Genomic DNA, 144,179 nt, shown 5'->3' with positions numbered 1-144,179 from the left:
CCTTTACCGACTGGCCGTACTTCCCCTGCCTGCACAACACCTAACAGCTCTTGTCGAACTCTTGTCCTCGCTTCTTTGGGACAGAGGAAGACACTGGGTGAGCAGACAGGTCTGTATTCAACGTCCGTGTGAGGGAGGCTAGGGAATGCCGGACTTGAAGTGTCATCGAGACGCTAAGAGGCTGGCCTTCCTCAGCCACTATATGCAAGATGACCAACCGTGGCACCCCGTGGTTACTGCCGCCTTGCCTTCCCCAACCTCGTTCTTGACCCTTCTATCGAGAGCCGTCGCAGGCCGCGGGGAGAATCTGCCTACATGAAAGAGTGCGGAGCCGCGCTAAAACGACTACCAAGGTCCAGCGACTTTGTGACTGCTACCCATAGGGAACTCCTCAGGGATCTAGTGAAGGGGGCATACAAATTACAGAAAGAGCATCGCTAATGACAGTTTGTATATCATTTCCCAATATGCTCAACCCAAGATAGGAAGCATTATAGTGTGTGCGTGTGTGTGTGTGTGTGTGTGTGTGTGTTAATGCCATAATGTAGTCAGACTTTGTGGACACCCTGTATATATATATATATATATATATATATATATATATATATATATATATATATATATATATATATATATATATATATATATATATATAAAGCAAAATTACAATTAAATTTACCAAAATGATCCAAGATGGTAAAATTAAAGTATATTATAAATATTAAAGAATTAATATTTATAAAATTATCTCAGCCAGATGTAAAAGCTCGATAAAACCAAATAGGAAATAGAGCTTATAATATGAGCAAATAGTTAATAAAATATGTTAAAAAAACACTTTGAAATGAGTTAAAAACATATTTAATCTGAAAAGGAAACACTAGATAAATGGATAGTCCTTAATCCGCAGAGTTTCGAAGAAATACTTTCCTTCTCATCAGAGGGTAGGAATTAGCCAAATGCGGGATCGGATTTTGCATGCAGAAGTATTTGATGAAACAACAAGTCAAAGATCTTACTTGAAAACAAAAAAAGTGAAGCAGAGGGAATATAGTGAAGAAAAAGGTGATTACACATGAATGGATAGTCTGGTGGAAAATAAAAAATCCAGTGATGGTAAAATCCAAATGTAAAACTTCAAGAAAGTTAAAAGAATTTCCATTTGTACAAGTAAAATCCCAGTAAATCCCATATTTGGAAGAAGATGGTCCATAATAATCCAAAGGCAGAAATCCATGGAATAATTCACAAAAATGTGTACAAAGAATAAAGAAAAGATTCCAATAATATTAATAAAAGAAAAATAAGATATGCTTTTCACTCTACTTCCGAGACATAAATATAAATAAGACAGATCAGGGAAGAGAGGGGGGGGGAATGATAAAATTAAATATAAAATATAAAATAAAGGGAAACAAAAGTCAAAATGACCCAGACAGGAAATGTTAAAGGCGCGAAAAAAATATATAGGGCAAAATAATATAGGTCAACTGAAATGTACAGGTCATCAATTAAAAATGTCAGCAAGAGTTGTTAGACGAAACTAAATGGATAATAAATAAATAAATTAATTAATTAATTAATTAAAAAAAAACTAAATAAAAATTATTTAAAAGGAGAGGATGGCCGGTATCTGCAAATTCAAGAAAAATAAAAAAAGTAAATGCATATAGTAAAATATAAGTAAATATATATACAAGATATGAAAGTGTGGCTAGATTGATATATTAGATAGATAGGAAAGTTTTAAAATAAAGCAGAAAATGCAGATAAATAACCGGCCATGCAAATAAGAGATAAAGAATTAAAATAAAGGATTATTAAATTATAAAGTATTAAGAAGTATGTAGAAAAACGATGAAGTTAAAGAAAAAATTTTTTATATCTATATAAAGGGTAAAGTAATAACTATGTAATTTCAAAATTGCCATAATTAAATTTGTACTTATGCTTACAGAAAGAGATCAGTTCATTTTGAGAATTTATTATATTGTTACATTGAGGGGAAGTAATTATAGTTATAGCTTCGGTTGTGCAGAGGCGACATGACATAGAGCCTGGAGTATAAGACTTAACTTTTTTTTATGATAGTCCATTTGATTGAAAAGGGGGTATTGTTAGAGTTAAGTTTTTTAATTAAAGTGGTTAGAGAAGTTCCTTGGTTATTATTAGAATTATGGTTGTTAAAAGAAGAAATGTGGTTTGATATTCTTTTCTTAATTAATGTTGAAGTAGCGCCGATATATGTATGTACTTTATTAAAAGCTCGAGGTCTGGTATTAATATTAATTTGCTGATTTGTATTCGTTAAATAGTTTGAATTTTGTTCATAGTATTCAACAAATGGTGGGACAATGTCTGTATGAGGACTATTTTGGAGGGGATAATGAGTGTTGTTAGTGTTAGGATGGCTGTTAGGAGAAATATTATTATTCTCATTAATATTATTATTATTATTATTATTATTATTATTATTATTATTATTATTATTATTATTATTATTATTATTATTACTAGTTGTATGATTGTAGATGGAAGGGCTGTTCGAGTGGTGTATTGGATTAGTAACTATATCAGATGGAGGATGGGAAGAATAACTTGAAGACGAAATATTAGTGTCTGTTATGGAGGATTGCGTGGGAGCTCAGTAATAGTGCAAGAATATATAACATCTTTATGGATGCAATCATTATTGAGTGGGCAAAGATGTTTGTTATTACAATTACAGTTAGTTTTGGGTTTAATTGGGAAAGGGATTTTTTGGGCTGATTTATTTTTTTTGTTATTAGATGTTAAAATTCTTTGTGCTAAATTAGGCATTGTTGAATAAGAAATCCTGATTGAATTTTTATTGAAAATAGAACTATATCTGTGTGGGTATTTGAAAGAGTTTTTTACAATGTTGAAAAATTCCTTAGGTATATTAGTTTTGACATTTAGGCTAAATGGAGGATTAAGCCAAATATTTTTCTTTCTCCTGATGCGACTATGTTGGTTAGAGGCATTGCGATTAGTATTTTGGTTTGGATTATAAATGTAGACTGGTTCATTGTTATTGATAGCGGCAGATCTTGTTATTTGAACTGGTTTCTTACGAGTCATATTGTGTGTGATTACAGATTTAAGGCGGCCTGCAGGACGAGCAGAATTGTTGTATTTAATCTTTTCCTTGTGTCCTGAGTTCTATAAAGCATTATTGAAGAAAATAGCATTTTGATTAAAAGTTTTTTTATCAGCAGAAAGAGCAGAAATTCTTCTAGAGACAGATGGTACTATAGATTTTATAATTGAGTTGGGGTGGTTAGAAGATTTATGGACGTATAAAAGCGTAAGATTAGGTTTATGATAGGGGCTATGAGTTTCGGTGTTAAAATTAAGTGTGACATCTAGAAAATTTGAAGTTTTTTTGTTTGGTTCGATAATTATAGAAAGGCCAAAGTTATTGAAGAAGTTATGTAATTTTTTTAATTATTTTGTTGTACTCTCTTGGCCTGGATGTTGTAGTAAAAAGGGCATCGTCTCTATAAAGACCTCCTTGGATATGTTTAAAGTGGTATTTAAGTTCTTTCAGTAAGAAGAGTCCCACTAAATCGGTAACTTCTGCAGAGTCAGAAGCACCCATCAAGGTGTCAAAATTATCAAGGGTATCCTTTCTAGTCCAAAGCTTATTGTTAAATTGTATAAGAGACTTTCTCGCTAGGAGAATTAATTTTATTTCTAAATTAGTTAAGTCAGAATTACTTTTAGCAAAGATACGAGCCTTACTTAAAAGGATCGGAGAAATTGATTGATAATAATTTTGGATGTCAAATGTTATGAAGTTAAGGAGGTGTTTATTTTTAAGGGAGACAAACCAATTAATTACGGAATCTGAATTCAGCCAAAGAGGGAAATTTATTTTTTCTTTAATAGAAGGAATGAATCTATCTAAGATATTTTTGCTTACAGCTCCAAAGTCAGAGTTAGATATTTTTATTCCATGGATTTCTGCCTTTGGATTATTATGGACCATCTTCTTCCAATTACGGGATTTTGGATTTTACTTGTGCAAATGAAAATTCAATTAACTTTCTTGAAGTTATATACTTGGATTTTACCATCACTGGATTATTTATCTTCCACCAGACTATCCATTCATGTGTAATCACCTTTTTCTTCACCATATTCCCTCTGCTTCACTTTTTTTGTTTTCAAGTAACTTACTCGTTGTTTCATCAAATACTTTTGCATGCAAAATCCGATCCCGCATTTGGCTAATTCCTACCCTCTGATGAGAAGGAAAGTATTTCTTCGAAACTCCGCGGATTAAGGACTATCCACTTATCTAGTGTTTCCTTTTCAGATTAAATATGTTTTTAACTCATTTCAAAGTGTTTTTTAACATGTCTTATTAACTGTTTGCTCGTATATATATATATATATATATATATATATATATATATATATATATATATATATATATATATAGTTATCCACATACAGTAGTGTTTCTCTGTATCACAACTCATCATTGCGCCTTACAAGCAATGAGAGAATTAGACGTGGAGTCTAAAGAGCAGAGTTTACTTTAATGTATTACTAAATGCATTAATATTTTTAAAACAAAACAGTGTTCGTTGTACTTCAGAGACAAAATATAACAGCTGTACAAAAGATAGACTAAACTTAAAACAAATTTTATAATGGACATAAAAATGGTATTTATTTTTCATATATAAAAAATTATTGTTTCTTTTAACCTTAATCCTAATTTTCTATTTTAGTTTATTTTATTTATCAACATAAAATTAATAAATTAATTTTTCATTTATTTTATTTTCAAATATTTACAGGAATATTTGCCTTACTCACAACTAAAATGCTATTTTTATTTTGGTGTCTTTAACTCCTCCACCTCCTATTTTTGCTGATAAGGAGACTTTGTTCTTAAAGGACAAACTTTAGTCAAATTATTGTCAATATTTATTGTTAATTTATATAAAATGAACATCGTTTCTGAAACGATCGTACAATCGGGTTGATTTTGTTTGTTTTTCCTTTGAAATTAGTTTTATATTGAAACTGATTTTTACAATGAATACAAAAAATAATTTCATCAATAAAAGTTTTTTTTTTTTCATTTCTATTTAATTTTTAACAAATTTGCAGTCGTCTCCCTTGTTAATTTAATATAATTTTAATTTTTAATCTTAGTGTCCTAGCGATAAATACTGTTTAATCATACATTCGAACAGCGTTTTAAAGTAATACAAACTCTAAATAATTATTTCAATTCGGAGACAAAATATAACAGCATGCCAAAAGATAGACTGGCTTAACTTAAAACAATTTTATAATGGACATAAATGATATATATATATATATATATATATATATATATATATATATATATATATATATATATATATATATATATATATATATATATTATATAAAAAATAATTGTTTCTTTTAATCTTATTCCTAATTTTCTATTTTATTTTATTTATCAACATAAAATTAGTAACTTAATTTTTCACTTATTTTCTTTTTAAATATTTCCAGGAATATTTGCCTTACTCACAACTAAAATGCTAGTTTTATTTTCGTATCTTTAACTACTCCCACCCCCCTATTTTTTGGTGACGAGGAGACTATATTTTAAAGGACAAAATTTCTGTCAAATTATTGTCAATATTTTGTGTCAATTTCAATAAAATGGACATCGTTTCTGAAACGATCGTACAATCGAGTTGATTTTGTTGGTTTTTCCTTTTGAAACTGATTTTTAATTCACAATTATGAATCGTTTTACTCAATACCCGATTGGAATCAATGGATTGATTACAGTCGGAGATTTTCCTCGTATAAAACAATGGAGTAAAAACAAAAAGAAGGGTAGACCTGAAATTCAACGTTTTGTCCGACTATTTCGTGGGCTTTTTCAAGAGTGATACCTAAAAACGCAACCGCTGAGCTTTAGTATTCCTTTTTCACATTTTAGTTTATAGCTTCGCATTTTAGTTTTTCCTTTGTTTGTCGGTAAAATGAGTGTTAAGTCATGTACATGCCGTTATCATTTATTATTTATGTAGCTCTATCCTGTAAGATATTGAGCACTTTTAGGTGTGTCAGAAACTTTGTGAAAAATATTGAATAATTCGACCCCCTGTCTTTCCAAGCGTATAACTACTAGAAAAATGTAATTCAAACTCTATTTTTTTTTCAATTAAAGGAGCAAGGATAAAAAAAAAAACTGATTTAAAAAAAAAGGTTTTGAACTTCGGACTTTATAAGTAAATTTCTAAAAAACACTACTTTTTTTAAATTTTGAATATATTATTTATTGATCTTTTATCTTCAATTTGGGATACATAAAACTTTGGTGAGTAAATTAATTATTTACTTTTTAATAGACATTTCAAAATGGGAGGCGTGAATTAATTCGACCTCGTTTTTCCAAGCTTATAACTCCTCGAAAAATGTAATTCAAGCCCTAATTTTTTTTTTCAATTAAAGGAGCAAGGACCAAGGTTTCATTTAAAAAACAAACAAACAAACAACGTGGTTTAAAAAAAAAAAGGGTTTTAAACTTCGGACTTTACAGGTAAATTTCTAAAAAAAAAACACCACTTTTTTTGTTTTAAATTTGAATATATTATTTATTGATCTTTTATCTTCAATTTGCGATATATAAAACTTTGGTGAGTAAATTAATTATTTACTTTTTAATAGACATTTCAAAATGGGGGGGGGGGGGGCGTGAATTTAAAAAAAAAAACGTTTGTCTAAAATATTATGTTCGGTTTATTGGAAAGAGCATAAAATTTCACATTGACCCTGAAAATATCGTAAAAATAGAATCAATAGAAAAATTTGGAGAGATTTTTAAAGTTTAAAAATTGAAAAATACTGAACTCTTAAAATTCAATTAATTTCATTACTGTTTTTTAAAAATTAAAAAAAAATATTTCTATTACTTTTTATACAACTTTAATAGTTTATTTTGGAAGTATAATCCATAAAGAAAATAAACAACCCACTTTTAAATACGAGTTATTTTATATTTTATTCGCAGCACTTTATTTGTTCAAGTCCTGCTGTTTTAATTCGATCCTGTTCTCTCACACACCGATATCTCTCTATATAGATACATAAATGGCCGGTAGATAGATATTTGGTTAAAAAGAGAGGAGGGAAGAGAGAGAGAGGGAGGGGGAAGGAGGATGGAGACAGAGAAAGAGAGAATAGGTCAGGGGTGCAGAGTATGGAAGGAAAGAGAGGGGATGGGAACAAGAGAGGTGAGGGAAGATGGCGTAGAAGATAGATAGATAGATAGATAGATAGATAGACAGGGAAAGAGAGAGAGAGAGAGAGAGAGAGAGAGAGAGAGAGAGAGAGAGAAAGAGAGAGGTGAAAACAGATAGAGCAAATGAGTGGTGTTTCTGGATAAGGTGATCTGCTTGGAGCAGACTCCTCCCTAGACGAAATCACCCGATCCGGGTCTACCCTTTGTCTGACCTCCCGCCAGTTAAACATCTTAACCTCACGGTTATTTTAGTTTTCGCGTCACGTTCACACGGATGACGGCGTTGAGTGCTGGCAAGAATCGTACGAGCTTTGCCACCAACAAACACTTGCATGACACACACGCACGCACACACACGCCCGTGCGCGCACAGAAATAATTCATAGACTCATGTAAACATACGTATAGACCAGTGTTTCTCAATCTTTGATGACCCGTGGCCTCCTTGCCGATTATCTCAACACTCGCGCTGTCTTACAACAACAAAAAAATGCAGTTGTTGTTGTTGTTGTTGTTGTTGTTGTTGCTGTTGCTGTTGTTGCTGTTTATTTAGTTCCTATTTACAATGCCTCCCCACGGGACAGAGTTAGACACCAGGGTCGTTTTTTTAAGGAACAAAAATAAAAATTGTCTCAGTCGTGAAGGATTTCTCCTTCACTGACAGAGAACAAGAAATTGAAGTGCAGCATCTGAAGAACAGATACTACACTTTGGTCTTGATTTAGTTATTCTAAAATCATAAATCAAAGTGAAAAGTTTGCTGAAACTGACACATTTGCTGCTGAGCTCGTATAACGAGGTTTCATCTTAGAACAGATTAGGCGATTTACGTGTAAAACGCCTTTCCGGATACGAAATTTTCGAGATACGAAAACCAAGCCGGAACAAATTAATTTCGTATCTAGAGGTCCCAGTGTATATAAAAAAAACAAGTGACATGTTTTTTCATGGCTGCAATCTTGTCATCTTATTCATAGATTGTAAGTTTCTGCATTTTTAATTATATTTTTTCCGGCGTCCTGTTTGTGCCCCTCTCTCATCGAGAGCTCGTAGTCCATTTAGGAGTCCATGGGTCCCCGGTTGAGAAACGCTTTTATAGACACACAATTATTAATATGGTAAAATGATACTTATACAGAATAAGGGCTGTGTTATCGTCGGAATTTTCCGGAAATTTTACATAAAACGCCGAAAGGTGCCGAAATGCTTAGCTAATGAAATCGGGCTGCGATCAGAGTGTGGTATCTGTTTTGATGCTAGACTAAGTTAATTTTGTCCCTTGTCAGTGAAGGGGAAGCCCTTCCAGACTCAGGCAATTTTAAATTTTTATCTCCTCATCCAAAGTGTCTCTATCTGAGGAGCTGGATATTACCCCACATTAAAAACGATGTCAAATTTTGCTCTCGCGGGGAAGCAAATAAATAGTAGCCAATGAAATCGTAGAAGACAACGTCGTTTAAGAAACCTTTTATTATCTATCATTGGTTTATTATTTTAAAAAATAATTATATTTTTATTCAAAAAAATCATAATTTTTTAAAAAAATTGTTTGCTATTATTGTTGTTTATTATTAAAAAAAAATATATTTATTCATAAAACTTACCTTAAATTGGTGATTTTTTCTTGATTTAAATTTTAATTTTCTTAAAGTTTCGTAAAAATTGTTCAATAATTATTGTATTGTTTTCCTAACAAAAGAAAAAGCATATTGTTTTATCGTAGCCCCGACGCCGCCGCGTCGAGACTACTCAAACAGAATAATGGCTAGTTGCCCCAACTGTAAAACCCACTTGCGCGCAAATGTGTAAACATCGTTTCAGCCGCGCGCACGTTCGCCTTTCTCCACCCACGCAGATTCTGTAAATGAAACTCTACTTTTTCACGTGGACGTAGTTCAAGGCATCTTACGTCACACTGGTGTTATTCTGTTCATCCAATCGGATTACGAGGAAAACAAATTTTTTAAAAATGTTGGGTTTTTTTTTTACGTGGAGCCGGTTTGCGCGAGCCTTTTCTAGTCTCACACAAAAACACGCGTTCACATTTCAAGCCATATTTCTTGTCATATACAAACGTGCACACAAACATACGCGCGCACGTCCACACACGTACATATATTCACGTTCGCGTATATACACTCACATTCACGTGTATACACACATACGCTAACGTACTCACATGTACTCATATGTACGCACACGAACGCACACATGGTGAACGTCACTTCCCCTTTCAAAGGAAATCCACACATGCGCAAAAGACCACCGGAAACAATTATAAAAGCAAGAGCAATAAGCAGCATCTTTCTTTTCGGACCAGCTTCCGAGATGGGCGGTCTACGGACCGACAGCGGGCCTTTTCGGCAGGCATGCGCATGCGCGTGCCTCACGCCACTTGCTACTATGTGGGACAAAAAGCTAACAGACCGTACGTACACCTTATACGCTTTCTCTCGCCATGAACTGGATTGACATTCTCACTCTTTCTCTCTCTATATATATACAACTTGTTCCTGAGAATACCTTCGCATAGCTGACTGCTAACATGGTGTGCAGTTTAACTGATGTCAACCCTCTATCCTTTTCTTTGTCTACACACTGGACTATCATTCCCATTTCCACTACATTACTCACTCTTCTTCCCACGCGCGAACAAACGATAGTGACCCGAACGTGAGATGAACACACATTTCCTTTTCTTTCTACACCACCAGTCCCGCAACAAACGATGGTTACACCCATGCGGATATGAACACGTGTTATACCTAAAACATTCATTCTTTCAACAGTAAATAAACGACACGTTTATCTTATCCAGCAATTGAGTCTTTGTTTCCTTATTTCCATTCGTTTCATTATTTTCTTTTGTAACGGGATTAGGATATATATGTCCTAGTCCGTTACAGTTGTGAGTAAGGCAAATATTCCTGTAAATATTTGAAAATAAAATAAATGAAAAATTAAGTTATTAATTTTATGTTGATAAATAAAATAAACTAAAATAGAAAATTAGGAATAAGATTAAAAGAAACAATTATTTTTTATATATGAAAAATAAATACCATTTTTATGTCCATTATAAAATTTGTTTTAAGTTTAGTCTATCTTTTGTCATTCTGTTATATTTTGTCTCTGAAGTACAACGAACACTGTTTTGTTTTAAAAATATTAATGCATTTAGTAATACATTAAAATAAACTGCTCTTAGACTCCACGTCTAATTCTCTCATTGCTTGTAAGGCGCAATGATGATTTATATATCCTAGTCCTCTACAGGTTTAAATCTATAAAAAGGGCATTTTTGCGCTCAAATGAGTCAGTCGAGCTTTGAGCAGCATGCTGTAGACATCAACGTCGATCTCCGTCCACATGGATGTTAAACGCGTGCTCGATAATTAATCCTTCACATGGAGATGGACTTGTTACCATTTTCTATCTGTCCGCTAACGTAAGCGAGGGATTTTATATTGTTTAATTCTTCTTAAGAAAAAAAGAAAAAAAAAAGACTGGTTATTTCTAACCGATAACTTTTACTTTTCTCCTTCAAAACATTTAATTACTTCAGTCGCAGGAATAGAATTAATTCAATTAAGAAGAAACTTTCTTATCTTATCTTTTCATTCATTTACAATTAAAAAAAAAAAATTGTATTTAATTTTTCTTCAGCCATTTTTGTTTGATTGTCACCGCCATTTTTCACTTGATTTTTATTTTTATCATTTTGTGTTTGCGGGACTAGCACCGACACACGTTAGGCCCCACAACAGTTTCATTCTTCAAGTGATTTTTCATTGAATTATTGGGGTGTTCGTTCGCGCCTGACCTCCATAGAATGTAAATATGTCACGAAGTTTAACAAGGTTTTTTTTTAAAGGGGTGAGGGTCCACAATAACACCTTAACTTTAATCTTAATTCACGTAAGCTTTTATTTATTTTTTTTAGTTGAATCATATTGTGTCGAATAAATTTACTTCATAAATTCACGTTCTTATTAAAGTGAAAGCCAAAAAAAAAAAAAAGTCGGAAAGTAAGACAATTCTCGACACAAATTTTGCATAACTCTGTTATTTTCCTTCTTCACTTGCACGTGACACTCTTTCGAAAATAGATAAATACATAAATAATAAAAAAATAAGAACGTTACATGTTATCGTGTCAAAAGAAGGAAAATATTCTGCTCACGTGATTACGTGTCTTTTTAAAACATTTACATAACCTTTTTATTTTTATTTATATATCTGTTTAAGCTTTTTTGTCAGTGTACTAGAAGAAATTCAGTTGATTACAACCCTTTCTGCGTGTTTTCTACATTACAATAGTAAAACCCTGAATCCGACGGCGCAATACTACACCGTTCAATACTGTAAAACTGAAATGAAGCTGTTCTGCTTGAAAAGGGCGCCATTTTCTTCTTATTAATATTTATATCGATTCTTTGCTTTAAAAAACTAAAGTAATTACGTGTTTACTTTTTTAATATCCCATTTTGCTGTTTCGGATTATTTTACTAAAGTAAGTAAAGCTTCATTATTTTTCAAAGCTGTTTTTGTTTCTTTGTTTTTCGATATTTCGTCGATATTATTTAGTAAGAGTGTTCAGCAGAAAAGCCAACAAACGACTACCCAAAAAATAAATACAAGAAATAAATGTTACCATAGTCAATAAAAGTTCAGTTCATGTTTTTTTTTTGTTTTGAAATAGTTTTTAATGCTCTTTACTTGAAATAATTTCAGCGAACCGAAAGTAAAACGAAATTTGAGGCGATAACTACTTAAATTAATTTTTATATAAACTACACATGCCACAATCGAATATTCCTCAAGCACAAAATGACGGAAAACATTAAAATATGTTTATAAATATTCCTTGCGTTGACGGAACTCTCTTAAATTGTTAACACAGAATGCTCAGCTACCCCTCCTTCAAATTGAAAACGGGGCTCTCCATTTCAAAGTCGCTACCATTTTGATCTTTTTTAAACCGGTTCATGAATTAAAAAATGTATTTTTTACAAACTACTTAAAAATACAAACCAATAAACTTTTCTACCATAAAAGTAACTTTTATTGACTATGGTAAGATTTATTTATTGTATATTTATATTATTATATATATAACATTTTCTCTTTGTTGGTCACTCTTGGCTACGAATGGAAACAAAGTTGATATAAAAAAATATATTTTCACGAAAATTATCTTTACTTTCATCATATTTTGCTTAGGGTAAAATTTTTGAGTATCAAAACCTATCTCTTTACAACCCCTTCCTTTTCATAACCTATCATATTTTCATCAATCACAGTCCATTTTCTGTAGGCTGTTTTTGAACCCAGTCAACGACGGGTACTTCTGCTAGTAATATATATATATATATATATATATATATATATATATATATATATATATATATATATATAATATTTTATAAAATATAAATGTCGATTAAGCTACATTGATTATTCCGCGTTTTATCCACTCTAAGATTCTTCAGCCTGAAGAATCCTCTAGGGAATGAAACGCGGAATATTCAGTGTAGCTTAATCGCCATATATATTTTATAAATTACTAATTAGCTCTACCTACGTATTGAGCACTTTTAAAGTAAATACTTAAAGTTTACGCATAAATTTATACTTTCGTATATTAATTTTATGTGAGTAAATGAAGTAGTTATATATATATATATATATATATATATATATATATATATATATATATATATATATATATATATATATATATATATATTAGCAAAAGTACCCGTCGTTGACTGGGTTCAAAAACAGCCTACACAAAATGGACTCTGATTTATTAAAGTATGATAGGTTATGAAAAGGAAGGGTTGTAAAGAGATAGCTCCGAATTTGGGGGTATCAAAACCAAAGCAAAATATGATGAAAGTAAAAATTAAATAGATAAACCCCATAATTTATTATACATACCTGTTAACACTGAAACACTTATCACAATATTCTGTGGATCTATATTAAAAAACCTTGTTAAACTTTGTGGCATATTTCCATTCTATTGAGGTCAGGCACCCCATAATTTTATTATACCATATTTCTTCAAACTGAAACATAACTATCAAAATATACTTACGCAGACAGATATGAAAAGTCTTTATTAAAGTTTGTGCCTATTTCCATTCTATGGAGGCCAGGTGCGAATGCAGACCCTACAATTTTATTATACCATCCCTATTTAAGTTAAAACATACTTATCAAAGTATTATTATGTACATCTATATCAAAAACACTTGTAAACGTTTTCTTTAATTTTTTTATTTTTTATTTCCATACTTTGTGGACTAGGCGCGTACGCAGACCCCACAATTTTAATGAATCATCATTATGCCAGATCAAACATACCATTCCTGTGTCTCGATACATCTTCTATCATTATATGTAATCAGTTTTTTAAAATAGTCAACCATATAGGAGCCTATTCGTGACCAGACACGCACACGCACACGCACACACACACACAAGCATTCAGATTTATATATAGATTTGTTAGTAAAATATATTACTTATTCTGTGAATTTTCACGAGTCCTGCTTGTATTTATTAATTTATATCTTACCCTATTGCTAAAATTTATTGTTTCTATTTTCTCATAGCTAGGGAAAATTAATGCTTCATGCGTGTCGTATCAGTGCGTAAATAAACGCCAGTGGAACGGCTTGAACTCGCATAGCCGATTCAGTTCTCCTAATTAGATACGATCATTGAATCGCACGCAGCATAATTTATAAACCGCTCACAATTTCAGAAGTAGTTGCCATTTTATCATACTTTGCCTCACACGAGAGAGAGGGAGAGGGCGGAGAGAGAAAAGGAAAAGGGAGAGATAACCACGACTTGAGTCAAGCAGGCCTGTCCAAGAAGTCTCGTTTATCTGTTGACGTCATAGCTGTTCGTACTAATACCCGCCTAAACACGACGTTTCGAAAGAACGGTCACACACTACATGTAAACATATGAGGGTGGTAATTTCTCTATTAAATTATTCAACCTTTGATCTAGTAATTGTTTAGCATTTTAAAAAAATGATACTGCTGGTTTTGTTGATATATCGGTATTGCTTTTATGTAAAAAAAATTTGTTTCACAATTGAAACAATGTTTATTTACTTTTAACGCAACTTTTCTTTTTAAAGTCTTTTCTTTTTTTTTTTAGTATTGAATAAAGTTAGTTCTAGTATAAATTGTATTCCTAATTCTGTTTTTAAGTGCATTTTTAGGTGTCCTAATGCTTTTTGAGCTCGTTCATTACCGATATTCTGATAAACAGATCTTGCTTGTTACCAGGTGAATGACGTCATTTTTTAATGAACCGGCCTGCATTACGGAGATCGTGATATAGCCGGTTCCACAACTCAAGTCGAGTCGTGTAGCCGTCGGGTTATAAAGCGCTCACAATTTCAAGCGATACATTAGTAGGTGTATCAGAAATGGCCATTAAAAATGATGATCAGAACTTTAATAATTTAACTTACTATTTTTCGAAGCTTATAACTACTTGAAAAATGTAATTCAGACCATAATTTTTTTTTTCAATTAAAGGAACAACGACCAAAATTTAAAAAACTAACAGGTTTAATAGCAAATTATGCAATATTTGTTTTGTTAAAACGGTTTCTTTTTAAAAAATATATAAAGAAAATCAACATATTTTGACTTGCTTATAAATATATGTATATATATAAATGCCAAAATATCACTTACTTAAAAAAATATACTATTAAATGGGTACTTCCATTCTTCATTGCAAAGAATTTATCCATATTTATATTTTAAATTCCATGTATTTTTTAAATAAAAGGATTTTTTTAAAGCGAGGGTCGTAGAAAATCGTATTTTCGCAACGTGTTTTGCGCGAAGCTGTAAAGAGCTGCTGCTGAGTGCTGCGAAAATGAAATTTATGAAATACGGATTAGTCCAAGGGACATAAATAATGTCTCTTTTTTATTGCGTGTGTTAACCAAAATTAGTATTTTTCATCCTCCGTAGTTAAAAAGGAAACGCACATTCACTTATAAGTTTTTCCCCTAGAACAAAAAATCCGCTTCATCGATTTTTAAAAAATTCTTTTAATGAAATACACGAGTTTTTGATTGATATATTTTAATACTTCTTTATCGACTAATTATTTTTTTTAAATATCTGAAAACATTCAATGAAATAGAAAAATTTGCCTTCAGCATCTGGTATTTACTTGACGATGTAAGCATAACATGAGCTTTCAAAAAAAAAATCAACGTGTTTTAAAAAAAAAAAAAAGGTTTTACACTATGGACTTTGAACGTAAATTTCCAAAAACTATTCTTTTTTTTTAATTAGATTATTTTCTTTATTGATCTTTTATCTCCAATTTATGATATATAAAACTTTGGCACATAAATTAATTATTAACATTTTAATAGACATTTCAAAGTGTGTGTGGGGGGGGGGAATTTGAAAAAAAAAACGTTTCTCTAAAATATTATATTTGGTCTATTGGAAAGAGCATAAAATTTCACATTGATCCTGAAAATATCGTAAAAATTGAACCAATAGAAAACTTTTGATAGATTTTTAAAGTTTAAAAATTGGAAAACATTTAACTCGTAAAATTCTATTGATTTTATTACGTAAAAAAATGGCTGCATGAAGGCACGCCGATATTTTGTAAACACTGTTTTTTAAAAAATAAAAAAAATAATATTTCTATTATTTTTTCAAACAACTTTAATAGTTTATTTTGGAAGTATATTCCATACAGAAAATAGTCAAACCACTTTAAAAAGAGAAATTACGAGTTTTTATATTTTATTCGCAGTTTTCTGTTAGGGGTGTCAAAAATTCCTCCAAATTTCTGATACACCTAATGCATTAGTACGTGCGAAAAGGCATCTACAATGTTCCGCTGGGTTCTTATCTTGAACAAACATTCGAAAAACTTTTGAAAATGTCACAAGAATCGTGTCTTTTGAGTGGCAATAACAAGGCATGGCCGCCGTATCAAGAATGACAATCTCAAATAACAGGAAGGAACATTTAATTTACGTCTTTTTTTTATATCGATGACGTAGCAAATTTAACACTCGTTGAACTTTGATATTCGTGTATAAAACGTAATGTGTGTCCAAATATATAGTCACGGCTATATCACGTCAAAACACTGGTTCACGCCTGATCATCAAAAGTTAAGCAACGTCGATTCTATACAGTACTTGGTTGGGTAACCGTTTAGGAATATCAAGTGCTATACGTGAGAAAGTAGTAGCGTTAATTTCTTCTAATAGAATTAGAAAAAAGATATGAATCTTTTCCTCGGAGTTATGGAGATAAATAGTAGGGCAGACGGAGCTCTTAACGTAACATTTCAATAAGAAATGAAGAGAATTTATACATGAAGAGACGTAGCGAACCTGGCTCTTTTCTATCGTTATTTTAATGCCAAATGTTCGTCTGAGCTTTAATCTATGCCTGCTGCAAAACATTCACAATGACTCGTCTAGCTACAACCACTATCAAAAATTTCCTATACTCTCTATCTGTGCCTAAATATAAATGCATATTTCATGAACAAAGTTTGTTCCTAGAACACCTGTGGAACTTTGTTCTGCTAGCCTGCTTTCCAGTTGACTACAACATGGTCGTCTTCAAGTTCAATGTAAACAAGTTCTTGTTGAGCCGGCTCCTTAAGTAGTTGATTTCTACCCAATTTCCTCCAGTAACTTTCATAACACTGTTGTCTCGTCGGCCACCGTACATTCATTAGCTCTTATAATCGAGTGGCTTTCCGGCCTTGATAACTGGCGATTTTCCTGTAAAACATTTTTTTTAATGTACGGGTGTGTTTTTACGGTTTCTTTTTATAGTTGGTTTGTCTGGCGCCGCTGTTCCTTTTCGTCGCGTTTCATGGGTGAACGTTGAACGACTCGTCTGTTTTACGAAGACAAATAAAACTTTCCGTTTATGAAAGACACACGGAAACGTTCGCTGAGTTTTGAGAGAATTTTTTTAGGAAAGAGAGAGAGACTAATGTTATCGTAGACAGTTATTCAATTCTTAAACTTAACTTTCTGACTTAACGAAATGAATAAGGCGAACGGATAAAGACTCAGTAATATTCCAATAAGGTTATTTTTACACAAGTTATATCCGGTCACGCGTTGCAGTGGTTCAGTTTATTTAAATGGAAAAAAAAAGATAAAATGTATGCTTTTTATTAGAAGGAAATAGTATTGTAAACTGTTTGGGTTTTTTTTGGAGGGGGGGTCATTATAAAAATATCCTTATTTTCGCACCTGTTTTTTGACAGAAAATAGTTCATTAAAATTTAAATAATGATAATGTTCCTAAAAACATTTTTGGTTCCTCATCGGTATTGTATCGAAATTTGGAAATCGAAAAAATGATGTCCAAGTGTTAGCAACGGTATCTTTTGAATAGTGAAGTCGCATTCACGCAAAAACTATTAGGTATATGTTAATAAAGATAGAAAATACTTTATTTATTTATATATTTATTTGTTTGTGGATTGTTGTCCCCATATTTTTTGTTGCTGTTTCACGACATTGACGAGGATAACAATCAGCAATTAAATCAACAAACAAACAAACAAACAAACAAACAAATATACAACATATCGAGTAAATGAAGAAGCTAAGAAAATAGGATATTTGTACAGTTTAATGAAGACACAAAAAAAAAGAACATTTTGTTTTTGTTTTTGTTTTTACAAAGGGGGTCACCACTTATCCAGGCCCGGAGGCCACTCGAGGATAAGGGTTATTGAGTGTGCAGTAGTCAATGGGATAATTTCTTAGTAATCGTTAGTAGTAGAAATTTGGTAAATTGGATTATTTAATAGAACTGTTCATCAGGAATTTGTTTACGTTGGACTTGAAAAAAAATTATATTGTACGTACTCGTTATGGAATAAAGTTTTCAATGAAAAAAAATCACTTGATTTGATCAAGCAGTTTTTTGTTTTGTTTTTTACCGAGGAAAATCAAATTTCAATGAGATCGATTTGGGTAGCGGCCATTTTTTTTTGCTTTTTTTCACTTAGGAGAAGAGAGTGCCAGGGGGAGATAATTCCAATCACCGCTTAAAGTTTATCAAAATTTGACGAGATTATTTTGAAACATGAGCAGAAAAAATATTTAGATAAATATTTTAGTTTTCACTTATTTTACAGAGTTTCTGTGTCCTTTTTTATCCTTTTTTTAATCCTTTTTTTATCCTTTTTTTTTAATCCTATTTTTAATCCTTTTTTATCCTTTTTTTAATCCTTTTTTCATTTTGTCCTTTGTTAATCAATTTTTCGTTTAAAGGCACCCTACTCGTGTCTGTAAACAGCCAAATGGCGACGATAGATCGATCTCAGTAAAATTTGATTTTCCTCTGTAAAAAAAAAAATACTTTATCAAATTAAGTGAATTTTTTTTAGGAAAGCTTCATTCCATAACGGATACCTACAATATTACTTTTTTCAATATTTTCATTTTTTTAATGTCTTGATTAAACTGTACACGTACCAAATTATTAAACAAAACAATTTTAATCGCGTTAGCAGGTGAAAAATCACCGCCATCTCGTTTAAATCAATACGTAAAATTGCTTCCATTTTGAACTCTCCTGTGTCTTACGATCGTTTCCATTTTTTATTTCCTTTAATAAGTAATTTTCTACCTTATCGATTTTCGTAATTTTGGGATATAATCATCTTAAAAAGGTACTTCTATACTTTATTACCGAAACTGGAGACGCCATTTTATTTCGCGCACCTGTCGATAAAATCCAAGGGAGAAATCAGTATTTTAAACTATGGCCGAAGCATGAAATAAATAACAAAAAAAAAAAATTTAACTGGAGAACAATTGATTTTTAATAATGTCTTTTTCATTTTCTGTTTAAAAAAATGTTTCATGAAAAACTTTACCGTTTTCATTAATTAAATCGAAACATTTTCAATTAAACAATTATGGATACATGTTCTCTTTCATTAATTTATTTTTATTTCGGACTATTATTCTCATCTTCATTAGTTGTTGTTTTCATCTTTATTGGTTGTTGTTTTTCACGACGTTTCGGTCAACTATTCCTCTGGACTTCATCAGGTGGTAACCGCGACGGATAGGAACTTCGAATCTCCTAACTGCATACTCAACAATCACTGTCATCCGTAGTTGTTGTCGTCTCACCAATAAATATATATATACCAATTGGTATGGAGCCGACTATGGAAGATCAGATAATAAAAAACGTGGATTTATAAGATCAAAGAATCCAACCTTGATCGCCCTTCGGGGTCCGTGTCGCAGTTGATAGAGACGTTGAATCTCTACGGTTCCAGATGGACATTGTTTGAAGATAGCGGTTTCAATCCTACCCAAAGAGGTTTACTTGGTCAAAACGCGGTGTGACGACAACAACTACGGATGGCAGTGATTGCTGAGAATGCAGTTAGGAGATTCGAAGTTCCTATCCGTCGCGGTTACCACCTGACGAAGTCCAGAGGAATAGTTGGCCGAAACGTCGTGAAAAACAACAACCAATAAAGATGAAAACAACAACTAATAAAGATGAGAATAATAGTCCGAAATAAAAATAAATTAATATATATAATGCTCATCTCAAAAATGAATTCCAATGTCCTCTTTCACTTTCTTTATTTACTTTTTTTCATAGTTCTTTCCGGAAGTTTATCTAGTTTAATTTTTGTTATTTATTTCATGCTTCGGGCATAGTTTAAAATACTTATTTCTCTCTTGGATTTTATCGACAGGTGCGCGAAATAAAATGGCGTCTCCAGTTTCGGCGATAAAGGGTAGAAGTACACTTAAAATTACGAGGAATACGAAGATACCATTGTTTTTATGTGAAATCCAGTTTTACGATTTCCAAAATTTTGTCCCAAGAGTGTAAAAGCGCAAAAGAATCATAATAAAAGTTGAATCGTTTCACCATATTAATTTCCTGAAGGGTGTTGCACTGTTGCAAATAACTATGAAATAAATAATTAACTTTAATTAACTTTAATTAACTTAAAAAACACATTTCTAGTTTAAGTTTTAAAAAAAAAACTCTAGTCGAAATTCTTTTAAAAAAATGAATGTAAAATAATTTGCATTTTTTTGCATTTATTTTTTTTATTAATTCATATTTTTTTCATGTTTAAAAAAGAATAAAAAACGTTTAAAGATTAGAAAAGTTTAAAATTGTCACATTTCCTTGGAATTTTTTAAATATTTTGTTCAAGAAAAAAAAACACTATTTTAAAAAAAAAATATCAATAATAAATTAATTCGAATATTTTTCGAAAATATATTCAACGAGTTTCTTTTTTTACTTAAACATAAAATATGCGCCTATAACAATGGCCACCACTCATAACATGTAGAATTACATTAATTAATATCCGGAAAACTAGTTATTTGCGAAAAAAGTAAATGCGATATTTTATGTTATACTAGCAAAGATACCCGCGCATCGCATGGAACTTTTCTGCACACTTAGGTACGCGGTTTGTGGGCATCTTTCCAGTAAGTGGATGTTGTAAGAGGGATTTAAATTTCAACTCGATACTTAAATCTTATCTAACACATTGAATACTGAAAACATACCACAACCAGATCAGATCAGTTTTTCATCATATCCTTTTGTAGAACTTTTCATTGAAGAGCCTCGTGGTAAACTACATTTCTGCTTCTTTGATTTGGAGCCGGAATGTAGAGTTTTTCTGAACTTCCTGTCTGACTGATGGAGACGTAGAACATACCGTGACTGAAGCAGTCTGATGTCAGGTCTACGTCAATGGTTTTAAACGTCGGATCTTGTCTTTTATTTATGCTCATTACAAAATACACCTTCACAGGAAACATTTCTAGATAGTACAATTACAACAACGCCCCAACATCCCCCCGGCCGCCGCCGACATACACCCCCCCCCCCCAATATAAACAAAATGTTTTTTTTTGGGGGGGGGGGTCAACGTGTGGGTGCTCATGTTAGGTTAAAGGCATAATTCCTTGGTTTCTCCTTTGATTAGATGATAAATCCGTTAAATATTTCATTATATAAGTCCAGTGAAGATGTGTTTTAATAAACGTATAAATTTTTATATTTAATATTTTTTTAATATATGAGTTTCATAATCCACTCCATGTACGGCACAATCACGTTGACACACCGGTTCTTGCCAGATCATCAAAGTTGAGCCTGGCCAGTACCAGATGGGTGACCATTTGGAAAGGTTAGGCGCTGTATGTACCTTCTGGGAAGATTGGGCCTGGGGCCAGCACCCTCACTCTGTAAAAAGAACTCCTCGCTATAAAAAAACATCTACAAAACTTGTAGATGGCCTATGCCTCTCCAGAAACTCAAGGGCTACGGATAATCCACTCCAAATGTAATTTTAATTTGTGAATAAAAAAACACAATTTCTGGAGACAGATAAAGCAAAATGAAAAGAAATAAATATTTTTACATTAAATAGCCCCAAAACGGTTGATATGCCATAAAAAAAAGGAATCAAACCAAACCAGTTAAAATACAATTCGTGTCTTCATTTTATTGAATAGAAAAAGAGAGCTCACCGTGAATAAAGCTTACCAGCTATAAATTACTCTTCGAATGTGCAGGAGTGTTGTGTGTCAATAACGCTTTTTTTGTTGTTGTTTTGTTTTTTTGTTTTTTGTTTTTTACAAAGGAGTCACCACTTATCAACGCCTAGAGGCCACTCGAGGATAAGGGTTAATAATATTCTTCAGTCTGTATTCAGTCTTATGAAATTCATAGTCGTGTTTTTTGAGATTGTCAGTGAAATTTGTTGTCTTCCTCTGCCCTTTTTTTACGACAATTTTTCCTAACATTAAGTTTTTTTTTCCAAGCCGTCTGCCTGTGATAAATGCCCGAAGAACTTTAACTGTCTGACGTGGACGGTATTGAGTAGCGATCTGCTGTACTCTGCCTTACTCATGACTTCTCCATTTGTCTTGCATTCTGTCCATGAAATTTGTGAAATAATCTTTAAAAATCAAACGACTTTCAGTTTTCCTTACTGTCCAACATTTGCATCTGTAAAGAAGATTTCACTATATGTACGTTTCTTTTTTTTTTTTTTACATAGGCATAACCACTTATCAAAGCCCAGAGACCGCTCGAGGATAAGAGTTAAGAGTGTACCGTAGTCAATTGGACAATATAGTAATCGTTGGTAATGGAAATTCAGTAAATTTGTTAACTTAAGTGGAACGGCTCATCAAGAACTTGTTTACGTTGGACTTGAAGATAACCATATTTTAGTCATCTGGAAAGCAGGAAAACGGAAGACAATTCCACAGGCGTGCAGTTCTAAGAAAGAAGGTTTGTTCATGGAATCTACGTTTAGGTTTAGGCACAGATAAAGAGTGGGGCGATTATTGATAGTGTTTTCAGCTAGACGAGTGCTTCTTGTGAAAGTTAACGTGATACATGCTTGAACCAACTTGCTTGTGTTCAAGTTAAGCGCAGAGAGGTCAAAGGGTTACTGGTAAAATATAACAAACTCGTTGACTTGGGTCGGGGAATGTGTTACACCGAGGGATTGACAAGAGATCACGGTGCAGGTCAATGCATGTTGAGTGCAAGTTGTGTTGGCAGGATTTGCCTCTGATTTCGAGAAGATGGAAGACTTCTCATGGGGGCGACGAGATGATGGTGGATGAGAGCTAAACCGATAGCAAAATTTCCACCCTTCTTCTAAGGATGACGTAGAGAAACGGGGGCGTGACTTCGATCATGGAAACAGAATAAAGATCCAATTGTCCGTTTAAATGAGACGTGTGTCTGTTGCTATGCATATGAGAACTCTTATTCCATGCGCTGAACGTCGGGACACAAACCACTCGAGGACATGGCAAAACCGTATGAAAGAGGATATAAAAGGTACGTCCTGCTTCGTTTTTATAAACTTCTCAAAAGGCTGATATGCCGTAAAAGTGAACATTGACACGCAATATAAACAAACTCTCCCTCCCCATATTACAGGAGTTTATAATTTGTATAATTGGTAGATTGCATGTGCGATGAGAAGTTTGCCATGAAACAAGAGTTACACAATAACTAACTGCACTTACTATCAATAATAGGGAAATCCAATCAGATCAGAAGCAATAACAGAATAAGTAAAAAACATTGGTTGAATGTTACATAAAGGATATATATCAGTAGCAATTAAGTTAGGTAGTGTAAATTTTGACAAGGGCCACATTTAGTGCATATCAGGATAACCTTCATCTGCAAACAGAATCGTTCCCAGAGATGGTGACGTAAAGTTAAGGTAAGGAGCAGAGATCAAACGCCGTAGACAAAGCAGGAATCAAACAATATCGAATGACGTCATGTTTTTCATGCGAAAGAAAAATAATGGCTTTAAAAATTAGTCTCTACGTGGAAGCCATGCAAACAAGTAACCACCAATAATCTCCTATATGAATAAATGATTGCAGAAATTCCCCTCAAAGTATCGAAGGTCTGCCACATCAGATGCCACATACAAATTGATTACATCTAGTCTATTAGCCACTATTATGTAGCTTTCGAACACCATTGCAGACACATTCAGTTGTGATGATAAATTGCTACATTACATCCAACGAACTACACCATCACAATTGCAACATCTTCAGAATAAGGAGTTCCCATTTTTCTCTCTCAATATAAAGTGCTCCTACCACTACCAGTTGACACCGGGACTAATTCTAAATTATCCTACTACACAGGGATTTCACCACCATTAACTGATTATTAGATACATACACATACCATATTCTTTGCATTTACCTATTCATAAATAATAATATCTCTCTCTGCCCATTCTGATTATCTGAGCTCTGAAAATTCTCCGATTCCGTTATTCGATTCTTCACTACATAAACAAACGGTTACTGAATTTTAAACATAGCATCATTGACATACATATTATTTCTTCTATATTATTTAATTTACAACTTTCTGTTTTTATTTGATGCAATACCAAAAAATTCATAGCATTCTAGGTTAACAACCCTACATAAAAAATGCATTTCTTCATTCACCCTCTATATTCAGCCTTTCCATCTCTTTCACGCTTGCTCGCTCTATCACTGCGAGTTTTTCTTGTCCATGCATTCATTTCTCCATCTGGCTCGCTAAAAAAGATTGCTAAAAATAAAACAAAATATTCAGCTCCCTTTCTTACATTCTGCATTTATTTACGTATTCACAGTTTAAACGAAAAAATGATATCGACTACATGTTTTGATCACATGACATGTGCTGTTAAATTTCTCTCTCTCTCTCTCTCTCTCTCTCTCTCTTTATCTATTACTCTTGCTTTATCTACTCGAATTCTTGAACTGAGTAATTTATTTACTTATTTATTTTTATTTATTTACTTATTTGTTCAATTATTTATCTATTTATCTATTTATTTATTTACTTATTTATTCATTTATTTACTTATTTGTGTATTCATTTATTTACTTATTTGTGTATTCATTTATTTATTTAATTCATTTATTTATTTATACATTTATTTATTCATTTATTTATTTATTCATTTATTTATTATTTACTTATTTATTTATTTATTTATTAGTTTATTTATTTATTTATTTGTTTATTTATTCATTCATTTATTTATTTATTTATTAATTTACTTATTTATTTTTATTTATTCATATATGTATTCATTTATTTATTTATTCATTTATGTATTTATTTATTTATTTATACATTTATTTATTCATTTATTACTTTACTTCTTTATTCATTTATTCACTTACTTATTTATTTATTAATTTACTTATTTATTTATTTATTAATTTTTCATTTACTTATTTATTAATTTATTTGTTAATTTATTTATTTACTTATTCATTTATTTATTTATTTATTTACTTATTTGCTTATTTATTTATTTATTCACTTACTTATTTATTTATTAAATTATTCATTTATTCATTTACTTATTTATTTATTCATTTATTTATTCATTTACTTATTTATTAATTTATTCATTTATTTATTCATTTATTTATTCATTTACTTATTTATTAATTTATTCATTTATTTATTCATTTATTTATTTATTCATTCATTTATGTATTCCTTTATTAATGTATTTATTAATTTACTTATTTATTTTATTTATTCATTTATGTATTCATTTATTTATTTATTCATTCATTTATTTATTTATTCATTTATTTTTTGGTTTATTCATTTAGTTATTTATTTATTCATTTGTTTATTTATTTATTCATTTATTTTTTGGTTTATTCATTTAGTTATTTATTTATTCATTTGTTTATTTATTTATTCATTTATTTTTTGGTTTATTCATTTAGTTATTTATTTATTCATTTGTTTATTTATTTATTCATTTATTTTTTGGTTTATTCATTTAGTTATTTATTTATTCATTTACTTATTTATTTATTTATTTAATCATTTATGTATTTATTCATTTACTTATTTATTTACTCATTTGTTTACTTATTTTTTTTACTTGTTTATTCATTTATTTATTTATTTACTTATTTACATAAGAGATACATAAATCAGAATTCGGAGTTAGTCTGTAATGGGAAGTCGAATACACGAGTTGTGTAGTCGGCTAGCCACCGGGTTAGTTAGCGGATAGGAGCTGTCTCTGTGGTCACGTGGTCATGTAGTCATGTGATCATGTAGTCATGTGGTCATGTAGTCATGTGGTGATGCGGTCATGTAGTCATGTGGTCATGTAGTCATGTGGTCATGTGGCCATGTAGTCATGTGGTCATGTAGTCATGTGGTGATGCGGTCATGTAGTCATGTGGTCATGTAGTCATGTGGTGATGCGGTCATGTAGTCATGTGGTCATGTAGTCATGTGGTCATGTGGCCATGTAGTCATGTGGTCATGTAGTCATGTGGTGATGCGGTCATGTAGTCATGTGGTCATGTAGTCATGTAGTCATGTAGACATGTAGACATGTGGTCATGTAGTCATGTGGTCATGTGGTCATGTGAAGCATCTATGGACCAACTAAGGAAGATGTAAGAAAGGAGATAAAGAGCTGCAAACTCCGAGACATGGAACATTTAGAAATAAAGATTTGGAAATGATCACTCAGTATTTTTGGTGTTCTATTCGGAAGAAGATGCCTGCCGCCACAGGAGAGGGAGATAATGAATTGCTGTTTCCTAGTGTCTTGTTGATCTTTACTCTGATGTGGTTGATTCTAATCGCGTTATCTTGGGCGGCTTTTATTAGGGATTCAATTTCTCTGTCTAGGTTTCGTTTTTGTAGTCATGTCCAAGTGTTTTCATTTGTCATCTTTATGAATCGTCCGTGTAGTTATTTCTCTTCCCATTTTTATTTTCTTATCATCCTTCGTCTGCTCTTTTCCTGTCTTGTTTGTTCTTCAGTGTCTCTTGTTGCGGTAATTATTCTATCGATGTTTTGCATTTCGTATTTTTCTAATTCATTTTTTTGTTATTTACACAATCTTCTGTACAAACCAGTCCTCTTCCCCCGTCTTTCCTTTTTACACAGAGTCGGTCAATATCATCCTTTAGGTGTAGTGCATCATGCAGTCATAAGTTTCCTGGTCTTCTGGTCGAGATGCCGCATGTTGCAATATTTTGGAAGTATAATGGGGTAGCTATTTATTTGGTGTCCACCACACCAAAATGTGGCACAAGGCCGGAAGGTGGAAACAGGCAAGCTCTCCTAAAGGAGGGGCACTCTTGCCTCATCAAAAATTGCCTGAGCACCCCCGTCGGCATTCCCCAGTAGGGGCGCCTCATTAACTTGCCCCACCAGAAAGCCTGAGAGGGTAGACCTCCTAGATAGTACCCAGGCGGCGTACCTCAGTCCAACAGGTGCTGGGCTGGTTCCCGGCCCCTCACCTGCTGAGCTGAGTGTCAAGAATGGATTCTTGACGAGTACTACTACCCTGTCTCCCTGCAGCCGAAGCCGCTAGGAGACACATCCCATCACACTGGAAGTATAATGGGGTATGATCCCACACAGTTGGACGATTCTATTTATAAACGATGCTGCTAGGAACTGACGAATCGAATTAATTCATGTTCTGCTACCAACCAATCAGAAACCAGAATTGCTCCATAAATATTAAACCTTTTCTGTACCAATTTCACATGTTTTTTCCGTCTCGACACGGTAAGAATATTTTGCTTTGTATAACTGTCTACGGCAAACCAGTCACCTCTCAAGACTTGTTTAGAACAATGAACCATCGGAAACTGTTCTGAAACTAAACATGGCTTACACTTCTAGACCTCAGTTCTTCTTTAGTCCAACCAATAAACAGTCCAGAGTATCTTACTAGTGACACTGCCTGTGTTTATAATTTTTATTAGGTTTCTACTACATAGTTTAGTTTTTAAGAATGTTTTTTTGTTTTGTTCTTCTGAGGTATTTTTTTCTAATTTTCTGTTCTATTTCTGTGGCTTTGATGGTGTCTGTTTCCAGAACACTCAAATATTTGTAGGTATAATGTTTACTCAGTACACTTATCTCTGCTTAGTTAGGTAGTTCTATACCTTCGCTGCCTCCAGTTTCCCCTTTCAATGTGCAGTTTCCCATGTCAAATTCCATTTGGATATCCTAGCTGAAGATTATGGTTATGCTTATTAATGTTTCTACTTCCTTTTTTGTTCTTGCAAAAAGTCTCAGGTCATCCATGTACATTAGGTGGTCCATTCTTTTATCTGTATTAGTTAACTTGTATCCGACTTGGTACTTTCTTAATATATTGTTAAGAGGCATCATATCTATGATGAAGAGTAGTGCTGATAGACAATCACCTTGTTAGATACCTCTTTGTATTTTATTCTGTTATGTGTTGTCTATCGGCTATCAGTTCAAGTCTCCATGTTCCCATTGCAGTTTCAATCAAATAATCTTGTCTGGTATTTTATACATTCTCAGGAATTCTATTGTTCATGCTTGCAGGATCCTGTCATACGCTTTCATCTAGTTGATCAATGCTTGTTCTTTTTCTATATTTTACCTCTTTCATGATCTTTTTATCTGCATATAGTAAACCATATTCCTCTTTTCCCTTTTTAGCATCCTTTCTGTGCTTCGGGAATTTTTTTTTTTTTTAATTTCCATTTTCACCCCAAACAAGGCAGAGTGTCACTTTGATGTAGGCGGCTACTATCGGAGCCATAACTTGCAGGGATGCAAAGTAGTGAGTTGAGCAGCAAGATGTCTGTTCACATTACACTTGAACTTCTGCATGTCAGTACACTTCTTACATCTAAGGATCTCTACTGTGTACAGGTGGGATTTAGCTGCTTGTTGGGTTTGTTGGGGGGTATTCATATATAGAGAAGGTACAAGAGCTTGTAGTCTGTCAGAGCATCCACCATTAAAATACTTGTAGAACAGGCAGAGGGATGCAACATTTCGTCAATGGGACAGAGGCTGAAGCCTAGATGAGGTAATGTATCTTTAGCCATAGGTTTTAGTGGTTGAGAAGGTTTCTTGTAATTATTGAAGTGAATTAGCTTAGTTTTGGCAGCATTGAATATGATTATCCATTTTTACCCCATTCAACAACAGAGGTCATCCTAGTGTTTCTGCCATTTCCTTAGACATGCGTTCATTTGTTTTCATTCGTACCTATTATAGAGCATGGCGTCATCAGCAAATATACCCACCTCAGACAATTTTATCAAGTAGGTCATTTATGAATAATAGGAATAATAAAGGTCCAAAGATAGACTCCTGAGGTACATCTGCATATTGTCATATTGTTTAGATGTACAACTGTTGAGGACAACCTGGATTCTTCTCAATTCTTAAGGAAGCTGTAAATTTGCTCTCTTAGTTGTGCTGTTAATATTTTCCACATAAGCATGTTATAGGTCTGTAGTTCCCTTTTCTGAGTCTTTTTTTGCACCACGGTGTTCTACCTTTAATCATTCATTCTGGCACGTCTGCTTCTCAGGTTATGAATTAGCATTTCATATAGTGTTGCAAATTTTTTTTAACCAGTATGCATGTATTTCATCATGACTTGGTGTTCTCTAGTTTGCCATTTTTCGTAGGGTTGTCTCAACAGATTCCTTGTCCCTTCTCCAATTTGCTGTAACTCTTCTTTCATGCTTTTCAGCCATTCGGTATTTCTACTTTTCACATAATAGCATTTTGTTTCTGTTGGGTTATTTTATTTTCCTTCCATTTACAATTTAATAGAATTGGCTTTCATTATTTTCAAAGGTTTCGCTTGCACTGTTCTGATTTGTATGTGTTTTACTTCAGTTCTTCATGTTTCTTGTTTAGTCTCTCCCTGTGAGTCACATTTCCATTTTTCCATCTTATTTATCGCTTCATGGACACATCTTTTCAGGTTCTGAATTAACCTTTCATGTAGTGCTGTGAATTTCTAAAATCAGTACGCATGCATTCCGTCATGACCTGGTGCTCTCCAATTTGCCATTTTTCTTGAGGGTTTCCTTGCTGATTTCATTCTTTGATTTGCTGTTTTTTCTTTTGTCTTTCAGCCATTCAGCATTTCTATTATGGTCCTGTCGTTCTTCCCCTATCCGAATGGTCCTGGATATGACCTTAAACTATATCCAGTATTGAGGCCCCACCTTGCGGGCTTTGGGGAGTGTGGAGCCACCCTTTAATTGCCATTGCTCCCAGGTTCACTCTGACCCGGAGTGGTAGTACCTATAAGGGTCCCAACTCTGGGTTAAATAGAAACCGACTTGAAAACAACAAATATATCCTATTAAAAATTTTTTCTTCAAAAGAACTGGATTCGGCATTAAATAATCTGAAAAGGGTTGATATGCCGTAAAACAAAAACAACCAACCAACCAATCCCCTATCTGATCTGGCTCCACTAGTGTTTTGTTTCTGTCGGGTCCGGTTGTTCTATTGATGTTTTTCCTCCGTTCACATTCTGATAGAATTGACTTTTATTGTTTTCAAAGTTTCTGTTTTGTTTGCACTGTTCACATTTGTATTTCTATTGTCTTAATTTCCTTCCTTTTGCTATTTTTTTGCTTCAATTCTTCGTTGCTTTTTTTAAGCCTCTCACTGCTGGTTGCATATCTACTTTTCAATCCCCTTCCTATTGCTTTCATTTTGTTTATCATCTTGACTTCTTTTTTAAATTTTCTGATCTGGGTTTCCAGCCATCCAGGTTTTGTCGATCCATTTTCTTTCCCAACTTAAACTTCATTCTTAGTGTCTTGGCACCTGCATAAATTAAATTGTTTAAGCCTGTGATAGTATCTGCTGGTATGTATGGGAGGAGCTTGTTCATCTTCTTTCAGCTTTTAGTTTCTTCTACTCTTGGAAGATGGAAGTTTTGTCCTCGTTCATAAGTTTTTTTTTTTTTTTTTTTTTTTTTTTACAAAGGCATCACCACATTATCAAGGCCCAGAGGCCACTCAAGGATAAGGGTTAAAGAGTGTACAGTAGAAATTGGTCAATATAGTAATCATTAGTAATGAAAATTTGGTAAATTTAATAACTTATATGGAACGGCTCATCAAGAACTTATTTACTTTAGACTTGAACACAACCATATTGTAGTCAGCCGGAAAGCAGGAAAACGGAAGACAATTCCATAGGCGTGCAGTTCTAAGAAAGAAGCTTTGTTCATGGAATCTACGTTTAGGTTTAGGCACAGATAAAGAGTGGGGGAAATTATTGATAGTGATTACAGCTAGACGAGTGTTTCTTGTGAAAGTTTGGCGAGGGGGGACCATAGATTGAAGCTCAGTTGAACACTTTCCATGAAAATAATGATACATCAGAGACAAACTCACAACATCTCTTCTGTGAGATAGAGGTTGCAAGGAGGAGAAAAGGACATCTCCTACGAGGCTACGAAGTCTATTTTGAACTCTATCAAGGCAGGACAAGTCCTTTCTAGCAGCTCCTGCCCAGATGTGGCAACAGTATTCCATCCTTGGACGTACCTGGCTCTTATATAGGTAGAGAATAGCATCAGCAGTGAGATATCTACTGGATCGATAGAAAGATCCCACCATTTTTCCAGCGGCCTTGGCAACAGATTTGATATACATGTTCCATTTAAGATCAGGAGTAATGGTCAAGCCCAGAAGCTTGTCAAAACTTGAGGCCTCCTGAAGACGAGAGCCATTCATTTCAATTGATGACAAATGTGAATTAGAATGTTGATGATGTAAAGAGAGAAGCTTGGTTTTAGATGCATTAAAAGTAACCAGCCACTCCTTTCCTCATTGTACTACGTGCTCAAGATCAGAGGAGAGAGAATTGGAGAGAACTTGGTCGTTTACTGTCTTAGATGTGCTACCATAAATGGTAGTGTCGTCAGCATAAATGTCTACAAATGATGTAAGGATATGATTTGGAAGATCATTAATGTAGATCAGGAAAAGAGTTGGGCCCAGGATGGATCCCTGAGGGACACCGGCATTAATACTGTGAGCTTCTGATTTTTGCCCCTCAACTACTACTCTTATGAACCTATCAGAAAGAAATGATTTAATAATTGAGAAGACTTTTCCAGCTATACCATAGCTAGCGATCTTATGAAGTAAACCTTTATGCCATACCCTATCAAAGGCTTTAGATATGTCAAGAGCAATTGCCCTAGAAAGATTGCCACCGTCGAGAGATTTGCTAATCCTATGCGATATAACTGTAAGGACATCTGCTGTAGATCTAGCAGAACGGAAACCATATTGAGTGTCACTAAGAAGGTTATTTTTGTTGAGATGTTTGATTACTTCTGTATTTAACACAGATTCTAGCAACTTACTCATGACGCACAGGAGACTTATTGGCCTGTACTGAGAGGGGGATGAGCGATCACCTGAATTCTTAAATACAGGGCATACTGATGAGATTTTCCAGGGAGATGGGAAACTATTCTCCTTAAGACAACGTTTAAACAGTTTTGTAAATATGGGCGCTAATTCAGGTTGAAGTTTTTTGAGTACTATAATTGGAATACCATCAGGGCCAGTTGCTTTACTCGAATCAAGGTTTTTGATTAGCTTCGCAACATCACGTACAGATATACGTATATCACATAGCGTGATTTCTGATACAGGAGGAAATATTGGGGGTTGGCGGTCTTGGTCGCAAAGGGTAGAATTAGCTGCAAAGTTCTTGACAAAGAGTTTGGCTTTGTCTGATGCTGACGAGATTACCTCAGGTCCATTGATAATAGTTGGGATGGAGCACACGCTTCTGTTCAGGATTCTGTTTGCTATTTGCCAAAACTGGTGGGAACCAAGCCGCTGCTCAGCTACTTTGGACTTAACAGATTGAGCATACAACTCTCTTGCGTTCCTTATTACTTTCTTACAATGGTTGCTGGCAGTCCTGAAAACGGCTTTAGTTTCCATACATCTATTACGTTTGAAGCAGTGGAAAAAGTGATTTCTGTGCGCAATGGCAGCAGCACATTCTGGAGAGAACCATGGCTGGCTGTTAGGTTTTTGCTGAAACTTTTTAGAGGGTATGAAATGGTCAATACCTACAATTAACCATTCAGTTAGGTCTAATACTATAGAGGACACATCCTTTTTAAACATGGAATGCAGAGGTAGATCAGATATAAATGTACGGAAGCTATCCCAGTCAGCCTTAGTGTATCGATATACTGTACGATGAAGAGGTACGTCTTGGGACTTATTACATTTCATTTTTATCTTAATTGCTACAACAGAGTGGTCGGAAGATCCAAGAGGCGACAGAACAGAAACTGAACATAGTTCAGGGCAAGTTGTGAGAAAAAGGTCTAGTAGGCTCGCATACTGGCCGTCATTATCGGGCACACGGGTAGGTTCCTGAACAATCTGAGTGAGGTCATAGGCAATGGAGAAATCATGACAGAACCTACCCTCATCATCAGTCTTGTTTGAGTGGGTCAACCATTCGACGTTGTGAACATTGAAGTCTCCACATACGTGAATGTTAGCTGAAGGATAAGTAGAAAGGACTTGGTCAATTTTCTCAGATATGCTTTGAAAGATAGTAACTCCGCTGTTGTGGGGGCGATAGAGAGTAAATATAAATGCAGTAGTGTGAGCTAAAGCAACCCGGAAGCACATATAGGGTAAGTTAGGATCTTCCCTGGAGATGTCCCTCCCACATGGAAAGCTATCTTTAATATAGGCACATATTCCATGCCCATGGCGATCTTGGGGGTCAGATTTAGAAGTTAAGTTAGAGTATCCTGAAATTGCAAACTCATCTAGGGAAATAGCCTGTCCAATGCCAGTTTCACTTAAAAATAAAAGGTCTGGTTTAGTCTCCTGTAATTGGGTTTCAACCTCTGGAAGGTTAGAACGAAGACCCCTGATGTTGGAGAAGGAGACATGGTAGTAGGGGTCTACGTTGGAAGTTGGAGAACCGGGTTTAATCGTGTATTTTTTCTTGAAACTTGTCATGATGAAATTTTGGAATTTGTGGACTAGGTCGACAGATTTACTTAGAGCAGGACAAATATCAGAAACCTTGTATGATGTTTTCTACTTCAGCTGCTTCATTCTAGTTTAGTTCTGTTCTTTCATAGATATTAGTCTCTATGTTTGCAGTGTTTAAGTTTTATAGGTCTTCTACATGTGGAGTTTCTGTGTGTTTTCAGTGAGGGGTGTTTCTTGATCTGTTTCATCATTTACTTTTCGCTGTATTTCCATTAGTCCTAGATTTGAAAACCAACCTCTCTTGAGAATAAGTTTCGCTTGGTCCAAAATTCTGTGTTGCTTTGTATGGTAGTCAATAGACAAGTACCCTAACTCTTCCATCCCTTTGCGATAACATTGTTCTTTGGTGTGGCTTTTATTATAGCATGCTATTCTCTTATGTTGTTTATTTCTTCTTCCAGGTTTTGGCTTTATGTTGGTTATTTTTTGTATTATTTTGGTACCTGAAATTAGAGGGGATACTTACTTGTTCAGTGTCTGCAATATTCTGTTTCTGAAATTAAAGAGCCAACATTCACAGGATAAAGGCTGGGTCCCCAAGGGAGCACCTGCCGATCATGACATCCAAATCTTCTTTCTGGGTCCAAGGTTTCTGATATTTGTGCATTGTGATGTTTGTGGCAACACCAAGCCAAGAACTGTTTTACCTGTAGTTTTGTCACAGGGAGTGTTTACCTCCCATCAAGATGTGAAACAAGGTGCACATAAACAGACATTAACCGACAGTACAAAAAATATTAATAAAATAAATGTATACATAAGTATCTACTTAGTATAAGTTCCTCCCAGGATAATCTTGTAGATAGGCTGTCCTCCATTATTTACATGAGAATGTGGAGCATGGGATCAGTAGGAACACTTTATAAAATATTTAATATATTCATTAATCCTAGAGATAATGTATGAATTTGCATTTTTTAAGAGACCCTTCTAGAATGAAAAGTGAATGAAATTTGAGCTTGTTACATAAGCATTTAACTCCTATTTACCAAGAGGAATTCAGAGGAGCACTTGCTATGACATACCTGAGAAAAATAATGTGCACAGATTGTCTGCAGATAGACCTTTTTAAGTGAACACTGGCTGGCTGTTATCTCTAGTAACTTTTTGCTGGTATATTCGAATGGGGATGACAGAATGACCGGAATCTAAAATTTCTGGTCAAAGGTACTTATATTCCAACCTATGGCCAGAGGAGCAGAAGTAGGGGTCGTTAGTGGCCAGCCTGTAGGGTATGAGTTGGATGTCTGAGAGTCCCCATACCTGAGTGCAATCCATTTTAGAAACACAATGTTCATAAATTGTCTGCAGACAGGCACTGGCTAACCAATATTTCGGATAGCTATTTGCTGTGTGGTCGAATGTAGACAGCTTGGAAAGATCAGAATCTAAGATTTCTGATTAAAAACACATATTTCAGCCTGTGGACACAGAAGAAAAGTTAGAGCTGGTCCTCTGAGTGTGAAAGTTAGAGTTAAATGTCTGAGTGTCAGTTGGATTTCCCAAATAAGACGAACCCTTCCCCAAACAAGACAGACCCTTGGAGGCCTTACCTAAAGGATTGTGTTATTGGACTTGGGCAAAAATATAATTTTGCAAATCTAAGCTAATAAAATTTCAAAAAAATTTTATAGATATATCTTTGTTAATTATTTTTCAAACTGGAATTGTGTTTTCTATTTGGAAAAGGAATTCCTTTGTTGTAGCACTGACTGAAACAAACAAATTAGGACAGGCAGAACATGTATGCTCATCTGAACTTCAATCTATGGTCTCCTTGTAAAACTTTCTTAAAAAAAAAAAAAAAAGCACTCGTCTAACTACAGCCACTATCAACAATTTTCCCACTATCTGTGCCTAAATCTAAGTGAACAAAATTTCTTTCCTAGAACTACCCGCCCGTGGAACTCTCTTTCACTGCTCTGCTTTCCAGCTGATTACATCAGTTATTTTAAAGTCCAATGCAAACAAGTTCTTGTTGCACCGTCCCTTAACTAATCAAATTCTACACAATTTCCACCATTAACAATCACTACAATGTTTTTTCAGTGACCACCATACATTAATCTTTATCCTCGAGTCGCCTTCAGTCCTTGATAAGTGGTGGGTGCCCTTGTAAGTAAAAAAAAGATACAAGGAATTTCCATGGGATCGTACTAGCGAATGTATAATTGAATTAAAATAGCAATAAAAACAAACAAAAGACATTAAAGAAGAAAGTCATAGTTTATTCCATTGAATACAGACTAAAATAAAAAAAAAATAAAAAAAAACTTTTTAAATAATTTTTGTTGAATGCTGACATTCAAATATGTCAACAGGCCGGTATATGGAATGTGGATGAGGAAAGTCTTTCAAAGAATTTCGGTCCATTTTATTTTACGTACTGCTTTTTTCCAAGAAGGTAGAAACAGACAAATTAAAACACTGATGCTCAGAGAAAATAAAAATTCAAAAATTTATTTGAAGCAGGGACAAACAAAACAATTTAGAGCAGCAGAAAGTGAATATTAGTCAGCGAGGATTTGCAAAATGATACTCGAGAAAAGAAGGAAGAAACAGAAAATTGGCTGAAAAAAGAATCCACTTTTTGTTCTGATGTGCAGTACCAAAAAAAAAAAATAAATAAAATAAAATTAAAAAAAAAAATAAAAATAACAATGAAACCAATTGAGAAAAGCCACTGCAAATAGAATTAGATTTTTGGCAATCCCACATTTACTGAACTTGTTTTCTGTGAATGTTACCTCAGCATATACCGCCAGCTGACAGCTTATGTAGATCGCTGGAGTATGGGGAAAACGCTCAACTAATGAAAAATTAACTGAAAATATTCATTAGGAAATACTCCCCCCCCCCACCTTAACAGAGAAATAAAAAGTAGAAAACAAAAATAAAAAGAACCACTCCTCAAAAAAATATAATAAAATCTTTCTTACAAAAATTACCAACAAAAACAGATAAAAGACGTTTTCAAAAACTTCTTACAAATTTAAAAAAAAAATATATTAATGCATAAAACAGTAGGTTGATGTTACATTTTTATTTATTGTACAGTAGAACCAAGGAATACAGCATTAAAAATTAGTAACAAAATACAGTACAGTATATAATACACATGTATATAATCAAATAACATTATAAATAACATCGTAAGGCCGGAAAAATACCATATTGCACATTGTAATCTGACAAAAAAAAAAAAAAAAAATGTATCCCAAGGTTCTCCTGTATTTCTATTTTTCTTCACAGTAATTACTATTGGATGATTTTCTTTTTTTCCATTTTCACCCCGAATAAGGCACAGTGCCACTTTGATGTAGGGGGCTACTATCAGGGACAGAAGTTGCAGGGATACTATGTAGGGAGTTAAGCAGCGAGATGTCTGTTCACATTACACTTGAACTTCTGCATGTCAGTACAGTTGGGGAAGCAGAATCCCGGAAGGGGATTTAAAAGTTTAGCAGTCCTAAGGAACAAACTATTAGCGTAGAAGGCTTTCTTGCATTTAGGGATCTGTACTGTGCAGAGGTGGGATTTTGCTGCTTATCGTGTTTGTCGGGGGTATTTACGTCGATGGGGGTACAAGTGCTTATAGTTCGTCAGAGCATTCACCATTAAAATACTTGTGGAACAGGCAGAGGGACGCAGCATTTCGTCAATGGGACAGAGGCTGAAGCTTAGATGACAGTTTAGAACCGATCTTTTAAACCCTGTCCAGGAGCAAGAGAGTAGTAGCAGATGCACCAGCACAAATGTGACAACAGTACCCCATACACGAGCGAATGATGGCCTTGTAGAGATACAGGATACTTTCAGGTGTAAGCAGCTTTTTAGCACGGTAGAGAGAGTCCACCTTCTTCGCAGCAGCCTTGGCAATGCTCTCAATGTATCTGTTAATTGTTCTTTTTTATTTAGTCTTTTAAAATTTGGTCAGCACTCAACATATTTCAGTAGTTTATGTAAGTTATCGGATATGATGAGGAGGCAACATCGCAGAAATATGGGTCAATAAATGGAGAAGTAATAGATTTTTAGTAGAAAAGCAGGCATTTTTTTTTTTAAATTCATTTCCATACAAATACGCAAGAGGTCAGAAATACAAATAAGGTCACAACCTTTATTTTAAATGCAAAGGTCACTGTTTCTAAAACAAAAATAAAATCAAGCTAGTTTCTGAAATCGAATTCCTTTTAAAATTTTAAAAACAAAAGGGATTAACCCTAACCCCCTTATGCAAAGCAGAAAGAAATTAAGCCACTCAACACCTTCAAACATCTATGGAGTATAAACACAAAAATTATCAGTCAGCGGATCAACCAAGTCAGTCAACGAGGGCAGAAAAGTCCAACTTTATTAAACCGTAACAGTGGAGTTTGACCAATGAGTCACCAGAGCTCCCAATTAATCTTAACATACAACAAATGGTCACTCATTAAAACTTGAACAGACTCAATATCACTTAACTTCAGTCATCTTATGAGAATCAGTGTGTTAATGTGATTATGGTAACTGAGTGGTTAAGAATGCTGGATTAGAATTATTTGGGTTCCGAGTTCAAATTGTTTGGTGGTAGAGTTATATAAGCCACACTGATGATTGTTAAGGAACATGAAACATCAGTGGATAATACATATTTATTTATAAAAAATAATTATATTGTATATGAGAATAAAATAAACAGTATATCGAAGTCTCATATTAATTTTCCCATGCTCCTCTTCTGAGAACGATGTTTTTCCATAATAGAAGCCAAAGTCCAAAATTGTGATGAGCAGAAAGAATTTAAAAAAAAGAAAAGAAAATTTTTTGTACATTTTGCAAAGAATGAATGATAGATTCACATGAAAATTTAAATATTGAGCTTGGAAAGCATAGAAAAAAAAAAAAAAGGTTATGGCAACAATTGTTCCCATGTAGTTTTGATCGCTGTAGTAATTGTAGCAAAAAATATGGGAATATCGTCAGTTACTTCCATGTGCAGTGTTAATAATATGTCAGGCTTGTTTTGCAATAAACGAGCTGGAATAAATATTCACACAACAATCTCTTCTCTAACAGTAACTTTTGATCAAAAGGTGTAAATTATGGCACCCTTTCTTAATTCAAATCTGCTTAAGGGTTATATCTCGATTTTTTCTTTTAAAAACATGCTGAAATCAATCCGGTATTGTAGAAGTTAATTCAATTTTTGAACATTTTTACTGTAAAGTAGTATTTTATTTCTAGAGAAAAAAAACATTTGTACGATATCTGGAGTTTTATCTCAAGGTGAAAAGAATAGTCATGCACTTTGGTTAAAAAAAAAAAAGCCTTGTTGCCAATAAAAGATCTAAGAATTCTCATACAAAAATGCGGTCGGGAGAAGGGGAGATTTTTTTTCCTGGCTGACCATTCTAAAGGAATGACATGCCTCCCAATAGTTGAATAATGTTTAATTTCTAAAATTATACTTCCATTTTCAACAATTTAGAAAAATTTGAGTCTCCTCTTCAAGTATTGCTCCATTTGTTCCAGCCTTTTGATCTCATGGTCCTTTTCAATTTCCTGTTCAGGTACCTGACTGTAATACCATTTCCTATTCCAGTAGTTTCTGTCCAGGAACTGCAAGTTTGTGGAACTTTCTTCATGTGAATTGCTTTGCTTTCTACCTATAACTTTTAGTCTTTTGACAACAAAAGGTCACTGATCATCTGTTTTGTATGAATAATCTTTTATTCTTGTTAGCTCTTTATGTAAATTGGCTTCATGCCTTGTCTGGAGTGACTTCCATATAATTTTTAAAAAAGTTGGCTCAAAATCCTAGACAAATAACATGCAGTGTGAGATCAGGAGAAAATTAGGATTAATTACTTTACTAAAAAGAATGAGAGGTGACTTCAGTGCAATTTTTATAATTAAAGGAATTTCAAACTGGGGATGACTTCTTAATCTGGAAATTTAAAAAACAAAATCTAACAAATTGAAATTTTTTTCACTAATAGAGTAATATATTTTTAAACTGCCAAAACAGTAACTACAGAAAAGATTTTACAATTGAAATGGATAAATTTAAAAATAAGTTAAAATAAAAATATGAACACATTTTTGGGGAACTATCATGTAAAATATTTTAAAAGAACTTAATTTGAATATTAATATTGTGTATAGTCTATGCAATGGTTTTTATGTGAAGGTTTGAGTGCAGATGGTTTAAAAAACGAAGAACATAAGAGGGGGAAAAAAGAAATATTTTGAGAACTTGCATATGAAATTATTGTCATATTTGCAAAGTCTAACCCAAATAGCAATCCAATAAATTGATACTCAATTCAGACTAGCCTAATTAAAAAAAAAAAAATTCTTTCCACTATCTAGCACAATTTTATTTTGGGAAAAATACTTATTCCAGCTAAGAAAACTGTTAGAGTGGAGACATTTTGTCATACTGACGGAAATAAGATTAAAGTGAAGATGTGTACAATTGTATTGCGTTCTCTCCCATTTGTATTTAAAAAAAAAAATAAAATAAAAAAATAATAATTATTAAATTATGTAATTTCGAGAGTGTCTATGTGTTTCTCGCCACCACATTACTTTTTCTTTTCTATTAATCAATTAGCATCAATTATGACAAACTCTTAAAAATTTCTTTTCACAAAATAATTTTATCAAATCAAAGCCAGCAAAATTAATTTGCATTTCTTTACAAACAAATCAGTCTTTTTTTTTATCTGGTAGAGCTGGTTTAATAAAAACTAAATCCATGGATTTGATTGTGGAAAAATAAATCTAACGGTAATATGTTGTCATAATGACAGAGTTACTTGCCCTTTATCAGATAAAATGATACCAACATGAAAACTGGCTAAGAATTAAGTGTAATATCTGTGTCCACTTCTGTGCCTTTTCAGGCATCTAGCAAAATGAATGGAAAGTTGAGTAGGAATGATGAAGAGAGGGGGGAGGAGAATTTATGTAAATAACCCTGATTGAATATCTTATATTGTATAACATCCTATCAGCAATTACCATTATAGAGGATAGAGTCATTTGTTTGAAACTTAATTTTCCATTCCTGGTATTAATGATAAAATTAAACACCATAAACTTTAAATCTCTAGATAACCCCCCTCAAGTGTATTTTTACATTTGCAAAAATATATACACATAACATAACACACAAGTAAAAAAAAAAACTCTATAGCTATATATATATATATATATATATATATATACATACTTAGGGATTTAAAAAGAACTGGAATCAGCTATTGTTTCGCAATTGGGGAAAATATTGAAATCGTCCCATCACTATTAATAATGCAGTATTGTTGCATAATTTGGATAAGCACTTTTATTCTAGGTAGCCAGTTGCATTATCATGGTAGGATGTGCACCGGAATTAAACATCTATATAACAAAGATAACTATAGATAATTGGATGAGAGTTAGCAATGTTAAAAAAAAATAAATAGACATGAATTGCTCAAGTTGAGGCCCACAGGCCCTCTGTGTGTGGAGAGAGGGGCAGCACACATGTGCGTGGGGAAAAAAAAACAAAAAAAAAAACAACTTTTTTTCCTGAACAACTCCAATCAGTTTAAGAAAATAAAAATTCAAAGACACTGAGTGTGAAAAGGAAGAGACAGGAAGCAATTCATTAATGAAACAAAAGTCATCTAGATCCACACCCCCTTCATGAACTAAGAGACTAGACATCATTTAAATTTTCTAAAGCCATTCTTACTTAGGAAGGTAGACACAATAAGATTAGGCAAGTAAAATATATAGCTTAAATTATTTGCAAAATTAAAATTCAAGTGTAGTATCTGTTTTGTCTTCAGTCAGAGAAGTAGAAATCCTAGGCTGAGGCTATTTTATCTTTTGTCCTAATTCAAAGTGCTCATTTTTGAAGAGCTGGATATTGCCCACAATAAAAAAAATTGACTGTATCTCACCTTGCCTCCCTGGAGAGGCATGTAAATAGAGAATAAAATATCAATAAGCTTGAAGACTTTATTTCTTTTTTAATATTTTGTTACAGTTTTCATTAGATTATCAAAGTTAAGCAGCCTGGGGCCTGGCTAGTACCAGATGGGTGACCATTTAGGAATGCTAGGCATCACTTATGATGCTCTCTGTAGAGCCAACATAATCTTACGAGGACTAATAGCACAACACCAAGTATTAGCGGATTCGCTAAGTCGTTTTACAACAACTGCAAACGACTATTTTCTTCCTGTGATTAACATCAAACGGAATTTCCATGAACAGAATTTCTTTTCAAGTACTTTGCATTGGTGAAAGACGTTGCCACAAGATTGCTTCCCTGAGAATGACAACATGGTCATCTACAAATCTAAGGTCAATAAACCATCCTCATAGGTCATCAAATTTTATCCATTTCATTATTTTAAATCCATTCATAATATTAATCATTCAATTGACAATTCACTCTTTTTAGTAACCCTTATTCTCGAGTGGCTTTTGGTCTTGATAGGTGATGACATGTTAGTAAAAAAAAAAAAAAAAAAAAAAAAAAAAAATTGTATGATTATTCAGGGCTACACTTTCAGTACTTTTGAATACTACTGCATAGAAACTTCAACCTATTTTGTATCATTTAATTCTAGTGTTTGTTTATTTCAGACAAGATGTTGTTTTGGAATTTTTTTAAATCAAAAGCCGAAAATAATCTGAGCAACATTCACATATTTGTTCAAAATGTTGCCACACTCATCTAAAACCTTGATGCCAGCAAAGCAACTGGTTCTGACAATATCCCAATTATAGTACTCAAAAAGCTGCAACCGAGACTAGCACCCATCCTTGCAAAGCTGTTCAATTGATGCCTAAAGAAGAAATATTTCCCAACATCTTGAGAAAAAAAACAAAAAAACTTGTTAGTCTGCCCATTATTCAAAATCACTGCAGATCGGTCTTCTGCATCGCAGTACAGACCAATTAGTCTTCTGTGTGTCATGAGCAAGTTGTTTGAATCTGTGTTAAATAGAGAAATGGTCAACCACCTCAGGAAAAAATAACCTTAGTGACAAGCAATATGGGTTCCTTTCTGAGAGATCTACAGCTGATGTACTGACTGTAATTTCATTTGGGATTGAAAAAAAATAATAATACAGCCGAGAAGATAGCTATGACAAATACTTCAGTATAACCCTGTTAATTTACAAAACAAAATACTTTCTCAATGTTAGCAGCTATATGAGCACATATGAATTATCCTATTCTAGATTTTTATGCAGAAAAATCTCACATGGATATTGAGTATGACAATTGTTCATTTTTACAAGCAGAGGGTGCTCAGCATTACCCAGTCGTAAAATATGCTTAAATATATTTTAATTTATGTAGATTTCATATATATTATTATAGAATCAATTATCTATCGATTATTACACTGTATTAGAAGTGATTTCAAAAATCACAAAAATCGAAATATAAACCGAAACCAAAACTTACAGCTCTCCAGGCTGAGTCCCTACTGTTTGAGCCATTGTCAGTTGTGTAAGAAATAGCTAAAAACAAACATATTAATGTATATATATTTGCGTATGCATGCAAGAGAAGTAAGTGGAATTACGCCTGCCAAGTTCAACTTTTTCAAATTTGATCCTTTAGCAGCAGGTTTTTTTTATCAGCTGCTACTAAAGATCCATAAGAAACAATCTACGGAAAATGTAATCGCTTGACCTGCTTTGTGCTGGTCTGCACCCTTTCGTCTGAGTAGATAGTTTGAAAATATGCAAATGTAGTGAGTTTTAGGGGATCATACTAAAAGCTGAGTTAATAAAGGTTTTCCTAAGATTTTGTTACCTATATATTTTAATAACACTAAACATTAAAATATTCTGTGGTTTTGAGATCAAATCATCTTAACAAAAACCTTGTATTTTGTTTTAATTAACCATTACAAATCACTAACCAAGCCATCAATCTCTAAAATCTAAATTTCTATTACTCTCATCTTATACAGATGTTTCCGTTCACAACTAGCAGAGTGCCCACTTGGAGAAGTGGATTTCGCTTAGATTAAATTGATGTTATCTCACATCTGGCTGCTATGGATGGCATATAAATACTCTTCCCCTTCCCTCTCTTTTCATACCAACCATGGCATTCAAAAAAAGTTTCAAAGGATCCGATCCTTTTTTGTTGAATTAGGGATTACATTATCACTTAGTTGGCTTTTTGAAGTTTCTTTTGAGAGTGTAGTTAAGTCTTGCTTGTAATGCGAAATATTCTAATTTTGAGAAAGAAAATCAAATAATCTTGGCTAAAACAGGAATGTGAGGGAGAAAACAAAACAAAAAAAAAAGCTGAAATCAAGATTAATTTTCAAATCTGGCTGGTTCACAACCGCATATATGTAAGGAGACAGGAAGTCATTCTTTGATGAACCAAAAGTTATTTCTCCTTACTACCTTCAGGAATTCCTTGGTGTCTTAGCCTTCACAGCAAAATCAATATTTTTAGATTTCATAGAGAACCGTCTTAAAAAGATAAGGTAGGACAAAACAGGAAGAAATAGAGAAAGAAAAAAGGAAGCGGGGGGGGGGGGGAAGAAAAAAATCCAGTATTGTTGCAATTTGACAGAAATATGATGCTTTTTTTTTATATACAAAAAGCAGAAAACTAACATTGATAGAAGGCTTTAGTGATTTAGATGAAAATCTACTTTCTCCAGAATAACGTGTATAACAGTAATAATTAAAAAAGATCTTATAACACTTTAATGCAGTTTCACAGTAGTTCCAATTGTTACTGCCCATGAGAGCATATCTTATTCCTATTTCATGTTATTCAATTTTGGAGGTGGTGTCCATTCTTAATTTTTAAATTACGAATCAAATAAAGTAGTTGTGCTAAAAAATTGTTACATAAAACATCAAGTATATTTTTTTGTGGATGTTAAGTGGGAATACAAACTCCACGACAATGTTGCACCCCCTTTGATCAAACAGAAATATACTTATCCGAATAGCTTGAATCATAGTTTCAGAAAAGATATGGTTATGCACATCTATCCTAGGAGGAGGCCAAACAGGCAGGACTGCAACTAATATACACATTACTTAATTGAATGTATATCTAATTTCGATGTATTTAATAAGGGAATATGAACGGACACGATGTTTGATTTTTGCAAATGTATTTTCCAAGTGTTCAGCATATATGTTAACCAGTTTCCGAAAAGATGATACTGAACAGCCTGAAAAATAGGACTATGCAGAAGGGAGTGGTGATTATTTACCTGAGAAATATGTAAAAGGTAACAGATAATATAATCAAGTGATTATACTAAACACCAACTGCCTTTTTGTAGAAGTGGAATCAACAAAGTACATTTCTCAGTGAATGATGGGTGAGCATTGGTAAATTTTTTTTAACTGAGTGAAATATATTCCTACCTCCTTCAAATATGAATTGTTTGGAAGAGTTACTTTAGTCAGAATCAATGTAGCAAAAGGAAGAATGAAACCAACTGTTAATTGCTGGAAACATGCATCAGTTATTGACAGAAAGTGTGATTATATTAGAATTTTGTGTAGGAGCTGTGTTTATGAAATAATCAACATCTAGCCATTTTTTTTTTTTTAGTTTTTAGATTATGTTGCCAAAGTGAAGATAATTTACCTTGAATTTTGGTGTTAATCCATAACTCCACTATCATGCAAAAATAAAAATCTTTATGGCATATGTATGGATGGATGGAAAGAAAATGTACCCAGAAAATTAACGTAAATTAATAAAATAATTTTATTTTTATAAAGGAAATCATTTTTAAGCAATTAATGAGAATTTATAGAACCTCCCTCATTCCTATGTTAAGAATGGCTTTCTAAACTCCCATAAAAGTTTGAATTATTTCACTTGTCCTGTAAAATAGCGCAGAGAGATTGTTGCTAGCAATAACATTTTTTTTCTTTTTTTAAATAACCTAATTGATTAATTTACATGATTTTTTTATACAGTATTTTCTTTCCATCATGAATACATAGATTATAAAGATTTTTTTTTTAACAATTGATTTTAACAAAGATTTTGTTTTTTTTTTTTGTTAAAGAAAACGTTTTATTGGCTAGTTAACAGAAAATAACTTTAATATTGGAAGAAATAAAGATTTTGAGAGGTTTTAAAAATTGGAATTTAATATTAAGATATCCTTGTAAAACACACACACATCTATCTATCTATATATATATATATATGTTGTTTTTGCGATATGATTTTGAATGAATTCAATTATTTATGAAAGTGCATTTTTATCTAAATGCGAGTTGGGAATAATTTTCCCTTTAACCAATTTGGTACACCCACATGGGGAGTGGTATATATATTGTTTTTAAAATATAATTATCCACTGACACATGTTTTGTCATCTACGATTCATCAGAGTGGCTGAATCTAGCAATATTTGAAATCTAGTGATCTCTCATATATATATATATATATATATATGAGCAAACAGTTAATAAAATATGTTAAAAAAACACTTTGAAATGAGTTAAAAACATATTTAATCTGAAAAGGAAACACTAGATAAATGGATAGTCCTTAATCCGCGGAGTTTCGAAGAAATACTCCCCTTCTCATCAGAGGGTAATTCCAGGTTAATATTTTCCAAAAGTAAAATAACCAATGAAGTTTTAATGAGTTTAATACAAGAGTGCTCAATACCAAAATAGAGCAAGATATACTTTTTATTTGTTTTACATAAGCATTAATATGCCAGCATTAATGACTAAGCTTTTGTACAAGCAGCACTGCCTGAAGAAGTCTCTAGTTCCTAGTAACTGGCCGAGCCGACTGAAACATGCTCATCAATGTGTAGCGGCATATTAATAAATAAAAAATAAAAAGTATATCTCCCTACAATTATATAAATGCAACTTTGTATATATGTGAGTTCGTTCTTTATAGACAGCTGAACAGATTTTCTTTAAAATTTAGAGAAAATTAGTGTACAAGTCTGGGAGTGATCTTAGCTAAATTTTGTCTCAGAATACCCTCCGATGATAATTGAAACCGTTATTTTAATTAATCTATCATCGGTAAAGCCATTGTTTTCCATGTCGTCACTTAGCAACAATGCTAAAACAACTAGCCATGACAATTATACTGTGGGTAAGTTGATAGCGTGTTTTTTATGTTTTTTTTTTTTTTTGCATGACGTGGTCTGTAGGTTCAAATTCCACATGTAAATTTCTTTTTTTTTATTAACTACAAAGAACTTTATAAGACTTGAAAATTTACATTTTTTTTTTTTATGACGTGGTCTGTAGGTTCAAACCATGCACGTAAATTTCTTAACTTTTTTTTTTTTTTTTTTTTTTTCATTAACTGGAAATAAGTTTATATAAAAATTGAAATTAACAGTAGGTTCTCTACAGTACAATGTAAACTACAATGTATTATGAACTAAGTCACTGTGAAGAGGCATGAGAAGTTTCCTCCCAGTGCAGTGCAATTAATTGATTATATATATATATATATATATATTGATATGATGATGATTGCAACGTCTTGTCAGACGAGTGCCACTCCCTCAGACATTTAAAATCCATGAGCCCAAATACCTGAGGGAGTATCTATACAAAGATGATGTTACAGAGTCTTTGTACGACAGCTAAGTCTCTCTCTCGGTTCAAAATGTTGAGAACAAGCAAGAGCAAGATAGCCAGCAACAAATTAAACTCCAGACCAGCTTAATGCGGGTACTGGTCTTCCGCTTTATGGTTTTTTAAATCAGAGATTTGCTTCTCCTAGAAAGGTTGCCTTCACCACGGCTTACAGGAGCCCTCTCCACCCCAATACACAAATACACACACACACAAATATACACGGTGCTAGTTGGCTGTTGACCCAGAAAAAGAGTTCATTCGCCCTATATATATATATTACCTACATACATACATACACTAGTCCAAATTTTGATTGTACTTTGTGTACCAAAGCTAATAAAAATTAAATCCATTCCCTAGCTACTTCTACATTGTTAAAAGAGTCCTAGTTAAAATAAATTATGACCAATATCTAAATATAAGGAGAGATTTAAAAAAAAAAAAACGATAGTCTTTGCTAAAGAAATTGAAGTTATCTCCCTTTAAAACTTTTTTAGCATAAGTAGAAATGCTCAGAAACAAGATTTTTTTTTTTGTTTGATAAAAATAAAAATCAGTTTTTAATTCAAGAAAAACATGTTTGTTTTAACTTAACGGTCCTTTAACGGTACAATTAAAAGCTTCTTGGGCAGGCAGTTTATGAAAAATATAATTTTTTTTAATTTAAAATATGAATTGTTTTTTACCTTTTGGAAAGAAGTTTGTATGACAGCTATTTTAAGGGTTATTCGACAAAAGATCATGATCGAATGCATCTTGAGTAATGATTACTTAGAGTCCAGCCGTCATTTGGCATCAAAGCCGACAGAATATAGGCCACCATCATATGGTCATGGTTCTGTGTAGTTCTAAGAGGTACACCCTCCCAGGAATGCCGAAAAACCATCTAGGCAATTCTTTTTTGTAGGTCAAAGTGCTCTCCCTATAGGGCACTGGTTCTTCAATCTCTCTTTCTGACCCTTGTGTCACATTATCCCAGCATGGGAAGGAGATAAATATCAAGTGATGATTACTCTGGAATTTATTTGAGGAGAAGGAGGACAACCATGTTTTGCATTAACCCCAACACTAAGTTCATAGTGTCGCAATGAAGATACTTAATTCAGCTGTGTCCCCACATGTAAATCACACCATAATCAAAACGGTCACTATATTAAGTCTTTTTTTCCAAAATAGGACCATTTGAAAATTATTGGAAGCGAGATTTTAATTATGCAGAATTATAAAAATCAATTAGAGTGTTAAGATAATATATATAAGTATATATTTTCGTTTTGTTGGCTTGAAAAGCTGTTCCTTGAAAAAGTATGACAGGAATCAGTTGCATAAAAATTATCTATTTCTCTTGTTTATTTCACATACAAGACAACTAAACAGTAACAGTTCTTTGTTATAAACACAGAGTCATCTCCCTTTTATACATATAGTTTATATTAACTTGTTCAGATCTTCTTTTATTCCACTTTTCTTTTTGATTGTAATTGTCCCATTTTTAGTTTTATTGACATTAGGTCAAGAGAATGTTATCATTTCCAATCTTTCTCCATTGTCGTCAAAATAATTCTTTTAAAGTTTTTTTATTTTATTAATCCGACAAAAGGAGGGTGGACCTGTAAATTCAACCTTGTCCGTTCGTACTTTTCTCAATAACTACATTTTGTACAAACATTAAACATTATATGAATAAAAAACTAACAGAACGGATTTTTTGGGGGAAAACTCCCCCCCCCAACCCCACCCCACATCTGGATCTAAATGGAGGAAGGGCAAATGATGGACTTAGTCATTTCTGTTTTTGCATGGTGCAGAACTTAAATTTACATATATTAAGACCTAAAACTGCACCGGTTGTTCATTTTCACCAGGATTTGACACCCCCTGGGGACTGTTGGGAGTTAAATGGGGGGGGGGGGGGCTGAACTTAGTCATTTTTTTTATGCCTCGTTCACTGTGCACTCACGAGGGACCATGCATGCTTCACATGTTTTTGTTTTTTTTTCATGTGGCTTCAAAGTTAAGACCACTTCACTGACTTTTGTCGTCATATTATTGGAAAAATATTAAAAAAAAATGTAATTGTTTGTTTTTATTGAATGCTAAACTATAAACAGTTAATAAAAATCTGTAAAAGATTAATGTTAAATTTTTTTAACAGCAATTTCCAGTGTAAGAAGCATATTTTCATCCAAAAAGATTATTTTGACGATAAAAAAAAAAAAAAAAAAAAAGGTGTTAATGGTGTTCGCGTAGATGGTCAAGCTAAAAGAAAAAAGCACAAGGAATAGCAAAACGAAGATTAAGGTTTCACCAAAGCAAAAAAAAAATATTTTGAGATTCTATTTTCTCACATGGTAAACATTTTAATATTTTCCCATGCAATTGGGTCAGCAGCTTTGTTGAGCATGTCAACTAAATGCAAGCAATTTGGGGCTTTGGAAAGAAATAGCTTTGAAAGCCTAAAATATTTTTTTGTAAATCAAAGGGATAGACGAAATTTCTTTTTTTCTAATTTTGTTATTGTCAACAAAATTGAAAATATGTCTATTAGTCACCTCACAAAAAAAAAGAAAAAAAAAAAGTCATTTTCTTTGATAAGTTGGTTTGGGTTAAAAGAAGTCAATCATACATTTGTTTATTTATTTTTTTTTTTTTTTACAAAAATCAATCATACACTTTTGTTGCTTTTTTTCTTTTGTTTATTTCTTGATTATAATTTTCACAGGAACTCAGAAATTAAGACAAAACAAATAGTGACTTTATTCTGGTCTTTGTTAATGTCATTTACAATTGTTAAGTTGCTGTCTTTCAACCTGTAAGTTGTAATCAGTCATTCTGTTTTTGCAAAAAAAAAAAAAACCCAGCAAACTCTACAAAATAATTCCAAGACAAATATCTCAAAATTATCCTGTACAGTCGTCTGCTGCAAATCGCGTGCAAAATAACGTTGCGAAAAAACGAGTTGTTTCATCACAAAAGTGCAAACTAAACGTTTTTCAAAAATTGCTAATCCTCTAAGACACCAGACAATTTCTCCTGGGGTAAATAGAAAGAACCAAAACCAACTTATTAAGAAAATGGCCAAAATTCAGCTGTGGCAAAAAAAAAGGTTCCTTCAAAAAGAATTTTCTTGATGATGATACAAGTATTTAACAATACATCAAATGGGAATAAATTCATATTCCCCCCCTCCCCCCCCCAAAAAAAAAACAGGAAGAGGAGCAGCATCCCAGGTGTTTGGAAAAATGATGATATAACTTTGGTATTATGTTCTATATGAGTAAATTACAAAAATAGTTTCCATCAACATGAAATTGGAAATGACTGATTTCCAAGTTATACACAATTGATCAACATTCATCATAAACACCGAACATATACACCGGGGAGGGGGGGGGATACTGTACCATTTTTTCTACATAAGTGAAACAGGGTGCCTAAAATAAGTTTCCAGACTTTTTTGTATAGGCATTTAAAATTGTTGTAGACTCTTGAAAATTCAGTGTGTTATTGCTATACATCTTATCTTACGAGATGACTAATTTTTATGATTTTACATTCAAATAAATAGCTGCAGCAGGAATTGAAATACACCCTACTAAAGCCTGATTGTCACAGTTGGTGAATCTAAAAAATGCAATCTGGACGTGAGGACACTTTAGAAAAACGATATGCAATAAAATTCTGTTTTAAACTTGAAAAAAAAAAATGCTACAGAAATGTATGGAATGCTTCAGACTGCTTTTGGACCATCTTGCATGAATCGAGCATCAGTTTTTGAGTGGCATAAGAGATTCAAGGAGTCTGGGATAGATGATGAGAGGTGTGGGGGAAGTAAGGAAGTCAGAACAGCAGAGTTGATTGGCCAAATAAAGAATTTCATTGATAAGGATTGTCATGTGTCTATAGAGACAATAAGTGCACAGTTTGATGTCAGTGTGGGAACTGTGCGCACAATTATTCAAAGAACTGAAAATGCGCAAAGTTTGTCCCAAAGGTGCTCAGAGACAATCAGACTATTTGACAAAGATTGACATCAAGACAGTTTCTCACCGTTTCTGTAGTCCAGACCTTGCTCCCTCTGACTTTTGGTTATTCCCTAAGCACAAGTAAAACCTCAGAGGCTGCCATTATGAGACAATTAAGAGATGAAAGAGGCTGTGATGAGAGTCATTGACACGTTCACACAAGAGGACTTTCATGGGGCCTTCCAAAGTTGTTAGAAATGTACAAGTGCATTGCAGCCAGAGGAGATTACTTCAAAGGGACTAGAGTTTCATGTACGTACTATCAATAAAAGTAACCATGTGAAAAAAGACTGGAAACTTATTGAAAGCACCTCATAGATACCAATATTCATAGAAGATCACAGGTAGAATGAATGTGGGCCTGGTGTTACCACACACATTAAAAAAATAAAAAAACAACCGACACTAAACATATATAAAAGCCGTAGGGCACAGAAGAAATATCTGGCAGTGATGATCGGCAGGGACTCCTTTGATAGTCAACATGAGAAACTAGGTCGGCAACTGTCGACTCTTCTTATTTCAGATAACAGAATGAACCAGAAACGTAATAAATATGATTAGCACAAACTAAACACTACATACAGATAAAAATGGACCAAAAAGGAAATAAGACAAATAATCAAGCGCTATTGTAAAAACCACCTCCACAAAAAGATACCTATTTACATATAATCCAAAGTTATATTATCGATTTTCCAAACGCCACGTATACAAAAAAATATTGGTCAGGAAGGGGAGACAAGTAAAAAAAAAAAAAAAAAAAAAAAAAAAAAAAAAAAAACATGTGCAAGACAAGAAAAAGAAAGTAGAGAGAGTCACCAACGGCCGCACACAGTGTGGACAGTTGGGGGCAGGCTCAAACCAGCCCAACAACAACACAAATTGGTTGTTGTGACCTTAGCTTACTTGCCTGCAGATGACAGACAGACCATCACTGAAGCACCGGGCCCCCTCTCTCTCTCTCTCTCTCTCTCTGTAAAAAAAAAAAATACAAACAAAAAAACCTAAGGAAGAACAGGAGGTAGAAAGTTGCTGGAACAATTCATTTCAAAGAAAACAAAGCTTTCATTCTTTTTCAATTTTGTCGTCTACACACATTCACAACATCATGAATTGAAAATTTGTTTAAAGTCTAGTAACAGGAGAAAATGTTAAAAAAAAAAAAAAAAAGAAAAAGATCCTGAGTGTAGACGTTACTTTTTACAGGTTTCGAACTATCATCCTCATGATGAGCATTTAAAATGGTCTCAGTCTGATAATTGGAAAACTATGGGAAAATGACAAGGGATAATAAGAAAATACTCAGATTAAAACAACAAAATATGGATCAGAGAGAGATTAAAAAAGAAAAAAAAATTAACTTTCTAAGTTATGCACGGCTCACTAAAAGCTGAATAGCATCAATACAGTACAGCAAAAAAAAAAAAATTGTTAGATCTTCAGTTTGTTTTTTGTTCTCTTTAGCACTATATCGACATTAAAAATAAAAACTAATTCGTCAAGATAAAGAGATATAATCAAAAACGCATTGAAATAAATTATTAATAAATAGCTTTGCCCGGGTGTAAAATATGTTTAATAGGATATCTTAATTTGTTCAGATTTTGTATATATTATTATACAGACATACTACTTGTATTTTCTCTACCGCTCTCCCTCAATCCAGGACTGTACCCTAATAAACAAAGTCTGACAGCATAGATATAGCACTCTCCCTCGATACTAGCGTACAAGTACATGTATTTGGTGACTTCAATGTCCACCACAGTAACTGGCTTGGATTCTCTAATTACACAGATGTAGCTGGTAGCACAACACATAGCTTCTCTATATCCCATTCCCTAACTCAGACAGGGACATTTCCGACACGTTTCCCAGACCAGCAAGATCAACATGCCTTACTTCTAAATCTATTTCTGACAACAATTCCTTATGATTGTACAATAAATGCCCACAGCCCACTCGGGAATGCTAATCATGCTGTGATAATGGTAGAAATCACCCTAAATTCTCGCCCTAAAACTGAAGGCCCACTACTCAAAACGAGGTATTACAAAAAGGCTGACTGGGAAGCCATCAGGGAACTCACCAGAGATGCCCCATGACGAAATATCACTGAATGGTTCAAAACTGCAATTAAAACACATGTTCCCATACGGAAATTCTATAGCAAGCCCCCACTCTCTCCAATGGTTTACTTCTAATTGTGCACCTGCCATTGCTCAAAGGCAGCATGCGTTCCGCAGATTCAACCGACATAAGTCCAGTTCAAAGACAGAAGTATATAGAAGCTAGAAATAATTGTAAGAGAGTGATAGGGACAGCTAAACAGAATACACCGAAACCACCAGAAAACGCATTGAAGCATAGAAATTAGGAACCTATGATTTGTGGAAAATCTTCAACAGTGTTGTAAATAATGGGCAGTCAATGATTCCCTCATTATCAAACAATCATGAGGTTGCTTGCACGGCAACTGACAAGGCTAATATGCTTGTCAGTCAGTTTGCCTCAAACTCCACACTGAACCCGGCACACCACTCCCTCCCTGACTTTCCTTTGCGGACAGACGCCACACTAGACGATTTGAAAATCATTCCTTCTCAGGTGCATGGTATCATAAAAAAACCTAGACACCTTAAAAGCATGTGGACCAGATCTCCTCCCGGCTGTGCTATTAAAAAAATGCTCTGCTGAGGTTACTCCAGTTTCTCCAAACTTTACAATAAATGCCTTAACGAATCTTGCTTTTCTGACTGCTGGAAAACCGCTTCTGTGGTACCAGTCTTCAAGAATGAGGATCATAGTCCGAAAAATGCAAATCATTCACAACCATAAAAAAAAAAAAAAAATTAATATTTCAAACAAATCGATCCTTTTTGTCGTCTGCAATCTTTTTATTTTTTTTTTTTATTACATTTTCACCCCAAACAAGGCACATTGCCACTTTGGTATAGGGGGCTACTATCAGGGTCAGCAACTACTGAGGCACTATGTAGGGATTTGGGCAGCAAGATGTCGGTTCACATTGCACTTGAACTTCTGCATGTCAGTACAGTTAGGGAAGCAGGATCCTGGAATGGAATTCCAGAGTCTAGCGGTTCTGGGGAAGAAACTACTGGAGTAGAAAGATCTTTTACATCTAGGGATCTCTACTGTGTGGGGGGTGGGATTTAGCTGCCTGTCGGGTTTGTCGAGGATGTCTGCGTCGTGGGGGCACAAGTGTCTGCAGTTCGTCAGAGCATTCACCATTAAAATACTTGTAGAACAAGCAGAGGGATGCAACGTTTCGTCGAAAATTAGTTAAAAATTTTGTTCAAAATAGCAAGTATAGCATCATCTTAAATTTTATTGTCCGCAATAAAATGTTCAAAAAATCACATTCATATCGAGTAAAACGGAATTATTTTCTTAAACTTTATATTTATAAAACCTATTTTTCTCCTGAAACTTGTGACAGTATAGGAAAACGAGACAATTCTTATGCAAATTTTTAACACGCATCATTTCCAGCAAATACTGCAGTGTATTTCCATGAAAGAATATGCACATTTCATTACCATTTAAAAATATTATAATTTATCCTCTTTGCCTCCCTCTCTTAAATACGTAATCCCACAGAGGTAGTAACAAAGAGTTTCACTCTCATGAAATTAAATCTCCCCATAGAACCAAAAACAGTATTTTTATATAATTATATGTATATACCTACATGTCACCGAAAAATAAATCTCCTTAAATAGTACTATTCACTTCATATTACATTAGGCAAGAAATTTCAATGACCCCCCCCTCCTTCATGCTGAGTTCATTGGGATAGACCCCCATCAATAATTCGACATACATGTTAACATTAGAAACGAGTGGCTCCTCAGAATAGGAGTTTGTATTTTCGAACACAGAAAAACATTTGCACTGGCGATTTCGAATACACTTAACCAAAAAAGTTTCTTATTAAATATTAATGTCATCACTTTTCTAACTTTTTATTTGTTTTTTTAACAATCATAAACCCATAATTTAACTAAATCATTTACTTTACTCATTGAAATCAAAGACCGTTATTAACGTTATAAATTTACACATTACACAATTTCTTTTCTAGCCTTTCAGACACTTATAGTTAGCTGACTTTGTCTTATTTCTTTAACCTACTGTTGTTGCTAATTTTTTTTGGTACTTATGCAGAATTCAGACAGCGATTTTATAAACTTTCCCGTAAACACTGAATTCTGCATATTCTTTAAAATAAAAACAACTCCTAATGATTTCTTCATATGAATACAAAGTCAGTTTATGGAGTTGTGATGGTTTTGTATTTAATATTAATTTCAGTCGGTTTCCGTTTCTTACATAAAACTATTCTAAACTCCATATTATTTCTGTAAAAGTGTCAAGAATACCATATCAATCTGTTAGATGGCAGTACAGAATAGTTTTCTCCTCCATGTTAAAAACGACTTTCTAAATTTTATTTCATCATGGACAGTTAACAGAAGATTATTAAATCATTCTTAACCAGTTTCTCCCAACAAAACACAAAAAGATAAACGACGGAAGTATTTTATATCTGGAACTTTGGTCTAACATGGTTTTCTGTTTACTCACAGTCAGGAGTTATTCTGTTTGTAGTTATTAATGATCTTAGTACTGCTATTAATGATCTTAGTACTGCTATTAATGATCTTAGTATTGTTATTAATGATCTTAGTACTGTTATTAATGATCTTAGTACTGTTATTAATGATCTTAGTACTGTTATTAATGATCTTAGTACTGTTATTAATGATCTTAGTACTGTTATTAATGATCTTAGTACTGTTATTAATGATCTTAGTACTGTTATTAATGATCTTAGTACTGTTATTAATGATCTTAGTACTGTTATTAATGATCTTAGTACTGTTATTAATGATCTTAGTACTGTTATTAATGATCTTAGTACTGTTATTAATGATCTTAGTACTGTTATTAATGATCTTAGTACTGTTATTAATGATCTTAGTACTGTTATTAATGATCTTAGTACTGTTATTAATGATCTTAGTACTGTTATTAATGATCTTAGTACTGTTATTAATGATCTTAGTACTGTTATTAATGATCTTAGTACTGTTATTAATGATCTTAGTACTGTTATTAACGCTAATATTTTTAATATAGTTTAAGATTTTGATTTACTACATTCTTCGGTATTTGTACAGTTTAATTAAGACATAAAATGAAAATATCGGAAAAAAAAAAAGGTTATATTGCACGTATCCGTTATGGAACGAAGTTCTCCAAAACAAATTTTCACTTAATTTCATCAAGTAGTTTTTTTGTTTTTTTTTACAGTGAAAAAACAATTTCTTATGATCTCAAGCAAAAGATTCAATTTTTAGGAAGAAAAGCTAGTAATAAAGACGAGGAGGGAGTGTCGGCGCTTTACATGGAGTGTTCAACAAATTCCATAATGGCTGACTTCAACACGCTCTCATAAAAACGTGTTTTTCCGCTGTGAAAAAAAAAAAAAAAAAAAACTACTCGATCAAATCAAATGAATTTTTTTCTTCGGAGATCTTCAGTCCGAAACGGATATGTACAATATAACCTTTTTTTTTTTTTTTTCCTCAGTATTTTCATTTTTTAATGTCTTGATTAAACTGTACAAGTACCTATTTTTCATATTTTTGGTTTTTATTATTTCGATTTATTATCAGTATACTACTTCTTTGTATTATTTTTTGTTCTATTATTATTATTCTTATATTACTATTGTCAATATTATTGTTACAATTATTCTAAAGTTTTACTGTTATTAATATTAGTATCGTTTTTGTTTATTAACATTATCTTTAGTATTTTATTTTTTTAGTTAACTTTCATCACTATGGTTAGTTCTATTAGTATAATTATGAGTATTGCTATTAGTATTATTATTTGTATTATATTTTTCTCAGTATTACTAGCATTAAACTCTTTATTCTTACCATTATCAATAATGTTATGACGGTTGTAATAGTAGCACGTTGTTTTATTATTGATCGTTGTCTTAAAATTGCTAACATCAATATCATTTAGTCTTATTCATCGTTGGACATTGTAATTTCAACACATAATTGGATTTCTCTGGTAACGCCAGGATACGCATAGAACAGTAATAAATAAAATATATTCCTTAAGTATTTTCACCAACAAATTTTAAAAAAAAAAAAAAAAAATGCATTAGAATAATCCCCCACCAACTTCAACCTTGGAAATATTCAAATGGGTGCAATATAAAAATTGGGTTTCAGGCAATATGATGCACACACATCAGCAAGATAAGATCGGGATGAAGGGAGTGTAAGTATGTTAAAATAGAACAAAAGAAAAAGGTGAAATCTTCATCAATAATCAAATGAAAGCGTCCAGATAGGAGTCAGCATTATGTTGCAACTGGCGGCAGTAGTATGGACATGTTGAACAAATAGACGTACACACGTGTCTTGAGGCTAACCAAGAAAAAGGCAGACCAAAGACCTGGAGTGATGTTGTCAAAGATGGCCTCAAGTAATGGTGCATTGGAACTGATAGAAATGATAGAATTTCATGGAGAAAATCACTTTGCATTACCATGGCCAACATGCAACCAACATCTAATGTAAAGAAGAGGCTCCAATTGGTGAAAAAAAAAAAATGCGAATCAAGATTGGATTGTTTTTATTTAAGAATCAGCCAAAAATAAAGTGTGAACAGCAAAACGGTGACTTCCCAAATAACTCGAGACATTAAATTATTGCGATACAAGTAGCCATACTCAAGAAAAAAAAAAAAGCTGAAATCAAAAGGAATTTCCCAACCTGGCGCCAACATGTGTGTAAAGAACCATTTTTATTTCCTAAACAAATCCAATCTGTTTCAACTAAGTTGAAGAGTGCGTATGTGGTAGTGGTGGTGGTGGGTTTGGGGGGGGGGGGATAGGAAGTCATTTCTTATAAAAACAATCATCTAACGCCCCTACCCCATCCATGAATTGTTTGAAATCCTAACCTTTGACCAAATTAAAATTTACAAACGGAACTTTTATGAGAGTGAAAAAAAAAAAAAAAAAAAAAAAAAAAAATTTTTTCGTTGTAAAAAGCAGAGTTCACATCTCTGAAAATTATGTAGAGAAAAGCACAGACCAAAAGTAAACACCAATGCAGATTTGAAAATCCTTTCCTTTGTGGCATTTTGTATATCATACAAATAAGATATTGTAACGATCCTTTATAAACATGGAGAGAACATTTTGAATAGATTAAAACGTGTCATGGCCGCCTACAGATGACAATCAAATTAGGCAATACATTATGATGTGGAGACCTGAATTCATGGATTTTGTTTACCCAAGAAAAAAAAAAAAAAAAAAAAAAAATACAAGATTTAACTAGGAAATATAATTAGGCAAAGACCATGCTGGGGAGGGGTTAGGGTTCTGCTGATCTGTTGGTTGATATGTTTGAGAACATATCTTATTTGCTATTTTCATTGAATAATTTTAGTTTTGTAATCTGTATTTTAAGATTTGTTTTCATTTTAGTTGATTCTTATGCAAGTCTGTCAGCCCTTTACTTTCTTCCAATAGCCACACAACTGGCAAGTCAGGTCAGACCCATTAGACAGTAGCACCTTTCAAATAATTCATATGGGTAAGGAGGATTTAGGTTTCCTTTTTAAAATCGCTATCAAGCTAGACAAAACCACTGAAAAAAATTATACAGGGTGTGGCAGAAAGACCTCCCACATTTTAAACTTTCAACTATGTTGCTATTGAACCTATGCAAATGACATGTTTTCATAAGAACTTGCAATTTTTTTTTTTTTTTTCAAATAATTTCATCGAGCCACATGGTTTAGATTGGTGCACATCATGCTCGTAAAAATGTTTTTGAAGAATGGTGAATCTGAAACTGCAACACAGCTTTCGAGTTCATTACAAGTTAGGATGACATGGACTGAACATTTTAGAGTTCACTGTGAAATTGACTATGTATAAAAACCAAATAAGTGAGATATAACATATGAGAAACTATATGTTGCTAATGAACTTAAGTGCCAATACTGTTTTTATTTATCTAATAAGTTGCCATTTTTTACTCAAGTATCCTCATCAAGCAATATGGTTTAGACTGGTGCACATCGTGCTTTTACTATATAAATGTTTTTTAAAGAATGGTGAATTTGAAACTGCAACATAGAGAGCTTTCAGAGTTCATTGCAAGTTAGGACGGCATGATGCTGTTCCAGATTGAAAATTAATACAGTTATCGGTTGGAAATTTCAGAGCTTAAAAGAATCAGCACTTAAAAGAAAGCCACCTGGAAGGCTTCAGAGTGCTTGAACGTCAGACAGTATTCGAGTTGTGGGACTTTCTGTTAGTCTTCTACAGATTTAGCTTGCAAACATGCTTTGGCCTTGGGATTGTCTGATCGAACAGTCAGAAAAATTCTACAGATATGCAGTTTCATCCATACAAATTATTTAATTGATCAGAAACTGCACGAGCGTGTCTGGGAAGATTGCATGTCAAAATGCGGGAGATATTTCTGCTGCACCCTAAATAAGACTTATTGTTTTTTGATTATTCTCTAAGTGGAAATTTTAAATATGTGCTAAAAATAAAAGCTTGTATTTTTCTCTGAAATATTTTAAAATGCCAAAGTAAAACAGTAAAGAGTTTTGGAGGACATTGAACAATGGTGACTTTGAACAATGGTGACATTGAACAATGGTGACTTGTTCACTCAAACAGTTAAGAACTTTTTTTTTCTAACTTAATCCGTCCGGGGTCTCCAAGAAAGCCAACCTATCTGCCTTCCTTATGACCAAGCACAATCATATTGACACAGCAGTTGTCATTAGATCACCAAAGTTAAGCCTGGTCAGGGACTATTTGGGAATACTGGTCGTCGTATATGGGAGAACGGCGACACCTCCCTGCAAAAACTTACATTGTAAAAATTATCTCATCTGAGCAGAATACATGTAACTGGGAACGACTTGTTAATTTAATATTTCCTAGAAAATTCCTCCTTTGAAAGTTGACTGAACCCACCCAAGATGAGTGCTGCGTAAAGATAGAAGTATCAGGCTTGATGCTTCTATCCACCATTTGCCAAATTCTAGAGAAGGCAACTCCCCCCTCCCCTCAATCTATTTGTATTATATTCAATGTTAAAACTGCAGAATCAATTTTAAATTTAGTTTTACTTCATCAAAATGAATGCCCAAAGAGAAAGATAAAGTTGTAACATATTAAAAGAAAAGAAAAAAGATGAATTGGGGGTCATGCAAGTTTGTGAATTTCAAGACAGAAAAGATTTTTTTTCTCCACGTGCACCCCCTTCCCCCCAAATAAAATAAAACAGTAACAGAACACAGGTTATTAAAATAATAACAGACTTCATCCTACAGAGTGGGTCTCAACAACTCACCTTGTATGCTCTTCAGGAAAATCTCCAAAACTTATGGCACCATTTATTTTTTCTCTATAATAATAATCTTCTCTGCCTTGAACAAAATGAAAGAAAAATGGATGGCCTGAATGCTTCAGAGAGAAATTAAAATAAATAAAATAAAAATAAATTTAAACTCCTCCAGTTAAAAAAAATATATATTCTATTGAGGCCTCACTACACAATTTTTTTTTTTTTTTTTATAATAAGAATAATTCTCTACGAGGAAAAGTGAAGATATTTTTTTTTAATTTGAGAATCCAGTTGTTAACACTTTTGAATATATTTTTTTTACATTGTACTGTCTGACTTTCTTTAATGTTTGTCATACTCTGCGATCTGCTGGAAATTTTCAATCTGAACTCTTTATTTAATTTACTGGCAATAGGCTTATTATGTGTTAAACATTTAAAATGCAATTATAATATGAAGCTACCGACAATAACAAAAGACACTTAAAAAGGTCAAATGGTACAACGATTAGAATGTTTTTAGAAACAACCAAAAACACTCCAAAATATATTTTATATTATTTTCTAACAAGCGAGCAGCTTATCTTTTTCTTGTATTTATATAAAAAGTATTGATTTTTTTTTTTTACTAGGAAGTTACCATTTATCAAGGCCCGGAGACCACTTGAGGATAAGGGTTAATTACTTTCAAATAATGAAAAGCAACATATTAGATTCATTTTTAACCAATCTATTCTTGAGCCTTCAAGTAAAACAATTGTAGCACCATCATAAATACAGTTGACAACATGGCAGAAAGTGTAATGGTGGGGAGATTATTGAACATAAAAACCTTGTTTAGTTTTTTTTATAAGTTTTTTGTATATTGTTATATCCAGTTTTGAACAACAAAGAAATTGGAATAACAATAACCCCTTAAGATTTTCCAAAGCCATCAAAACAAAAATAAATAAAAATAAATATATATATATATATATACAGGGTGACCCCCTCCCCCCCCAAAAAAAAAACGTGATATCTCCATTATTTATTCACCGATTGCCCTTATTTTACAGGACATGGCAGAATCAACAACCGTGAGTACACCAAGGCCCCAGTGGGAGCTGGGACAAAGAATACACTGTGTTAAATTTTGTTCAAATAAAACACTAAGAAATGGGGCCTAATTAGAGTTGGGGGTCCGTTTTTTTTTGGGGGGGGGTCATCCTATATATATATATATATATATATATATATATATATATACACACACACACACACACACATATATATATATATATATATATGGAAACTCCTTAGAATGAGAATATAAGTTTCAAGGAAATGAGAACGTCTCAAATCCTGTCTTGCCTGAAACTACGAAAAGAGAATTTCATCAGTTAGGAAAAAAAAAAAAGAATTTGCTTTGAGAAATTTGCTCTCAATATTTTTATCAGAAATTTTTTTTTTAGGCTTTCTTTTAATCTTGGACAATAAAAATGGTATTTACAATTTTCTTCAATGTTCAATAGTCTTTGGAAAATACAGGATAATTGATTCAACAAACAAATTCACACCTAGACAGCAGGCCATCTCTTCAGGCAAACAAAATAGATTCTATTAAGTCTTAAGATATAAAATAAAGAACACGCATCAGTATTATTAGGATATTTAACCCAATGGATATTCAAAAATATCTATTGGACCTCATCGGTTTTCAAATTCAACGGCCCGTTTGTCCCAATAAAAATGTATCACAGATGACAAAAATTACCATACAGAACGTTTGGCGGCCATTTTGTTCATGACATAAAATAAAAAATAACCAGGATTTCCAGCAATAATTACATTTTTTTCTTTTGTAATTATTTGTCCATTTTTATATAATCATCATAAAAAGAAAAAGCAAGATTTGATTCATTCAATAACATAATAGATGGTTCCACTATAAGCTAACAATGCGATATGTTGGACGAAAACTTTAAACATAACATATCCATTCCCTAGAGTTTTTTTTTTTTTTAATTTTTAAAAAGAACATTTTCTTGATTAAACTATTTCTGAATGTAAAAATCTTAATTTAAAAGATAGATGTACTGACCAAATATATAAATGAAGAATTAGTTGAATTAAATAATGAAATTCCAATAACACCAACATTTTGAATAAAGATCTAAATATCTCCACCATGTTTATAGAGAGACAAGTTAATTACATTAGAATCTATGGATTTAATGGGAAACATAAATGGTGGAATATATCAGAAACAATCACAATAAGAAACATGTACAAAATGAAATGATAAACGGAACTATTACATAAGGAGAGAAATCAGAAACTAACACATTTGAACCACATATTTGAAAATTTGAATAAAAAAACAATACAAAAGAAAAAAAAAAATGGTGTCACCAACTGACTTTCATAAGAAAATCAAGTTAGGGGCAGTTAATGCCCAACAGCAAGAGTACTTGCTGTGACCTACTTGCCTGAATGTACCCCTTAAGGGCAGGCCTTCCCTTTTTCAACAAACCACTTGGGCTCCAACAGAGAAAAATTTTGAAAGAGAATGACACCCACAGAGACACATCTGTTGAGAAGAGGAAGAGGCCTGCCATTCCTAAACAAATTTTTTTTTTTAAACCACATGCAGAAAAACACAGGCTAAAGAAAAAATAAAATTAAAAAGAACTGAAGGAAAGAAAATAAAAACACCATGAGGGCGAAAAAGTTTTTTAAAAAAATTAAAAAAAAAAAAAAAAAAAAAAACTATGAAAGGGGAAAATAAATTAAAAACTACAAGGTAAGAAAAATTAAAAAAAATTTAAAAAAGAGAATTTTTTTTTTTTTCTTAAAATAAAAAGGGCAAAAAAAATTAAAATAAAAAAAAAAAAACGCCTGAGGAGGGGAAAAAATAAAACGGAAAAAAAAAAAAAAAAAAAAAAAAAAACACGACACATCGCCAACAAGAAATTGTTGGGGGCCGCAGTCAGCTGTGGCCCAACAGTAAGATGCAGTGGTACTGGGAGTAAGCAGTCTTACTGTGACGTGCTGACTGACTTGCCTGTGTGTTATCCTGCGAGAGTTTCAAACCATCGGGTTTTCTTAGTGGCTAGTTCACAAGTGGATCGCGAGTGGCCAACAACACTCACGAATCAAAGCTCTATTACCATGAACAGGCAAAAATTAAATCTAAGTTTAGAACTATCAAGATTTGGAAAAAAAAAAAAAATCTTTTTCCTAAAATATCTTTGCCGATAAAGTTTAAACAAAGTCAAAGAGAAAAGAATATGATAAATGTAGCAGAAGAATATTTGCCCGTCAATCATCAGTTTAGCAAAAGAATGAATACAGCTCTTTCTTGTAAAAGGTCAGTGGCAATGTCAAAGTACTTCGATTCGTCAACTCTGTGTAAAGTCAACCACAAATATTTTTAAGACAAACCAACAAAGAAAAGCAAAAATGAAAACTTTCATTTTAAATGCAGAAATATCTTCATTTCTATTAATCTCACGAGGTCAAGAACAGCTGGTTGCCCTAGCAAACTGAAAAATCAGAAACTGCACCAAAGAAAATGCGATTTTTTTTTTTAATGTGCATTTTTTTTTTCCCCCCTCTCAAAGAGGCTACAGAAACTTTCCTCAAAGCAGATATGAACCTCAAGAATTACAGAAAAGTTAAATTTTAATCAAAAACTAAAAGCAAATAATTTATAGCAGATTAAATTCTACGACCTGCTCACTTTTAACATATGGAAACTAACAATTTTTTTTTTTTTTTTAGAAAAATTAAATTATGACAGCCAAAATTATCACTTAATTTTGTTAAACTTAGGTGACTATGTGTTTTTACAAGTTTTTTTTTTTTTTTTAGTGGGTGGGCACTGATTTTTGTAGAGTACGTATTTTTTTTTTTTTTTTACTATTATTTCAGCATGAAGTTAAGCTATCAACCTCGGGTACCATTTTGGTTTCATATGTCAATAAAACAGCTGTTATCGAAATAATTTTTTTACTTTACAGTTTCCACATGATAAAAGCATACTGGTTGGTAACAAAACTAATTTGATTGCATTTGCTAAAAATTATCTGCCGTTTTTTCTTTTTTAAGTTCTTGACTATTAAGCATTCTGGACTTTTATTGACTGTCAAAAAGAGCCATTCGATTTCTATACTTTGGTCAGAGATGACCTAGAACAAGCCAAACAGATGTGGGAGAAAGAAAACAAAAATTTTACTCATAAAGAAAGTTTTGAATTTACTTTTAAATTGCAACACAAACATCCTACAGATAGAGAAGTAAATAATTTAATTATTCTAATTTATTTAATACTATTCAAAAATATATTTGCCAAGTTATAAAAAGGGGGAGGGTATGATGTTTGGAGATGAGATCGCAGAAGTCTGTTTGCAAAGAAACTGATCTTAAAAATTACAGAGGCCAGCTAAACGCATTTACATAGTTTTCAACGAGATACAAGCGACGCCATTCGAATAAGAGTTACTAGCAAGACCCATGCAAATTCAACAACTGATTTACGCATTTCACTGTGGAATTTCATGGCCATTCCTAAAAATCTACAAAAACTAAAATCGAGACTTTCTGCTTCTGTAATACTTTTTCAAATCTCCGAGAGGTAAGGTTTTCATAGCTATCACTAACAATGAATTGGGTGCTGTAAATAGATATTTAATGAAATATGGAGAGAAGGGAAAGATAAAATTGGTGAGAAATTATGGTTCGTAAAATGTTTGTGTAGACTTGATATTCAGTAGTCACTGAAATTTCATATTTATTTCTCTCCCAGTCACAAAAAATGTGAGACTAGAGTTGAAAAGTGGGATTGATTGAGAAGTCACCCATCCCCCCATCCCCCAGGAAGGACACTGACCTGCAAAAAGTGCCTTGGCAGCCACATCGGCTTTCCTCAGTAGGGGCACTTCAGGTGATTAAGAATAAGCTAATCTCTTCTCAAAGAGAAGAGACAAAGCCTGGGAGGGTGGACCTCCTAAAACTGCACAGGGTTCAATCAACAGAGAACAGGTGATTATGGGAATGGTCTAATCTGTTGATTTTGCTACTAAGGTAAAAACTACAGCATGGTTTCCACATTGAAAACTGAGTAATTAAATTATATTTAGTGCAATATACAGAGGGGTTTTTTTTTAGCCATGGAGTAAATCCTCAATTAACGGTGACAACATAATGATAACAGTAGATATATCCAATTTCAGCAGAACAAGGCTTTGATTTATTTTATGAACTTTTATATTTCAAGCTTTGGAAATGTTTCAGATGAAGATTGATAATTGATATTTTAATAATTTGGATTATTGTCCTCATCTTGGATGAGGCTGCCAATAAATTTCCTGTACAAGGAGAGATATTGAAAATTGTGTTGCATATTTAGAAATACCAATTAATAATTATTTTGAAGCTCTAATTTAAGTCACTGATCATTTTTCTTTTTATAGTAAAGTAGTTAAAAGGTAAAAGATTCGAACCTATTTTACACATTTGAATTTTTTTTTTTTTTTTTTTTTTTTTTTTTTACATGCATGGAAAGAACACAATGCCAATAAAACTCATCATCCATCATGGCTCTGTGAACATTGAAGTTGGCAATTGGAGAGATTTAAGACGGGCAATATTAGAAAAGAAATCCTTTATAAAATTTTCCAAGAAGTAAAAGACTTTTCCCTACACCCATTGCCATCAACTGTATTTGGAATTATAGATTCACCCAGGTGTAAAGAGAAATTAATAATTATTAGTGAAACATTTCTTTTTTTAGTTTCATTTTAAAACTTGATAGATCTGGAAATTTTTTAAAAAATCTTTTACATGAAATCATTATTAATATTAAAAGAAAAGTGTCGTTATTTTCATTTGCGTAAACTGTAGCCACATCCACAGCAGGCAAAGCTATTAACAAGTTGATAGAAAAAAAAACAAAAAAACTCAGACACAGATGAAAGGGAATAATTGTGTAATTTACATAGGTCCAGCTAGTATTAAGAAATACATTTTTTGTGATTGGTTAGATATGGAGGTACTTGTTTAGTTTTCATTAATAAATGAAAATATTGAAAAAAAATAAATTACATTGTATGAACTGTTATGGAATCAAGTCCTCATAAAAAAATTTCACTTAATTTGATCAAGTACTTTTTTTTTACAAAGGAAAATCAAATTTTAGTGAGATCAATCGTATCCCTCCCATCTTGCCTATTTTGTGGATGAGGAGGGAGAAGGCGTCAAGGGAGATAACTCCATCAGTGCTTAAAGTTTGTCGAAATTTGATGAGATTATTTTGGAACATGGGCAGAAAAAATACTTAAATATTATAGGGTTTTTTTTTCACATATTTTACAGAGATTTTTTTTTAATCCCTTTTTCATTTTGTCCTTTGTTTATTCCCTTTTTCATTAAAAGCACTCCTCTCCTCGTCTACAATATAGGCAAGATGGCTGGAATGTGATCAACCTCATTAAAATTCGATTTTCCTGTTAAAAACCTACTTGATTAAATTAAATGAATTTTTTTTAATGAGAACTTAATTCCATAACAGCTGCGTACAATATAATTTTTTTTCAATATTTTCATTTTTTTAATGTCTTGATTATACTAAACAAGTACCAATATGGAAGACAAGACAAAAATCTGGGCTAAAAACAGACGTTGAGATAAAAACGGCACTTAATTATAGAATTGGAAAATCATATTTAGCGAACAGAACTAACGACAACCATAGTAAAAAGTTTGATTCCAAGAAAAAATAAAATTCTATATCAAATACAATTAGAGGAATTATAGAGGAGCTGTCTGATTGACAGGTGAAAAAAAGAGTTAAGATTTTATAATCTGTTAAAATGATATCAACATGGCCATCAACAAAGGATATCAATTTGAACACACCCAGCAGAAGTAGTATGCCCCCCCCCCCAAAAAAAAAAACGCATTAAACTTGTCAAAAGTATACTGGTCAACAAAAAAGATGACTAGTAGAGTTAGAAATTATATTAAGAAAAAATACAGACGTTAATAAAAAATAAAAATAAAATAAGAGGACTTGAAACAATTTGTTCAGACAGTAAAGTTTACGATGATGTGGTTAAGAAAGTTACGGAATATGCAATGATATTGGTATTCAAAAACCAATATTATGCAAGATGTTTTGAAAGAAAACAACGTTGTGCTTCCCAAAAATATTTTTGAGATAAAAAAAAAAGATCTCATGTCTGCCTTGTACAAATACAAAATTTATTCCAACAAAGCTTCATAGAGCTACCCCTTTCCCATCCCGTTGATCAGACTTAAGTTTAAAATATCATTTTCATCTCTAAATACATACGTTGCATGGGCACATCTAGAGAATTGATCAACAACACCCATTCAATCTGTACGTTTAGTTATTAAAATGTGTTTTTAAACTTAAGCATGACAGGCCTAGTGATGAACAGAGCCCTAAAAAGATCCTAGTCCTTAAAAGGAGAGAAATTTCTTCTAAAAATGAAAGGAGCGATGAAGGCACAATCTGTAGAATAGAATTGGGAACGAGAAAACAATTACAGATGAAAAAAAAACAAAAAAAAAAAAAAAACGTTTTTCTTTAGAAAAACAAAAAAACTCAAACTATTTTTGCATGTTCATGGAAACGAAGAGTCGTCCTGTTGTCTGTTGCATAGTTTTCAGAGATTTTGTTTAATGGTTTAATGGCTTGTCAAAATGTTTATTTTTTTTCCAACATTTCTGAAGAAGAAAGAAAAGAGAAAAAAAAAAAGATCTAAGAAAAAAACACATAGAATGAAAGAAAAAAGAAGAAAAAAAAAATGAAACACCACACACATTGAAAACTTATTCCTTAAAATGATTTATTTCAAAACTGAAATGTCCCAATTACACAGCTCACCACACATTGCTTAATGACAAGAGTTCTTACCGGGGTTCAAGGTTTTGAAGAGGGAGGGAGAAAAAACAAAGATGACGCCGAGCCCTCCACACACATGATGTTAGACTAGATCAGATGATTTCATTAGAGTTCAAAAATGTACATCATTTAATACAAAATGGCTAAAGTTTTTTTGTTTTTTGTTTTAATAAAATGAGAACAAATTGAAATGGTTTCAGTTACTTCATATAAAAAAAAAAGGTAACGATTGTTTTTATTGGGTCATTTTATACTGAAACTGTTCATGTGTATATGATTAGTTTTTATAGATTAATTTGTTGTTCCAGCATCCAATCTTCCCAAATGGTCACCCATTTAGTACTAGCCAGGTTCAATGTTGCTTAACTTCAGTAATCTAACAGAAACAGACATACGAATGTGATTATAGTTGTATTAGAAAATTATGAAAAAGGATTAACCTGATGTTGTCCAATTTATGGCATATCAACCCTTTGGGTTATTTTCAAAATAATACTGTGAACATTTCACATCGACTACTATTTCAGCTAAACAGACGTAGACAAGGGAAGTTATACCTTTTCTGTTTACATAAAACCTGGCTGGATTTGAATCGCTTGTTTATTTTCTTCCATATCTAAGGTAATCAATAACCTGTACTCCCCCCCCCCCCCAAAAAAAAAGTGTCTGAATAGGCTGAGGCTGGTTCATGCTTGTTTGATGGAAGAAGAAACACGACAAATTTCTCGAGAGATCAGTCCAAAGAGTTCCAGAACATTTCTTTTTTATGGATTGATGCAGAAAACACATTTTGGTCAGATTTAGGATCTCAAGTTTCAAAAAGGCATTAGATAAAGAAAATAACAAAGTGATTTATTATAAATGTGTGGAGAGCACAGCAGTAGAAAAGTCATGCCAAAATATTTTTACTGATATAGCAACAGCAGCAGCTGCTGTCCTGAAGATATTGTAAACAGATGGTAATATCAATAATAAAGAGACTGAAGATGCTTACCTTGAACTTAAGACATGGAAGAAAAAGAAAAAAACAAGGGCAGTGAAGTAACACTAGTTTCTTGCCCATCCTTTCAGTCCACAAAATTAGAAATTTCGCCACTTTTGCATAATTTGACTCAAATTCACATGAATTCCTGTCAAGCATGGATCGGCCGAGACCGGCAATCGTCGGTGTCAGGCGAGCGTTGTTCAAATGTTGAAACGCTAACTCAACTTTTTACTTGATTTATTTAATTTTTTTTCTGTTATGTTTTTAGTAATTTTTAAGGTGATATTGGGGGGGGGGGACTTTTTATTTTCTGATTAGTTACTTATTTACTATTTTTTTTTAAATTGAATTTTTGGGAGTTTGATTAACCAAAGAAAAAGCGCTATCTAAATGGAAGCAGACAACATTTGAATGGGAAGAAAGCGACTAAACCAAAAAATAAATAAATAAAAAATAAATTTTAAAAATAAATAAAAAAGCAAAAGCAAAAAAAAAAAAAAAAAAAAAAAAAAAAAAAGGTGACAAACAAATATATTTTCAAACTTGCCAAACAGAAAAATGACAGGCAAGAAAATAAATCTATACATGTTAGAAAAAGAAATGAAAACATCGATGCAGACAATCTCATATTGTCAGGAGAAGAAATTGCTGTCTCCCAAAAATGAGGTGCAACATTCACAAATGTTTACTTAAAAAAGATTGTGTGTAAGGATGGTTTCTCCTGGAGATGTACAAATGGACAGTGCCACAAAAATAACTTTAAAAAAAAAAAAAAAAAAAAAAAAAAAAATACGGTAACAAAAAAGAAAACAAAATAAAAAAAACTTGTACTTACACCTAACAACAATAATACGGTTAAAAAATCTTTTCTTGGAGAAAAAAAAACAAAACTTTCTGTTGATAAATATTTAGCAAAAAAATTAAATACTAAAATGAAATAAACATTTTCATTTTTCAAGGTAGTTTTTTTTTTTTTTGTTATGTTTGATTATTTGCATTTACATTTTTTCTGGTTTGTTTTGTTTTTTTCATTAGTCTGTGTCTGTTATGACGCTCAGCTGACGTCGATGATTGCTGGTCTCACCCGATCCATGCTTGACAGGAATTCACAAGAATTCGGGTCAAATTATGCAAGAGTACCAAAATTTTATTATTAATAATTAAAAAAAAAAAGAAAATAAATAACCAAAAAGTATAAATATCTGATGAGCGGTCCATATTATTTATATAGATGGCACAAAATATGAGAGTAGGGGTGGGAGGATGAAGAACTACAGATCCCTTTTCATCCATAAAGGACAGAAAGGGATTTCTTTCTAAAGATGTTTTGGAATTTTTGAGATGAGGATAATTAGGATTGGACCATTCTCATCTTGGTTGTTATTTTTCACAATGTTTCAGACGATATAACCTCTATCCTTTTGCATGTGCATTTGAAAATGTTCTAAGTAAAACTCAGTAATTTTTATACTGAACTCCAGAACGTATACAGAATTTTCAACAAAACCTTTTAAATTCATCGCAGTAGATGGATCTCATATTCTTAATTTATCATCATTAGTAGTAAACACTGAAACAGCTATCTTCAAATGCTTTTCATTTGATTTTAGAGATCGAAATTTCAATCCTTACTAAAAATAACACTTCAACCCAGCTATGGCTGAGGGAACGAGAACAATTTACTATCATGGATTAAATAAAATGTTCAGTGGTTGTCCAGAATTCCCCCAATATAAAAAACAAAAAGAAACATCTGTATGATGTATGTACCTGTGACGGAAAGAAAACCTCTATAAGGTCACCATTCGCCCATGTATGCAGTATTGTTGTCACATTTGGGCTGGTGCATCTGCTACTAGTCCCTCACTCCTGGACAGGGTTCAAAAAAAGAGTTGCCAACCTGATAGGTCCTGAACTGACATCTAAGCTTTAGTCTCTGTCCCATCAACAAAATGTTGCATCTGCCTGCCTGTTCTACAAGTATTTTTATGGTGAATGCTTGTACCTCACCGTGACAAGCAGCTAAATCCCACCCCTACAGAGATTCCTAGGTGTAAGAAAGCCTTCTACTCTGGTAGGTTCTTCCCCAGAACTGCTAGACTTTGGAACTCCCTTCTGGCATTCTGCTTTCCCAACTGTACAGACATGCAGAAGTTCAAGTGCAATTTGAACAGACATCTTGCTGCTAATCTCCCTTCATAATATCCTTGCAACTTATGTCCCCGAGAGTAGACTCATACTTCAAAGTAGCACTGTGCCTTGTTTAGGGTGAAAATTGAATTTAAAAAAAAAAACAAAAAAAAAACATTGTATTCCAAAAGTCACAAATTCATCAAGTTTTATTCTTATAAAAAAAAAAAAATATTTTAAAGAGAATTTGAGTTTTTCTAATGCTTTCCCAATGTTAAGAATGGCTTTCTACAATTTTGTACATTTGAATTATTTGGAATTATCTCCATTGTTTTCAAGAGGTCATTGTTCATTTAGCACAAAATGTGATTTTTTCTTTCATTTAAATAAAACTACTTGATCAATTTACAGGCTTTTAGATTTTCTTTCTCTTGCAAGTATGTACAGTTTTTTAACATTGGAGCAATTCTGTACCAGCACCAAAGATTCAATTCAAAATTCTATACAGATGCAGAATTTGACAAAAGTTGAAAACTGCAAATTTAAAGACTCTTCTGAAAACAAAAGTCTTTACACTAATCAAAAACATATCCAAAAACTAACCAAAAAAATTCTAAAGAAATGATTTAATTCGAGAAAAAAAGAAAAAAAAAAATCAAATAAAAGGAAGATTAAAATTGAAATAAAATCAAAGTAGAATTCTATGAATAATAAATAGGACTTTGAAAACGATGGTTAAGAAGTGAAACTCTGTACAACTGTCCGTGCGATGAAGTAGTTACTACCAAAAGTCTAATCAAAAGACGCAAATCTCAGAAACGGTAATAACTCAAAATCTCACCAACCAAATATTCTTTAGTCAGAACATTTTTTTGAATAGTGTGAGATAAACCTAGTTATGATAAAACAAACTATAGAAATGGATGGAGGAGGAAGAGAAGTAATAGTAGAGGTGGTGGCAGTGGTGGTTGTGTAAAGTGTTGTTTAAAACCTTCCTGCTTGTGGTGACTGTGCTCTGGTCGTTGTTGATGGCTGATTAATCATCACTCCTCCTCGGGGATAGTGATGAGGGTGGTGGCTGTAAGGTGCAGGCCGAATGCTCATTCCTGCCGGTACGCTGCCAGGCATCCTCGCTAGCATGGCACCTAATAGGAAAAAAATAAGTTAAAAGAAAAAGAAAAAAAAATGGGAGAGAAAAAGAGATAAGATATTAATATGAAGAATAGTATCAGATTTCACATCAAGAATGACCCAAAAGCTTTTGTATCATAAAGAATTGATTTTAAAACTAAGGTTCAACATTTTTTGTTTAAAAATTCAAGGTTCAACATTTTTTGTTTAAAAATTCAAGGTTCAACATTTTTTGTTTAAAAATTCAAGGTTCAACATTTTTTGTTTAAAAATTCAAGGTTCAACATTTTTTGTTTAAAAATTCAAGGTTCAACATTTTTTGTTTAAAAATTCAAGGTTCAACATTTTTTGTTAGGGGTAGGGTTCAATGACTCATCAATCCATTGTAGGTCATATAATGTATACCTTAAATTCTTATGTATATAATTTGTATTTGTCTACTTTTAGAAAAGTATGTAGCAATATTTAACATATGCAGCTTATCGGATTTTTTGAAGTCCAACCCAATTAGCATTTAACCAACAAATCAAATTTTGCTTCTGACTAAATATTTGTTGTACCATATTTTTAACATGCATAAGCATATACACTTTGGCCTTTTGATTTACTCTTGTTGTCAGCATAGAAAACTATGTAACCATACCATTAGTTGAAAAATTCATAGCGAGAGAGAAATCAATAGACAATCATTACAAAACAATATAAAAGGTTCTAGGTTTTTATTTTGTTACACTAATTCATCACCTCCTTTTTAAATGTATTGGTGAAGTTTACAAGATATTTACATGCGAAACTGAACCCTGCTAAGTATGGAAAACAATTGTGTACAATCTGTAAAAATCACTAATTTAAAAAAAATTTGAAGGCATAGATTTTAGAAATAAGAGGATAAATATAATGAAGAGAGCAAAAGTGATAGAAGCTGAGTGGCTTCCGGGCCTTGATAAGTGGTGATCACTGTAAAAAAAAAAAAAAAAAAAAAAAGAAAAAAGATTGTTTAGGTAATTTTTCTCTGGTTTTACAAGGGACACAATCTCATATGTATTCCTCACCCATCCACTTTTTCTACTTGTAATTTATGCAACAAAAAAATAAAAATTGAAATACAAAATTTTGGGTCATCTTTGGATGTAAAAAGACAAACTAAAACATCAAAATTGCATTAACACAAAAGCTGAGACATTTTAAAGAATGATGGAAAAAAGTAATTGTTGACAATATAAACCCTAAAAGTAATCCAGATGTTAAAAAAAAAAAAAAAAAAAATTCATTAAGCATTGAAAAAAATTCACAGAAAAAAATTATATAGGTCATTTAATTTGGGGATTAAAAGAATTATTTTCTTCTATGGAAACTAATTTGTGAAAGCTGCACACGAAGAAAAATATCACATTTGACATTTTCAGATGAAAATTAAATCTATCAAATTTCTAAACTATTTTGATGAAAAAAAAAAAAAAAAAACCTGATGTAAATATTCCACCTAGAATGATAGACTGGCCAATGATGAAAAATTATCAAATCAACTATGTGGTTCATATTCTGATTAGCCCCTCTCCCTCATTTACAAAATGCTAACAATTTAAAGCAAGCATAGAATATCATTCAGCCAGAAGTCATTTCCTGTTTTTCAAATTTGTTAAAAATTCTTAGAATTCTACAAATGATTCAAAAAAAGCAAGTTCTCCTTCAAATAAAAGATTTGAATATTTACTGACACTCAGAAATATATTTCAATAATACAGAAAAAGATTTTTTATATAAGCATTTTTTATGGATTTTTAAAAAATTAATATTGGAATATATGAACACTAATTTGCTTCAATAAGATTATTTTACTTCAAATCTAATTATATTAATTCTAAAGTATCAAAACTCAGACATTGGTTCCAATATAAAAATTACTTAAATAAAACTAGTTAAATGTTCAAACTAAACAACCCAAATAATGTCACTATAGAAAAGATTATTTTTGAGATTTCAAGTTAAAATCTGTTAATCAAAATCTGAAAACAACAAACACATTTAGACAAGAGAAACTTAAGTTTTGGTTTGTATTCTTAGCCAAAGTCTATTTAAAAATATAAACTTGATTATTATTTAAAAAAAATAAAATAAAATATTCGGGAGCGCCAAATGAAAACAGAATTGAAATTAGCATTTTATTTAGCTAATTGAGAAAACGAAAAATAAAAATACTGACCTGGTATCATCCCAGACCCCATCATACCCTGCATTTGCCGTGCATTCTGGGCAGCGAGTTTCTTGTATTTGGGCAGAGTTGCTCGTCGTTCTTCCTAAAAATAAAATATATCAGGACGATCCAGGTATTAATTAATTCACAAACTGAAAAAGGGCTAAGAAACAAATGTAAAAAACAAACAAACAAAAAAACACTTACCTATATGAAAAGTGAAATCATTTTTGAATGCAAGATAGATTGACAAGATATGCAACAATAAGAACAACTTTTCAAAAAATGTTCACTCACTCATTTAATGGACTTATTCCTCCGGTACCATCAAACTCGGCAAGCGTTGTCACTCACTTTGGGAACAAAAAGCAGAAATTCCACTAAAACCTGAAATCTGTATCAACAAGTTTTCATCTCGGATGACAACAAAAGAAATGGTATACCTACAAATGGGGGATTCTATTCTACCTAAAAATTACTTTCGGACAAGGGAACTTCACCATTTAACAAAAGAAATGCCAAATTAAGAAAAAAAAAAGTTTTATTTGAAAAGAAATTTGTTTTAGCATAAGGGGAAAAAAAAAATTTTTTTTAAACAATTATCTCTCACCCTTATCAAAAAAGAAGCAGAAAAGATCCTGATCCTGTCTTTATGTATATCAATTGTTAATTTTATAAAAGGAACATTTTGAACGCTCACTTAAAAATCTAACTCAGAATAGTTGGAAAGAAAATGGAAACTATATTAAAATTGAAAAGTTGTCATTGTTCATATTCGATTAGACAAGAATTATTTTTCAATTTCCAATTACACAGAATATACTTGATTAGATCATTATTTTCTTAAATCAAATACAAGCCTGCCATTCCACCCCATCAAATGGAAATGATCCCCCCCCCCGAAAAAAAACAAAAAACAAAACACCTAAGTTGGTGATTATTTACAATCACATCTCTAAAAGAAAGGCCAATTTTTTGTTCAAGTAGACCAAACGGAAGATTTTATTTTAGTTTATTACACAACATTATAAGTGCGGCCATGTTGTTTAAACCACAACAGCACAGAAAAGTAAGTAAAATTTAAGATTTCTTGGTGGCTCATCAATCCGTTGGGGGTTATATAATGCAAACCTTTCCTAAACCAATCATTGGAAAATAATTTGTAAGCTTCAACAAGGTATGCATTTCTGCTGTTACAAAAAAGACCACTTGAAGATTACCATCCAAGATTGAAAGTGGTGTTATAGAATTGACTGGATCATCAGTCCATGTCATCTACTTCATCACTGCGGATTTACCATAGTAATTGTTCTACTGAAAAATTTATATGTGTGTGCACAGGGCTCTACATTGCGAGTGACAAAGTCGCATTTTTAAGTGATTTTCCAAAGTGGCAACTAGAAATAATGAAAAACTTATCTTTTGATGATTGTATTTCTTTCACTGACAGTCTTCCAAAGCTCACTACTGAGTGAAAAATATCTTTTTAAACGTTTTTTTTTTTTAAATAAAACTAACAAAGTTAAATTATTTAAACAATAAAAGTTTAATAGAACAATATACTTTTTTTTTTTAACAAAGGCTGTTTAAAAAAATATCTGAAGAAATTAGAATGTTTATACTTTCAAGTATCAACATAAAATTTGTATATTAAGAATTACACTTATTAAAAAAAAAAAAAAAAACACAGAAAAATCTTTATGATGTACATAATCGCCATACTGTAGTATCCGTTCTGATGTTGTACTGCACCGTTTCTGTCCTCGGTCCTTTATGACTGAAACTTTATATTTTTGTTCCTAACCAGAGTGCCTCTTTATGGGGAGATGAATTTTCCCCATATTAAAAGCCAATCTTGTGTCTAACTCTGCCCTCGTAGGGTGGCAAGTAAATAGAAACAACCATGAGTTGATAGTAGCTCTATCCATTAAAGCCACAAGAACAGGCGCCATTGGCAATAATATGTAACGTTTTATACAAACATTGACCGCCACTCTCACAGTGCTCCATTTGTTTATTTATAAAAAGCTTTGCATTATGCTAAAGCAGTAGCAGGCAATATCAATTACCAAGAATACTCAGCCAAAGAAAGGGGGCAGGGGTCTTACACAGCTTTCAATATATAGAGGGTGTGCATATATTTGTAGACAATTTTGTAAATTCCATTTTAATGCATCAATGTCTTCAAATAGATCTTTCGAAATTTCTTTGTAAAAGCGTTAACCGATGAAATCCAAATAAGTATAACTGATCAGATTGTATTTTACACGGAAAAGTACAATACAGTTGCATCACCTGTTTAGGTAACACTCGATTGGCAGGTTCTTTTCAAGATTTTTAGAATTTGTTCTCAGACTCAAAAGTGAGTTTTTATTAAACAATGTTTTGTTTATTATTCGTCCAAATCAGCTGACAAGTTTGGGGGTAAATTATTCAAGATTTTATGTCGATATTCTAATACTAGAAGGCCCTGTGAAAATTCCACAGAAAGAGAAATATATTTACTCAAGAAACGTTTTGATGAAGCTGATATTTTTCTGGATAGCGCAAAAAACTAGTTTTTTGGACAGAAAAACGGAACATGCAGCAAGTTTAACATTTCTATGAAAATACTGTTGATTGTATTTTTTGAAATATAGAACTAACACAAATGAGATAAATTAATAATTACTCAGAAAGTAATATCATGCTACATAGTTCAATACAAATAAAATCACACTGTATAAAATTTTTTTTTAATTTACTCCTTCAGTCCAGCACATCTTGGCAAACAATGCTTTCTTTTTGCCCTGTTTCTTTCAAATGTTCCCTTTTTTGCATAAGGTTTTGCTGACTTTCTTCAATGAAGAACCACTGCACATTGAAATTACGAGTTCCTATCTCACACCAATACAACAATGATCACATATTACGATATTCGAAAATGAAGCTACGTCAAAAGGAAATCACTAATATTCTTGTCCAGGGTAGCCAGATTAGCCTTCTAAAGCTGTTTAATCTTCAAAACCTACATTTAGCCTTTTTTCAAAGGATAACAAACGGACTAAGGAAGGAATAAGCAGAATATATTATATAGATTATGAGGAGCACTTTGTGAACTTATTTCCAATTCGTCGTACAATTAAATTTCAAATGTAGTTGTGCTGTCGTAATTAGACAAACAGAATAGCAATATCCGCAATGTCATGTAATAAGAGATTTAAATCAAAATAAAATCTAATTAAAAGGCGCCATTATTCTAAGAATTTATGGTTTCAAGAATCCTAACACCATAATAATAAAGACGAGTTTTAGTTAATCCCTTTCTAAGGTGTTTTTATAAACAATCAATTCAATAATTTTCATATATTAAATGTAATGCCTAAAATATTGCATAGAATGGAATTTTCTCTCCAATTTTTGACAGGATTGATAATCTTGAAATTTTAAAGAATTCAGACATTTTTTTTTATGAATCACAAATATTGTAAGAATTTGCGTTTTAACTAACTTTGTACACGGCATGACAAGTGTTCCTGTTGATTGTCTATACGTGCAATATTTGGTCACGTTATTCGATCAACCCGAGATTCTTATGTGACACCATAAAGCAATCGATTTTCATTTAGATTCTTTGGCATACCGTTTTCGTTTTTCTGCTAAAAATCTTCATGAAATAAAAATAAACAATTTTTATTTTGCAGACTGAGAGGCAGAGATTCGGGGAAATAGCTTCACTGTCAATCTTTTTTTTTTTTTTTTTTTGGTAAAATGAACGAAAAATACGATGAAAAAACATTTACAATGTGAAAAAAAAAAAAAAAAAAAATTCATCCCATATATATATATTTATATATATATATATTTTTTTTTAAATATTTACAAAGATTATTAGCACATACAAAAAAACAGCAAAAGCTATTTGTCGCACATAAATAGAATTCAGATAGAGAATCAGTGGAAACAATTGCAATGCCTTATCATTAGGGTTATGAAAAGAGCATATTCTTTTCATTATTTTGACTCTCGAGCATATATCAGTTAATATTTTTAGATAAAGTGATGTGGTTCTCAATTGATTAACTGTGGTGGATATATACTCGAGAGTCAAAGTCAAACCAATAAAAATATTCTCTCGTCATAGCCCTACTTAGAAAAAAAAAATAAAACGTAATATCATCAGATACTTTTGTTGCACTTAAAAGATAACATTACTCTTCTGCTGAATATTAAATTTAACACAAAATCTTATGAGAATATATTAAAATCAACCCCGATTTTTTTTTATTTTAAATTGTGTTTCCACCATCACGATATTTATGAAAACTATACTTTTGTCCCCCAAAACACAATCTGCAAACAGCATATTTCTAATTAGAACGACAAACTTTAATTCATGTGCAAATTATTTTATTCAGAATCCTCTTAAAGCACCATCAAACGGACAGTACCTGCAGAGAACAGCAACGGCACCTTATACGGAATGACCAATGTTCAAAGAAGCATCGTGGCACGGAGGAGGAGTAGGAGGAAGCTATAAAGGAAAAGGAAAACAGACAACACGAAACAAAACAGTTGTCATGGTAACAAGAAGAAAAAAAAAAAAAAAAAAAAAAACAAGGACGAAATCATAGTTGTACTTACTAAAGATATATCTTCGTCGGGATGCATCAATTTCGAAGCTAAGCCTGAAGCTGACTCAGGTTTGCGTATAATAGGTGCACCGGAGATGGTAGCACTCGGTGATATCGACGTGGAAACAGCAGCTGCAGACGGAAATGTCGGCTTCACTGGCACCATGCCCTGTGCGGAAGCAACCGTTGGTTTGAAATCTGGGCCAACTGGTCGAGAACTACTGGCTTGGCTCTATAAAAAAAATAATCAGTAAAATATGAACACATCAAGTAAAATACCAGTAATCTAAATATTAAAAATATACAAATTTATTTTGTTTATTCCAAATACATTTTTAATCACGATGCAATGTATGCAATTTTATTATGAATTTTGAGAGCTTTAAATAAAATCTAAATATCTAGTATTATTATAGACTTATTATTTATTATTGTATTATTATAGATATGATATCTAGTATTATTATAGATATGATATCTAGTATTATTATAGATATGATATCTAGTATTATTATAGATATGATATCTAGTATTATTATAGACTTATTATTGTATTATTATAGATATGATATCTAGTATTATTATAGACTTATTATTGTATTATTATAGATATGATATCTAGTATTATTATAGACTTATTATTGTATTATTATAGATCTGATATCTAGTATTATTATAGACTTATTATTGTATTATTATAGATCTGATATCTAGTATTATTATAGATATGATATCTAGTATTATTATAGACTTATTATTATTGTAAGTACATAAAGTACAATCTTTATTCCAGGTGAGAAATAATATAAAAATAACCTTTCATGGCTGACAGAATGAACAATCTATCCCTGTATTTAGCAGTTGGTTAACAGTTTTTTTTTTTTGTTTTTTTAAATTGAATCATAAAAGTTCAGATATTAAAAAAAGAAAGAGAATATAAGAAGTATCTATTATTTGGACTACTGTTCTCATCAGCTGATGTAATCTCCAACTTTCTTCAGGCGTATCTCATCTTTGGGAATCTAACAAAACTTCTAACGGAACCTACGGGAATCGCATTGCTAATTATTTAAGATTTCTATCCAGTCACGGCTGAAGGAATGAGAGCATGTTATCCTCGTGGATTAAAGAGTCCCGTTTAAAATTCTATACAGACTTTCCAAGTTCGACAAGAGACACTCGAGAAGGTCAGAAGTGACAGCGGTCAAAATGTAGTGCAAATGATACACAAGAACTTTCATCCAAATAATCCAAATTATCAATTCCTCATTTAAAAAAGTTCAGGAACATAAGAAATACTTTGGTAACATCCTTGTGAAACTTTTATTGAATAAATGAAATTCTGAAGAAGTAATTTCTGATAAGGATCTTACCTGAGCGGCAGCAGCAGCAGCAGAAGGGAAAAGAGGTTTTGCTGGAGTGTTCTGCGTAGATGTGACTGACTGTGAAGACACTGGGGGTCTAGAGACTTGGGCCGCCATCATACGAGGAGGCACAGTCATTGTAGGCATTCCAGGACCATTGTTGGGATGCATTCTGTAAATTGAAAAAAAAATTTTTTAAATAAAAAATAAAAAAGAGGGGGAGGGGCATTTCATGTCTTAAGTTTTAAGATACTTCTAGAATTTAAATAGAAATGAAAGTAATGAATTTTTAGTGGATCTGCAGAAAGGAGTTATGGATACTATTTGGACCTCAAGTAAAGAATTCCATTATAGGTCTTTAAGTAACTCTAAAACACTTATTACATGCAGGTTTGACAAGAATCAGAAAACTAAAATTTTCTTCCAAGTAAAATAAAATAGATAAATGCAATGATATTAAAGAATTTTTTTTTTTCAGTTGTTAATTCAAACAAAATCACTTTTTATTGACATTCAGGTTTCATAGTGAGGCAGGTTATATCAATATTCCATAAGAATCTTTCACTTAGTGATACAAGTGAAAGATTGTTTCAGCAATCTACCCCCCTACCAGTTTGAAATAGCGTTTCATGTGTCAAAATAATTAAAATTTTAAATCAGCGATGTCTCCAATGCATGCTAACACTTTGTATCACCAACTGCATCCCAGTTTGCTCGAGATGTTAAATCTCAAAATCTGATCAAACCCTTCTAACATAGATTTCAACGGTTTAACATTTTATGCTTTAGCTGGCCTGATTTATAGTGCTTACTCCATTAGTGCAAAAAGAACAGAGGTCAGCAAAGGACTTGACTTGCCGCTCATGAAACAGTAAGGTTCTAGCATTCAATGATAGAAATGTCACTAATTGTAAACATTATCTGAGGAGTCAGTTATGAAGAGGTGTAACTGAACTGCTTTGATGCAGATGCTAAAACTAACCTCAGGTGAATGCCGTCACAAATCTAGATTTGTTCATGATTCTCTGTAAAAGAACCAGTCATGCACAAGTTTGAAGTAACATTTTCATCTCCATTATCTAGATGCCATCTTAATTTCAAGGTCAATTGTCTCGGCCGCCCCTCAAGTAAGCACAGAACGTTAAATTATTATAGAAAAGTGATCTCCAATTTTTCTTTTTAAACTAACATTTCTTCCTATCTTGGAAACTGCTCGTTTGCCAGAATTTAAAACATTTTCGTTTTCAGCCCCCCCCCCCCCCCAACAGAAAAGTAAGAATTTAAAAGGATTTTTCAAGGGTGGAAAGTCGATTGTCTGCCCTTGTTGATCCTACATGCCCAACAGGTGTTGCCAGTATATCATTTGAAATTAAGATGGTAGCACATCTAATCCTTCGATAAAATGTGTGATAAAATTTGATTTTCTTAAAAAAAAAAAAAAAATTTAAAAAAAAAAGGAACTACTTAATCGATTTATGTGATTTTTGGAAGATGACATCTTTGTGCGGTGACAGGTACATATACCATAAAGATTTTTAATGATTTCTCTTGAAAAAAAATTCTTTTATAGGCCCAACTCTAGACAAGAACCAAAAATTATAATTAATCCCTATATATAATAAAAACGTTGCAGTTTTTCCCCTTTGAACCAAAATACTGTAGGTTTACAACAACAGATGCCACATACAAATTTATTATGTCTACATTATAAGCCACTATCTTATGTAACTATAAAACCACATTTTTGACACATTCGTAATAAAAAAAAAAAAAAACCCAGAGATTTAATCCAAGGAGTGACATCATCACGATCGCAAAGATATACACTAGAAGTAGCTGTTATTTGTCCCTCTAAATAAAAAATACTACTCCCGGGAGCAGTTGACACCAGAAGGTATTCTGCAATTGGGTCATATGTAGATTATCACTGTAATTTCCTGGCTCCTACACTTGCACACATACTATAACCTTTCCTTCTCCTGATTCCCAAATTAAACTATTCGTCCATTCCAGAGTGTCAATCCTAATTCAGTAACAAACGCACCAGCAATTAAAAAACATGGTTTCCCTCTCCCCGACGTTGTCTTACAAATAATTACATTAGCCAAATTTGACGTAAACACTTTATTAAATAGACTAAATGAACATAATTTACTTTTTTTTGGAGAAGGGAACATTTCTTCTTACGAAATCAGACACGTGTTATTTTTTGGATGGGTTGCAGTCTACACTTGATCTTACGAAATATTATATCCGACGAATTTGATGTAAACACTGGATTCAATAAACTAAACGACCACAATATTACTGGGGGGGGGGGACTTTTCTTCTAAGGGTATACAATGTGTTTTTTTTTTATATTTTTTGCCCCGTTCTTCACGTAAATTGAACTAAACGAACATACATCTTTTTCTACTTATTGATAAGACATACAACATAGTTTTCTTTTATTTATAACTATTTCTTTACGACAAACTTGATTAACTAAACTACACAACCATCATATAGTTGTTTTCTATTTATAACTATTTATTTAAAACATATACGACAAACTAAAACATTTTCTTGCAATCATAGCATCCAGTACTTTCACCTAACAATTTACGCTTCTAACATGTAACTAGAAAAAAAGTTCATTGCTAATTATACTTTTTTTTTTTTTATAGAAAAACGTATACAAATAAATACTGTCATTACACCTAACACGTTAGAATTAGAAATAAAATGTAAATCAACATAGTCTTATAATTAATTAAGTCGACCTTGACGTAAAAACTTGATAAAATATATTAAACAAATATAGTTATTTTTTTATACTATTTATTGATAAGAAATACAAAAGTTGTTTTTTTCTTTAAAAGAACTACAAAAAACTAAATCCTGTTACACTGAAAACATGTTTTTTTTTTTTTACTAGAAAAAAAAAAAAAAAAACTTTTTTCAAGATTAAATAATGTAATTACACATGACTATTTGCGATTATCAATAAAACGTAAATCACGTTCATTTTTTTTTAGTTTACTTTCTTAACATGGTATATACGAATTTCATCTTACACACAATTATATTAAACGGTACTAGATGCTATTTGCACTTTTCCATATGGGGTTGCTTAAGTTTTTAACTTTTTTTTTCAACCTGCGGGCTCGCAAGATAATAACTAATATTAAATATTTTGCTTCTATTTATAAACCCACATAGGTTACAAACCAAAATACAATTGTAGTCTGCTTTTATGTATACTAACGTGGGTGCTCGGCGTTGCCCGGGTGTTTGAAGGTGTATGCTGAGCAAAAAAAAAAACGGTAATTTTTTTTAACTTTAACCCTTATTATGACCCCTTAATATTTATTGTTTTGGGCTCAAATCAAGTTAGTAAGTTAAATCCATGTTCAAGGAACCAATATTTAAAATGTTAAGTGTTTAGACCCAAAATTGTCAGAGGAGTTTGGTAGAGTTGTCAAAGGTCAAACGTTGAAATTTGACCCCTTAATAGCGAAATTTCTGGCCGAAACCCGATCACATCGAGTTTCCCAAATCTCAGTACCCTGTATATCAAATTTCACGTCTGTAGACTAAAAATTGACAGAGTTATTGCGAAGGGAAATGTACACAGACACGTTCACATTTATAGATATATAGATATGAAAGATACCTGAGCAGAATTTAGTTTATGTTTAAACGCAAATATGTCACAAACCTAATTAATTTACTGTGAAATAAATTTGTCAAAAATCCATAAAAAACTCCTTCACTCACAAAAGGGGGGTGTTTATTCCGAAAGCCGTTCTTAACATAGGGAGGTTGATGGTGTCCACCTTGAAAGCTGTTTTTACCATGCAGAGGTTGCTGATTGGACTACAACAGAAGTACTTTATTTTTTTTTATATGGAGGTAGGGGACATATTAACATTGAAACGCTGGTTAACGGGTCCTGCTAGTCTTTAAATAATTTAAAAAATAATTTTCTTTATAGAGACTCAAAAAATAGTTTTACCTCATTTTGTAAGGGAGATAATCCTCAAAATTCAATATAACTTTCATTTTAAATAAAGGATGGTAGTGCTAATACGATAAAAAATATCATTTAACAAATGTAAACATAAAAATAAGTAAACTTTATTAATTCTAGTAGTTAGGCACACCCATACAAAAAACAAACAAACATTTAGGCTAAATTATTATTTAGCTTAGAGATGTTGTTAGTTTTTATAAGACTCGACTGAAAATTATCTCCTCCCACTTCTACTATGCTGAAACGTACCAAACCTCATGCCAACGAGTTGTGGGTTTGAGTGTTTTTGTTTTACGACATATCAACCCTTTTCAGGTTATTTAATGCCGAATCCCAAGATTTTGAAGAAAAATTTTTTAATAGAATATATTTGTTGTTTTCAAGTCGGTTTCTATTTAACCAATAGTTGGGACCCTAACAGGTACTACCACTCTGGGTCAGAGTGGACCTGGGAGCAATGGTAATTAAAGGGTGGCTTCACACTCCCCAAAGCTTGCAAGCTGGGGCCTCACCACTGGATATAGTTTAATGTTATGTCCAGGACCACGAGTTGTGGGGGAAAGAAAGATCATTTGTGGGGACCACAAGTGTGTCTACGATAGATCAGGCATGTCAAACATGCCTGATCTAACTACTATTCTCATCTGGTTATAGCGACGTTTCGATAGATTTAACTTTCAACTTTCTTCAAGTGGATCTTTTCGAACATGGTAATTTTTGTCAAACACAGGAACTAGGATGTAATTTCAAACTGAACTCATATGGATAGATTATTTTGATTTCATCATCCAGAAACAAGTGGAAGTGTTATTTTAGGTTATAATAAACTTGTACATAGTAAGGATTGAATATTCAACCTCCAGAAGAATTACTTAGTACTGATGAATTTTGAAAACATTAAACCTAATACTTTCTAAATGTGTAATATTATTTTATGGTTTTTTTTTTCTTTATAGGTAACATGGGTTCAATCTTTACTACAGGCGATGACCAAGAAAATTAACACTTCTATCCGGCAAAAGTTGGCTGACAAAATGAGAAAAATCTACCCTGTATAAACGGTTCAATTTGAAGTTCTATCAAAATTTTTAAGTTTGACAAAAATTCTGAAAATGCACCTAAGGTTACATTGGACAAAATGTGTATATAACAACAAAGATGAAAATAATCGTAAAATCCGAATTAGTCTTATCTAAAAAAATAAAATTTGGAGAATAAAATTTTCCTAATTAAATGCACACATTGGGTGGACACATGTTAGGAAGGGATTGGACACATGTTAGGAAGAGATTGGACACATGTTAGGAAGGGATTGGACACATGTTAGGAAGGGATTGGACACATGTTAGGAAGGGATTGGACACATGTTAGGAAGGGATTGGACACATGTTAGGAAGGGATTGGACACATGTTAGGAAGGGATTGGACACATGTTAGGAAGGGATTGGACACATGTTAGGAAGGGATTGGACACATGTTAGGAAGGGATTGGACACATGTTAGGAAGGGATTGGACACATGTTAGGAAGGGATTGGACACATGTTAGGAAGGGATTGGACACATGTTAGGAAGAGATTGGACACATGTTAGGAAGAGATTGGACACATGTTAGGAAGAGATTGGACACATGTTAGGAAGGGATTGGACACATGTTAGGAAGGGATTGGACACATGTTAGGAAGGGATTGGACACATGTTAGGAAGGGATTGGACACATGTTAGGAAGGGATTGGACACATGTTAGGAAGGGATTGGACACATGTTAAGAAGGGATTGGACACATGTTAAGAAGGGATTGGACACATGTTAAGAAGGGATTGGACACATGTTAAGAAGGGATTGGACACATGTTAAGAAGGGATTGGACACATGTTAGGAAGGGATTGGACACATGTTAGGAAGGGATTGGACACATGTTAAGAAGGGATTGGACACATGTTAAGAAGGGATTGGACACATGTTAAGAAGGGATTGGACACATGTTAAGAAGGGATTGGACACATGTTAAGAAGGGATTGGACACATGTTAAGAAGGGATTGGACACATGTTAGGAAGGGATTGGATCATGGTTACTTACCCCATTGGTCCCATTGGTCCTGAAAGAAAAAGAAAAAAGGAAAAATTAGAAAATAAAATTAGTCAACTAAAGGAAGTAATTTATGTTCTGATTAGAAACGGAGGTCATCAGAATATATTTATGAGCACTCAAAGAAAACACCTTTATTGTAAAATTAAACTCAAAGAAAACACCTTTATTAGAAAATTAAAAACTAAACTTGATTTTTTTTTAAGTTACATAATTATAAAAAAAAAAAAAAAAAAGAAATAAAATCACAATCATCAAGCTTTACAAACAAATGTTCAATAGGATTATTAATACAAAGATCATTCCATAAGTAAAGCCTCTTATTTTATTTTTTTGATTAAAAAAGTTGAAGAGCGCCTAAGACGAGAGTGGTACCATTAGAACAAGCAGCCTTTTGTGCTCCAGAATTTATTTTTCTACATAGTCACCACCATTCTAAATACAGTTTTTCCAGCCATTCTCATCACAATTGAGGTCCTTAGGTACCAGAAATTCTTTTATGCTAATAATTTCTTTCCTAGGACTGTTGATACTTTGGAATTCGCTCCTTGTTTCCTGCTTCCCTGACTGTACAAACCTGCTAAAATCTGAATGTAATGTCAACAAACATCTTGCTGCTCAACTCTGTTAGATATAATCCCAAATAGTAGCCCCTTATGTTCCAGGTAGCAATATGCCTTGTTTAGAATAAAAAAAAAAAAATAATTAATATAGATCAGTTTTAATATAAAGATTTTGTTTTTAATGCTTTGAGCCACATCAGGTAGATCTGCTAATATATATATATATATATATATATATATATGGAGAGAAATTGAGTGAGAAAAAGCAAGAGAGAAACAATGGTTTAGTTTAAAATAGAAAATAGCAATAAACAGGGTGGGGGGCATGGCAAGTGGTGTGGAAAGATTGTCATCAGCCTTTGTTGATTAGCTTGACAGGTAACTAGAGATAACAAGTATTCATGGCCATTGGTGGTGTCAGCCTTTTCTTTATATAAAAAAAAAAAAACACTTACTCTCACAATAATAGACAAGTCCAGTCTCTTTCTCTCTCTCTCTCTCTCTCTCTGCCCCCACTGCATCTCCAACACACAAATTGTATATAAAAGATTGTAAAATCAACTTTCCATTACAAATATACTGGTTTAAGTACTTTTACAAAAAAAACAACAAAAACGACCATAAACAAAACCACATATTTGTTTTGTAGGAGTGTGTGTAGGAGGCAGGTAAACAATGTTAAATATAAATAATTCAAATGCTACCCTCCCCTTCAACTACCAAATAAGTCTTATTGACAGGATAATAAAAGGATTATGTAAGTCATTTGTCAACATGGAGTAATCTTAATACATCAAACTGCTCAGACAAAATAAACTTTGATAGATTCAACAATAATCAAATTTAGAAAAATGTAATTTTTCGTTTCATAAAAAGTTGAATAGTTTGAAATCTGACTACCCTCCCCCAAAGGTTTATGTAAAGCTAAAGGAAATGAAAATAATATTTACAAGAAATTCACATTTATGGAACCTGTTACTACAGGATTGCTTCCATGTGGGTTATAACATGACCATCTTCAAATCCGAAGTTGAGATATAAAACATTTTCATAAGTAATCAATTTCATTCATTATTTTTCAATCTGTTCGTAATATTCATCATTTAGCTGACAATCTATCAATCTCATTAACCCTTATCCTCAAGTGGCATTTAAACCTTGATAAGTCATAACTAAAAAATAAAAAAACTGCTTATCCCTTAACCCAACGACAATGTTGCCAGTAAGTATACTCTAAAGCAAAAGGAAGTAATTCATGCAAATTCAACATTGTAATAATAGTATTGATACAGCGTTCTTTGTAGATGTAAACAAGACAGCTGACTATTTTTTATTCACGTCAATTACAAAGCTACATTAATTTCAGTTATGAAAGTTATTTGACAAAATATGTAGAAAAAAAATGCTAAAAATATTTTATTTTTAAAATGAAACTATCATCTAAAATCTTTACCTTTCATAAGATTTGGATCTCTCAAAAATTAAATTAAATCGGCTAGCTGAAAACACTATCAATAATTCCCCCCCCCCTTCGTTATCTGTGCCTAAACCTAAGCGTAGATTCCATGAGCAAAGCTTCTTTCTTAGAACTGCACGCCTGTGAAATTGTCTTCCGTTTTCCTGCTTTCCAGCTGACTACAATATGGTTGTCTTCAAGTCTAACGTAAACAAGTTCTTGATGAGCCGTTCCACTTGTTAACAAATTTCCATTACTAACGATTGCTATATTGTCCAATTTCTACTGTACACTCTTTAATCCTTATCCTCGAGTGGCCTCTTAGCCTTGATAAGTGGTGATGCCTATGTAAAAAAAAAAAAAATATATATATATATATATATATAAGAAAAACAGTGGAATTTCCCCAGATCTCCCGCTAGTATATCTACTTTATCATGACACATCCATGTAGGCATTTTGTTTGAACTTATGAGATAATAATTATCATATTCTGTTTAATATCTGTTTTATATGCTGGCATGCATTGAATGGTTTTTAGAAACTGACTTCCAAAGTAAATTATACCTGGCCAGGTCTTCATTTATCCCTCTTTCAAGTCCATTTTTATCACTTCTAACATTTTCTTTGGCTTTTCTACATCTAATAACTAAAGAACTCTCATCCATTCTTTCAACATGGCAATATGAAAGTCTTTTCTTCTGCATCAATTTTCCTACAAGTCTGAAAGAACTGTGCTCATTATCGATGTCATTGTCTCAAATGACTATGGCCTTAGTAGAACTGAACAGGAAAAGTTAAAATATCAGGAGCTAAAGAATGATTTTTAAATCACATGACCCCTTAAAGGAAACATCATACTTGTTATGAGAAAAGGAAACATCATACTTGTTATGAGAAAAGGAAACATCATACTTGTTATGAGAAAAGGAAACATCATACTTGTTATGAGAAAAGGAAACATCATACTTGTTATGAGAAAAGGAAACATCATACTTGTTATGAGAAAAGGAAACATCATACTTGTTATGAGAAAAGGAAACATCATACTTGTTATGAGAAAAGGAAACATCATACTTGTTATGAGAAAAGGAAACATCATACTTGTTATGAGAAAAGGAAACATCATACTTGTTATGAGAAAAGGAAACATCATACTTGTTATGAGAAAAGGAAACATCATACTTGTTATGAGAAAAGGAAACATCATACTTGTTATGAGAAAAGGAAACATCATACTTGTTATGAGAAAAGGAAACATCATACTTGTTATGAGAAAAGGAAACATCATACTTGTTATGAGAAAAGGAAACATCATACTTGTTATGAGAAAAGGAAACATCATACTTGTTATGAGAAAAGGAAACATCATACTTGTTATGAGAAAAGGAAACATCATACTTGTTATGAGAAAAGGAAACATCATACTTGTTATGAGAAAAGGAAACATAATACTTGTTATGAGAAAAGGAAACATAATACTTGTTATGAGAAAAGGAAACATAATACTTGTTATGAGAAAAGGAAACATAATACTTGTTATGAGAAAAGGAAAACATAATACTTGTTATGAGAAAAGGAAAACATAATACTTGTTATGAGAAAAGGAAAACATAATACTTGTTATGAGAAAAGGAAAACATAATACTTGTTATGAGAAAAGTAACTGGTTTAATGGGGAAAAAATTCTTAAAATATACTTGGAAGCAATCCCTGGAAGACCAAGCTGGCCCAAAATACAGATAGCACCCATAAAGGGAACAGCGTCTATTCTTAAAAGAACCCTCGGATATAAATTTCAAATCATAACGGGATCAAGTGTTAGCTCCCTGGATGTTTTAAAACTAACCAAAGTAAAAAAAAAAAAAAAAAAAAAAAAATTCAAAACAAGAGAAAAATTGAATGCCTACTAGAAACCATCTTCAGATGTCTTTGGTCTCTCTGTATAGGAATTTGTTGGAAATTCTGACAGAAGGATACTTCCCCTTGGAAGTAAACCCTGACCAAATATTAAAAAATATGGTGTGCTGTCTCCTCAAGCCATCCATCACATTCTCCATGTTGCGGACAGATGCACCCCCGTTAATAGGAGGCAGCTTTTAATACAAAATGCGGTTGACAATGTGAAAATCATAAAAAAAATAAATAAAAAATACTGGCAAGCCAGCACCCATGATAAAAAGGACCCCCTAAACCCATTCATACACCAGGCAGAAAGAGACAAATAATGTAAACCTTCCTGACTCTGAAAGTGGCACTCCAGCCATGACAGGACAACCAGAATCAGTCATCAGGCCCTGATACCACAGCCTCCCCTCCCCATCTTCATCACTTTTAGCAACAACAAAAAAGGTACTCATACAGTTTAATCAAAGAAATTAAAAAATTAAAATATTGAAAAAAAAAAAAAAAAAAAAAGAAAGTTTTATTGTACATACCCGTTATGGAATGAAGTTCTTTGGAAAAAAATTTTCATTTAATTTGATCAATTTTTTTTTTATTCTTTTTATAAAGGTAAATTAAATTTTAATGAGTGATAGTATGGCCACCATTTGCCTATTTACAGATATGAGGAGGAGGAGGTGCCTTTAAACGAAAAATTGATTAACAAAGGACAAAATAAAAAAAAGTAGCATTACAAGTTAATCTTTTCTTTAGATAATTGTTATTTTATCAAATTGTATGAAAAGAGCTATGTAAAAGATGCTTAAAACCGTTTGAATTATGTAAATACCATCTGTAGTTCAAAAGTTATGAGAATTTTAAGTGCCAAAATTTAGGCTTTTCCGTGGACATTTTTCTTTAGAAAAAATGGGCTAAATTACAGACCTCAACAGTTCAAGAAATTTGGTAATTTCGCTACCATTTATTTTTTTTTCAAGCTATTCTCATGAAACTTGACACTCTTATGTAAAATTGTATGCTCTTTCTGATTATGCAGTCAAATCTGATGTATCTCTTTACCATAAACCATGAATTATAAATTCAGATGTACAAATTTTAATTTTCTTTAAACTGGTGCATGGTATCATACATTGGGTGTCTATTCATGAAAAAAACTAAGTATTATAGTGGTATTTAAATATAGCTTTATTGAGAATAGGCATTTTGCCTCCTCACCAAAGGAGAGTCTAATCTTGGGTGAAGCCATTGAATGCCTAAAGAGCATTCATGGCCGGTATTTACTACTCCCCTCAAAAAAAAAGAAAAAATTGAGTAGATATGAATTAATCTAAAAAATTTTATATAGATTTTGGATTTCTGTAAAAGATGGAAATTCCCATAGTTGACCAGAACTTATGCATTTTGGGACCAGTCCAATTTTCAATTTTGTAAATCCTCTATCTGGCCCAAAATATATCCCTATTTTCTGAGATGCAACAATAAATCGTACTCTACATCAATCTTTGATGTAACTTTCACAGTACCAGGAATCCTGATAGGCAACAACTATATATTCACCAATTGATGGTAATTGTTGTTTTACTGAACATGCAACTATGTAAACAAAGAAATAAAACGTTAATCTTTTTACCTTGTTTCCAAAATGATTACTTTTTAAGGTTTTAGGGTATGCTGAAAACGAATATCACATTTAAATTTTTTGCAAATAAGTAGTTTTCCGGATATTAAGTAATGTCATTTCTTATGTTATCAATGGTGACCATCTTGGTACGCGCAAGCGCAACCCCAAGAAACTATGCGCAAACACGCGTACCAAGATGGCCACCAGCAATAACGTAAGAAATGACATTACTTAATATCCGGAAAGCTACTAATTTGTGGAAAATTTAAATGCGATATCCATTTTCAGCATACCTGAAAACTTTAAAAGGTAGTCATTTTAAAGAAAAATGTTAAGGTGGAAACAAGGTCAAAATTTACAAAATATATCACAAATTCTTTATCGAAACGCCTAATCATTGTTATTATTATTTAGATATCCTCAGTAAAAAAAACAAATGGGTTTGTTTTACAGATTCGAAAAAATGGTCTTAACAATGAGTTAAAAATAAATTCAAGTTTCACAATATCTTTTTTTATTTAATTATTCGGTGAAAGTACAAAACATCCTTCCTTCCCCATGTTAAGAATGGGTTTCTAAATAACATTATTTCAGCATGGTAGCATAAGTGCACAAGAACCTTTTATTTGTTATATATTAGGTTTTTTTTGCCCACTAAAAAACCCAATACTACCTTAAGTACAAGAAGTTATAAATAGCATGATAACAGAAACGCATGTACTTAGTACATTTGTTTTTTAACGCTTTTAGTACATTGTAACTGGAAAACAATTTCTTTAAATTGACAAACTCAGAATAAAAAAATGAAACCGATTTTTCTGCTTTCGTTTTGAAAGAAAAAATTTTTTTTTTTTATTTTCAAGAGAATACAAATGAAACTCGTCAATGCGCTAACTTTAGTCAGCCGAGCACTGGTCAGCGCATTAGCGCATAGCGAGCCGTTTTCCCCGTTAATTGTGCGGAAATTTCTTTAAAATATTATCTTTTACAGAAATTCAATTATATAAAAGATAATATTTTAAAATTTCCACACAATTAATAATTATCAAATATTTACATATTATACATGAAAATAATTCTGAAACTATTATCTATATGAAAATGAATGATATATGCCGACGTATCTATCAATTTTGAAATATTCTTGAACTTTGCTCGGTTGTAAAAATATAAATCAAAGTCCAATAGAGATGGACTTCTATGTTTATATAGCCTGTAAAATTTCAGCCATATCGAATCAAATTTAACCCCGTACATATGTATCCAAACGTAACGTATAAAATGTAAACATTGAAAAAAGTTTCCCTTTTTGTTGTCGTCATTTTTTACCGTTTTTTCATTTTTAACTTGGAGCATAAAAACACATAAAATAAAATCATTGGAATGCTTATTCTATTCTCTTTTCATCAATGTAATTCTTTTAAAAATTGACCCACAAATAAAAAAAGATAAGACTTGTTGAAGCACATTAGGTGTGTAATATTGCCAATGTCCACGAAAATACAGGATACACTTGTAATGCTAGAAAAAGGGATTAAAAAAGGACAAACTCTTTAAAATAAGTGAAAATAAAAAAAAAAGATTTATCTATGTATTTTTTCTGCCCATGTTTTAAAATCTGGCGCTCCCTCCTCAAGATGAATACTATCCGATTGATCTCATTAGGAAAACTACTTGATCAAATTAAGTGATTTTTTTTTTTTTTTTGTCAGAAAACTTTATTCCATAACCAGTACGTACAATATAACTTTTTCAATATTTTTATTTTTGAATGTGTTGATTAAACTGTATAAGTACCAAAAAAAAAAAGTAAAAGGCTTAAAAGCCCAGCCAGGGTGTTGATGAAAAGAAGGTGCCGCTGTTTTGCTACCACTACTCAAAGTTTGAAAAATCAAGCCACACAGCAAATCAAATTTTGGTTGACAAGATTCAAAGGTCTTATGTCCGAAATGAAAAGAAACTGAAATCTTAGGAAGATCTCAATCATTCCAGTAATTATAGGGACCATTGGAGTAAAAAAGAACGGCAAAAATTATCTGGCAAATATACGCGATGAACATAGTGCAAGAGAAATACAAACAACTGCACTTAAAAGGACGGTTAAAATCTTAAAGATCTCTCGGCTGGAATGCATGATAGCCGACGAATGTCTGGCATCCACTAAGATACCGCATCCTCAGCTTAAACAAGATTTTTTGTTGATAGTCATGTTTGTATAAGTAACATCACTAAATAAACATTTATTTTATTCCACAAGGCTGGGAATAAACAAAGAAAACCACAAAGTATAAAATGAGACTCCTACAGGATTCAAAAAAAAAAAAAAAAAAAAAAAGGGGGGGGGAACCACTTAATGTGGGTCGCACAGCGCTCTACATTGCGAGTGAAACAGTCGCATTTGCAATTGATTTTTCAAAGTGACGACTAGAAATAATAAAACGCTTATCTTTTGGCAATTGTTTGTTTTTTTCACCGACAATCTTACAAAGCTCATTACCGAGCGAAAAATGTTTTTCAACTTTTTTTTTTTTTTTTTTTTTTTTAAATAAATCGAGCAAAGTCAAATTATTAAAACAATAAAAGGGTTAATAGAACAATATACTCTTTTTTTAATGAAGGTTGTTAAAAAAAAAAAAAAAAAAACACATCTGAAGAAATGTTTATAACTTTCCAATCTCAACATAAAATTCGATGCATATTTAGAATTGGATGTCTTCAAGTCCAACATAAAAAAATTCCTGACGAACCGCCCCCTTAAGTAGACACTTTATCAAATCTCTAATACTAACGATTACTATAATACTATCCCATTGATTACTGTACACGCAATAACCCTTATCCCCAAGTGGCTTCCAGGCCTGGATAAGTGGTGACCACCATGTAAAAAAAAAAAAAAAAAATTACACTTATTAAAAAAAAAAAATACAGAAAATTTTTATGATGTATGTACTCGCCGTGGAACGAAGATGTCATATTCCAAAATTCACATGGATTTGGGTAGTACACAAAAATATTTAGTTGTCAAAGGTCAACTGAAGATAAATTTATCTATAGAGCCCTGGTGCAGTCTTTGACCACATGACTGATAAGTTGAACAGTTATCAGGAATGTGAGTGGCCAATGACAAAAAAATTGAAATCAAGATGAATTTTCCTCTCATGTAAAAAAATATGAGAAACAATCTCCCATTTCTGGACCATTTTAGCTTTTTGTAGTGAGTCAATGCAAAAAAGATTTCTGCTATGGGAGATAAATTCTGTACATTTTTTTTTTAACATTAAATTCATGCACAAAAATTATCTGTTACTTAATTCTAAAATAATATTATTCTTTCTTTTCTTTCTGCCCAGTTTTATATGGTGTTCCAACATAAAAAAAAGTAAAATCGGATTTTTTATTTTTATTTTGGGGGCGGAGAGGTGACTTAATGAAAAGTATTCATTTACCATACATTTATTTCATGAAAGTGTTGACGGATATATTTTAACTGTAGTAATAATGCCACAAACAGTCTCACCTCAAATATGCGCATGCGTATGAAAATTGAGGAAAAAGATCCCACTTGCAAAGAGTTCCGGTGTTATAAGCTATAATTTTCAAAACCCTACTGAACAAGCTATTCCGACAAATGATTAAGCAAACATAAATAGCAGACAAAGCATTTGATATTCGGCTGATTCCAGAATTTCATGGCGTCACACCCAATCAGTGTCTAAATGATTGGCGTGTGAAATGTGTGATTTTGACATTGAGCGTGTCATGTGGGGCTCTATCAGTATATCAAGAGTTAATTCGTGACCAGAGATGATTTAAAGCGGGTGAAACAAGCTCTCTTCCTGGCTTTTGCACCAGAACCTTTTGTTGTATTTGACAAGTTTGTCTCTAGTTTTCACCCTGCAGAAACTGGATGAATACTTGGGTGACCTACAGAACCAAGCACGTCTAATCGAAGAAAACTCCTTCGACTGATAGTTCAGTTGCACTTGTGTCAGAACTCCATGGCTCAGACAACAATTGCATTGGTCTTAATGGATGGAACACATAATCCTGGAATAGATTCTTGATAATGCTTGCAAAAAAGAGTGTTCTTGGAGACATACTTATCGGTGTCAAAAAGTAGGACATGTTGCATTGAGGTGTCCAGAAATACTCTCTCTCCACATAAACTAGAAGTGCTTGACACAATATGTATAAAGATCAATGCGCTAGATCAGATAGCATTGATGGATTCCAGTTACTCCTCATCCATTGTGAGGGAGTTGTTATGTCCACCCAAAGTACGGAAAAGTACTGAGATTCTTACAGCACATGGAAAATACCTTCTAAGCCATAGTGTTAGCAGCATAACTTAAACAGTGACCAACAGGAATCTCTTGAAGACTGACATACTGGTGGTAAAAAGCAAGCCATTAGAACTCAAGTTCCTTCTGGGGATAGGGGCTAGACATCAAGAAATTTGGTGGTGTGCATATTAACGAAGAAGGAAAGGTACATTTTGCCAAGGCAGCTCTAGCTCTGAGTACTACAATAAAGCTGGAACAGTCTGATTTTTGTGCAGACTTTGGCCACCACATCAAATCTTGGATGGTCTCATGGAAGTGGTCCGGTGATCAGCTGCCAGAAAAATTATTCAACAGAGTACTGGAGTATAACATCCCTGCAAGAGCTTGTGTGAAATATAATAAAAAACTACAAATCTGGATTGATAATGGGTCATTAGTTCCTTAGCCAAAAGAGGAATGCAGGAACCCAAAAAGCCTGCTCTAACTAATGGCAGTCATCCAGCAGAATAAACAAAAGGTAAGGTCAGTGTTCGACTATTGAGAGTTAAATGAGCATGTGGACCTATTTACGGTGTACGCGGACATATGAATTGAAAAGTTGAGAGAATGGCGACAAGTAGGATCAAGTGTATTGGTGTTCGATTTTCGCAAGGCATATTTTCAAGTACACTGTGGCCCTATCAAACTGTACTAATCAAGGGAGAAAGGTATTGCCTAATCTGCATGGTGTTCGGGCTGAATGTAGCACTGTCCATCATGAATACAATTATTGATGCTATTTTGATGAAAGACAAGCGCACACAGCAGGCAACATCTGCCTACACTGATTCTACGTATGTGGACAAGACTTTTGTGCCTGCGGTGCGTGTGAAGGAGCATTTCTACAGCTTCACTCGCCTCAGCAAAGAGCCAGAGCAGCTACAGGATGGTGCATGAATGCTTGGTTTGCAGGTCTGAGGCGTTGATAACAATCTGTATTAAAGAAAGAACAAAATCCCAGACATGCCAGGTGTCGTCACGTGACGGAATATATTTTCATTATGTGGCATGTTGGTTGGGCATCTTCTCGTGTGTGATTGGCTTCGTGTTACTGTAGCGTTCAAACGGAGAGCATCTGACATCACCACTGGGTAAGATGACCAAGTAGATGATACTTCTCTTAACACCATGACTAAGGTTCTCACGAGAGTGCACAAAAAAGACCCAGTGTGTGACAAAGCTGCGTTGACAGCCAAGACTTAACATATGGATTGACAAAAGCTCTCATTACCGACATGTTGTTGGTATATGATGCAGCTATAGAGGATGCTTGCTGGTTATGTCCAGAAAAGGATCCCCAACAGATTCTATTATTAAAGGAATGGATTTGCCAACTAAAAGACAACTACCTTGCATTTGTTCATGGATTCTGTTTGTGTTCATAAATGGATCTCAGATACCTATACCGGTAGGGCCAGGGTTTGAACAAAAACTACAAGTAAGATGTCCATTTGATGATGGCTTGATACAATAAAATTTATAAAACAATATGCACCATCTATGGATGTACCTTTGGTCAAATTAAGCCAAAACAAGATGGATCGATTGACAAGTGGCTCAGAGGTGGCTTAATGCAATTAAGAGGAACACTGAGCCTGTTAAACCTGCCTGTAATGTATCTGTGAGCTTAGTCGGGTTTGTTCAACAATAAAGTAATCATCCTGATGCAAAATGGACACTACTTTGTGAAACAGATTAGCTCTGAGTTTCTAAGGCTGCCATGAAAACCATCATCAAAAGAATACGAAGCATGTCATCCAGGCACTGGTTAGAGGGTGTTAAGCAAACATGGAACCGAGTAGTAATCGATATTACTCATTGCAATGGGGCCCATTTTTTGACATTGATTAACTGCGGATCCACTCGATTTGCTATCTAACGATGCCTTCCTTGGCCAGCAAGATGGATAATGACACTGCCTTTCACAGCAACTTATTTAAAACCTTCCTAAAGGAGTAGAGAATCCAACTTTGATTTCACTGTGCATATGTTCCCTCTGATAATGGCATCATTGAATTGTAAAACGGATAGTGCCCTTTGTTACAGCACCTTCTAATATGATCTATCGGAACCGCATACAGCTGAAATGAACAATGGAACATCAGTGCTGGCACACAATCAACAGCAGACTGTCTTCAAAACGGATGACCGAGTGTGAGCATAGGCTTCATATGGATGATGTACCACAAAATATGGAGTGGAACGCATAACCATAATTATCAATCCACAGAATATAACGGTCGATGGAATGCCACATCATGTGGAAAAATCTGTGACTCGGGGGGAACATAAATGTAGCCAAACTCAAAGAGAAAAGGAGCAGCATTTTGTTTATGCTTACAATTTTTTTTTTTTTTTTTTTTTTTTTTTTACATTTTCACCCCAAACAAGGTACATTGCCACTTTGATGTAGGAAGCTACTATAAGGGACATAAGCTACAGGGGTACTATGTGAGGAGTTGGGCAGCAAGATGTTGGTTCACATTACACTTAAACTTCTGCATGTCAGTACAGTTCGGGAAACAGGAACCCGGAAGGGAATTCCAAAGTCTAGCGGTTCTAGGGAAGAAACTACTGGAGTAGAAGGCTCTCTTGCATCTAGGGATCTCAACTGTGAAGGGGTGGGATTTTGCTGCTTGTCGGGTTTGTCGGGGGTATTTACGTCGATGGGGTACAAGTGCTTGCAGTTCGTCAGAGCATTCACCGTTAAAGTACTTGTAGAACAGGCAGAGGGATGCAACATTTCGTCGATGGGACAGAGGCTGAAGCTTAGATGACAGTTCAGGACCTATTAGGTTGGCGACTCTCTTTTGAACCTTGTCTAGGAGTGAGAGACTAGTAGCAGATGCACCAGCTCAAATATGGCAACAATACTCCATACATGGGCGAATGGTGGCCTTATAGAGGTATAAGATACTTTCGGGCGTTAGTAGCTTTCTAGCATGGTAGAGAGAACCTACCTTTTTCGCAGCGGTCCAAGCAAAGCTCTCAATGTAATTTTTCCAACTCATGTTTCCTATGAACGTTAGGCAGAGAAGTTAAAAAGATGTACTTTCAGATAAAGAGTCTTTGGCCATTGCTATTGGTGGTAGAGAAGGTTTCTTGTAATTATTGAAGGAAACAAGTTTAGTCTTGGCAGCATTGAATGTGACCATCCATTTTTGTCCCCATTCCACTACAAATTGAAGGTCGTCTTCTAGTGTTTCTGCCATTTCTTTAGATACGTGTTCATTTGTTTTTCTGTCATGCCTGTTATAGAGCGTGGTGTCGTCAGGGAATCATTTGTGGTTAAAAGGCAAAGAAAAGAAGAAGGTAAAAATACTGACAGATGAGAGAAAGGAAGAAACAAAATATCATGATCTGTAAACTGCACAAGTATCTTTTTTTTTTCTTTTTTTTTTTTTTTTTTAAAACCAAAAACAGAAAACAAAAACTTACCAACAGGTGGCATTGGACCCATTGGTCCCATATGTCCCATGGGTGCCATTGGCCCTGCAGTTACAGGTCCTGGCCCTGGAGGTAGAGGAGGCATATTTGGAGTGCCAGGAGGAACATATGGAGGCATATTAGTAGAAGACATCTGTCCTCCATTAAAATAACTACTGTTTGGGGGACAACTATTGCTATCTTCATCACTGTCAACTTGAGGAGGTCTACTGTCACCTACAAGAAAAAAAGACAATATACCAGACTCATTAAAATAAAGAAAAATAAGAAAATAAGAAAGAGTGTTTAGAAGAAAAAAAATAAATCTTCATAAAATACAAAAATGTAGACTACAATGTATGGTGGACTAAGTAACTAAAATGGGTCCCCAATTAGAGCAGGTAATCAATTTGATTGAAAAATGAGCGATTGCACCAATTTCGATGACAATAAAAGTATTGGAGTGTGAAACATTTGTTGATCATCATTCAATCCTGGGCAACATCAGGTCTCCCTGCTTGTAATATAATAAACCTATATAAACAAGAGCTGCATGCTTTAGCAGTGCATACGAATGGCAAACATTGCAGGTGATAGATGCTTGACTAAAGAAAAAAGGGAAACACAGAATTCAAAATATTTGGTTCGAGTCTGGCAAAATAATAATTTCTACCTTAGTTCCAGCACTTCTTATTGGTTGCTAGCTTTCAACTCGCCTATTCGAGAATAGACACCTTATTAAATAAACAAACACGCTAGATGTTTAAAAACATGGCCGCTCTGTATACGTGCTACAATAGTTAAAACCTAAAACAAACCGATTGTTTCTTTTGTTTTATTTTCCTTTTCCCAACTATATTACTTCAATTCTTCTACTGTTGTTAATTAAAATTATTGTTTTCTGAAAAAAACAAAAAAAAATTTACATGATATTCAAGGTTTGCAACAACAGCGAGCAGACAACAGATATTGTAAACAAATACAAACGGAAACAGATAGATACACAGAGTAAAAAAGGGAGAGAGGGTTGGTTGGTTGTTTTACGGCATATCAACCTTTTTCGGGTTATTTAATGCCGAATCCGAAGATTTTGAAGAAAAATTTTTTTAATAGAATATATTTGTTGTTTTCAAGTCGGTTTCTATTTAATCCATAGTTGGGACCCTAACAGGTACTACCACTCTGGGTCAGAGTGGACCTAGGAGCAATGGTAATTAAAGGGTGGCTCCACACTCCCCAAAGCCCACAAGCTGGGGCCTCACCACTGGATATAGTTTAAGGTCATATCCAGGAACCCCATTGAGGGACTTTTACCCTTTGCAGGGGGGGCAGTCGGCATATTCTAATGCCTCACCGACAGGGCCGGGAGAGAGGGAGATAGACTAATACCTAGAGAGAGAGAGAGAGAGAGAGAGAGAGAGAGAGAGAGAGAAAAAAACTTTGAAAAAGTTATACACTTTTTATTTATTTTAAACAGAACATTTTCTTTACTTTTAAACTATACACATACAAGTTTTTATATTTTTAAACATTATAAACTTTTCCTTTACTTACAATACAGACACAACTTTAAAAAAAATTTTTTTTTATTTTATACACCAAACTTTTTATAATTTTAAACTGGAAATAGTATGCTGACAACAAATACTGCATTTCAATTGTCCGCAAGTAAGTAGTTATCCAATTATTAAGCAACATAATTTTTTATATGACTTTTTCTTTTTTTTTTTACAAAAATGACCATGGAAGTAATCTATGTGTATAACACAAAATTTTTTTAAAAAATCATTTTGGTTTACCTACGCTATTTGTGACCTATTTGAGTTTTAAAAATGAATATTGCATTTAAATTGTCCACAAATAAGTAGTTTTTTGAATATTAAGCAATATAATTTTTTATTACTATTTTTGTAAAAAGTACCATTAAGCACAAAATTATTTTATAGAAACTACAGTTGTGAAATAATTAAAAAAAAAAAAAAAAAAAAAAAAAAATTTTGATTTACCTACGTATTTGTGTTTTAAAAAACTAATATTTAATAAAAGTTTTAGGGCAAGTTAGTTACCAACGACGCTACTTTTTTGGCTTTTATATTACTTTATGACTGGACGTTCCCTTTTCTTTTTTTTTTTACTGTTCTTTTTTTTCTAGACGCACATTTTCTAAAAGAGGATCTTTAAAGTCAACACGAGTATCTTGCTTAATGTAAACATAAGTTTTTTGCACATTTTTACACGAACAATTTGTCTGTATTATAAATGCTTCACACTGAACATGTAATCATGTGATTATCAAATTTTAAGGTGGAAGCACAGATTACTTACAAAACACCCACCTCTAACATGTTCAGAATGGCTTTCAAAATAGCATTATTATTTCAGCATGGTAATAAAAATACATAAGTACCAAACATATACATTTTTTTCCGATCGACACTGCACACCCCAAATTTTCAGGTTGGTTCATAGTATTTGCACCTGGGGATCATGACAGTGATTATCAAGGTTAAATTTGGGGCAGATATTTTGATCCCCCCCCCCAGACACAAAAAGGTGGGTCTATTCCGAAAACCGTTCTAAACAGGGGTAGGTTGGAAGTGTTCATTACGAAAGCCATTCTTACCATGAGAATGTTAGAGGGGTGTCTATTTGAAAAGCTGTCCTTAACATGGGGAGGTTGAGCAATACCAACAACAGCCATACTTAAACTTTTTAGGGGGAGGGGGGGGGGCTACTTCCACCGAGCAATGCCGGTTAACAGGTTTTGCCAGTTTGAAATAAAGTACCTTATGAAATAAAGGCATCATGTTAGTTGAGAAAAGTAATGTTCCTAGATAGGCTCCAGATAGGTTCCCTTTGAATGGACACTGTCTACTTGTGGTTTTTGCTAGAAGAATTATTTTGTTGCAGCAGGAGCGAGATGATCACAGTCTGCACAATGAAAACACAAGTGCATACTCATAACACAAGATTAAAATCAAAACAAAAAGAAATGTGTGTTATTCTATCAACTTATGACAACTGACAAAATGGATTCAGGCAAGCCCGTTCAAAAGCAGATATATTAACTGTAGTCTCTGAACGTATATACCGTTCACTGGACAAAACAGGGGAGGGTAGAGCTGTAGCCCTTGATATATCTAAGGCTTTTGACAGGGTATGGCACGATGGTCTTCTAAGGAAAATTAGATCATATGGTATCACTGGAAGAATACACAATGTAATTAAATCCTTCTCAAGTAAAAGAAAAATCCAAGTTGTCCTCGACGGTCGTACATCTAAACAATATGATATAAATGTGGGAGTACCCCAAGGGTCTATCCTTGGACCTTTATTGTTCCTGATATTCATAAATGACCTCCCTGATAACATTGTTTCGGAGATGGGTATATTTGCCGATGACACCACGCTCTATAACAGGCATGAGAGGAAAACAAATGAACACATATCTCAGGAAATGGCAGAAACACTAGAGGATGACCTCCAATCTGTAGTGGAATGGGGATAAAAATGGATGGTCACATTCAATGCTGCCAAGACTAAGCTTGTTTCCTTCAATAACTACAAGAAACCTTTTCTGCCACCAATAGCAATGGCTAAGAACACACTGCCTGAAAGTACTTCCTTTAAACTCCTCGGCCTAATGTTTTCAGGGAACATAAACTGGAATATATACATTGAGAGCATTGCCAAGACTGCTGCAAAGAAGGTGGGCTCTCTCTACCGTGCTAGAAAATTACTTACGCTTGAAAGTATCCTCTCTATAAGGCCACCATTCGCCCATGTATGGAGTATTGCTGTCACATTTGGGCTGGTGCATCTGCTGCTTGTCTCTCACTTCTGGACAGGGTTCAAAAGAGAGTCGCCAACCTGATAGGTCCTGAACTGTCATCTAAGCTTCAGCCTCTGTCCCATCGACGAAATGTTGCATCCCTCTGTCTGTTCTACAAATACTTTAAATGGTGAATGCTCTGACGAACTACAAGCATTTGTACCTCCTCAACGTGACTACCCCCGACAAGCAACTAAGTCCTACCCCTTTACAGTAGAGATCCCTAGGTGTAAGAAAGCCTTTTACTCCAATAGTTTCTTCCCCAGAACTGCAAGTCTTTGGAACTCCCTTCTGGAATACTGCTTTCCCAACTGTACTGATATGCAGAAGTTCAAGTGTAATGTGAACAAACATTTTTCTACTCATCTCCCTTCATAATGCCCCCGCAAATTGTCCCCGATAGTAGCCCCCTACTTCAAAAAAAAAAAAAAAAAATGATGTACATGCTCGCTATTAAAAAATAAAATGTATCCATTCGACACACTATAGACACTGGACACAAGTGTGATTTCTTTGACTTTTTGCCAAGGTAATCACCATTTTCTTGACCTTACAAACAATACATCTTTGTAACTCACGATTCTAATTTGCCGTATAAATAAGAAAGTTTACCTCCTTTTCCAAGTTTGTGTTTTTCGTGTTCTTTCATGTCTTCTTCTGGAATTCCTTCCATGCCGTAAATTTCAATTTCTATATTATTGCGACCTGGCAAGGCATTTGGAACTTTATCAACTTTTTCTTTATGAACCTGTAAATCGAAAATAAAAAAAACAGATTTTTATACATCTTTATGATGCCAATTATATATATATATAAAAATAAGAGGGGTAGGACACCGAAACACGCGTGCACTTAGATTACTGTTTTTAAATATACATATATATATATATATATATATATATATATATATATATATAGAGAGAGAGATAGAGAGAGAGAGAGAGAGAAATGGCACTAACCCTATGTAGGTTTAACCAGCTTCCTCCAGAGGAGGAAGTACCATGGGAGTATGAAATTCACAAGCAGTCCCCAGTCGCATGTATATAACTGTTTGGTTTTTGCAAATCTGGCAAGTAGGTGTCGATATCTTACATACAACCCCTGGAATTCCCACATTGGTTACCTAGTTAGTACTGACCAACCTCAATGTTGCTTAACTTTGAGGATCTAATGAGAACCGGTGTGTCAACTTGATTATGCTGTACATATATATATAAAACATTTAAACATGACCAGCAGAGAGCTCTCTCGGCCATCATCTCACCAGGAGAAAATCGACAGCACACAATGAAAAACATTGGCGAAAACAAAGAGCGCCTGGGGAATCCTCTTTTTATATATTAGAAGGTGCAAAAGATGATTAAAATAAAAAAAATTAAATTTAATATACATCGTTTTTTTTTAATAGCCTCCCCCGGCACCTCAAAAAATAAATTAAAAAATGCTGATTGAAGAAAAATTGGAAATAAGGAAACAATAGAAGGCAATGAAAGCTCCAAAAAGATTAACATTTTCAGTTTCAAAAAAAATAATTTTCATTCGTCAATCTGCATGATATTTCAAACTAAAGACTGAATAATGGATAAAGAGATCTTAAGGTATAACCAACAATGTTGCCGACAACAGCATATTTATAAATGGGTGATGACACCTGAAAGATAGCTGTAAAAAATCTGGAACAGTTTGTGATAATAAAACTTTTCATACTTAGATAAGCAGTCAAAACATGACTGCGAGACAACAATTTTCAATTTGGAATTGTGTAAAATCGTCACATCCATTGTGCTAACTATAACAGAAAATTTGAAAAAGTTTGAAAAATAAAATTATTGGAAAACATTACCTTAAAATAATGTGTAAAAAACTTTTCGCCTTAGATGATTGATTTGGATCTAAAGCTCTACTAGCACAAAAACAACAAAAATAAAAATTTAAATGAATAAAAATTTATAGTAGCTGTTTTATTATATTTTATTTCTTCAAAGATATTTTTTTTTCATAAAATTTAACATCAACCAGATGGGTTATTTAATACCAAATAAAATTGTCAAAATATGATTCTGTAAGTGGAATAATCATATTTATTCTGTGAATACATTACTCTTAAAATACATTGTATTACTCTAGAAATTTTACAGATGGCTATCATCATTACTAAAAAAAAATAAAAAAAAAAATAAATAAATAAAAAATAAATAAAAGTACTATCAACCATCCCCTTAAGAGTGGCCTCTGGGCCTGCCTTGGTAAGTGGTGACTACTTTGTAAAAAAAAAAAAAAAAAAAAAAAAAAAAAAAAATGCATAATTTGTAAAAGGAAATTTTACAGTGAGAACGAGACCATTAATCTTAGAAAACATAGGGAAATTTTAAAAACAGGAACTCAAAATTACTCTTTAAAGACATTACTCCTTGGCATTGGTAATCTGTCTTCAACAAGATTGATCCTCAGCTATCATCTTCTAGTATGTATTTGTGAAGAAAATAAAAAGGAAAATGTTTGGATTTTGCAAAATCAGATTGAATAAAATGATTGGAAATAAATTTATTGAACTAGCGTATGTTGGGATTGGATATACCGATAGATAAAGAAATAAGAACGTGTTCAATAACTCCGACCATAATTAATTACAACCAAATACCGACTGAATTACAAAAAGATACAAGAAACATTTATTCATATATTCATACAAGCAAGATAACATGAAAATATTTGTTGGTGTACACGAACACGTGGAGATAAACTGCAAGTTTCATTGTGTAAGAATGTGTGTACTGAATATTCATAAAAGTTCAATAATATCATTGAATTTTAGGAATAATTAATTGTTCTTGGTAAGACATTATGTTTGATTCTTTTTGGTTGGTATTGAAGTTTGTGAAGGATCAGATAACCATACCTATTAAGATTGTTTGCTGCTCTCTGAGTGCTTGTTTATGGAACGTGCGAATTATATGTGTAGACCGCTTTATACCAGGTGAAGTTAGAGGAAGAAAAGGGAACAGAAGGCTATGTCAGATGTCACAGGAAATGCGCGCATATCAATTAGTCATGTCATGTTTGCGCGTACTCCAATCTGCGCACGTGTGCTACTGCACACAGCTTGCTCCATGACTGTTTGTTCTAGACAAGGCAAATATGACCGATGTAAACGGTTCACTATAGGTATGACTATTAGCAGATTGATTGGATCGGGTCTCTCCAATCTCCTATCTAGTTAAAGTGAAAGAATAGCTCAGCCATCAGGATTTTTAATCAGTTTTCATCTGAAAATACGGGTTGCTGATGGGTCAAAATTGAAAAATTGTTACATGGGAGTGTCAGATTTTGATCTGTTTACTAACTGTTTCATGAATGCGTATGCATGAAATGGTTCACATGACAGATACATTATATTAAAAATTAGTAGGTTTGAAAAAACTTTTTAAAGATCATGTCAAGCGGGGTGGGGAGTCATCAGATTTTAATCTGTTTGTCAACTGTTTCATGAGGTTTGAAAAAACTTTAAAGATTGTATCAAGCTCGCCTAATGGTTATCGTACTTAACTCACTGTCTTTAGGTTTTGGTTTCAGCTCAAGTATTTTTTTTTTTTTTTTACTTACAAGAAGTGAACTTTAGAAAAAACATAATACTCGCATGCACATGTCTGTTTCTTTCCTTTTTTTAAGGGAATTTAAAGTTATGCCAGGCAACATCGGGTACATCTTATATATATATATATATATATATATATATATATATACACAGGGTCCCAACTATAATTAGGCCCCGTTTCTTAGTGTTTTGTCCGAATGAAATGAAACTTTGGTCATAACTAGTTTATTATATTCAAAACATCACATCAAAACACTAAGGTCTTTGTCCTTTTTTCTCCGTTCTACAGCATATGTTCTAGATTGCCTCCATTTAGCTTTTGTTTTTTTTTTGGTCACCCTGTATATATAACATAACAGCTCTGTTCAATCTCAAAACATAACAGCTCTGATCAATCTCACTAAAATTTGATACACCCTGTCAGAATACCTGTGCAAAAAATCCAGTGAAGCAGAGTCACATACATAATCAAATGTTCGAAGCAAAAATATATCAACATTCATCACTACGTAAGTGAGATCATAATTCACAAAGCTGTAAATAAACATGTTCTTTATAAAATAAAAATGCTACAATATATATACTAGTGTTACTAATGTAAGGCACAGACTGCACTTGAATTCTGTCAGGTTGCTAATACTCATGAGAATGGAATGAACTCATTCTCATATCCATGGAAATCAATCTGCGTTAGTCCCATGGGCTGTTTTGTCACCCCAATTTTGCTTAAGTGTTCATAATTCGCAGTTGGCAACATTTCTTTTCCTCCCTCCCAGTACTCTCCAGACTCAGTGAAGGTATAGCACACATGGTATGGCGCAGTATTATCTCAGTTTTCCTTGGAGGTGAATCAGATTGAAAGGTAATGTTCATGTAATGAACTCATATTCATTTTTCTTGCTATTTCAATTCATAAAAATACTTCATGTTCATCATAGATATTAAAAAATAAATTTTTATATTGGGTGTATAAGCACCCCATGGGACTAACCATGTTTGGAACACCCACGTGACTAACGCAGGATTAAATAAAAAGGATAGATTAAATTATCTCTGGTTGTAGAACTAGTCTAGAAGGAAAACTCTGGAGTAATACAAGTCTTTTTTGCTTATCACAGAGTTGTTTCCAATCATCCAGAATTTTTCCAGTGTTGGTTCAGAAATGTTAGGGTAGATTTTGAGCAAATCTTGCTTCACTATAAATCCATGCAGGAAGTATCTATTATCTCGAGATTGAAATATGGTCTTTAGTGGAAAATCTGAGTTGGTGCGAGACAGTTAAAAAATTTCAGACCCAGAGTTTGAGTTTTTGTGTGGACATGACAGACTTGGACAGAAGGAGAATTATATAAATTCAAAAAAAAAAGGTATTTGTTTAGTTTAATCAAGACATTAAAAATTGAAAAAAAGAAAAAAGAAAAATAAATTATATGGTACATAACCATTATGGAATAAAGTTCTCATAAAAAAATTCACTTAATTTGATCAAGTAGTTTTTTTGTTTTTTACAGAGGAAAATCAAATTTTAATGAGATCGATCATAACCCTTCATCTTGCTTACTTCGAGGGCGAGAAGTGGGGGGTGCCTTTAAACGAAAAAGGGATTAAAAGACAAAATTTAAAAAAAATGGAGTAAAAAAGGACAGAAATTCTGTAGACTAAGTGAAAAAAACTAAAATATTAATCTAGGTATTTTTTCTGCCTATGTTTCAAAATAATCTTGTCAAATTTTGAAAAACTTTAAGCCATGATGGAGTTATCTCCCTTTGCACCACCCTCCTCATCCACGAAACAGGCAAAAACGGAGGGAAACGATCAATCTCACTAAAATTTGATTTTCCTCTGTAAAAAAATAAAACTACTTGATCAAATTAAGTGAAATTTTTTATGAGAACTTAATTCCATAACAGGTATGCACAACACAGGGCTCTACGGACAAATTTATCTTTAGTTGACCTTTGACAACTAAATATTTTTGTTAACTAGCCAAATAGAAAAGTTACTAGCCAAACCCACATGATTTTTAGAATATGACATCTTCGTTCTATAAGGAGTATCTACACCATAAAATTTTTTTTTTTTAATAAGTGTAATTCTAAATATATACCGAATTTTATGTTGATACTTGACGGTTTCCGCAGATATTTTTTTAAACAGCTTTTGTTAAAAAAAAAAAAAAAGTATAGTTTTATTAAACCTTTTATTGTTTAAATAATTTGACTTTGCTCGTTCTATTAAAAAAAAAAAAAAAGTTGAGATATTTTTCATTCAGTAGTGAGCCTTGCAAGATTGTCATGTCAGTGAAAGAAATACAAATCGCCAAAAAATAAGTGTTTCATTATTTCTAGTCGCCACTTTGAAAAATCACTCGCAAATGTGACTGTTTCACTCGCAATGTAAACCCCTGCAATATAATTTTTTTTTAATAATTTCATTTTCTAATGTCTTAATTAAACAAGTACCAATAAAAGAAAATGGTTTAATGACTTACTTGCATACAATGTATAGATAATCCTGGTCCTGTGTAGAGTTTCTTATGACATATGTGACACTTAAAATGTTTAGCTTTTTGATGTTGTATTAGGATCTTTTCGTCATCAAATTCCCTGTTGCAATACCTTTTTTGAAACAATCAGTCAAGGAAAAAGAACGCTTTTCAAATAAAAGAAACGAGAGACAGACAAGAAAAAAAATCAATATATTTTAATAAATTTTTTTTAAATCGAAACATATTGGGAGAATTCCAAAAGTAATGTCTCCTACTTTTTTTTTTTTATATATATTCTGTCCAAATGGATCAGATGGGGGATTGGCAAATTGCATTGTTATGACAAACTGAACTTATGTATTTATGACTTGAAACTTTCATCTCTCTGTTACAGATATTGACAGTGTGAGGCTCTAAGAAAGCAACCAGTCATGGGCATGTGTCAGAAATGCTTCATCAAATTTCTGACAAAAGTGCATCGAGAATATTGGTGACTATGTAGAAATATAAGTTCTGCAGCACAAAAGATTGCTCGTTTTAACGGTATTACTCCTGTCTTCATAACTCTTCAACTTTAACAAAAAAGTAGGAAGCTTTACTTTTGGAATGATCCTCGTAATATCACAATGAACAATATGATCAAAGCAACAGAGTTTGTTGTTCTGCACTTATCTCCCAGAAAATTGTATCATTTTAGAAAGACAATTTATTATTAACCGAATGAAGAGAAATGATATCAAATGCAGATGTGAAAAAAAAAAAAAAAAAAAAGAAAAAAAAAAAAAAAAAAGAAAAGAAAAATCTTGAGGAAAATAAAAAAAATAAAAACCGGTAACAGCTTGTCTTTGAATGACCCCCCCCCCTTCCCCTTTTGTTTATTTTAATTTACGCAGGCAGTTGCTAATTGGAGAAATAAATAATTACAAATGAAGAATCCCTATGAGGATTATTAATTTCATTGCTAATATATTGATTTTTCAGAAGAGGTGCAGCTGTTTAGAGTTCTGTCAGAGTTTTAGCAATTACATTAACATTGGTTGGTTGATTGGTTATGGCATATCAACCCTTTTTAGGTTATTTAATGCCAAAGCCAAAGATTCGGAAGAAAATTTTTTTAATAGAATATATTTGTCGTTTTCAAGTCTGTTTCTATTCAACCCATAGTTGGGACCCTAACAGATACTACCACTCCGGGTCAGAGTGGACCTGGGAGCAATGGCAATTAAAGGGTGGCTCCACACTCCCCAAAGCCTGCAAGCTGGGACCTCACCACTGGATATAGTTTAAGGTCATATCCAGGATCTGACATTAACATAGGAGACAGTGCTAACCATCACAGGTCTCGATCTATGAGTATGCGATCCAACAATCCTAAATGAAGCAGGTCAGAACGAATCTAACGATATATGTTTATGTAATTTCTATCTACTATTATAAGAAAGAGTTAATAAACGTTTGTTTCCCCAAAGCTTTTTTCATATATATTTTAATCACCAAATATAAAATATTTACTATTTTCGGGATTGAGTTATATCTGAAAATAATTGTCTTAATAGTTCTAATTAACTATAATTTCACAAACCTATTGGACGTCAGCAGAACAATAATAATCACAGTAATAAGAGTGAACATGTGTGTCCAGCTCATTCCAATAATCATGTATGCAAATTTAATTTTATGTGCAAAACAGCTTAAGCTTAATAATAACTGATAATCATAAGAAAAAGAAAGAATAATCAGGTTTCTAAACTTTGAAGATGAGGATTGATAATTTATGTTGCAATATTTTGGGCTTGTAATGGGGTATGATCCCACACAGTCGGACGATTCTATTTATAAACGATGCTGCTAAGAACTGACGAATCAAATTAATTCACGTTCTGCTACAAACCAATCAGAAACCAGAATTGCTTCATAAATATTAAACCTTTTCTGGTGCAATTTCACGTGTTCTTTCCTGGGTTTCGACACGGTAAGAATATTTTGTTCTGTGGAACTGTCTGCTTAAAGTTGGGATCAAAATTGATAAAATCAGATTCCTTTGTAATCACGTGTCGTGGCCCCACAACCGACAAGAAAATTATTATTGCTTGTTGACGCATCAAATGTACACGAAAATAAAAATGTATGTTCGCTAACAGAGCTTTCTACATTTTTAATGTAGTCGCCATTTTGAGTCCTGTATCTACATTGGAAACTCTTGTGCTTAGGTCGTCCAATTATAACATAATTTTTGTACTTTTCTTAGGAAAAGCAGGTTTTTTCCTAAGAAAAGTACAAAATAATTTTAAATACATATTAGATTTTGTGAATACAAATAAAAAAATACAATGTTATCATTATCTCTATTATATAAAAGCAACTTTGTGTGCGTGCGAGTTTGTTCTCTATGGACTCCAAAATGGCTGGATCAATTTTTATGAAATTTCACATGAAGATACTTTATGTGCCTGGCAGTGTTCTTTAATAGGTTTTGTGTCTTCGATAAGTATCGATAATCAAAATAATCCGATGAAATAAGGAACAGAAGATTTTGACCAAAGTTAACACTTTACACAACCTAACATCACAAGTGCATCTGAGAAATTTTGACTACACAAGCCGACATAAAATCAGCAGCAGGTTCTTTGATATGATAGGAGCGCGTTCAAAATGAATCCTTATGTTTAAAGCACAATTGAGGCTTGATACTTGACTTTTGCATTTTAAACTAATGCAAGCCATTATATATACAAATGATTTTATAAAAACCGTAGGTTCTCCACGGTGCAATATAAACTACAATATATTGTAGACTAAGTCACTGCGAGGAGGTATGTGAAGCTTTATCCCAATGTATTACAATGGGTTCCCAACTAGAGCAGGCAATCAATTGATTTGATTGAAAAATGATTTGTTTATAAGCCAAATTACAATGCAATATTATGCAAATTGTTTATTTGCACAACATTGTGTTGTAATTTGGTTTATAAATGTATTTTATATGTATTTTATTTTTAAATTTTACATTTAAACAACTCTTCTATTAGCAAAAACACAATTCTGACTTTCATATCGCACGCGCCAAGCATATTCTTCTGGCATTTCAAAATAACACCATAGACACAACACGCGGACACTTAGCTAACTGTTTTTTCTTTAATTTAACATCATAGCGAGGGGGGGGGGCGAATGGATAATATTCTAAGGATGGAGTCTATCTCCGAAATATTAATTTTATACAAATAAATATTTCTTTGTCATAATATTGTGTAGTAATTTGACTTATAAAAATATTTCATTTTAAAATTTAAACAATGTTTTTATCACGGAAAACAACTCTGACTATATATATATATATATATATATATATATATATATCTTACGGATGCAGCATACAATATGAAATTATAGTTAACAGTGAATTTCATATCTACCCATTTTTGCACTTGAGGCTGGTTTGTGATACCTAGCAATGACAACCTTAAAATAATGTAGTTTTAGTACTCAATTTAAAGCAACGAGACCTTCTATTATATAAAGGGGATGTGTGTGTGTGTGTGTGTTTGTATGTCTGCTAAAAACTTTTCTCATACACATCGTACATGCACCAACTGAGCATCATTAGAAAGAGCGATATCTTGGACAAATATCCAAAAATTAGAAAAAAATGGTCAATTATTTTGTGTAGAAACTGAGTTTTAAAAAAAAAAAATCATCTCTTTCCAAACGATTTCAACAACTGAGCATGTGTCAACCATTGTCCTCTGAATTAGTTTAAGCACAAGAATTTTTTATGTGATTTCGTAATCAGCATTCTGGCCGAATGGATTAGAAGCTTGTCTCATAACCATTAGTTTTGAGGTTCACACACGCCTATCGGTGGACTTTTTTTTTTTTTTTTTCATTTAAAACAGGGTTGTTTTGTAATTTTTTACTATTTACTGGGAATTTTTTTTTTTACAGGCACCTAATTATGTTAAAGAACAATTTCCTTATTTCGATTTTTTATCAGCGGTTTAAATCAACTAAGGGTTAAATTTGTATTTAAAAGAAACAATAATTCCAATCTAATTATGATTCTTTAATTTAAAAAAAAACAAAAAAAAAAAACTTTCATTTTCATAAGCATATTTTATGACCGAACAATATATCAAATTGGAAAAAAAAAAAAATCATTATTTCGTGTAGAAATATTGTTTTGTTTGAGGAGGGGGGTGGGCAGATCAAAACTTGGCTTCCAACACAATTTCTTTCGTTTTAAATAGCTAACATTATAGCATTTCAATAATCATGGGCATATCAATAAGAGGATTCAGTTATTAATTTCAGTTATGCAAGTTCGCGTCCAGCCCACGTCATTTTTTTTTCTTTTTGCTTTCGCTTCTGGCTGATGACACCAGAGTCCTGTTTTTATTTTAACACCCATCACAGTTGCCACAATTTCTTTTATGACCAGGCAACACTCCCCCACCCCACCATTAGTTTATAAATAATGAAGAAATAATGTGATAATATTATTGTAATAAGCACTTTTTGTTTTTAATGAAAATATTACTTTTTTTTTTTTTTTTTTTTTTTACAAAGGAGTCACCACTTATCAAGGCCCGGGGGCCACTCAAGGATAAGGGTTAATGAGTGTACAGTGGTCAAGGGGAACATGTCAGTAACCATCAGCAGTGGAAATCTTGTAAATTGGATTACCCAAGGAGATGGCTCATCAAGAACCCGTTCACACTGGACCCAAAAACAACCATACAGTAGTCAGCTGGAAAGCAGGAAAACGGAATAGAGTTCCACAGGCATGCAGCTCCAAGAAAGAAGCCCTGCTCATGTTACTGAATTTTTGAGGTGGGGGTTGGTTATTCATTATTATTTGAGTTATCTGGACTGCCATTCTCATCTTGAGTGTCATTTTCACAATGTTTTGGTCGATGTAACCTCTAACTTTCTTATGATTTATCTTGTTGAACTCCGGAATCTGCGGACCTATGGTGCAGTGGTTAGAGTACTTTGTAAAATTCAGTTGTAAAATTTACATTATTCTAAAAGATTGAAGGTTCAATCCTCAATGCAGGCAACCGAAAATACAATTGCGAATTACTTAGAACTTCTATCCAGTCAAAAACGAGAGCATTCTACTTCTGTGTACTTTACAGAGTTTGACAGAAAAATTCCAGAGTTCAACAAGATATACCAGAAGAATATTGGAAATTACATCAATTAACACATTGTGAAAATGACACAAAAGATGAGAACAGTAGTCAGAAGAATCCAAATAATATGGAAACTATTCAAACTTGCAAATCTAAATTCCATCTTCAAAATATAATTGTCTATGTTGGGAAGTAATTTTTTTTTTCTTTCTAACTAAAGCAGATCTTGTATTTTTTTTTACCCAAATGCTTAATTCTAAAAATTTCAGATCAAATCATTCTTTGCTCTTCAAATTATCTTTGTTGTAACTTTCATTGCAAATGAAACCTAAACTAACTTAAAAGAAGTTTACAACTAAGAAATAATATTTAGGGAATTACCCCCCTTCCCCCCTCAATATATGTACCACTACAGATCCTTTTTTGCATAAAAAACAAACAAAAAAAATCTCAATGTATTCTATTACCATTACTACAACTCTATGGGCCAATGTATTTTTTTTTTTTACTGATAAATATTTCTGTACTTTGTAGGATGTTTTTTTTAAAGATTACTTCGAAGATAGTTGAAATTTTCGTTGCTCTGTTCATTATTGTAGCATTACTAGTATATGCTGTATTTTCGTGGACATCGGCAATATTACATACCTAATGTGCTTCAACAAGTCATATCTTTTTTATTTGTGGGTCAATTTTTAAAAGAATTACATTGATGGAAAGAGAAAATAAGCACTCTAATGATGTTAATTTATTTTTCTTTTATGCGTCCAATGTTTTTATGCTCAAAGTTAAAAATGAAAAAAACGGTAAAAAGTGACGACAACAAAAAGGGAAACTTTTTGCAATGTTTACATTTTATATGTTACGTTTGGATACACATGCGCGGGGTTAAATTTGATTGGATATGGCTGAAATTTTACAAGCTATATAAGCATAGAAGTCCATCTCTACTGAACTTTGATTTATATTTTTATGCCCACAGGAAGCAAAGTTACAACCGAGCAAAGTTGATGAAGAATATTTCAAAATTGATAAGATAAATCGGTATATATCATCCATTTTCATGTCTAATATGTAAATATTTGATAATTATTAATCGTGCGGAAATTTCTTTAAAAATCTTTTATAGAAATTCAAATCCACTTAAGAGAAAAATGGCTCGCTAATGCACTGAGCTGACTAAAGTATTCTTAAAAAAAAAAGAAAACTTTTTCTGCTTTCGTCTTACTAGACCAGTCATTTTTTATTCTGAGTTTGTCAATTGAAGAAAATTATTTTCAAGTTTTTCAAATTTGATTTCCAAACAATACTATTTTGTTTTTAACGCTTTTAGTACCAAGTACATGCGTTTAACTTACTTGTATTTAACGTACAATTGTTTTTTTAGGGGTCAAAAAAAAAAATAAATAAAATATATAAAACAAATAAAAAGGTACCTGTGCACTTATGCTACCATGCTGAAATAATAACATTATTATTTAGAAACCCATTCTTAACATGAGGAAGGAAAGGTGTTTTGTTAACTATTCTCTACTTTCACCAAATGATTAAATAAAAGAGATAGTAACACTTGAATTTATTTTTAACTCATTGTCAAGACCATTTTTTCGAATCTGTAAAACAAACCTTTTTTATTTTTGGAGGATATCTAAATAATAATAACACTAATTAGGCGGTTCGATAAAGAATTTGTGATGCATTTTTTAAATTTTTACCTTGTTTCCACCTTAACATTTTTCTTTAAAATGACTACCTTTTAAGGTTTTCAGGTATGCTGAAAATGGATATTGCATTTAAATTTTCCACAAATCAGTAGCTTTCCGGATATTAAGCAATGTCATTTCTTACATTATTGCTGGTGGCCATCTTGATATGCGTGTTTGTGCATAGTTTCTTGGGGCTCCGCTTGCACGTACCAAGATGTCTCTGAGCGATAACATAAGAAATGACATTGCTTAATATCCAGAAAACTACTTATTTGCAGAAAATTTAAATGCAATAGAAGTAATCATTTCAAACGTTAAGGTGGAAACCAGGTAAAAAAATTACCGTTTTATTTCTGTTTACATAATTGAATTTTCAGTAAAACAACAATAGAAATGACAACAATTACCATCAACTGGTCAATATATAGTTGTTGCTTATCAGGATTCCTGGTATCCTGGTACTGTGAAAGTTACATCGAAGATTCATGTAGAGTATGATTTATGGTTGCATCTCAGAAAATAGGGGTATATTTTGGGCCAGATAGAGAGGATTTACAAAATTGAAAATTAGACTGGTCCCAAAATGCATAAGTTCTGGTCATAAGATTGGTCCCAAAATGTATAAGTTCTGGTCAACTATGAGAACTTCCATCTTTTACAGAAATCCAAAATCTATATGAAACAGTTTCTTTGATTTATTTCGGAGATTAATTTATATCTATTCAATTTTTTCTTTTCTTTGAGGGTAGTAGTAAATACCGGCCATGAATGCTCTTTAGGCTTCACCCAAAATTAAGCTCTCCTTTGGTGAGGAGGCAAAATGCCTATTCTCGATAAAGCTATATTTAAATACCACTACAATACTTAGTTTTGTTCATGAATAGACACCCACTGTATGATACCATGCGGCAGTTTAAAAAAATTGAAATTTGTACATCAGAATTTATAATTCATGGCTTATGGTAAAGAGACACATCAGATTTGACAGCATAATCAGAAAGAGCATACAATTTTACCTAAGAGTGTCAAGTTTTATGAGAATAGCTTGAAAAATAAATAAATGGTGGCGAAATTACAGAATTTCTTGAAATGTTCAGGTCTGTAATTTAGTCACTTTTTCTAAAGAAAAATGTCCACAGAAAAGCCCAAATTTTGGCACTTAAAAATTCTCATAACTTTGGAACTATTGATGGTATTTGCATAATTCAAACGGTTTTAAGCATCTTTTACATATCCCTTTTCATGCAAGTTGATAAAATAACAATTATCTAAAGAGAAAAAATTAACTTGTAATGCTAAGTATTGTGTGCATCTTGCTTTATTTTGTTAAAAACCTCCAACATTTTATGTTAACTCAGATTATTTAATGACTGTTAATGTACTATCTATAAACTAATACCCAAAAAGGTAATCAAAGCAGAAAAAATTTAGAGCTATTCATTATCTGCTCTTAAGTGTCTTTGTTTTTTTTTTGTTTTTTGTTTACTTATTTTTATTAATTTTTGTTTAAATAAAATCCATTTTAATTCCTAGACTTTTTGATCTGCAAGATAGGGTAAGAGTTTGGAGAACGCATCCCTGCCATATCAAAGAACCTACTGTTGTTTTTATATGCTGGAACTTTCTGCTTGTGATAATAAAACTTCTCAAATTCACTTGTGATGTTAGGCTGTATAAGGTGTTAACTTTAGTCAAAATCGTCTGTTCCTTCTTTCATCGGATTTTTTCGATTATCGATATTTATCGAAGATATTCTTGTAGAAAACCTATCCAAGAACATTGCTAGATTCATAAAGTTGTGTGAAATTTCATAAAAATCGGTCCAGATCACACACACACAAAGTTCCTTTTATATATATATATATATATATATATATATATATATATATATATATACACACAATATTCATGATGCAACAACAAGATGACAGCAAAAAGAAAAATACATGATCAACAATTTGATGCTATCAAAACATCAGAGTTCAGGAGATTATCGCCAATGAACAGAGCAAGTTGATGCATGTCATTACAATATATATATATATATATATATATATATATTTTTACACAGTGATCACCATTTATCAAGGCCCGGAAGCCACTCAGGGATAAGGGTTATTGCAAGTACATTACGTTAGTGTGGAGATTTGATGAAGTGTTTACTTAAGGGGGCGGTTCATTAGGAATTTGTTAACATTGGATTTGAACACATCCAAGTTGTAGTCAGGTGGGAAGCAGGCAGACGGAACAAAGTTCCACAGGTGTGCAGTTCTAAGAAAGAAGCTTTGTTCATGGAATCCGCGTTTTGATTTAGGCACAGATATGATGGAGGAAATTTTTCACAGTGGATTCAGCTAGACAGGTGTTTTTCATGAAAGATTGGCGAGGGGAGACCAGAGATTGGAGTTCAGACGAGCACCTGCCATGGAAATAACGATAAAACAAGGATAGGCTCGCAACGTCTCTTCTGTGGGAGAGAGGTTGCAGGGTAGAGAAAAGGGCATCCGCCACTAAGCCACAAAGTCTATTTTGTACTCTGTCAAGGCAGGATAGGCTGTTTTTAGCAGCTCCTGCCCAGATATGGCAGCAGTATTCCATCATATATAAATAAAGGTGTGGATGATACTTATTAGTAATTTTAAACTATTATTAAATCTATATCCATTTTTTTTTTTTTTAATTCATTTTTGTTATAAATCTGGGCTCCATATTTTAGAATAATTTGAAGACCAACAGTTCCCCTTGTGCCGGAAGAACAAACTTCACTTTGTCAGCACCAGCAGGAGGATAGTAGAAAAACTCAGAAAAGCGTTTCAACAGTCATGATTCAACAACAAGATGACAACAAAAAAGAAAAGTACATGATCAACAATCTAATGCTATCAAAACACCAAAGCTCAGGAGATTATCGGCAACAAACAGAGCAAGTTGATGCACGTCATTACAAGCGAGAAAGATCAACTTACAGAAAAACAGGTAACTTTCTGCCCAAAGATGCATTAAAGGTCAGGCAGACAAAGTTCTCTATGGCAAACAAGGATCTTTGATACTACATCTGCATTATGAGGGAAGTAGTTCAACGCAGGACTAGGTTGAGAAGGTAGCATGCATGTGGTAATAAAATTCTGCGTCCAGCCATATCAGCTGGAAAACTGAAATCTGGCTGTCAAAAAACTTTGTTATCTACAGACCTCTTAGCTTGCTCGACTGCAATCCGAGTAAACTTTTTGTACCAGATGCAGTGGAATGAGGCACCAACAGATCCAGTTGCAATATAGAGGACAATCTAAAGGCCAGGGTGGCCAAAGTCTTTGCAGCAACAGTGATGAAGGGCTGTGGTTGATTGTGAGGCTGCCTTAAATCTGTCATCAAAGCCAAAAAGTTGCAGACAAATGAAATCAGCAGAAAACATTGTAAAGATAAAACTGACCAAAGTTAAATGAACTACTCACAAAAAATAATCTTGCAAACAATATCATTTGACGACTTAATTCTGACTAAGAGAAGTGTCATTTGGTGTTTATTCAGATTAACACTTTGGCAGAATTTAAAATTAAAAGAAAATACAGAAATGTCTGTATGATGTATGTACCAGTCACGGGATGAAGATGAAAAGTTCCAAACATCACGTCATTGATCAAATAGTTTTTTTTAGTTTTTTTTACTCAAGAAAATCAAATTTTACTGTTTCAATGAGGGTGAAAAAGCATCCATCAATGAATCTGGACAAGGGCAGACAACTCTAATGTACATGGAAACTTAAATAATCACCAATTACCTCGCATTATGTTGTCTAGAAAAACATAGCCTTGTCTGTCACTTATCAGTAAAAAGTGGCAAATTTATTTTTTGTAAATAAAAAACTTAATTAGTGATTTTTGGAAGATACAATCTTCATTCTGCGACAAGTAGGTACAATATAAAAGTTTTTCTTAGTTTTTTGTTTATCGCTATAAGTGCCAATCTGAAGAAGCACCAGTTATTTTTCTAAATAATGTAAATTCTTTTCTGAATCGCAGATCTTATAAACACTAACTTCTCAATGCATTAATAAATAATATACGACTTTTGACAATAAAATTCTAAGCAAGAACTTGCTACCCCTCAAATTAAAGGCTTCAAAATCACTTTCAAATTTTAAACAACTACAAAGAATCTCCAGTATTGCCATCATGCCAACTTTACACAAAGTTGCTTCTACAGATTTTGAACCGAATTGACTTTTGCAAAACTAAACGCAAGTTTTAGGTTGGGGTAAAAAAGAAAAAACAGTTCAGTTAAAGTTCTGTAGTAATTTGAAAGAAATTATAAAAATGTCCATAAATTTTAAACACCTATAAAAAATGAAATCACATGTATCTAAACTAACAGAATGAGAAATATATTTAATCAATGTGTTTAAATAAAGCTGATATTTTTCTGTATAATGAAAAAAATTAGTTTTTTGGGCAGAAAATCAAGAACACGAAGCAAATAGGAGTTTATTAACATTTCTATGAAAATAGTGTCCATTGTATTTTAAATATAGAAATGACCCAAATGAGATAAATTAATAAATACTAATAAATACTCAGAAAGTAATATTGTGCTACATAGTTTAATACAAATAATAAAATCATATAGTAAGTCAATAAAGCTTTATATATATATATATAGTACTAAAACTGAAATTTGGTTTACTATATTATCACCGTACACATAGGATGACGTCATGAAAAGTGAATAACGTAAATAATGAATCATGATGTCACAAAATTAGCCTCTTTTTTTTAAGTTGACAAAAGTTACTATTGACGCCAGCTATTTTTGAGTAAACACATGACTATCAGCTAATGTGTGTGTGTATATCTATATATAACAAATACTCACCCAACCAGTCTAGTTCTTATAAATTGAAAATAAGATTTATAAATAAATAAATAATAAATAAACCAGGCTTAGGGTCAAACAAATCCAACTTGCCTCCTCCCTTGAGGCTTGCATTCACAAATATCCGTGGGCTTAGAACTAATTTAGCTGATGTCGAAGCATTTCTCCTAACAAATACCCCAGATATCTTAGCACTAAGTGAGACTAACCTACACTCCTCCATCCCCTCTAACTACTTTAACATGCCTGGATATCTCCCACTCTGCCGTAAGGACTCTGACAGACATATGCACGGACTTGGAGTTTACATTCGTAATACCCTTCCCTTGACTAGAGAAACAAACCTAGAAACGGATGATCAAGCCTTTATGTGCTTTAGACTAATCATGCAACAAAACATTAGCTACTTTTACTTTCTCTACCGCTCTCCCTCGACCCAAGACTGCACCATAATAAATAAAGTATCTGACAGCATAGACACAGCACTCTCCTTCGACACTAGCGCCCAAGTACATGTATTTGGCGACTTTAATGTCCATCACAAAAACTGGCTTGGATTCTCTACTTACACAGATGCAGCAGGCAGCGCAACTCATAGCTTCTCTGTATCTCACTCCCTATCGCAAATTGTTACTTTTCCAACCCGCTTCCCTGATCAGGAAGAACAACACGCATCACTATTAGATCTGTTTTTGACCACAGTTCCTGATGATTGTGTAACGAAAGCCGACAGCCCACTTGCGAACGCTGATCATGCGGTGATAATGGTTGAAATCGCCCTAAACTCTAGACCCAAAACTGAAGAGCCAGTGCTCAAAACAACGAGATATTATAAAAAGGCTGACTGGGAAGCTATCAGAGATCCTATCAGAGACGCCCCATGGGGAAATATTTTTTCTCTTCCTGCTGAACAGTGTGCAACCGAGACCACTGAATGGTTCAAAACTGCAATCGAAGCGCATGTTCCCATGCGGAAATTCTATAGCAAGCCCCACTCTCCCCAATGGTTTACTTCGACTTGCGCAACTGCCATTGCTCAAAGGCAGCATGCATTCCGCAGGTTTAACCGACATAAGTCCAGTTCAAACAGACAGAAGTACATAGAAGCTAGAAGTAACGTTAAGAAAGAAATAGCGACAGCTAAGAGGGAATTTACGGAAACCACTAAAAAACGCATCGAAGCACAAAAACTAGGAACTCGTGACTTCTGGAAAATCTACAACAGTGTAGTAAATAATGGGCAATCAACAATTCCCCCACTAACTAACAATCACGAGGTTCTTTGCTCAGCAACCGAGAAGGCTAACATGCTTGCCAGTCGATTTGCCTCAAACTCCACACTGGACCCTCTAAACCACCCCCTACCTCAATTTCCTATGCGGACAGACGCCACGGTAGACGATCTGAAAATCACCCCTGCTCAGGTGCATGCTATCATAAAAAACCTTGACACTTCCAAAGCATGTGGACCCGACCTCATCCCAGCTGTGCTTTTAAAAAAGTGCTCAGCCGAAGTAGCTCCAGTTCTCTCCAAACTCTACAACAAATGCCTTAATGAATCTTGCTTTCCGAGCTGTTGGAAAACTGCTTCTGTAGTACCAGTATTCAAGAATTCTGGCGAAAGAACTGACCCATTAAATTATCGCCCTATTAGCCTCCTCCCACTTTTTGCCAAAATATTTGAGACCTTAATTAACCATGCTCTAGTCCAGCACCTTACAGATGCTAAACTTCTAACCAACCATCAATATGGATTTAGACAAGCCCGTTCCACGGCAGACATCCTCACTGTAATCTCTGAACGCATATACCATTCACTGGACAAAGCGGGAGAGGGCAGAGCGGTAGCTCTAGATATATCTAAGGCTTTTGACAGGGTATGGCATGAGGGTCTCCTCAGGAAGATTAGATCTTACGGTATCACTGGTAGAATACTTAACATAATTAAATCCTTCTTAGATAAGAGAAAAATCCAGGTTGTCCTCGACGGTCGTACATCCAAACAATATGATATAAATGCGGGAGTGCCCCAGGGATCTATCCTTGGACCTCTGCTGTTCCTGATATTCATAAATGACCTCCCCGACAAAATTGCCTCTGAGATGGGTATATATATGCTGATGACACCACACTCTATAGCAGGCACGACAGGAAAACAAATGAACATATATCTAAAGTAATGGCAGAAACACTAGAGGATGACCTCCAATCAGTAGTGGAATGGGGACAAAAATGGATGGTAACGTTTAATGCCACCAAGACAAAACTGGTTTCATTCAATAATTACAAGAAACCTTCTCTACCACCTATAGCAATGGCCAACGACTCTTTATCTGAGAGTACGGCTCTCAAGCTCCTTGGCCTAACGTTCACAGGAAACATGAGTTGGAACAATTACATCGAGGGCATTGCCAGGGCCGCTGCAAGGAAGGTGGGCTCTCTCTACCGTGCTAGAAAACTTCTAACACCCGAAAGTATCCTGTACCTCTATAGGACCACTATTCGCCCATGTATGGAGTATTGCTGCCATATTTGGGCCGGTGCATCGGCTACTAGTCTCTCGCTCCTTGACAGGGTTCAAAAGAGAGTCGCAAATCTGATAGGCCCTAAACTGGCATCTAAACTTCAGCCTCTGTCCCATCGTCGAAACGTTGCATCCCTCTGCCTGTTCTACAAGTATTATAATGGTGAATGCTCTGAAGAACTGCAAGCACTTGTGCCCCCACGACGTGAACACCCTCGACAGACCCGACAAGCTGCAAAATCCCACCCCCACACTGTAGAGATCCCTAGATGTAAAAGATCTTTCTACTCCAGTAGTTTCTTCCCCAGAACAGCTAGACTTTGGAATTCCATTCAAGGTCACTGCTTCCCCAACTGTACTGACATGCATAAGTGCAACGTGAACCAACATCTCGCTGCCCTAATCCCTACATAGTACCCCAGTAGATGTTTCCCCTGATAGTAGCCCCCTACACCAAAGTGGCAATGTGCCTTGTTTGGGGTGAAAATGTAATAAAAAAAAAATAATAATAAAAAAAAAAAAGAATTTAAAATGTTGATTTTAAAAATGAAGTTAAGGAATGTGCCAATTAAAAATAACTCAATGTTCTAAGGGAGGTAACTATTTTAGTAGTTGAAAAAAAAAATGGTTTTGTTATAATTCTTAGTAAAGAAGAGTTGGTACTTATGTATTTTTGGTACTGCGCTGAAATAACCTTATTTCAAAAGCCATTCTTAACATGGGGAGGGAGGGTGTTTTGTAACTATTCTGTGCTTCCACCGTACAATTTAAAAAAAAAAAAAAAAAAAAAATTATATAATGGAGAAAACTATTTAAAAATAGCGCGGTACCAAAAATATATAAGCAACGAAGAGTTTCCTCCTTACAACAATGAGCTGTTATTCCAAACTGCCAAGAGTATTTTATTCGTTTATTTTTTCCAAATAAAGGTAAACCGACTTATTCTTAATACTTTTGCTCCATCGTTAATAGAGCGAAAATCGAAATATCGAATTTCAATCAAAACCATTGAAATGGATGGCTCTCGTCTTGGGGAGGCTCCATGTTTTGACCAGCTTCTGGGGTTGACCTTTACTCCTGATCCAAAATGGAACACATACATCAAATCTGTTGCCAAGGTTGCTGGAAAAATGGTGGGATCCTTCTACTGCTCCAGTAGATATCTCACTGCTGATGGAATTCTCTATCTATATAAAAGCCAAGTATGTCCAAGGATGGAATACTGCTACCATATCTGGGCAGGAGCTGCTAAAAACAGCCTATCCTGCTTTGACAGAGTACAAAATAGACTTCATAGCCTAGTGGGGGATGCCCTTTTCTCTTCTCCGCAACTTCTCTCCCACAGAAGGGACGTTGCGAGCCTGTCGTCGTTTTATTGTTATTCCCATGGGAAGTGCTTGTCTGAGCTCCAATCTCTGCCCCGCCCTCACCAATCTTCCATGAAAAACACCCGTCTAGCTGAAACCACTGTCAGTAATTTTCCCCACTCTTTATCTGTGCCTAAATCAAAACGTAGATTCCATGAACAAAGCTTCTTTCTTAGAAGTGCACGCCTGTGGAACTCTCTTCTGTTTGCCTGTTTCCCACCTGACTACAACTTGAATGTCTTTAAGTCCAACATAAACAAATCCTGATGAACCGCCCCCTTAAGACACTTTATCAAATCTCCATTACTAACGATTACTACGATATTGTCCCATTGATTACTGTACATGCAATAACCCTTATCCCCGAGTGGCCTTGATAAGTGGTAACTTCCATGTAAAAAAAAAAAAAAAAAAAAAAAAAAAAAAAAAAAAAAAAAAAAGACACCTACTTAATTGTCATGTCGAAATTAGTAAAATATTTAAATTTCGAAAATAAAATAAAAAAAAAAAAAATCAATGAAAATAGTTTCCAAAATAAATTGCACATTATATTTAAATAAACAGCATGAAGTCAAGGGAACTAACTGCAGTCTGTCTTGTTACAATTAATGGAGGATATAACAGAATCATGCAATCATCAAAGTACATGTTTTATGTAATAATGTAGTAATATTAAACTAATTGCAACATTACAAGTAGATAATATTGTTTTCAGTTAAGATTGACATAAGTATATACAATTACTTTTTTTATTAAAATTCATTTTTTTTACTTTCACTTGACGAAACACCTACTTTTTTTTAAATATTGTTTTTCATAAGATTGTAAAGCATCTTTTACAACAAAACAAAAAATCGGTTTGTATTACAATATACGCACATTCGAAAAAGTTGTTAAAAAAAAAAATATATAACAAATAAATGTTATCAAAGGCAAGATAAGTTACTTTTCTACCTAACTGGATATTTTCAGTGTTTTTATTCAATGTAAAATGTTTATTCAGCTTGAAAAACAGTGTTTACCGATGTATTGGAAAATTTAAAATGGCGCTGGCTGGACTGTTGTATATAGTAAGTTTGGGAAAATGAGTTAAAAATATAAAACTATACAAAATACTGTTAAAAACCCACCGAATATATGTCAGCCTATGTCATGGTAACATATATTGAGCGACTTTCTAACAGTATTTGTATAGTTTTTTATTTTTAACTCATTTTCCCAAACTTACCATGTTCAACAGAGTCCGACATCATTTTAAATTTTCCAATACATCAGTAAACACTGTCTTTCAAGCTGAACAAGCATTTTACATTGAATAAAAACACTGAAAATATATCCAGTTAGGTAGAAAAGTAACTTATCTTGCCTTTGATAACATTTGTTTTTTGACAACTTTTTCGAATCTATGTGTATAAGTAATACAAACCCCAAAAAACTCATTTTAAAGCGTTTATTCATTTTGAAACAAAAGTAGTCTCAAGTCTTAAGCACTCAGCATTTCAAACTTAAACGTTTTAAAGTAAGTTAAAACACACACAAAACTTATCCAGATAGGTAGAAGAGTTAACTAAATCTTGCCTTTGGTAACATTTATTTGTTATGTATTTGTTATGTATTTGTTTTGTTTTTTTTTTTGTTTTTTTCGATTTGTTGTTTATAATAATAAATGCCTCCGCGATCTTTATAAATTGCCGATTTCGTTTAATGCTATTAATATAAATAATCAATGAATAATAAATACCGATATGCAAGTCACGTATATACGATAAACACAAGAAGTGATAGCACAATTTATAACACGTTGATTAAACATGAAAAATACTGTTCAATACTTTTTAATCGAATTCAGATTAAGCAATAAGTAAAACATTCACTCACTACTTATGCAGTTTACGGACCTGCTGAAATAATAACATTTAGAAAGCCATTCTTAACATGGGGAGAGGAGTGTGTTTTGCAACTAATCTGTACTTTCATCTAACAATAAAAAAAGGAGGGGTTCCTAGTGCACTACTGATTGATCCGTGCTGAAATAACATTCAGAAAACCATTCTTAACACGGGGAGGGGTGGGTGTTCTGTACCTAACCTGAACCTCACAATTTAATAAAAACAGAGGTGCAAATGCAGAGTGGTGGTGGTCCGCGCTATTTTTTTTTAAATCGTATGTCCAAGTTTTATGATGTGTGTGTTTTTTTTTAAATTTAATTGTAAGGTTAAAGTACAGAATAGGTATAAAACACCCTCCCCTCCCCATGTTAAGAATGGCTTTTTAAATAATATAACGTTATTATTTCAGCACGGATCACTGTCTACATTAGTACCAAAACGGATACCATAAAACTAATTAAATTTGAAAATATTTATAAAAAAAAGAAAGTAGCGCGGATTGCATCATTTAGAAAGCCATTCTTCACATGAGGAGGGAAGAATTTTGGGTATTTTTTTTTTACGACCTCCACCAACGTAGTATAAACACCCAACCGCCCGTGTTAAGAACGACTTTTGAAATAAATACCCCCCCAACGTCCTCATGTTAAGAACGGCTTTCGATGTTGGGGGGGGGGGGAGGTTATTCCGAAAGCCGTTCTTAACATGGGAAGGTTGGGGTGTTTATAATATGCTGGGGTATGTAGTAAAAATTGACCGAGTTTTGTAACTATTTTGTACTTTCATCTAACAATTTAAAGGCGTTTATGCACTTATTGTACAGAGAGCGCTATTTTTAAACAGTATTTTCAAGGTTTTACGGTCTAAATTGTTAGGTAAAAGTACAGAAAAATTACAAAACCCTCTTCCCGTCTTAAGAATGGCTTTCTAGATAATGACGTTATTGTTTCAGCGCGGTACAATAAAGTGCACAAGTACCCAATTTTAATAAACAAAAGATACCGTAAAACTTGAAAATACTAAAAAAATAATAGTACCGTGTCTTATCTGCATATTTCTTCTTTTTTTTTTTGTCGATTTGAATAATTTAAATAAATTTATGCGAAACAAAATCACGTTTTTAAGTGGAAAATTTTAAAATTAAGTTTTCTGTTTAAGGAAAACTACAAGAAATGAGGGACAATTATAAATCCTAATTTTATTTAATACAAATATAAAACCTTTTTTCTTTTCTTTTTTTAAAGATTTGTCGTCGATTATATATTTTTTTTATTTATTAATTATAACTAATTCACTGTTTTTTTTTAACAAAAAATAAAAATAAAAATTTGTTTAAGAATCTTGTAAAATGAATTTGAAGATAGATTTGCTTTTTTTTTCATGTTTTTGTTTGTTGATGAAAACAATCGCTAAAGGACACCAAGAATAAAATATTAATAAACATTTTTAAAAAGTAGATTTTAATGAGAAACCATAAATTATCATTTTACATACATATATATTTGATAACGATAAAGTAAAATAAGACATTTTTTGTTGTTGTTTAGAAATAAAATCATTTAAAAAAAGGATACCAGCACCAAGGCTTCAATTGCTTCTTCTTTTTGCGACCCATTTTTTTCCTTTGGGAAAATCTGTAGAAACTGTCCAAAGATTCACGGAATTGTGTGATTTACACTAAAAACAACAAAAAAAAAAAATCAGGACCACGAGCTTTTTTTCTGTCTTTTTTTTTTTCTTTTGGAAACAAAGAAAAAAAATCTTTTTTTGGTGTAAAAACGTTCCTTTTCTTTCGTTTTTGCCTTCAATGGCGTCCTTAATAACCCGGATGTACGGGAGACAGTATTTCACTTACTCCTCCTACTTCTAAATTTTCTCCTCCCACTCTTCCCTTACAGGTTGACTTTAACGAAGGGAGCAGCCATTGTATTGCCTTATAGCATGTGAAGGGAGGTAACTAGAAAGATTAACGCGGTTCAAGATAACACCAGCTTTTTTTCCCCAGACGCCGTGTTTGGCGGCATTTTATTTAGCGACTCTTTTCTATAACTCGTCACTGATCTGAGGGAGATAACTCCGTTTTACTAAGAGATTCGTTCATTATTAAGGTGTAGTATCTGTTCATACATTTTTACACAGGAGTCTGGCTTGTTGACATGCTCGACACTATGTTCAATATGTTAGATGTACTTTTAACGAAAAAACCAAAACTCAGCCATAAATACGTTCTGAAATGCGTTGGGTTAAAAATGGCGGATCCTTGATTTGTCAATTTAAGTCAAGGATTATCTCCCTTTTTTTGTCATACTGAAACGGTCGCACAACTCTTCTATAGTAAAACATACAATAAAACTCGATAATTTCTATTTTTAGCTACAGTTATTTTTCTACTAAATCATTTTTTTTTTTTGTAAAAAATACTGGAACATATTTATGATGTATGTTCCCGCTATGAAAGGAAAATGTCATATTCCAAAAATACGTAAACTGATTAAGTAGGTGCTTTTTTTCAACTGTGAAAACCAAATTCCATGACAAAGCGGGACATGTGTTTTGATCTGCCATGTTTAATTAAGAGAGACAACTCAATTCGAACTACTAAGATCAAAATTAGTTTTGTAATGGCTATACTTTACTATTAAAATCGCTAAAAATCGTTAACAAAATGATTTCCCATATATACTAGCAAGCGACCCAGCTTTGCCTGCTCATAAAGTACACATATTATATTTTAATTCATGCAGATTTCGTATTTATTATTATAGAGTATAATTCTTAATTGATTATTATATTGTACCAAATATATAGTAATGGTTTCAAAAGTTATGAAAAAAAAATGTGATTTGGTGCCATTAGATAACTAAAATCGAAATCAAAACGTTTACCGTTCCAGCCTTAGTCATTAATAAACGCTCCAGCATCGTTACCATTTGAGCTGGATGGATAACAAATGTTAAAAAGTAACTGACTTTAAACTATAAATATTTTTTTGCACATTGTGCAAGAATTAACAGCTTTATTTGACTTACTTCTGCCAAGGTCAACTGTTTTTCTTTTTTCAATTTGATCCCTAAGCAGCTATTTTTATCAGCTAAAATCCATATCAAAAGTATTCCACAGGTTCAAATACCCTATGTCAAGTTTGAAGTTTGTAAACCAAATGTTTAGAGAGGAGTTTGGTAGAGACGTTTTGCACTCATACGCACACACACACACACACACACACACACACACACACACACACACACAGACAAGGTCACTTTTATATATATATACTAGCAGGCTCCTCGGTATTGCCCACTCGTATAATAAGCTTAAATTTGACGTTTCTTAATTTTTAATATGAATAAGCTTAAATATGATATTTACATTCATGCAGATTTTGTATTTATTATCATAGAGCCAAAACTCTATTGATTATTATATTGTACCTAATATAGAGTAATGTTGATCCCTGGTGTGGTCTAGTCATAAAATATGCTTAAATATGATATTTCAGTTCATACAGATTTTATATTCATTATGATAGAGCCAATTGTCTATTGAATATTATATTGTACCCAATATATAGTAATGATTTCAAGGCACTTATACAGTTTTATGAAGACATTAAAAAATGAAAATATTGAAAAAAGTTTATATTGTATGTATCTGTTTTGGACTGAAGATCTCCTAAAAAAATTTTCACTTAATTTGATTGAGTAGTTTTTTTTTTTTATAGCGGAAAAAGACGTCTTATAGTAGAAAAACCTGCATTGAAGGTAGCCATCTTTGAATTTTTTGAACATGCCACGGGGAGATAACTCCATGTAAAGTGCCGACACTCCCTCCCCATCTTTAATTCTAGCTTTTCGTCCTAAAAATCGAACCTTTTGCTCGGTATCATAACAAATTGTTTTTTCGCTGTAATCCAGCTGACTACGATATGGTTGTCTTCAAGTCCAAGTTCTTGATAAGCCGTTCCCCTTAAGTTAAAAATTTACTGAATTTCCATTACTGACGATTACTATATTGTCCAATTGACTACTGTACACTCTTTAACCCTTATCCTCGAGTGGCCTTTGGGCCTTGATAAGTGGTGATGCCTATGTAAAAAAAAAAAATTTTTAAAACTACTTGATGAAATTAAGTGACAGATACGTACAATGTAGACTTTTTTCTTTTCTTTTTTTTTTTTTTCGATATTTTCATTTTTTAATGTGTTGATTAAACTGTACAAGTACTGGTTTCACAAGTCAAAAAAAGTTACTCAAGCGCAATCAGCTATAATCAAAACCAAAACATTTAGAGCTCAAGATTTAGTCATCACTATTTGAACTATCAACAGGTGAATCAGAAAATGTTCAAAATTAAGTGACGTAACAGTTTTAGTGGGCTTACTCTGCGAAGAATTTAGGTTCTCTCTACCGTGCTAGAAAGCTACTAACGCTCGAAAGTATCCTGTACTCCTATAAGGCCACCATTCGCCCATGTATGGAGTATTGTTGTCATATTTGGGCTGGTGCATCTGCTACTAGTCTCTTACTTCTACACAAGGTGCAAAAGAGAGTCGCCAACCCGATAGGTCCTGAACTGTCATTTAAGCTTCAGCCTCTGTCTCATCGACGAAATGTTCTACAAGTACTTTAACGGAGAATGCTCTGACGAACTGCAAGCACTTGTACCCCCTCAACATAAATACCCCCGACAAACCCAACAAGCAGCCAAATCCCACCTTTTCACAGTAGAGATCCCTAGATGAAAGAGAACCTTCTACTCCAGTAGTTTCGTCCCCAGAACTGCTAGACTTTGGAATTCCTTTTCGGGTTCCTGCTTCCCCAACTGTACTGACATGCAGAAGTTCAAGTGTAACGTGAACCGACATCTTGCTGCCCAACTCCCCACATAGTACCCCTGTAGCTTATATTCCTGATAGTAGCCCCCCTACATCAAAGTGGCCATGTGCCTTGTTTGGGGCTAAAAATGTAATAAAAACAAACATAAATAAAAAAAGGTCACTTTTTTTAATTTTGACCTCTTAGTATCTATTGTTATTGGCTAAAAATCAAATCGAAGGTGTTTTTTTTTTGTTTTTTTTAACTCATGTTCACCCCTTACAAAGCATATTGTCACTTGGACTTAAGGGGCCTACTATTTGAGGCTATGTCTAGGAAAGATTAACAAGATATTTGTTTGTGTTATATTTAAGTACAGCCAGGGAAGCAGGCAACAGGAAGGGAATTCCAAAGTCTAGCTGTTCAAGGTAAGAAACTATTTGAATAGAAAGCTTTCTAGCATTTAAAGACAACAGTGAAGGGGTGAGATCTTATTGCTAAGCGGGTTTGTCGGGGATATGTACGTCGAGGGGGCACAAGTGAAACGAGTTCATCAGAACACATTCCATTAAAATATTTGTAAAACAGACACAGTGATGCAACATTGCGGTGATGGGACAGGAGCTAGAGCTTAGTTGATAAAGTGGGACCTATTAGATTGACAACTCTTTTTTGGACCTTATCTAAGAGGGAGAGACTAGTGGTAGATATACCAGCCCAGATGTGGCAAGAATACTCCATGCATGGGCGAATGGTGGTCATGCAGGATACTCTCAGGTGTGAGTAATCTTCTAGCTTGATAGAGGGAACCCACCTTCTTTGCAGCAGCCTTTGCAATGTCCTTTATGTATTTTTTACAGTTCATATTGCCCGCAAATGTTAGGCTAAGGAGTTTTAAGGTAGAATTCTCAGGTAGGGTCTTATTTGTCATGGATATAGGCAGTTAGAGAGGCGTCTTACAATTGTTAAAAGAATTTTGGCCTTTGGGCCAAGATCAAAGTGTAGTATCTGTTCTTCAGATGCGGCACTTCCATTTCTTGTTCTCTTTCAGTGGAGGAGAAATCCTTCACGACTGAGACAATTTTTATTTTTGTACCTTTTCTCCACGTTAAAAAACGACCCTGGTGTCTAACTCTGTCCCGTGGGGAGACATTGTAAATAGGTACAATTGTTAAAAGAGAGCAGCTTAGTCTTACTAGCATTAAATGTTACCATCCATTTACATCCCCATTCCACAATAGTCTAGAGGTCATGTTCTAACGATTCTGCCATTGTCTTAGATTTATGTACATCCGTTCTTCCCTCATGCATATTATAGAGCATTGTATCATCAGCAAATATACCCATCTCGGACACAATATTATCAGGGAGGTCGTTTATGAATATCAGGAATGATAATGGTCCAAGGATCGACCCCTGAGGGACTTCCGCATTATTGATATGCTGCTGTGATGTACGTCTGTCAATGACAACATGTATGCTTCTTTTGTCTAAGAAGGATCTAATTATATTTAGTATACGTCCAGTTATACCATATGATTTAATTTTCATTAACAGCCCTTTGTGCCAGACTTTGTTAAAGGCCTTGGATACATCAAGACTACAGCCCTGGCTTCGCCCGCTTTATCCAGTACATGGTAAATGTTTTCCACTTGTTCAAATCGCCTATATATCATTTCAAGTCTGCAGACCAAAAATTGAGAGAGGAGTTTGGTAGAGACCGTTCTGCACACACAGATAAGGTCACTTATATATATAGATATACTGGCATTTCAAAATAACAATGCAAACAGACAACACGCATATTCATAATATTGCGTTGTAATTTGGCCTATAAACATATTTTATATGTATTCTATTTTATTTTTAAAATTAATCAATGCTTCTATCATGAAAAACACAACTTTGACTTCCATATATATATATATATATACATATAAATATATATATATTGTTTTTAAAATATAATTATCCACTGACACATGTTTCGTCGTCTATGACTCATCAAAGTGGCTGAATCCACATACAGTGCTGTTTCGCTGTATCACAGCTCATCAGTGCAACTAGACAGACAACTACCTCAAGCCAGAATCGAAACCCGACCACCCAAACGACAGTTAAAGCTTCTAACCATTACGCTATATGGCTACTGCTGTGTGGGTAATGAATTAACGATGTTTTGACATCGTCCAAATGCCTAAGCTCGATTTTTTACACAAAGAGCATCGCTTAATATGCTGATGGCAGTTTGTATATCACTTCCCAATATGCTCAACCCAAGATAAGGAGCATTATAGTCATCCACATATAATACTGTTTCGCTGTATCACAGCTCATCAGTGTGGCTAGACAGGCAACCACCTCAAGCCAAACATAAAGCTGAATGTGTGTGTGTGTGTGTGTGTGTGTGTGTGTGTGTGTGTGTGTGTGTGTGTCTGGTCATGAATAAGCTCCTATATGGTTGACTGTTGTAAAAAACTGATTACATATAATGATAGAAGATATATCGAGACACAGGAATAGGTATGTTTGATCTGGCAGAACGGCGGTTCATTAAAATTGTGGGGTCTGCGTTCGCGCCTGGTCCACAAAGTATGGAAATAAAAAATTTAAAAATTTAAAAAAAAAACGTTTACAAGTGTTTTTTATATAGATGTCCATGAGAATACTTTGATAAGTATGTTTTAACTTAAATAGGGACGGTATAATAAAATTGTGGGGTCTACGTTCGCGCTTGGCCTCCATAGAATGGAAATAGGCACAAATTTTAATAAAGACTTTTCATATCTATCTGCATAAGTATACTTTGATAATTATGTTTCAGTTTGAAGAAATATGGTATAATAAAATTATAAGGTGTTCGTTCGCGCCTGACCTCAATAGAATGGCAACATGTCACAAAGTTTAACAAGGTTTTTTAATATAGATCCACAGAATATTGTGATAAGTGTTTCAGTGTGAGCAAGTATGGTATAATAGATTATGGGGTTTATCTATTTTATTTTTACTTTCATCATATTTTGCTTTGGTTTTGATACCCCCAAATTCGAAGCTATCTCTTTACAACCCTTCCTTTTCATAACCTATCATACTTTCATAAATCAGAGTCCATTTTCTGTAGGCTGTTTTTGAACCCAGTCAACGACGGGTACTTTTGCTAGTATATATATATATATATATATATAGTAAGTTATAAAATGAATATGGCGATTAAGCTACACTGAATATTCAGCGTTTCATCCACTTTAGGATTCTTCAGGCTTATGCGCGAATTCTGTGGTTGTTTGTCGTTTTTATATGCTCCTCTTCTATTGAAATTTTAGTTAGCCAATCAGCTTTCTAGTATTCACCGCGCCCTTCCTATCAGCCAATGAGAATGCATTTATCGGACAAAGGCCTATTTGACCTCTGGTTGACCTGTTCCTTTGTGTGTGCTCTATTTAGCCTGGATATTTAGCTTATTGATCTGTTTTAAATCTAGGTTAGTGTTTTTTTTATGTTAGTTTATATATAAATATATATGTGTACACACATATATATGCACATATATATACATATATATATACATACATATATGTGTGATCGTTTATGTATATATGTATATTCATGTATATATATTCAGTGTAGCTTAATCGCAATATACATTTTATAACTTACTAACTAGCTCTACCTACGTATTGAGCATTTTTTAAGTAAATACTTAAAGCTTACGCATAAATCTATACTTTCATATATTAATTTTATGTGAGTAAATTAAGTAGTTATATATATATATATATATATATATATATATATATATATATGAGGTTGAAAAGAAAGTTCTTGCAGAATTTTTAATTTTTATTTCAAATGATTTATTTCCAAATGAGTTTTCATCATAACGCCTTTACTTTATCATTTTAAAGAGCGTTTTTCACTCTAATCTTTTAAATTACAATTGTTTTAAAACAATATTTTAAGAATATGGATTACAAGATATAAAAAAAAAGCATATTCGCACTATTTTCTGATTTCATTTCAAGCTAGGCCGAAAAGCTGCTGAAACAGTTCATGATATCAATGAAGCGTTTGTGACTTGCTATAAAAAGTGGCTTCTTTATGACAACTAGCTGAGTCATGGACCATACAGACATTAAGGGTTCTGAGCTGAGTGTCACTGGTTGTCGTAAAGAACCCGCTTTTCATCACAAGTCACAATCAAGTCAAGAAACCGGTCATTATTATTGCGTAAAAGAAAGGAATATGACACTTCATAACGGTGTTTCTTTTGGTTGTAGTTCAATTCATGAGGCACACATTTACATTTATCTAGGTTCTTGTTTTTCCAATCTCTCTCAAGTGGTTGGAAATAGTCATATACATTATGTCTAATTCAGAAGCAAGTTCTTGAACAGTTGTGCGTGGATTGGCTTCAACTAAGGCTCTTAATTGGTCATTGTTAGCATCCAATGGCCGACCACTACGCTCATCATTTTCAAAACTCTCATCACCGCCACGAAATTTCTTAAACCACCATTTTGCTGCGTGTTCAGTAATGGTTCCTGTACCAAATGCTTCATTGATATCACAAGCTGTTTCAGCAGCTGTTCGGACGAATTTGAACTAAAACTAGAAAATTGTGTGAATATGCTTTTTTTCCACCTTGTATTCAATGTTCTGGACAGAAGACATTTTTTTTTTAAACGATTGTAATTTAAACGACTAGATAGAGTTGAAAACGTTCTTTAAAATGACATATGAAGTAAAGGTATTATAATGAAAACTTATTTGAAAATACATCATTTGAATTCAAAAAAATTCTATAAGAAGATTCTTCTCAACCCTATATTATATCTTACTTGCGAAGTTTCATATGATGTGATATTTCGGGAACAGTTCCTTTTGTCAGGTATATGCTCAACTCTAATTTAAACTCGTTTCACAAGTATATTTGTTTCAAATATAAACCTATTGTATCTGGCAGATTGACATTTATATGTTTATATTTGTATTTTTGTATGTATTCTGTGTATATATGTGTGTGTATTTTTTATATGTATATATTTGTATGCGTTTCTGTGTATATATACATTTTATGTATGAATATGTATGGATATTCAAATTATTATTTCTATTTTATCTTGGTTTCTTGGTTTGAGCGATTGCTGGCTTTGTTGCGGACCAGGATATAAAATACCCTAACTCGCTACAAGAAAAAATAATGAAACGAATTGAATGAAGGAAACAAAGAACTCAAATGTTGGAATAAAATAAACATGTCATTTATTTTCTGTTGAGAAATGAAAGTCTTGGGTGTACACGTGTTCATTCGGCCGTTGACGACTACGCATGTGGAAGGAAAGGGGAATGCAATAGAGAAACGCGAAGTGGCAAGCCGGCCTGTAGAAAGAGAGGATTAAGCTCAGTAGAGCGTCGTGCACATGTCCGTTTTGATGGACCAAAGATGAAGGGGAGATAGAGTGACGTTAGAGCACGCGGTCGGTTCGTCGACTAAGCAGCTCGAACGCTGGTCCGGACGAAAAAAGGAAGTTGACAGGTTTTGTTGACTTTTATACTGGGGTCAGTGTTCTGACTGCGCATGTCTGGCTTTCACTTTAAAAGAAAGTGACGTCACAGCTCGGGTGTGTGTATGCGCATGAATGTGAGTGTATGTATGAGGCTGTGTATATGCGTGCGTGTGTGTGTGCATACGTGCGTGCGTACATGTGGGTGTGTATATGTAAGGGAAAACATGTTCGAACAGCTTCTTTTGTTTCCAACTGTTGAAACACTTACATTTTTCTGTACTTTATTTTTTAATGTTTTAAAGTTTTAAATCTTAATTCTAATCTTTAATTATTAATCATTAAATTTTTAATGCTTATCATATAAAATTTAAATTATATCTCAGTTATACTATATTGTAGAATAGGTTATAATAATAACTTAATCAAACACGATCCTTTTAGTACTTTGTTTTATTCATTTGTTTTTTTATTCAGATGATGTATAATTATAAAATGACATTACCATCTTTAAATCACTATTTTTTCACTCGCAAATAAAATTTTTTAAAAAATTAATTTAAATATAATCCAGCCAGACACAACAATTAAATTAAATAAATAAAATAATAAACAAATGGTTTAATTACTCCCACCGGCTGTGGTGTCATCTGTTTGCAGGATAAGTTTATTGTTAACTAACCTGGGTGACCAGTGTTGTCCGGGTGTTTGGCGGTGTGTGTTGAGGAAAAAAAAAAGTGGTAGTAGGGGTAGGCAAGCAGGCTCGAACCCATGACCCGAAGGCGGAAAAGAAAACCTGACGTCTTATCCCTACTCCATGATGTGATCGGAAGTACGGAACGTTGAAATTAGTAAAGCCATTCCAACCGATACAATGACTTTCAAAAATGGCGACGCAAAAAACTGACTCTCCTTGTAGAAAAGTGCCCAGTTGAGAGTGAAGGAATTAATGGTTTTAGCCAATTTTTCGACGTTTGCTGTCCGAAGGGTCGAGCTCCAAAAGGATACTGATCTCATGAAAATCCGTCGCCTTTGTCAAAAGTTTTAGGAAGACATTTTAAAGCTCGCCCCTTCGGACGACAAATATCAAGAAATTGGCTAAAAACATTAATTCCATCACCTTCAACTGGGCACTTTTCTACAGGAAGGGGTCGCTCTTTTCACTAATATTTTTGAAAGTTATCCCCTCTTTTCGATTGACTAGCCTTAATTTAAACATTTGTCATTTCCGGTTTGGTGATGGGTGCAACAGCAAAGACGTCATGTTTTTTTGTTTTTTTTGCATGTTCTTTTCCTCCTTCGCGGTACGGGTTCGAGCCTGCCTGCCTATTACCACTTTTTTTTTTTTTTTTGCTTAAACACCTGGGCAACGCCGGGCACCCAGGCTAGTTTAAGGCATAATAGAACTAAAGTTTTAACCTTTGGAAAGGTGATAATATATTTTCATATCCAATTAAATGAACACTGATTAATTTTCTCTTTAATATTAGGATTAGTTGTAAATTCATACAGGTAGGAGAATTCGTTAATGTGGTTCGAAATTTATTTGAAAATTATGGGATGGATTTAGTCTTCTTTCATACTCACACAGTACAATAATTACTGATCTAAGGGAAATAACTCCGAAAGATATTATTCAAATGTATTCTATTTAATGTTTGGTTGAAATATTAAAATTATTACAAGTCTTTATGTATCACTAGGTTAATCATATTCTAGTAATATTCAATTTAATAATAGAATAGGTAATTTGATATAAAATAAATATGTATTAGATACGTTTGAAGCCAAAACAACGCATTATTACAAAATAAACATAAAATTTATATTGAAATTTATAAATATATTTCAAAGCCATCATCATCAGTATGTCTTTTTTGTTTTGCCATATTGTTGTTGGAGCGTAGAATCAGTAGAAGTCCATTTGTTGTTTTTACGGTAGTCTTTTCAAATGTCAGAACGGCGTGTTGGTCACGCGGAATTCACGTTAGGGTTTGATTCTATGCTCCAACAGCAACATGGCAAAAGAAAAAAAGGCATACTGATGATGAAGTATATCTTCGAAATATATTTATAAATTTCAATATAATTTTCAAATAAAATAAATATCTGTTTATTTTGTAATCATACGTTGTTTTGGCTTCAAGCGTATTTTATTTTATTCAAACTTAACCAGCACTTCTATCAAGGAACACAAACCCTAATGTAATTTAATATACTTTCTTTCATGGTATTAGATTTTTATGAAAAAAAATACTGTAATTTTTCTGGCTAATTTTTAGTTTCGTATTTCCCTTTTAATTGTGATATACTAGGTACGGGCAAAAATAGGGGATATAGTTTTGAAAGTCAATTTACCATAATTTTTTTGTAGGTGTCCAACTACTTTTTGATTGTATTTGAAAGATTAAATACTAAAGTAAATTTCTAAAAGGAAAAAATATTTGTACACGTGAAAAAAAAAAAAAGTTATAATGCAAAATGCTTTCATGGCGACATTAAAAAGCTGAAAAATTCAACTAAAGTTTGAAGTTAAATAAATTCATTGTAAAAATCCTTTGAAAGATAAATATTAGTTTTCTGGGTCTATTTCAAAGATATTTAGTAACGTAAAATCCTAAGATATTAAATTGAATAAAAAAACACTTTGTTTGTACAAAAAATAGCTTAATTAGCTCCCAAAAGTGAGAGATTCTGTCTTCACAGATTCACAACAAACGAAAAATCATCCAAGTGTGGATTCTATGGAAGCCCAAAATGTCAGAAAGTTAAAAGAATGTCTGAAAATGATGTCAGGTAGTTAAAAGGAGGTAGGGAGTGCTGGTTTTCTTTTTTATTTTATCCCCAGTTGTCCGTCTGTACATTCCGATCGTGAACGTTTGTATAAGTTTTACCATTTTTTAATTTAATTATTGTTTTATGTTCCTGTTTTTAAATTAAAATTAAAAAAAAATTCTTCAGGATTATATAAAAATTATGTTACGCCAAAAGTTTCACATTCATTCAAGCAAGGAAAGTATTAAAATCTTACATATAAAAATTATGCGAAACCTGTAATTTAAAAAAAAAAGTAGAAATATTTTTTGCAATTATAATTTTTTTGTGTGAAAATATTAAATAAACAATGCTTAATTCACTGATAATATCAGTGGTTCGAGAAATTAATTTTTCTTCGAGTGATATTGAATTCATTAATACAGATTTTAGGGGCTTTTTTCATAATGTTCCTGTAAAAAAATAATTTTTTTTTCTTTTATGTTACAATTTACAATGCTTTATTTTCATAAAAAAAGCAAAAATAAATTCATTCATTTTTTTTTTTTACTACTGAAAACCATAACTTTAGCAAAGGTATTTTTTGTTTAAACAAAATAATACATTTCTACTAAGTTTCAAATAAAAATAATTAGTTTATTATATTTCGTGATCATTATTTGATAAATACTGAGAATTTCATTAAAATTGGTTACTTTCCTGATTTTTGGTGGATTTTTAAGTAAAGAGACGGATCAAAATGTTTATACATTTAGAGCATTCGCTCTTCATTTTGCACGTACCTATAATATACGATTTTGAAATCTAATTTTTTATAATCGATATTTCAAGTATAAAATTACTTATGGATTGAATTATCGATCCCTTTCATTAAAAATAAGTTTTAGAAATATAATTTAATAATCAAATTCTACCTAATTTACACCATTAATGATAACTACACTGCCATCTTACATTCATTAACCCTTTCCTCGAGTGGCCTTGGGGCCTTGGTAAGTGGTGTTTCCCAAGTAAAATAAAAAGTTAACAGTGCATATGCAATAATTTTCCCCCGTGGCATGTTTTTTTTGTTTTTTTTATCTCTGTGATTTCTTTCTGGACCGATCTATGAATAACCTATAATTAGTAAGGTTTCATGTTTTATTCTTATGACTTTTAAAAAATTCCGTTTCTTCTTCTACCTTTAGTCCTTTTCAAAAATAAAAAAATTAAAATTAGAAAAATCTCTCTGATGAGTTGCTTGGTCTACCACTCAATGAAATACGTGTAAGACATACCATACATCAAATAAAATGATATGAATGTAATTTAAATATACTTGTGATATTTGAATCGTTTACAAATTAGGTGCTTATCTAAAGTTGGGCCTATAAAAAAAAATTTTTCAAGAAAAATCTTTATGATGTATGTACATGTCACTGCACGAAGATGTCATATTCCAAAAATTACGTTAATCGATCAAGTAGTTTTTTGTTTTATTTTTAAGAAAATCAAATATTATGACACATTTTATCGGAGAATTACTTGAACGCTGCTAGCGACACCTCTTGGCAATGTCGGGAATGTAGAACCAACAAGGGCAGACAATCGACTTTTCACCCTCTAGAAAAAACTCCTTTAAAATTAACACATTCATAGGTTTTCGAGGGCGCTGAAAGCAAAAATAACATTTACAATTACAACAAATGAGTAGTTTTCAAGATATGAAGAAATGTGAGTTTAAAAACAGTAGGGAATCACTTTTTTATAATAAGTTCACGTATAATGAGCCCTCACTTAATGCCCACCTGTTTTGGTGTAGGGGGGGGGGCAACGTAAAATGAACACAATTTTACATAAAATGAGCACCCACATGTTGACCCCATCCTTCTTTCTAACAAAAGTTTGTGTTTACATTGGGGGTGGGGCAAGACAATTGATTTTTAAATAATAAAAAAGGGCAAAAACCCTATATATATATATATATATATATATATATATATATATATATATATATATATACTAACACACCGCTCAGCATTGCCTGCCCGGTCGTAAAATATGCTTAAATATATTTTGATTTATTTAGACTTAGTATGTATTATTCAAGAGTCAATTCTCTATTGATTATTATATTGTACCCAATACATAGTAATGATTTCAAAAATTAAAAAGAATATAATGTACATTTATAAGCTACAATCAACATCCAACTGAATACTTTGACGATAATTACGGTTTTCAAAAGGCGAACAATTAAAAGATACATCTGCCTTACTTAAAAAATTGCTAAGTTTATTTATGGTGTCTTTTACATATAAAAAAAACCCACCCAATATTTTTGCTGATGAGGAGACTTTGTTTATAAAAAAACTTTATGTCAAAATTATTGTCCATGGCTTAATGCCTATCACAATAAAAACATTGTTTCCGAAACGATCGTACAAATTATTGACTGTGTTGTTATTCCTTCTTATGAAACAGATTTTTAATTTTTAATTCTAATTTGAATTTTAAATTATCAATCACATTACTAAATATTAAAGTAGCTCTAGGATATTTGGCTATCGAGCTTATTATAGATCTGAATTACAATGAGCACTGTTCTTTTCTTGTATTTTAATTAAATTAGTAATTTTACTATCACATTAAAATACACTCTACTGTTCTAACCCCCTTTAAATATATATATATATATTGTTACACATGTGTGATAAAAGGTGGGGATTTAAGCAACAAATAACGTAGGGGTATGATAAGAAATTTCCGAGAAGAATGAAAACTGTTTATCTTTTTTTTTTTTTTTTTTTTTTTTTTTACATAGTCATCACCACATTATCAAGGCCAAGAGGCCACTCAAGGATAAGGGTTAAAGAGTGTACATTAGAAATTGGACAATATAGTAATCATTTGTAACACATTGCCCAAAAGGGGGTGGGGGGTACAAGGGAATTTACGGGAAAGCAAAAACCCAAGTATTTTCTCTTTATCGCATATGTGACACAGCAAAAATAAAATAATAAAGCAAGTGGATGGAAACGCAAGGACAAACACAATAAAAGATGCGAGAAAATAACAGAATAACAAACACTTTTCCAAACGATACAAAATAGATTTATTTAAGAAAAAA

The 144,179-nt window shown here is 32.9% G+C and overlaps 1 protein-coding gene across 2 annotated transcripts; it reads right to left on the bottom strand.

Moving 5' to 3' along the window:
- Positions 1–70,865: 70,865 nt before the first annotated feature.
- Positions 70,866–129,844, bottom strand: LOC145252537 (BUB3-interacting and GLEBS motif-containing protein ZNF207-like). 2 transcript variants are annotated; one of them, XM_080112085.1, is made up of 9 exons: positions 129,552–129,844; positions 110,491–110,617; positions 105,017–105,152; positions 100,585–100,809; positions 87,271–87,289; positions 81,186–81,348; positions 79,823–80,044; positions 75,209–75,302; positions 70,866–73,019 (listed from the first exon to the last, which is right to left on the bottom strand). In XM_080112085.1, exons 1-9 carry the CDS (start codon positions 129,590–129,592, stop codon positions 72,859–72,861), a joined length of 1,188 nt encoding a protein of 395 aa, XP_079968211.1. In that variant the 5' UTR covers positions 129,593–129,844; the 3' UTR covers positions 70,866–72,858. The 2 variants fall into 2 exon arrangements, with proteins under 2 accessions (XP_079968211.1, XP_079968212.1); XM_080112086.1 differs by lacking the exon at positions 70,866–73,019 and adding an exon at positions 79,630–79,712 and having other exon boundaries at positions 75,229–75,302; positions 129,552–129,830.
- Between the last annotated feature and the right edge of the window lie 14,335 nt (positions 129,845–144,179).

This window comes from Euprymna scolopes, chromosome 29 (assembly GCF_053919585.1).
Source record: "Euprymna scolopes isolate OS-2025 chromosome 29, ASM5391958v1, whole genome shotgun sequence".
Taxonomy (NCBI): domain Eukaryota; kingdom Metazoa; phylum Mollusca; class Cephalopoda; order Sepiida; family Sepiolidae; genus Euprymna; species Euprymna scolopes.
The sequence above is the reverse complement of the archived record's forward strand: the minus strand, read 5'-3'. Positions and strand labels throughout refer to the sequence as shown.

Excerpts from the sequence above, each read along its gene's own strand:
- LOC145252537 (XM_080112085.1), bottom strand. The coding sequence starts at position 129,592 with ATGGGTCGCAAAAAGAAGAAGCAATTGAAGCCTTGGTGCTG. Across the intron at positions 75,303-79,822 it reads CCGACGAAGATATATCTTTA|GAAGAACGACGAGCAACTCT; the intron begins GTAAGTACAACT and ends TTTTATTTTTAG. Across the intron at positions 73,020-75,208 it reads GGGGTCTGGGATGATACCAG|GTGCCATGCTAGCGAGGATG; the intron begins GTCAGTATTTTT and ends TTTTCCTATTAG.